We start from the raw sequence: 117,543 nt of genomic DNA, 5'->3' as shown, positions 1-117,543 counted from the left end.
GATGCAGAAGCAGAAAATATATGAGCAGCCCAGACTTCAGACTTTGCCAAATTTCTACATTTATCAAAATGTTCATAACAAAAAACACATCTACATCAAGCAGTGTACAGATGCAATGTATCCACATTGTGTAAACGCTTTTAATTAAGAATACAAGTTCAACAGATGGATATAAATCCAACTCCATGTTCCCTCCCAAAATGCAAACTGGCAGCTGTCATTGTCCATCTGCCTTATTTCCTGTTCTTGTGATTTAATATCTCCAGCTAATAAGCCCTCACACCTTGAGCTTGAGCTCCGACCATGTGCATCTTTTTCATCTTGCTGTATTTACACTGAGTGCCTCCATGCTGTGCTTACAATGTTACTTTGTTCTGAGAGACATTTGTTATGTAGACTCACCAGAGTGATAAATTTACATTTGACCAATATCCGCATACACTGTGATCAGAAGTGACTGGGATGATTGGCTGGTTGTAAACCCCAACAGCACCGTAAATATCCTCACATTTCATCCCACTTCACTGCCCACGCTTCAGAATTCAGCACTGACTTTCAGGCACATAAAAAAAAATCCAAGGTCAGCTGGAAAACACAGACTCTGTGGTGTACTTTGTTTCAACAAAGCTGCAATAGATAGAATTAGTTTCATGCCTAAATAGAAAACTAAGCAGTGTTTCCATTTTCAATGAGCTTACGCATCTAGATTTCCATGCTCTGACTATTTCAGGATTTATGAGCAAGATTTTCCTCCAGAACTCTGTGACCTTGACAAGACAGCTGCTCTGGGTACATGAGATTAACAAGCTGGTGTCGAGGCTTTCAGATTCAGACAAGCAATAACAATGGCATGGAGCAAAAAAAACAAATAAAAAAAAAAAAAAAACAGGACTGAAGATGTGGTGCAGCACATTTTAAAATCCTGGTGAGAATCAGGATTGCATCAGTTCAGCTGGCTTCACTTCTTGGCTCATGTTTCAGGGTGCACGGAGACTAAGAAAGGTGGAAACTTGCTTAAAGCAGTATAAGCTATTTGTTTGTGTCTTTTTTTTTGGTTTGTTTGTTTGTTTGTTTGGGGGCTACTCAGGGGCAGTGGAGCAAGCTGGTAACACATTCAGGATTGGCATAAAAAGTGGCAGCTGTTGGCTGCTAAGACAAAGCAAGATGCTGAATCGTTCTTTGGAGCTGAGGGGAGCTGCAGAGTCAGGTGATAACTCCCGTCTGCTATGAGTGATTCCATTCACGTACTAAGTATTCAAGTACTAAGAACTGATGGCCACTAGGTTGAGGTTGAAGTCAGCACAGAAGTGTCTTACAGTACAATGCCCCAGATGACCAGATGATTCATCTACGCATGTTTCATCCTTTATCTTTAATTGCATATGAACCACTGACTGAGTTTTTGTCGGAAAGTGGACAAAGAGAACCCGATCAAACAAATGAACCAAAAATATTAAGTATGTGCATTTATTTATTCAAGAAAATGAATAATTTGTACATATCTGTGAGGTGCAAAAGTAAATGAATCCTTGTTTTCAGTATCTAATCTGACCCCCTTGTGCAGCAATAACAGCAACCAAACGTTTCCGGTAACTGCTGATCAGTCATCTGCAGCAGCTGGGTGGAAATTTTAGCCAATTCATCAGAACAGAACAACCTCAGTGCTGAGAAGCTTGTGGGTTTCCTATCATGAACTGCTTGCTTCATGTCCTTCCACAGCATTTATATTGCCTTGTCCATTCTAAAACGTTAATTTTGTCCCTCTTTAACAGTTCTTTTGTAGAGCGACTTGTGTTCTTGGCCTCGTTGTCTCTCGTTGTATGACCCAATTTCTCTTAAGATTCAGCTCATGGACAGATGTCCTGACATTTTCTTTAAGAATTTGCTAGTATAATTCAGAATTCATTGGCCCATCAATGAGGGCATAACGTTTTTTGCCTCTTATGCGAACCGAAACAATTTTAGTTTTCTGGCTTGTCCGGTTTAGCAAATTGGAGATCAAGAATCCATTGAAAATGTTTTCACACAATAAGTATCAACTTCTGTCAAAGCAAACTAAGGCAATCAAACTTTTTCTATCAGTCAGTGTGTTCACAATTGCTAAACACTAATCTAGTAAAGGCCTCTCCATGACTTCTGCTGTCTGCTGACAGCTGTAAACATGCTTCTGTACATAACAGGCTATTCATGCAAGGGCATGTTCTACACATGCACACCAGAGAACATGGTGGTGACCTGCTGGGCTGTTCTTATTATTGTATTCAGCTGGACAATATATATATATATGTGTGTGTGTGTGTGTGCAACTGTGAAACAAGGATGTGGAATATAGTTCAAATATCATGAAATGGTTAGCGTTCGCGTTCAATTTGCTTTTCAGGCGTACTCACATTTAACGCGTTTCCTTCCAAAATTTGAGAGTGGATCCCTGCAGACACATAGATGCAGAAACCGCAGATTGGCCTCGGTCTGTGTGCTACTGCTAGTGGTGGTTTTAGAAATAGTTTGGAAGCATTTTGATTGCTTGGAGCTTTAAAGAAATTCTACAAACAATACAGGATGTGGTCGTAAATTGAATATCAGTGCTCTTGTTAACGCAATATGCACCAAGCAGTGTTTGGTGATGTTTCCAGGGTCGTGAATACCCAGTGTGATGTGCCACCTCCCTATGTCTGTCTTCATATGCGTTCTGTAAGGCCACAATGCCAAGAATACAAACAGATTGTTTGCATGCGACACACGACTGAAGGATCCGATCTACACATGGCACACAACAGCTTGGTTGAAAAACTTGCTTAGTCTCCTCGTGTGTGTACTACTTTACCACAGGTGTTCTGGCTTCATCCCCAGAGAACTGTGCCCTCCAGACCCTCTGCCATCTGAGTACATTATGATTAGCAATGCTGCAGGAAATGAAGAGGCCTGGGGTGAGAGTGATAAAAGGAGAGGAACTTTTCAGCAGCTGGAGTTGACAGGGTCAGGGGTCACGTGTCATTTATCGATGTCAGGCTTCTCCCTGCCATGCCTCTCTGAATGCTAATCACTCTTGCGCTGTTGCGACAATACGATTAGACTTGATTAAAACAGTCCATTAGCATAGAACCCCGCATAGGCTGAGCACAATACCGAGGAGACAGCCGTCTCTCTTCGATAGCACGCTCCTTCTGCGACGGTTGAGTCAAGAAGACGGCTCAAAAGATAGATAATTAGCGGTCAAGTCTTCAGCAAGTTGTTAAGAAGAGGGGAACACTGGCAAATGAGCATTGTGTGTGTGGAGTCAGCATGTTGTTTACCCTTGACATACAAGTGTTGTGATCCAAGAGCTGGTACTCTGTCATTGTAACCAGGAACTAGTAATGGATCAGCCTTCACGCGGAGGTTTCGCAAGGGGGCCGCCAGTTAACCATCTCCCCTCAGGGAGATGACTAATCATTTGCCGGGGTTCGGCGATGAGAATTTTGACTTTGCTAATCTGTGGATTGAATGGAGATTAACCGCCATGTGGGGTGATGACTCTCCTCTTTTGTCTTTTTTAGTCTGGACGGGGATCTGCTTTCCTTATCTTATTTTTTATTTTTTTTGCCTTCTCTGGGGCAGTTCCCCCGTCGTTATCAGCACAGCTCCATCTACATGGAAATCAAAGCTTTTGCACGAGTGGAATAGGATTAGGGAGGGGGGGAAAAAATCTTCTAATCTTCCCCCTCCTGATTCATGCCTCTAATGCACCGCAGAAACCTTCGAAGAGCTCAGAGACTGAACAACAACCGCAAACGCTCCCTATTGTGGTGAAGGTGGATGGATGGATGAGCGAGGTGGCACAGGAGCGACGTGCTCGTGTGTGACTCATGAAACATTTCATCTGCGAGGCTTCTTTTTGTCTGTGGGCCCTGAAAATGAGGATTAACGCTCGCCTCACAGGGCCCAGCTGCCTGATTCCGCTGCTGACACTGACCTCCTTTGTTTTTTTAATGACCAAAGAGTAGATGCCTGTGTGCGTCGGTGTGCATGTGTGTACATGTGTGTGTGTACAATAGCAGGGGTGGCCGCTAAAGAGAGGGAGGGTCACAGAGGGGATTAGAACCCACACAGCAGCCTGCCTCCCCAGTAAACAAAGGTACGTGGTGCTGTACAGTGTGTGTGTGTGTGTGTGTGTGTGTGTGTGTGTGTGTGTGTGTTTACGTGCGTGGAAATGTACAACATGCCACTGCCACCGCTGGTGACACCGAACAAAAAGAGGAAGACGGAGTCCATCTGTGAAAACAGCGGGATTAAGCTGTGCTCAAGCCAAGAGCTACATGTCAATCAACTGCTAAGTGTTTGTATGTGTTTTTCTGCCAGTGTGTGTGTGTGCGTGTTTCATACACAACTGTACACCCACACACACATACACACACACACACTGTTCCCGTCCGGCAGCGAGGACCCCAACACTGTTGTATTCATTTATAATCTGTGTCATGGAGTGAGGCCAGCGATACGTCAGTCATACGCGGGGGCTGCCACACAACAACCCAAATGAAAAGAAAAACTTTATTTTTATCGCATGTGAGCTCCTTTCACACCCAAGCGTGAATCATGTATGACTGACACTATAGAATATGCTTTTAAATTGACTTTTGAAAGAAATAAATTGATGCAACAACCTCTACTTCTTATTTATCTGCTGGAATGTTAACCAGACAGTATGAGCTCACCCCCAATTTCTTGTTGTTGTTCTCTTTGAGAAGCTGTCAGGACCCCCAACTGTTCCCCCATAATGCACCAGCGCTTCTGCGTGGCACCCTGTGGGGACCGGTCTAAAGCCACCAGTCACAAGGTCCAAGGCAGTCTCCATAGGTGTGCGTTGGAGGTCTTGACCTGGATGTAGTGGCAGCCTCAGTAAGCAGACCATGGACATGGGGGGGGGGGGGTCGGGGTCATTGTACCCCCATGTGCCGTGTAGCAGCGACCGGACCTGGCTCCCTCCCCTACACACCTTTCACCCCAGCCAAAGGGGAAAATTGAAATCAATACGGCCTATGATTAGGCAACTGGAGTGGGACAGGGGTGAGGGAAGAGGGAGGAGTGGGTGTCTTTGACTTGATGGATGGCTGGTTAAAGGGGGATGATCAATTACCCTGATGGATTGCTTTTTGGGGATTTCAGAAATGAGAGGGACATCTCCTCCTTGAAGACGGATTGTCCACAGAGGGAGCGGGTGGCAGACTGCTCCACAGCAGTTTGCATAACAGCCTGCAAGGCTGGAATATTATTCACTTACATCTTTGTTGTTGTGAGAAGTGGCAACTGGTCCCTCCTCCTCCCCAGAATCCTTTATTTTTCGAAAATGTTTAATCCCCTCTGTCCCCTCCCCCCTCCACACATTCTCCCTCCAACGGATCCCCTCTCTCTCTCTCTCTCTACATTATTCTCTGTGCATTTTAATTTTTTTTCTGTCACCGGGGGCCCAGTTTCCCCGCCTACTCTCCTCATTTTAGCCTGAAACTAGAATAGTGGAGCCAAGAAATAGTTAATCTCTCCGGCTGCTGCTATGATTGGCCGCTGCATGCAGCGCTTCAGCCTCCTTGAATGAGAAATAGGGGTAACCAGGCAACTTCAGTGCTGGAGAGAAGAAGATTGAAAAAAAAAGAAGATAGAGCTTTCCGGGATTTTAGATTTATGGGAGAATTTTGAACATGTAAAAAGCAAGGACAAATGTGATTTCACCTTGTGTGTCCGGCAAATGGAATTAACAAATGGATTTTCTTAAACACGCGTTCTCCCTCTCTCCCTCTCTCTCTCTCATTGGGGGAAAGACAGAGCGCTCAAATGAAGGGGACACAGATGTGGATTAAAACGCATAAATGGGACACTCCAGCAAAGGATCCGCTGAGAAAAGGTGAGTGGCATCTCCGTTCCGAGCTTCTCTATTAAAGGCAGTCTTTTAAACTGTGAAACTAAGGAGCTGTTTAAGGATGCGAGGCGGCGCGGCGACATGTCAAGATTTATGGATAGGATGCGTTGGCCGCTGAATGGAAATGGGTTGCAGAACAGTCCGCTGTGGATGATCGGGGGAGAGTTATATAGAGAGTAAAATGAAACAGATGTGATCAGAAATGAAGCCGTGAGTCTGATCGTCGATGGTGCTTTGGTAAATCTGAACGTGGAGTCCTTTAGAGCGCAAACGCCGGTCGCCTGTCAAATAACCTGCTGTCCCATATTGAATTGCGCACAAATTAGAAATTGACATTCCGTTTTCGAAATGATTTCGATGCGTGGGCTTTACACCAGCACTGTGTTGCTTTGCATAGAATCGCATATATTGGTACAAGTCTGAGAAAACGCTAAAAGATTTTTTCTATCACGTCTCTACACCCCCCTCCCCTCCCCTCCCTCCCTCCCCAAATATTCAAATGAAGAGATGTTCTGCTGCAACAGCAGTAAGTCATCTTCAAACGACTGCGTGTTAACCCCAGGCTGATGCTGACTGAACGATGACGCATATGTTGATAAATGTATTGATTTCTGTGCGGAAGCGGTTAGAAAATGCTCAGCGGGCTGCACCGAGGGCTGAGTACCTGTGGATGGACGCCTGGATGGGAGCGCACAGCGCAGCGCAGCGCAGCGCATCAGCACCGGTCTGACGGCAGCACGGAGCCGAAAATCTGCCTCAAATCAATGCCCGGGTCTTTATTGGAGTCTTCTGGTCTGCAGCGAAGTTCAGGGGTCACGATGAGGGTGGAAATAGTCCAGTTAATCGTGGATGCTCCAGGCATGGGGGGCGTTTGAACTGCGTCACGGACTGCAGTTGCGCTAGTTTCTGGATTCTGGAGATACTTAGATTTGTGGGCCAATAATCCTCTTTTTAACCTTGGCTAAAACTTTTCTTTTGGTTCTTTATTTAATGATACGGACCTATTTAAACAACACTCACTGCTGATGTCTTTTCATTTAAACTTAATTGTGTCTGGTTTTCTTTAAAAAGTAGAAATATGTCGTTCTTTGCAAAACATTTGGTTGTGAGACTGATCTTAGGCCAACTAATCTACAGAATAGGCTGTTTAATGGCTTCCTTCTGTGCCTTTCTCTTTATTGTGACCCCTCAAACACCCCCTCCCCTCTTTGGTAAAACTGGGCATGAGCCAGTTTTACCAGTTCAAATGCAAGGTTCATTACTGGGCCATATGTCTGCCATGATGCCCTGTGATTTCTGCTCCAGTGCTCATGAAAGAGAAGGACGACATGCAAAATGGTGAAGGCCATTGGTGTTGAAAAGCAGCAACAAGACACCTAACAGCTGCGGGGCAGGTGAAACGATGTGGCTCACCCACATCTCGTTAGCTCGCACGGCCGCAAAGCCAAGTTTATGTTGTGGCCTGGCGGGACGCAAGCAAAGGTCGGCGTCAGCGGTTTGACACTGGTGCCAAAGTTCATTGGTGACTTCTGCCAATCGGCCATACCAAACTGCCTTTCGTAATCTCCTTACAGAGGATGTTCTGCAACAGATCCTAAGCCGCACTCCCTGACTCGACTGTAGGGCACATTTGTTGCACGCGCACACACACACGAGCACACACACAGGGTACAATTTCCAGTTGTCATCCCAAGACAGTTCTTTGCAGCCCAGTGTGAGTTGTGGGGCTTAAGACGAAGCTGAACAAAACACTAGAGAGCATTAACTTCTCCAGTTCTGGCTCCTCTTTGTTGGGTCTCCCAGTGGAATCAAGACACTTAATTTAGCTCCTGACAGCAAAAGCAGCGTGGGGATATGGGAGCTTCATCTTATCCGATTAAGACTTTTAATGTTTTTCATCCCCTTTTGCAGTCATTTTCTGAGTATTTCCTTTTTATGTTCACAACAATTCTAGGGCATCATTATCAGCTGGTCGTTGTTTTGCACTCCTAAAACCTTGGAGTTGTTTCACCCATTTGCAACAACAGGTGTTGCTCTTGCCTTTTGTCCTACTTAAAGACTGGCGTGTTATCACATTCGGTGTCTTTTGTTCATATCGCAGTGGCATTACCTCAACTTGAACTCCCTCAAGATTTCCCAAGTGCTCTGAGATAATGCTTTTAACGAACAGGGGGCCACACTTACATTCACGCAGCGTTTCAGCGGAAGACGCACGATCGCTGGAGCGGCCTGAATCTTTTATAAAAGCAGTTTTAATTAGCTTGCAACATTGTGTTTGAGCACTCATTTTGCCTGGTGGCCTTTTCACATTTAGCCTGTTCATTAATGGAGTCGCGGCCCATGGCAGAGGTGGGTCAGGGGCGATCTCGGCTGCCAGAGCTGAACAAAAGAGGAAGATTGCTCAGATAGTGGTGCATTGTAGGAAGCCGAATGATGCACATGCTCCGCTGGGAGTGTAATCAACATGACAGGTGCATCTAAACTTGATAGCACGGGGACTGTTGGGGGCAGCTAAATGCATCAAATGGAACGACTCAAAAGTTGTGAATGTAAGAAAGGGAAATACATTTCCCCCCAAGGGGAGTTTAAAGGAATTGCTTGACATTATGGCATATATTTCTATTTGCTGACGGGCAGGTGAGAAGACCGAAATCAAAGATTGAAAACAACAGCAAGAGTCGTGTGCAGGACTAATTCTTAGCTTGAATAAGCAACTTTTAGCAGCTGCCCATGCCAAATACTGCAACATATAATCCCATCACTTTTATGCTTAATGTTTTTTAATTAAAAAATAAAGTGTAGATGCTTTAGAAGCGCGTTTGCTCAGAGTAAGGCTCGCAGTCTTTATGCTAAGCTGAGCTAACGCAGCGCTGGCTCCAGCTTCATATGTAGTGTAACATCATGGCAGCGTTATTGATTTTCTCTCTGCAAGAAACCTGTGAACTATTGCTGTAACATCCACCAGGAGAATCATCCTGCGGAGAACCAAAACATTTAGCTTGGACAGACCTCGGGCAGAGCAATACCACAGGAACGAGTCAGGCTTATCAAACAATCTCGTAGCAAACCGTTATGTAAAATATAAATTGGAAAATGATTGAATGACCATTTTCTCTCCAGTATGTTTGCTTGGACTCGTTTCAGTAATGAAATTGCAAATAGACCAGCATTTTACATCCACCACAGAAAAAAATAGATTATTTTACACATTCTTTTTTTTTTTTCACTTCGTAATAAGACTGTAAATTGAAACTCCATTTCTGATTATATCTTATACAACATTAAGTGATTCTGTTCCATTTTCAAATCAAGTGTCTGTTTACAAGCATCAAACTTAACTGCAGCTCAGTTAATATTATTGAACACCTTCTAATGAGAAAAAACGATGAGAAAAGTAAAAGTTTCTCAATAAAGAAACAATCAGGTTGGTAGTTGCTGCTAGTCAGTGCTTATTTTACATTTGCTTTAGATGCATTTAAGCCAATTAAAGATAAATAAATTATAAATTATGCAAAAACGGCTGCCGAGCACCATTGACTTGGAGTGTTTTCCCACCTTTGCGTTGCTTATCGCTCTGACCCTGTTGAGTTGACAATGAGGCGGCGACCCCATCACTATAGAGAGCGTCACTGGAGTCAAATGGGGCAGTGAATTGCCAGTCCATCACACAATTATTTCCATTGTGCAGAGCTGGGTGGCTAGCAATCCTTGTGCCTTGGCCTGTAACATCTGGTGGGTGAGTGAAATGTTCAGTGTGAAGCCAGCACGCCTTCTATATTCAACCGGAGCAGCCATCACTGACCGCTTTACTTCCAGAGGACTGGGCATCTTCGATGCATCAATGACACCAGCCATCACAAGGGACATGTAGCATGCCAAACCAATGATTCATTAGGACTCAATTAGCTGGGAGGCATGGGGCGCCCTGCCATATGCCTCGAGGCTCGACAGCAATCTGTACCCACTCCCTACTACTGTACTCTCAACTGTCATTGGCACTGTATCGTGTGTGCATGTGTGTTGCGTCAGTGTTGTACAGTACCAACACAGTCTGCTCCTTTTCACAGAGGCGTCTTCTTTGTACCACGAGAACAAGTCAGTAGTAGAGATTTAGCAGCCCGGTTTTCAGCCACCCAGCTTTTGAGCTGGAAATGAGTCACAATGACCTTCAGCTCAACTCATGTTGCGCCAGTTGGCACCGTATGAAATACTCATCCATCTACTGAAGTATGAGCCTGTGGAGCTCCAGATACTGTAAATCTTAGGAGGTAAGAAAGGCCCCGCTCGGTATCGACTTCTCTTCCCTTGCCAAGAGGCGGCATGTGCTGCCGACGAGATCTATCTGCTCTCGAATCTAGTTTGTCTTCTTATTTGTGCCAAGGTAAAGGACCCCCCTCACCTCATTCGACTTTACCCCGCCGCCCAATCAGACTCATCCGTAAACAGAAATTAATGCAATTAGACTAGAGCAGAAAGCCGCCCTTAGGGCAACAAGCACAAGATATGTGAAGTGATGTGAGATGATGTGGCATGTGCACATGCTGTCCACACTTTTCTGACCATAGATGTGAGCTGGCATATGATATGGATGCATTAATTATTGACAGTGCCATGTTTTTAAAGGTCTACACTGCTAATGGGCAATATGTCACACTCATATTTCAATATTTTAGTTTAGGTGCATGTAAAGAAGTGTCAAAGCAAATTTATAAGTGAAAATATATTATGAACATGAAAGAGAGTAATCAGTAAGTTAGACCTCCCACTCTTGACATCCGTAGCTATATGAGTGGATGGCATAGCAAGCCTTCCCAAATCCCATTTGAGTGGATACGTTTATTTGTAGCACCCTGAGAGCAGGATGAGTCATCAAAACTATAGAAAAGGATTTTGATATAAAACGCTCAACGCCTCAAGGCACTGACACACTAAAACTCTGGGTTTTTATTAACCTTTTGTAGCAGACGATCAAAAATCTTTTTTGAGTTGATTGAAACAATTGGCGTGTATGTAGCTATGAGCCCTCCTGCGGTTATGTGAATAAATGCATGCAAAGCCTTGTTAGTCACTGTAGAGAAGGGAATAGCTTGTTGCAGATCAGAGAGGTTTGGCTTGATGACATGTGTTCAGCGTTGAGAAAGGGTCTCTTTTTGATGTTTCTCCAAACCTGAGTAGTTTAGTTGTCTAAAGCTAACCATACAAAAAAAGAAAAGGAAGGGTCTGACGCAGGACACGAACCCCAGTTGAATCTAGTGCAGTGTTGCAGGATGCAGCAGATGGTTTCCAGCCCAAAAGATGTTCAAAAAACGCCACAAAAACCACCACAAACCCGCCTGAAATATTGCATGTACACACGTTAACCACCCAGATTGCTTGTACTAGTTTAGTCTATCATAAAAACAATGCAGTCTAAGCACAGAAATAATGTGGCAACAAACTGCAGCAGCCAACTACCACAGTACCTAGCTGCTACAAAGTAATTTGATGACGTCATGTAGTCCACTGAGCTCTTTTCTACTGCTTTAGAAAGCTATCAAATCAGTGCACATTCAGTGCACCCCTGCACGCACAGTCTTGGGAAGAACTAGTTATCTATTCAGGAATTAAAAAGTAACAGGAAAAAAACACCAAATTGATCCCAAACCAGCACAAATTTCTTACAGCAACCGGCTTTTATATTTACATGCGAAATAAAATTCAAAAGCGCCCAGTTGGGCATGAATATTGCCATGAGTTGGGTCAATATCACCTCTTCTGTCTTTATAGTACCTTTATCCAACATCCTAGCGCTGTGCTGGCTGCCTCCAAGGTTGCTGTGCTTCTTAATATGACTCTGACCCAATAAAAATCTGACTTTCCTGTAACCTGTTTCAATCTGCTCTAGCTGTTTTTTAAATTGCATGAGACTTTTGATACAGAAAAAGACCAAATTTCCGTTAACTGACGTTTCTGGGTGGGAGACTTCAGGAAATGGAGGGAAAAAAAAAAATAAATCAGAGCACGCTTTTTCCAATTAAACGCGTAACTTTTCAATAACGCCGGCAGCGCGAAAGGAGCCGGAGAAAAGAGATCCAGTCAAGTTAGAGCAGCTCTGCCCCAGTTGTCGGCACGTGCAGCCACCCAACGGCGCTCCTCCAGCGTTTTCACCGCATTACCCAGAAACGCTACGTTCGTGTGACCCAATTTATCAGCCTCTCCTCCCCATTCATCTGCTCTCACAGATGCACTACAGGAGGCTCCGTAAGCAGCAGAGCATTCATCACCTCTGAGTAGTGAGGTCCTTCAGTTTTATCCCATTGGCCTGTTCTACAACCCTATTCCCCACAGGCAGGACAGCAGCTCCATATGTGGCTGATGATTCTAATAGTGTGGCAGCCTGGCAGCAGGCAGGCAGCCACTACAGCAGCTGAGATGCATTTGTGCCTGGGCCTGTGTTTGTGTTCTATAAAATATGTAATCAAATATAAGCTTAGGAGCATTTTTCTTCCACTGACAGTCAATTTAAATATTGTTTCCGTCACATCTCCTTACTGCAGTACTTCCTCAGCCCCCTGGAGGTAATTGAGATGTTTAGTTCAGCCTGGAGGAGCTATCAGACTCAATCCTCGTGCGATTTCATATCCCCCTGATTCATGTCTTTTCTTACCGAGTGCAGCGCGTTACCACAGCTTCAATAATTTAAACTTTTGAGTAATCAAAATTGTCAATGACAGCAGCTACAATGCAACATAAAGACAGTTTTAAAGAGATGCTGAATTAGCTTCATGGTCGTGCTGGAGGCGGCAGTCTGTGGTAATATTTGGTTAGAAAAGAAACCCCCTATAAAGTACTATGATCACCACTTTAACGCAGCAAAACTGTTGCGAGAAGAGGATTCATTGGAGACGTGCTGCTTTAGTTTTAGCTACATGTGGCAGATAAAGTAGTTAGTGTGTGTGGAAGACAAGGAGTAGGAGATAATTTTTCATTTACAGCACTGCAAAGATGTGGAAACACAGAAATAGTAACCAAGAGTGGTGTTGCTGTAGCTGATGTACTACAAAAATGCATTTTGAGAAGAACGGCTGACTTTTTGTCAGTGCATGGAGGAAATTCATGACTAAATGAACATAAATTTGACCAAGTTTTTGTCTTAGTTCTCAGCGAACTAAAGTGTGGTTTATGATTATGTTTAGGTGCTCAAAGCCTATGCTTGGTAATGTGTGTTTGGGGAAAGACCGTGAGCAGGTCATACTGAAACCGTGCATATAAAGTGCAAGGGAATTTACGGAAACCTCAATCTTTCACTGACTGCAACCAAAGCGCCAACTGTGTTCGGCAAAACCCTTGCTAATTTTTAGGGGGACAAGATTAATCATCTGCAAGGATGGAAAAAGAGCAGAAGTACGAGATTAGCATTTTTCGCTCGCCATGCAGCTGCATCTGTTTAAACCAGTCACCTGCGCAGAATAAGAATCAAACAAAAGAAAAAGTAATCCCGGAGCATTTCTGGGTTAACCTGCTTGTGTGCCCTAGGGCAACTACTCTTTCTCCCACTCTTTCTCTCTTTCTCTCTCTCTCTCTCTCTCTCTCTGCTTAAAGATGGCGCCCCAGGGCCTGCTTTTACTAGGCCAGCCTTGTTGCACAAGTCATATGCAGTTCTAAAGGAGGCTCATGAATGCTTTATTACTATTATCTTTAATTTATTCATGTCATCATTAGAGAAAATTCCAAGGGACACCTCCGTTCCATAGGTTTTTGGACGCTGAAATAATCTTTTGCCGTTCTTAGGTGTTTACCAAAACACATTCAAGTCACACCTATATATTCAGACAAAGAGTTTCCCCTAAAGACAGAGGCTTTCTTTGAGGTGTTGACCCAATGTCAGGACCTAAATGTAATTAGACAAATGAACCTAGACTTTCAGCTAAGCTATAGAATCTGCTTGTGATAGCCTCATGACGAACCAAGCTATGGAGTCAAATGAAACGTGGGTGGAACATTTCTCTCTTAATGCCCGACGGCTTTTAATTTTTCCTTAACGTCTGCAGTTGCTCTAATTTGGAAACTTTTAATTAAATGATGATGTGTCTTGTTGCAGTGCCAGCGGGGAACAGTTTCTAGATTTTTGATGTGGAGTTTGCGCCGAGCAGCAAGCATCTGGCACAGCGACAGCGGTCAGCGTGATGTCTTCTGACGAGACCCTTTAGATCACTCCTCATCAGAGCATCTCAGTTGGAGACCACCCCGATGCTTTGCTCTAATCAGCCATCAAGTGTCATACTCACACGGCCTCACTCAGGCTTGTATCCAGCCTCCGCTCTGGGTTACACAAAACAACACAAAACACTGAAGAGGCGTCTCCTCGGAGAGGCGCCGCTGGCGCCGCTTGCGTGTTTTCGCGATCTGTGCGAGAGCTTGACCTTGCGATGCCATTGTAATGAGAGGCGGTCGAATATTTCACTTATCATTAGCGGCATGATTAGCTGCCAATGGGCTGTGCCTGGCGTGCTTTAATCCTCCCAGTCTCCAGAGTGCGATAACATATGAGATGACAACAGTTTCACACCCAGTTTCACACCTCCCGTGGTTCCATACGTCGCAGCAGCCTAATCACTCATGTGAGATTAATGAGAGACGTTAAGGTGTGGTGGGAAATTCACTAATTACAGCCATACATACTGTATTGTAGTCAGGGGAATAGACAGTTTGTGTGTGTGGCTGTGTCAGTGGAGTCCTTCTCTTAAAGTACAAGTCTTACATACCTGTTACTTGATACCTGTTACTTCTCATTGGGAGGACATGAGCTAAAACAAGGAGCCCTCAAGAAAAAGAAAGTTGAACTCACTTTGTGGAAATGAGCAAAATCTCAATCACATCACAGCAGAAAGGCCCTAACTGCAGCGTTAACCAGATCTGTAGTGTACTGGAACTGAAAATGGATCTCCATTCTCTTTCATCCGCCTGCGAAACAGTAGTAGAAAGTGTTAGATCTGACTTCCCTTTGTACGGACTGCTATTCACTCCTTTAATTTCTTGCAGGTACCTCTATGGCAGGCAGTTTGGAAGGACACACAAAGTAAATGAGGAGTTTTTATAGAAGAGGAAAAAAACAAGTTTCATCAAAACCTAATTTAACCATCTTGCTGTGTGGTCATTAGAGTGAAGGATTAAAGTGAGGCCCGGGAGAGAGTAAAATCATATTTGTACAACCTTGACAAATACACGAGTAGTGAAGAAAATAATCACTTATTTAGACAATAAACAAAACACGCTTGGCAAGGGAGCGGCCACCGCATCTTTGGTCAATTTCTTTCTGTGTAGCCCCTTCACTTTGAAGAAAGTCCAACATTTTCCAAAGTCATATCTCAAAATAATGTAATATTGTTCATCGATAATGATTAGAAATATAAATGTAACATGGCTATAATCAATGTTTTTACAATGTGACGATGTGAAAGTGGATGCTCATAGAGATGGACCTCTAGAGAGAATTACGAGCCAAATCTGCAGCTCCCCTGGGGTTTACCGAGCTTTAAGCCGTTTATGTTTTGATTCACTGTCGCTGCTCTCTTAGTATCACGTTTAACCGTAGCAGAGCACTGGGCTTCCCAGCACCAAATGACCGGAAGTCACATATTAGCCAGCCTGGTGCTGGTAGAGACCAAACACAGAGATAAAAGCTTAAATTCAGACTCTGATTTGATAAGTAACTGTTTGCTGATAAGTCTCAGTATCAAACAAGCAGCAACCTCCAGGGCTGAAAAATTAATCCAGCGCTGAAGCTAAAACTTTACTTTATGATTTTTACTGAAATGGACCCTTGAGGCTAGCTCCAAAAGCTACTCAATCCCCATAGACCTCCATGTCAAAATGCACACATTTTCAGCTGAGATAAACATGTTTACTTCCTTCTCCAAAAAGTGGTTCGGGGTCTCTCTAGCTTAATTCCTCGTTTATGAGCCAAAGGCTCTTTTAGCGTACTGCAGGACATAGGCACCGTAACCTGCGCGTGCGAGTCATTTATACTCGTCAGTCTGGCTTGCTCTGTAAAAACGCACACAACTGGATAGTCAGATTAATTTTACTACTCCACGGCAATCCGATCACATGTGTGACTACGTCGCTGTTGCTCTTCTGTCCGTCACCACATAAAGCCTGCCCAAACGATTTGTTTGGCCCGGGCAGATATTTGCAGGAGCATTAATAGAGAATGGAGGCGGATGGTGTCAGGCACTGCCAAGATGGCGACGGCAGGAGACACTGTGCTTAAAAACGGCTCTTCAGAAATCATATGGGTGACGTCACGTGGGATTCGCCCATACAGTCAATGGTTCAATAAATCAAATGGTGTGGCACTGTCCACAATAGACTACAGTCATTTTGATTTGCCTCCTTTTGTGTAAACACATGTCTGTGTTTCTGTAACACTATTAAAAGATGTGCCTGTGGCCCAGTTCAGAAATCTGGATAACATGCACAACATGTTGAGGTATTCCAAGTTTTCACGTGCATTCAGGTGTCTTCAAATCAGGATCCAACTACATAACTATACTTCAAAAACCTTACCATAACCGGAATACTGATGTCAATGTAAACTAAGCTGAAACTACTCCCTAATACTGTGTGTGTGGTATGCATCAGCAACGGTGATGAGACAGTGTGATAAAGTGTTGAGAAGGTCTGTTCTGCGCTTGTCCTCAGCTTCATTAATGCTCTCGCACACTGCATGTATTGTTTTTGTGCTCAGCAGTTTTGATCATGGCAACTTTTATCCCTACACAGAATCTCTCTTGTGTGTCATATTACCTGAATCAAACTTGTGTCTTTTAAGACATGAATAGTGAAGACTGCGAAACAGTTATATGCAGTCAAATTTTGTAAGAGGCTGCTTGTGTATCTTAATTATATCAATGACCCGTGTGCAATTAAGGAGGACACCTTTTGGCTATTTATTTAGTTCAAAGAGAGCACAGAGGGAGGAGGGAAAAAACCTAATTGTCTCATTAATTACTCTCTGCGTGAAATAATGACCAAACCAAGGTATCCACAGTTCCTTTGTAACTCACAAAAGAAGGCAGGGGTGGGGGTGGCAGCAAAATAAAACACGCTTCAACCTCTTTTCACAAACACGCATTATGTTGGAATAGAGGAAGACAAAGAAAAGGAGGGCAGACGAGAACAGGGGTGGGAGGGAGAGGAGGAAAAAAAGAGGTAAAAATGGAAGGAATGAAACAAGGCTTCGGAGATTAAAATGACAAATATAGAGCAAATCAAAAAGACAGGAAAACGCCACAGAGGGAGAAAAAAATTGGCGCAGAGTTAGCGCGGTGTTTGTCCAGGCCTCCTGGAGCCCACCCAGCTCTCCCTCTCCCACAGAACGTGGTAAAGAGCCCGTCTTAACACACTGTTCAGACACTGAGCCACAGCACAACAACAAACCAAATCAACAGTAAATTAAAGACTCCTCTGGGAAGCCACAGAGGAACATCAAGAGGAGGTGTTTTGGAAAGCCACATTCACCAATTAACTGTTCTGAGAGAGGTCCAGGAGTCTTGCGCCGGTTTCCCAGACCTGCTTTATGCGTGTGACTAGATGACTAGAAGAGGAAATCTAGTTCTCATGCTATTGTTTACTGGCACCGTTGAGAGCTAGTGACACTTGATTAGCCTGAATATGTCTGTTATGGAGGCAGACGGAGCACAAGAAATGCAAACTTTCAAAATCAACCGCATTAATATTTGTATCTGGAGACCTCTGCTGCATTTTCATTTATGTCATGCATCTCACACTCATTCTTCTTCTGTCTAAATGAGGCCCCGTTATCCTGCAGCTGAGCTGGTGAAAAGGATAAAGCGGCTCCTCACTGCCCTCTTGCTTGCCGCGCTGGAGCCACGCCTAACCGAGTTCACAGCTCAGAGGCCTTCAGTGACACAAAATCTGCACAGCAAAGCAACTGTGTGGCAACGCTTATTTAGTTTACCCGCTGTAGCCACTGAACCCGAAGCAATGAAGCCTCTCACACCTTCCGAAATTATATGCGAGCGCATCAAATAGCAACTGAATTTTCTCGATGTATTCTCTTTCCCCCACCCGCCCTGCTCGCGCACTTCACCGGTCCATCGTCTGAGGCCCTCCATCTTGTCAGAATGAGGTGAACTAATGGGCCGTGGCTGAACAGCCTGAGCCCAGAGGCTATCAGTTCCCCCTGGAAGGCCAGGAAGGCAGACTAAAGGAGAAGGAGAGAGGAGAGGTCTTTCTCTTCTTTGGCTGTGATTTCTCAGGTCTGCCATCCATGCAAAAATCTAAAGGAAATGGTTAGGTTTCAGTAGAGAAGAGAGTCCCTTGTTTCTTCAGCTTCCATCACCAATGTCATCCTCCCTGCAGCCTCAATGCTCCCAACATATTTTGCTTTTTAACCATGGTTGTGTGATGTTTGATGAATGGAGCTTTGGCCATTCCACCATTTTGGTATTAACTACCACAACAAGTACTGAATGGATTATTTTTGCATCTTTGTCCCCAGAGGATGAAACCCAATGGTTGTCGCGATCCCCTGACACGTCTATTGGCCTATTCTTTCAGAAAATACATTCATGGTCCCCTCTGGGTTAACTGAACTCAGTTTCTATTAAACGTCGTGTCAACATTTCTACTATCCAGTACTGAAATCTATGAATAACAAAACTAATTCTGTCAGGTTAATACTAAATGCCAAATGCTCGTGTGCGAACATTCTAAATTAAGACTGCGAGCGAGACCCGTAGCTTGAATCCTTCTGTGTCTAAGTACAGCTACTCAAAACCACTACCACTGCATAGTCTTTGCATTTGCATGTTTTTTTTCTCTGCGTCCTTGCAGCCAGAACTGTGTGTAACGTGATTAACCCGCTGAATCTCATGGTCAGAAATGTTAATAGATTGCAGCTTTCCTCCAAAGACCCGTACGCCAGTCAATCACACGTTAGTCAGGAATCTAATTAGTCCAACAAAAGCAAATTAACCTTATTGGAAATTTAAGGGCTATCAGGCACTTGTTAGGCCACATGAGACCACCTTAATGCCGATGGTGAGGCTATGATAAGAGCTGGTGTAGAACTGAATAAAAGTCCAAATCAAGCGCTTCACAAAAGCGCAGATTAAAAGCTTCATGTATATGTGAATGCAGCAGCGGTTGGTCCGTCTTTGCTGCCGTAGGTGACACAAGGTAACACAGCAGGGCTATTCAGAGAGGAGCTTTGCCGAGCCAGGTTGTGACAGTTGTGTCCCACTCCATAAGCTGGGGGGCATTTCGTAACAAAGATGACCAGCGCGAGGTGCCAGAGCCGGTCTGTCGAACAAATGCTCCACCAGCCCCGGGCCATGCCAGCGCTGGCCTGGGAGAGACGGAGACGATCCGGAGGACGGGGGACAGGGGCCTCCCTGCTCTTCAGCATTCACACGCAAGCTGGAGAGCACAGACTGCACCTTCCGTCGGGACCACAGTGAATGGTGGGGGGGTAATTGGCCATATCCAGTGATAGATGGCTGTTCACCCTTTGTTGCTCATCAGCGGCAGGATGCACAGAGCGTCGTCTCACAATGAGAGGTTGATTGTGCAGTCTATTAAACACCAGTCTCAGGAGGAAATGTTAGTTACTGGAATGGTGGAGCTTAAAAGAATCTCAAAGATGATCTGATTAAAAAATCAACTCGCGTTCAGTGATTGCCCATTATATCTCTGAGACAGTAAACACGACTGAAAAACGGATCACACTTGATGAATCATTCTCATCCATAGAGACAGCTAGGGAACTAGACTCAATGTATGGTAATTGTTGGAAATGATTGCGCTTGTTTCTCTGCAACATAAATCAAAGATATAAAATAAAGTTTTTATCCAGCAAACTAATTATCAAGTCAACCAAATCCCCACATGGATTAATTGCATAATTATGGAAATTATCCCGTCCTAATGCGCTGATATATATACCTGCTGGTTGCCCAGAGGGTTGGGTCTTTGTTGTGAAGGTGTACGCTCTCTTGAAAAATCAATGGCCCTGAATGATTGATGTGCTTAATGTTAAGGAAGACAGAGAGTTGCCATACATCAAGTTAATGCAACAGCATGCCTGACTTTGTTCAATAAACCGGTTAGGGGGTAAAAAGTCTTGACACATGCAGGCAAACATCTCAACATATCATTTGTTGAATTCAGGCAGACAGGCAGAGGGTTGACGGAGGAACGCGGAGAAATGCAAGCGGGAATGAAGTCGACTTTGCTCAGGGAAATTTTCCTTTGCTCTTGAGAGGTAGCACTAAAATGAGCAAATTAATAAATAAATGGTGGCTTTTGTCGAGGGCTTTTGACATCCCCTAACAGTCGAGGGGAGCTGGAAAAATGAGTGATGCTCGTTAACTCTGACCCAAATCCTGAGAGACGGTGGGAGCTGTTAAAACACGGAGCAGATTGGGGAGTCTGGGTGACCTAGATAGGATTGGTTTTGAAAAGCAGCCGTACATCACATTAAATCACTCTTCCGTCTAATACAATGAGGCATATCTCTCTCTTTGGTAATGAAAATTACATTCTGATAAGGTTCTTTGTGACATGGAAAATGCCTCTCCTGCCACTGACACTCCTGCCTGAGAAGTGCGTACTTATTGCTCCTTCGCCTGGACCTGGGCGACATTATCTGCCTCATGAGCGCACATGAATCAAAACACAAGGTCTAGACATCCGAAAGAGAACCGGCGGCGATGAGGCAACCACAATGACCAGCTTTTGTTCAAGGAAATTAAATGTGTCTAAACACTGCAGTTCATATTGACGTAATAGAAGGGTCGAAGGACTTGTCTCCTGGAAGAGAAGGCGACAGCGATACACTGACCAGCCACAACATTATGACCACCACAAGTAAATGACATTGACCATCTTCTGCTGGGATGCTTTTGGACCTGGCATTCATGTGGATGTTACAGGATGCAGCCTGACACAGACACACCAAATTCACTAGATCCCAAACTGATCAAGTGTCTGTGGGATGATCCACAGAGGCCCCTCCCCTCAACCCATAGGACCCAAAGGTCCCCACTAACAACATTCTGTTGCTAGACGCCACAGGACACCCTCAGAAGGTCCATGTCCATGTCCATTCTCTGATAAGTCACAAGGGAGACCCACACAATATTAGGAATATGGTCATAATGTTGTGCCTGACCAATGTAACTAGAGAGTGATTACTGTATTTTATAGATACATTTGTTCTGTGCCACCGTATTTTGTTCAGACAGGGGACACCTTGGACCTCACAAGTTATCTCTGAAGACACACACTAATTCTGGATTAATGTTACAATAGTAAGATCTATAGTTTTCTCATTAGGTAACACTAAGACGCTGAACAAATGGACCTTTGGCCCACAGATAATTTCAGCTTTTTAGATCTTCAGAGCTAAGATTTTTGCTACCAGGGATGTGAATACAATTCCATTTCTGTTGTCAAAGCAATGACAAATTGCATTTTCAGAGCTCATCAGAAGCATCTGTATTCAAAATGAGTAGCAGTGAGATTTTCTATAATTCACAGAATGTGTTGTGAACCATTTTATAGGGAGTCTTTCCACTATACTATTATACAATTATAGAGATTGCCAAGAGTGCCAGGAATACTGATTCGGTAAAGAGCTGCTTCTGCTAAATTCTCCATATGGCATTTTTTACTTGCATAAGAACTACAATTTAAAGTAGCAATCTGGTAGATTTTTTTTATTTAAATTAATGTCTGAATGTGGTAAACACAATAGTGACTGAGACTGTGGCCCATGCACTGATGAAAGTACTGCCTTGTTTATGTATTTTCATAATTGTGTCACATGTGAGGCAGCAAAAGGGAAGAGCCAAAAGCAGTACACGCACTCCAGGAGGCAAAACTGGACAATTTGATAAAAATCGGTTTAATGAAAACTTAGCGAAGGTAGTAACATAAAAAGCCGCAGTGAAAAAGCAGGTGTAGTCCAAAAGTGAGGTCAAACAAAAGAACAATCCAACAGAAGTAGTCTGAAAGAACAAAATTGAAAGTTGTCAAACAACCAGGGAACAACGAGGAAATCACTAGAAACGGCAAGGAAACACTGGGTAGAACATAAGGGGATTCAGTGTACAAACTGACAGGACACAATGGTGAAGACAAGACTATATACACCTACATCATTCATAACATTATGACCACCTTCTGTTTTGACTTATCAGAGAATTGACATGGTCCTTCTGAGGGTGTCCCGTGGTGTCTGGCAACAGAATGTTGTTAGTGGGGGCCTTTGGGTCCTATGGGTTGAGGGGAGGGGCCTCTGTGGATCATCCCACAGATACTTGATCAGTTTGGGATCTAGTGAATTTGGAGGCCAGGTCAACACCTTGTGCTGTTCTTCATGTTTTTTTGTTGTTCCTAAACTGTTTTTGTGTGTGTGTGTGTGTGTCAGGCTGCATCCTGCTGGGGATGGCTGCTGCCATCAAGGAGTGTCATTGCTATGGGGTGGGGGTGCCTGGTCTGGTCTGGGTGGGTGCTACATGTCTAAGTAACATCCACATGCATGCCAGGTCCAAAGGTTTCCCAGCAGAACATTGAATTGTCACAAGATGGTCAATGTTATTTACTTCTCTTGTCAGTGGTTTTAACGTTGTGGCTGATCGGTGTATACACACAGGGACAGGAGTGGAGGGGCAGGAAAGGACAAAGACATTAAGTAACAACTAACTTAAATGCAAAGAGAAAACCTGTTGTGAAATAGAACAGAATGTAGTGATACATTTGTATAAACAAATAACTGGATATGAATGCAGGATCTTAAATTGTCGTCAGACAAAGGCTGATGGGTTCAGAGATTACTGCTAATGCAAACCAAACATCCCCTACTGCTGCAGCTTCACAGCGTTTAACTGGCAAAACAGAGCTCTTTATCAAAATGATGATAGTTTTCCTGCTGCCGGAGTCCCGCGACCTGCGGTATAAAACCGCATTTGCTGTTACCACTGGTAACAACAGGAGACGCCAAATCAAGCAGGACTTAATTCACCTCAGTTGTGTTACTGGGATGGAATCCGAGGTCTCAGCGTACTCACATTTCACATTTAAAGTCAAGAAAGAAAGCTAATCGATATGTTCCATTGTCTTCCTTCGGGCTAATGGGACAAAGACACCACCTAACAAATTTAAATATTTTAGCATGAGCAAACAAAGTACAATAATGCTGAACCTTGATGACTGCAATTCATTGGAAGTTTTAGAAAGAAATTAAATGAAATAATTTCTGATGAGTTCAAAAATAAAGCTGAGAGCTGTTACACTAGTTTGGGTCAGTTAGCTACGGCTGGCTTGTACAGAACGTTGTTACAGTGAACAATAGCTTCAATAATTGCATCCAAATTGTATAAAAAAAAAAAAAATGCCCCAATTTTCTCACCACACACATTCACAATGTCACACAATGTCACACGGGATAATGTGTGTCCGGTGCTCGATGTGCAGCAGCTCTTTTCAGGCCAGCGCAGGCTCAAGGCCTCTTTCTCCAACAAAGGCGCGTCACCGTGCCAGCAGAAGCGGTGCCAGCCACGGTGCCAGCTTGGCACGGCCCCCATGTTAGCACTGGATGATTCAAGGGCATTAAAGCACAATGTGGGGGGGCTCTGGTTTAAACATGGCCGTGCCAGGATTCCCACCACAGCTTGTTCTGAAACAGCCTGTCATTCATCGCTCTCTGCTGCTTCCCCTCCTCTCGTGCTGTTGGCCCGAGCTGGGAGCATTAATGATCCATCTTCTGAAAATTTGCTTTGCATGCACAGAAGCACCGGTCATGCTTTAATGTTCTATATTTAATCATAAGCAGTACATAAAACTAGAGCGTCAAATATTCTCACCGCAGGACTCCTTCAAGGGTGGGTGCTGAGCCGCAAGCATTTGTTGCGCTCTCATTACGGATTGATGATCCAGAAGAGATAATAACATCTTTGTTGATTTGTTAAATTGGTACCTGACATTTTACATGTTAAATTAATGTTGTAATAACTTATCAACAGCCAAGTGCCATTTTAAATTTTAACCACATCCAGCTGAACATTAACCATCTTCCCTGTCTTTTTACCTTGCAGTGCTCAGAGCAAGTGTCTGTGATGGGATGTCGAACCACATCTGAAGTACTCTACCAAAGAATAAAATCCACTCCTGACCTACTCTGAAGAACAATATTTGATTCGATCAATGTTGCAGACTCCCCCCGGGGGGAATTACTCCTGAGCAATAGGTGAACCCTGAGAAAAGAGCAGCGGTGGACCATGTGATACTTGACCTTCACGGAGAGAACTCAGGTACACTCCAGAAGATGTCAAATCTGATCTGAAGTTGCTCTCAAGAGGATCGCCCGGCTCATAATTCAGTCATCCTCCCATGTTTTGTTTAGCATTACTCAAACACCATGGGCCAACAGTGACAGGACACAGCTATCAATGCTGGATCTTCGTTCATTGAGGAGGACCGGACATCTCGCCATGGATTTGAAGGAGATTTTCTTCACCAAAGGGCAACTCTGAGAAACGCCTGAGCAGGGAGGGGGGGATTGGACACTGGGAGCTGGGAGGATTAGCTAGTGTGCTGCTAACCCATGGTGGATCTGCTGTGAGCAGGACAAGGGACTCAGCGGTGGAGGATGTCAGCAGAGGCCGAGCTCCAGCCGGGTGTCAAAACCAGCCAGCGAAAGGAGTCCAGGAGGATTAAAGGTACGTCAGATTTCTTACATCTATAATGCAACAGAACTATATCAGTTCATTAGGATGTATTAGGATCATATGCTGTCTGTAAGTATCCATGAGACGAAATGCGACATGTCAGGACACAGTGGGAAACTGGCAGCGTTCTCATGTTTTGCAGGCAGTGAACCTAACTTTGCACCTTGTTTGGAAGGAGCTATATAATGCTAGACAACATGGAGACGAGCTTCACTCAGTCAAGCCTGCCGAGAGGCTTCCTGTCCCATCCCAGGGATCCAGATGTAGCAGCAGCTCTCCCGTGTAGCCCCAGGGTTTGGTAGCGCCATGATTTAGGTGTCATGGCCAGGGCAATTCACACCCTGTCGCTTTGATGAACAGCATAAGTGATGTAATAGGACGAGGCATTCTCAGAACGTTCACTAGGAGATTGAAATGGGATTGAATTGGCGGAGAAGAGGAAAGAAGAGGGGATAGAGGAGCAGAGAGAGTGGGATTCACGGGGAGAGGGAAGAAAGCGTGCTAGAAGTGGAAGCTTTCTTGTATGCCCTCCCCCTCTTCACTGTATTTTCCCCTCATTTCTCCAACCATGAATAAAGCCTCTCCAGCTAGTCCAGTAAATCTGGCTTCTGCGGGCTCGCTGTAACGAGGCCGCGGGGCCAGGTCCTCTGTGGCTGTTTCACTGGCTCTGTCGGCTTGCTCAGATAAATGGCCCGGCTGGAGGAGGGCCCATCGATTTGAGTTAAGTGGCGGGGGGAGAGCAGAGCAAGGGGGCAGTTACGCACACGGCCACGCGGCTCATCGGAGGGGGCTATCAGCACAGGCTATCAGCCCCTGACTTTACCATGCTAATCACATGTGCTGCAGGGACCATTGTCACAATCAGCAAAGATGCTATTTAGATCCATATAAATGGAAATTGGGCAGTATAAATGAATGCAGACTGTCGTGCCGCATATCTAATGGTGCTTTGCAGCCTGCTGGGGCCAGGTGAAGGACACTATCGAGGATCAGGATGATGACATGTATTTAGATAAAGCACCGTTTATATTCATATGGGTGGGGAGCAGCAGCAGAAGAAATTGACGTAATTTAAAAGATAATGCTGCTGTTGTTTTATATTTTTTTGCCTGTCAACTAATATATGGAAAAGACCAAGACCAGCTATGTCTAAATCTGTTTCGTAATACTTGCTGACATCCCTCAGCTGCAAGAAAACTCAAGCCCGTACACTCCTACTGAAGAAATAAACCCGTAAATTGTTTTTCTTTTTTTTTTAAATACGTCTGAGCACATTCTGGAAACAGATGACCACTGTAGCAAACATTAAGCAACTGAAAGATGAGTAAATGGTGCATTTGTTGGGAATATTTAGTGCTTTTATAAAATGCCTGACCAGGATGCAAGACTCCCCAGACTCAGAATAAGCCACTGGGGTACATGTTAAGCTGCGAGGCTGAAATATAAAGCTCACAAATTCTTGTGTTATATTTTTTTTTTTTATTTGCTTAATCCCTACACATGGCAACCTGTGGTTAACAGGGAGCTGTGCTAAGTATCCTCTAATTCTGGCTTCATGTTGAACTGATAGATAAGTGATACTGACCTGATAAACACGGCAAGCCAAACTTTGCGGTTAGGTATTTACAGACAACATCAGGGTGTAGGATTACAACTGGCTAACAAACTGCTAAGAGGGCACAACATGTAAATAAGACAACTTTAAGGCTGAGGATTGTTTCATTTACCCAGGAAAGAGGTTCCACAACACAGTAGCCAGATTAGACATTGTTAGCCTTTGATAGTAATACCAGTTGATTGAACATTACCTGGTATTTTGTGCATACAAACAACTTGGGCGCTCTATAGTGTGTCCAACTAAATAAATGAGAAACCAGTAGACGGTGTCCCATGTCAGAAATTTCAGGAGTGTTTCTATTGAAATTTTGGTCAGCATTACGTCTCAAGGAGGGTCTAGGCAATTTTAGGGACGGACACAGGACAACCAATAAAATCGAGTCCAGGTGTGGCAGGATTTATTTAAAGACGAAGGTAGCTGAAAATCTGCTTGAAGTATACACCATAACTTGGTTATGCCAAATAAATGAAAGTAATATAACAAACCTAGACCTGGATAACAGACTTCTCTAACAAAAGGCCTAACTATCTTATCTACTAAAAGGTGCAACCAAAAATACACAGGTGACACCAACCAATAACCCTAGTGTGTATAAACAAAAGGTTACCTACATGATGAGGTGTATAGCGTACCCCAATCTTACCAAAAGTCCGCACCTTCCACCACAACTAACAGAAGTGGTAATCAGTGGTCCACATGTCTCGTTAATAAACAAGGTAAGTAGCAGAAATCAAAGTAACAGTTGAGAAATAAAGCAGTAGAACAGCAAGCAGCAGGTAGCAGCGACAGGCTCCAGCAGACCAGCCGAGAGCAAGCAGCAGGGAGAGGATCCTGTAGATCCTGGATCCCTTTTAATGTAGACCCTGGGTCGAATGGGATGGTTCGGGGCGATGGTAATAAATAGTCTGGTGCATGACTATTAAGGATTTATTGCCAGATTCTGTTTTTTGTTGCTAAACCATTCTTGCTTCCTGTCTTCTTATTGCTTTTCTGGGATTTACTGGTTATAAGGTAATCCATATAATCCAGACTCACCTCCAATGTTTATTTGGTACTGAAGTTTTCCGTGTGGTTTTATGCAGTTTTGCTGCACGTGAGATGAATTCAGCACCTTTAGGGTGATAGGGGACATGCGATCTTGCGTTCCGTATTAGGTATGTCACAGCACTCTTCATTCCTTTCAAACAAAATTAGGAAAAATCCGACCTCACTGCAGCAGCGTCTGCCATGGTAAATCCAAAGCTCCCCTCTCCCCATCAACAGAATTGCTTTACATGCGTGACTTTACTCTATCTCCATAGCAACTGTTGCTCTCCCGCTGTAATCTGTGCACGAAAAATGAATCGTTTCAACAAGACAGACAAGGAACGGAGGACAGAGAGACGCAGAGAGACGACGAGAAAGGCAGAGAGACATCAGATAACGCCGACTAAATCACCAATCAACTCGCGCTGTAAGAGGCAGCACAAATGGCACTGCAGTTCAAACACTGTTTGCCACATTTGACCAAATCTTTTGCTCTTAAGGTTATGCAAGTGTTTCTCCATCCCACTTCCCAATGAATGTAATGTCACTGTCGAGGCCCTGCCTAGAGAATGATCAACAGCACCCACCACAAATCAGTAGCTGCAGGTAACTCTGCTGTGAGCCATGCATTGATGATGTGCACCTTCATTAAAGCTAACACTGGTTTAACAATCGGCCGTTTATCCGAAACCTCGATGCTACCTCACTGCCAAATTAGGGTAGAGGATTTTTAACATCAGCGTGGATCAGACGAGGGAACACGTGCTGCTGTTAATGTTTGTAAATGTGTATCTGCGTGTTTGCTGAGGCTTACGGAAGTTATTTTGCGCACATGGGGGAGGCAGATGGCGAGGACAGATTTGCCTTCCTCAGACATCCATTCTCTTCACTGCTGCTTAAAGTCGTCAGCTCCCCCCCCCCCCCCCCCCCCGCGTGCTTGCAGGACGTACCTAGTGTTTTCATTTTAGGCGCATCAAACGCACCTCGCTGAAAACACACAAAATAATGGGCGCTATTGCATATTTCATGCGGGTGAAAGCATGGCTCATTATAGCTCAGAAGAAGGTGTGTGTCTTTGTGTGTGCGCGTGTGTGTGTGTGGCCTCCTGGCAGGCGAGGACGTTGACGGAAAGAGACAGGCAGGCAGAGATACACACTCGGAAAGGTTCAGAGGTTAAGCTGCCTCGATGCCCGGATCTTCAACAAAAAGTTTCTTGTTGCCAAGTCCTTATATCTGGAGGGGCACTTCTGACTCTCCATCTGTTGCCATCTGTCCCTTCACTGTCCCCATTCTAGTGTGGCAAGAATACGGATGCATCACTGTGATCAGAGACAAGCCCCGGAACAGTACGGAGCGGGGCGAACGGTAATTGTTCTCCCCGTGGTCCCGGTGCCCAGCGCGCGTGTCAGGTGGGCGATTATAGCGTTTGATTTAAAACCCTCTGACGTCCTGGCTGTTTGATTCAGTCAAATTCTTTTGCTATTTTAGGACATTTAGGTCAACTTAAGACTGTCGAGATAAAATAGGGCAACACTGCAAAGAGAGAGATGTGACGAGGAGTCCAGATTCTAACCCTGGCCACACCCCAGATCGTCAGGACGTTCAAAAGGCAGGGAGGCTGTGCCATGTGTGCGAGACATGGGGATAAGTAGTAGACAGTACTTTATGCAACTTGCTGTCACTCGGAACAGAAGCTCTGTGAGCACCATTTCAGCCTTGAGTAATTGTAAATTCAGAAAGTAATACGTGTCACCCCACTTCACAAACACGCACACACCTTTCCCTTCCCTCATTTTTTCTCAGTGTGTATCAACATAAAACAGCACACCCTACAGCTCTTTCAAATACGGCACACTTGCTCCTCTTGATCTGAACCCAGAGCACGTAGCGTACGAGTTATGCCACCGAGTCGAGACTCTCATTCAGTATGCAAGGCCTACTTTTTTTTCCTTTTCTTTTTTTTTTAAAGATCCGCGCATAAACCTCTAAATCTCCCGTGAAGTGTTATTAGGGGGAAATGGCACGCCGTACGTAAAGAAACAAATGTTACAGAACATCTGGTTAGAGCTCATCTGAGGGAGCTGCACTGAATTGGACTGATTGTGTTTAAAATGCAACTGGAGCGCCATGCATTTTACATTACATTACAGAGTGTGTGAGTCAGTTAAATCTGGGTGGAATACGCAGTCGCTGCGTGAGTGATGGTTTGAGTGAGGGGCAACAATAATTAACAGAGGGGTCCACTCTCTTTGTCCTGCTGGGTTTTAGAAGCAGCACAGATACAGTTGGTCTTTTGATGAGCGCCCGGACGTCCATGTCTCTACATGGTTGCACTTGCCAGCCTGGTTCATGTTCAGAGATGCACGGCGGCTATATATATAAGACTCATTATCCACTGGCAGGGAAGCAAGTCTGAATTATATCCAGATTTGACATTCACTTGCTTAGAGACTTTAATGACTTTAGCATCGTCAAACCCTGCCCCCCCCTACCCCCACCCCCCGCCCCCTTTGGAGAATTGTGCCCTCATGAATTAGTGAGAGGGTGTGCATAGCCAAGACAAGCGCTTTTTCCTCCATTTGCACAAGCTTTTCTCATTTCCAACTTCTTTTTTTTTTTAATTTTCATTCGGAAGCTGCAGGACTGGAAGAAGAAATACCCTTTGGTTGGATGTAGCATGGATGGCAGCGCCGTGTGTTTCTTGGTGGAATAAGCTCGTTTTGGCGTGCTATTGGTCTTGGAGCGCAGCCTGACAGTCTCCGTTAAGGATTTTACACCTCGTCTTCCTCTCACGCACAGCTTAACCAGCCACTTAAAACGTGCCACTAACTGATGCACTGTGCGGTCCCGTGACCTAGATTTGAGCGAGGAAGAGGGACCTGAAAACTGTTAAATCCTCCAAGGTGCCGGTGACCTTGATTTGAAATCCTGCTATCTCTGTGTGAACGCAGGAGGAGCCGGTGTTTTAGCGGCTGACAAGCACCGTTCAGGTTACGAGGGGATGGTTTATACGTTGTAGACACACACGAGATAGCGCTTGAGGCCCGCACCCACATAATCAAAACAGTACAATGGCAGACAGCGTGGAGACAAAATGAGAAAGGTGTCAGTGTCAAGTAGATGTCAGGGCAAGCTGCAGAGACGGAATAATCAGCAGCAGGGCGGGGAGGGAGAAGAGAGAGAATGACAGTGTAAAGCCCGAGGCCATCCAGACACACACTTGTGAATCCCCCCCCCCCCCCCCCGGCCGCCCTCACAGCTCGCACCATCATCCCACCACCTTGCTGCCACCACCCGGGCATCCATCACGCGGGGAGGGATTGGGTGGATTGTGGGGGAGCGCTGGAGCGAGATGATTCCTCTCAATAGCACCCATTCAAGCCGGTTTGTCACCACAAACGGCACCCATGGGAACTGCGAGCATGGGCGCGGACGCAGGAGCACGCACCCCCATTTCACCCCCACCCGAGACCTTCCATTTTCCATCCCAGCTTTGTGCGTGAAAGCCCCACAGTGCCAGAGAGGTGACGGCAGTGTGTTTTCGGCGTTCCAGTTGTTTTCTCCTCCACAACTTCATTTCCAATTTCAAGTTCAATTTTCTTTTAATCGTTCCTCGCTGCTGCTAATTTGCTATTCATTCAGCTTTTCCTATTCCATAAATATTTATACTGAATCACAGAGAGACACCCGCACACTGGCGTGCACACACGCACTCACACACAATAGCCTCTGTCGAGGTGCAGAGGGGCATATTAAAATTGTCCAAGATACTGAAGTTGTAGGATTCAGTTGAGTTCACACATCCTTGTTTCCTGTAATCACTCTCTCTTCCCTTTTCTCCTCCTCATATCTCGTCCTCTCCTCCTCTCCCCCTTTCCTGCCGCAGGTCAGGACCGCAGTGAGGCGGGGCTTATTAAGCGTTTCCGCGGAGATGGTGTGCGCTACAAGGCCAAGCTGATCGGGATTGATGAGGTGACAGCGGCGCGCGGGGACAAGCTGTGCCAGGACTCCATGATGAAGCTGAAGGTGCAGACTAATGTGTGTGTGTGTGTGTGTCTGTGGAGACATCATTGAACTTCTTCACCCATCTCAGTCAGATTTGGAAAAGGCATGCTCGGGCATGACTGTATTGTCTGTTGAATGAGTCATCTGAGCTGTCTCCTCCTGTGTATGACTCACTGAGGCTCTGTATGAACTGACCAGATGGAACAAATGAAAGTCCAGACGTATTATTCCACAGTTTTTTGTCATGTAGAAAGCTACTGTAAGGGTTACGGGTTTTTTGTTTTTTTCTCACATATGGTGCACAACCATAGCAGCTTTGTACTTTGTTTCCCCCCCTAACAGGCTGCTTTATTTTTAGTAATGCTCAAAGCTTTCTGAATTTATTCATACATCTGGTTTTTAAGCTCAGAGGCAAACTGGCTTCGTGTTCTGAGACGCTTAAAGCAGTATAGCAGTTAAGTAGAAAATGTTTCACTTTTAAGCCTCTGACTAACTCCCCCAGCCCACCCCCCGATTTGTCTGTCTCCCCTATATTTTCTCACGTCACTCACGGCCCGCTATTTTTACAACATAGTCCGTGATGTTACACTTGTGGCACACATGCGAACTGCGATAACGTGACCCAGATAATATTTTATCCAGTGTTCTTTTCAGAGGGTTGGAAGTAAATTGGGTCAGCTTCAGCCCTACAGTAAGAGACAAAGTCATAAATAAGCCTGAATGCTAGCGATTGTGGATGAAAAGGTTGAGTATTCTTGAACTTACAGTAAGTGTGCCACACCTTTCCCAGAGCCCATGAGTAAAAGAGATAAATATGCACTTTTCATTAAAAGAACCAACTGAAGTCAGCATCAACATGAGGCGGTTCATGAGGGAGACGCAGAAATAAAGAAACTGCCACCTTGTGTAGGGCTATATTTTAACTGAGATGGAAAATGTGGAAAATCAGATTTGAACTTTGTTTGGCTGCTTAGTTTCCATACCTTTAATGTTTAGAATGAAATGCCGTGCAGTCAAAATATTAGAGCAGAACAGAGCAATTAACACTGGCATCCAAAATCTGTTTCCTGATGGTGAACAGAAAATGCAGCACTTACTTAACAGAACTTTTCTTTAACATAACTGTTTAACAGTCAGCAGTGTTAGAAGATATCAGCTGGTTGATAAAATGTCAAAACTTACATTACAGAAAGTATGGGTGGTAGGAGTTGATTACAACTCCAGGGCACCACTTAAAATGATGTTGAACCCTGTTGAATTCTGCAACTGTGGTGCTGTGATTTGGTGCCATACATGGCTGGATTCATCTCCCACTAGATTAAGGCCTGACTGCATGAGTTGAAATGAATACAAGTAATTCTAATGTAAATTTCTATGAAATGCACAAAACCACTACTGGAACCAGCAGCCGGTCCTATTCTCAACTCTGTTATCAATATCAATAAAGCGAACACGCACAGTTTCTCTTCTCAGAATTCTACTCTGTATCCTCTTTTCATCTGTGTTTAGGGCCTTCAAAGTGAAAGGCAAGAAATATTTCCACCCATCACTCTTTGTTGGGGGTAAAAAAAAAAAAGCGCGTAAGCATCTTTCGCAGCAGGCGGCTGTGGGATAAGCCCTCCTCCTAAAGAGGACGTATATGCATCGCTTTTTAAGTATGTCCTCCATTGCTTTCCTGGAGCTTAAATGTGTGGGAAGCCCCAAAGGAAAGGGAGCATAGCCGGAAGGCAAAGCCTCTCATCAGCCATTTCTGTTCCAAGTGATATGTCCAATAAAACAACTTTTACACCGCCTTGATGTTACATTTCATCATTGCCCTCAGTATGACTCCGGTAGAAGCTAGCTACCAGCTCCTAGTTACAGTCAATGGAGCAGTCGATACAGACCTGCTATTATCTGGACAGGGAATAGAGGAGGGGACGGGTCTCTATTGAGCTGCCTCTCGCTTCCATGAGGACTAATCCACCAAATGGAGAAGCCGATGGATGATTGACAACGTCCATCGACTCTCTAGCCCACCCGCCTCTTTATCTCTTTCTCATTTCTGTTGCTTGTTCTGCTCTTTATTCTTCCCTCTTTGTGTTTTACCTTTTATCCCATCAGCTCCCCCTTTTTACCATATGAATTCATATTTATATACGTAAAAGTAGATGGATAATGGAACTCATAATGGCCAGGGTTTAGAAAAAAAAAAATGAAATTAGCTTGGCTTTAAAAGAAACATGCTGAGATGGAAGTGGTCTGATGAACAGAGGAGGTCGACCACTTGTTATCAGAACCTCGCCTGTAGTTTTGTCAGATGCATTCAGCACAGTAGTCTCTCTTCTCTCGTCGTCTTTTTCCCTCCTTCTCTCCTCTTTTTTCTCCCAGGCGTCGTTCCATGAAAGACTTGTCAAGCACACAGGTCGCATCAATTGGAACACGGTGGAAATTTTAATTGTTTCTTTTATCAGAGTTGAGAATATACAGAAAAAAAAAAGAGGGAGCTGCTGAGATCCATAAGAAAAAATACACTTCAAAGGCTGGATTGGTTGTTCAGTCAGCACTCTGTGGAGCTGCCGGAGCGAGCTGGTCGGTCAGCAATCCATTCTGTCAGCAAATCTCACCTTATTGTTGCTAGCTAGCGCTCGTCTATTGTCACGCTGAAGTGTAGTAGACCTACTTCAAGAAAAGGGAGAGAAAAACGGTGCTTGGGAGAAAAAAAAAAAAAGGTGGCAATAATAATAAGAGTTGTGAATTCCTCTGAGAAAAATGCTTCAAGAAAAGGCACGTGAAAGAACATTCAGTCCTATCACGCTTTATGTAACTCCTGTCACCCTGCTCCCGATCTCCCCACTGAATCCCCCCCACCCCCACCCCAACATCTACCACAGTCACACTCAGGAAGGCTCGCTTGTCTTTCACGCTGAGCTCATATCCTTTCATCTCCTCATGTCGTTTCCTTTAATCTCCTGCAGGGAATGGCTTCCTCGGCACGTTCCAAAGGGGAGCACAAGCAGAGAGTCTTCTTGACGGTGTCTTTCGGCGGGATCAAGATTTACTGTGAGAGATCAGGGGTGAGTGGCATGTCAGCGAGCGGGCCCACCTTGGCGGGGGCTGCGCCGCGAGGCCTCTGCCAGCTGCTGTACCGTAAACCTATAGCACAGGACACCCAGAGGGCGCACGCTTGCACGGCTCAGCTCACAATTGCTGCCAGGGCCGCCATCTTATAAGGCACAGTTGACATATTATACGCCATACCTGCACATTTCTATCCATGCATTTATCAGGATTCAAAAAAAATCTAATCCAAGGCATGCTTTCCACAGGACGGCTTGCCTGTGGAAAGCTCATACAAATTAAACTTGACAGCATTAAATTCCATGTCTCGCATTTGATATTTGACCCAGAGTCAAGTGGTTTAACATATACCCCAGTGCGATTAGGGGGGTATGCTGCAGGACCTACTTAAGATCACTCAGGCCCTGTCTGTCTGCTAATGATAGCGGGGTGAGCAATGTTATGGTGATGTTATGAGACGGGCTGTTTCCGCCTCCATCCCGACTTCCATCCCCCCTGGCGGACTCGGAAGGCCTGCTGCTCCATTACAGGATGATCGAGGGGCTCGGCTCTCCCCCGTCCTGCGGCGTCGCATTGGTTAGATAGGCCCACTCTGCTCATCAGCGCTAACCGATAATTAGCACTCAGTTCCACCCCTTAATGATCATTGCCGCTAATGCTAATTACACCACGGCTCCACCTCAGCTGTCGTTAGTGCTAAACTGATAATTATGCAACGGCGTTAGTCCCGTGGCTGTCGACCCACCCCTCACACACAATCGCCACCACCTCTCAAAAATAAAATAAAAAAATCCCACCCATCTTTGATGATATCTCTTTTCAATATGACTGGTAGAGAAAGTGGCGTGCCACCCGCCTGTAATAAAAAAGAACATTAAGCCTCTTGCCACGACCTACCAGCTCCCCAGCTTTTGACAAGCTCATTTGTTGTTTTGGAAATCATTCCCCCTAATGCTCTTCATCTTATTTACTGATTACAGGCAGTAAATAACACTCCACACTTAATATCCCTTTTGAGTTATTTAGGTGGAAATGGGGATCACTCCAGCAGAGGCTGTGTCAGCAAGCTTTTAGATGGAAATACTTTATGCAAAGCTGACATGATTCTCTGCTGAATCGAGTAGGCTAGTCATATTAGTTTTGTATTTTACATTAATCTGGGGCGTTACTAGCCGCGCTTCCCCCTGAACATCGGCTGACGCTCAAATAAAAGCTCCGCCCCAGCGCATGAGCTTATCTCGGCTAATGGAGGAGTGGCAGGAACCCAAATGACAGCTGAATTGCTCCGTGTGTTTAAATTAGTGTGTTGTCCATCACCAGCACTTTGAGTGCAACATGTATTCTGAAAAAGGGGGATGATTTTTACTGAACAATCATAGTGTTTCAAATCCTACACAAAACAAACATCATGGAACTGGAGTATATCTCATAGCATCCATAGAATACAGTGTAAAAGACATCTGGAGATGCCTGAGTCTTCCCTCCCCACAGTCAGAGGCTTTCAGGCTCACTCCGTGCTGTTTGGTTGCATTTGGTTCAACAATATGCAAAGATGTTTAAAGTAGGTTTGACCTACTTTGGGTGCCAACACAGCGCATAGGACGGCGCCTTGTTTGAACAAAAAAAAAGAAGGCAGCATTTCAGCTCAAATTAGATCATGTTTTGCATTTCGCATAATGGAAGATGTTTACAGTAGATGTTATCTGGCCCTCGAGGCCTTTATTGATTCAACACCTCCACCTTTCCGCCACCTACAGGTGCTCCTGCATCACCACTCGGTCCACGAGATCAGCTACATCGCCAAGGACACCAGGGACCACAGGGCCTTCGGCTATGTCTGCGGGAAGGAGGGCCACCACAGGTTTGTGGCCATCAAGACCGCACAGTCTGTAAGTACTGTTCCACTTAACTGCAGGTGAAGTCTCATGTCCTCAAGCGTTACAGCAAATTACAAATCAAGCAAATGTACTTTTTTTATATCATTTAACTGCATAGGCCTGAATAGACGATTAAATACGCAGGTTGTCCGTAACTCTTTATTGATTTTTTGTGATTCTGTTTGTTCTCTGATCTTCAGACACAGATCAATAGCTTAGGTGGAGAAGTGTGGAATGCAAAAACAATTTATTAAACTGGACAGAAACAAGCAAAACTCTAAATGATTGCTGTAATGATGCTGCAAAATAGGTGGTAGTTCAGAAACACATCAGTAATAATTGTTTGTTTGTTTGTTCCTTACGACCAGGAAACTCTTAATCCAAGAATGAACTTTATCATATCTGAATAGACACTTGGTCTCTAAATCTCTTTTAATAGTTTATTAATTAATTTATTATTACAAAAAGCATTTTCATTCAAAAGTAGAGTTGTAATAATCACCTACTACTTACCTTCTTATTTCCATCCTTTAATGTGCCACATCCTCTTCCCACCTCTCTCATCCAGGCGGAGCCTCTCATCATTGACCTGCGTGACCTCTTCACGCTCATCTATGACATTAAGCAGCGGGAGGAGATGGAGAAGAAGGCCCAGAAAGACAAACAGTGTGAGCAGGCAGTCTATCAGGTAGGACGCTCCGAGCCAATTCTTAGCTTTTCTTCTCAGTTTTTTTTTTTTATATTTTCCATTCGGAGGCGAGATCACACGTTTTAACTGCGATTCATTCACACGACAGACATCCTGACACAGCTTCCTCTAAAGTCCATTATAGCCTGCGTTTGTCTGGATGTCTAAATATAATGGAAATGCAACAGGTTCAGATGTTTATTTTCACTACAGTCAGATACGTGGTGCAGGAAACATGTGTCGGTGTGTGTGATTTACCAAATAATTCAAAAGCAACATGCTGTCAGTGGAATTTTGAACGCTCGCAGGAAAAGCCAAACTGAGATGAATGTGTTTATTTTTTTTTTTTGGTTTTTCATCCTCTCTTCATTTATGTTCTAATGAGACTGAAAAACAAAATGTGTCGTCTGCCTTCTGTTCCACAAACACAGACCATCCTGGAAGACGAAGTGGACGATCCAGTTTACCAGGTAGGTCTGTGGGCGCTCAGAGCAGGAACACAACACTGCCGATGCTACCCTAGCTTCACTTAGTGCTGTTTTCACTCTTAGCCTGGAATCAAAAACACAATTAATCCTCAATTTATATATCTTCTCCAACCACCGATCTGCTTGGATTAATGATTCATAATATTGCACCATTCCAGTAATACACAGGAGACCATCTTAGTTGACAGTTTTGTTCAACCATTCAACTCCCATTTGCCAGTGCAGTGTCGTACAACCATATTTTTTAAGTTGATCTGTGTCAATGTTCCGAAATTCTTCCAAAGACATGCCCCCCCCTACCACCACCACCCCTTTTGACTGGTTGTTACCTCCCTGCCCCCCACCCCCGTTTCCCCTGTGCATTTATTTGGCTGAACATTTAATTTTTTTTTTCTCTGTGTTTGCTCACACTGAATACAGACAACACTAACTCTTACTCTGAATGCTATGTTCAGTGATGCGTCCAACCACCTCCCAGATCACCTCTGTTCTTTGCTCTTGAAGTTGTGTTTTTCACGTAAAGCCATTCCATTTGCAGCTTCTTCCGATTTTGTGTTGATGTTGGTTGACAAAACTCCAGACTGTAGACAGAAACTCAAAGGAGTTCTTTGACATTTTGGGGGAGTAGGCTTGTTTGCTTTCTTGCTGAGAGTGGGACGAAAGGTTTTATACCGCTCTGGAGCCAGAAACCACTAAGCTTAGCTTAGCACAAAATAACAGGTAGCTTGGCTGTGTTTTGATAGGAACAAACGTAGCCTCGGCGCCTTTAAAGCTCATGAATTAATACCTTAAATCTTGTTGTATAATCCTGAGAAAAATCGTTTTATTTTGTACATTGTTTTTTTTTTTGTTTTTTTTTTTATTTATTTCTTGGCCGGCAAATTTCTGAGTCACTTCATTCCTTTCCAGCCAAACAACAGTCTCACACATTCTCTGCAAAATCACAAAATGTCGTTTTTAGCCGTTGCTTCTTTTGAGAAGAAACAATTTCTTAGCTTGTAGGTTAATTTAGTTCACATGCGATCTGTCTTTCTGCTAAACTAAGCTAACCAGCTGCCAACTGAACGTTTCCCGTGCAGATGTGAGGAAGGTAGCGATCAACCCGTCTCAACTCTGAACAAGACAGTAACGATTCTCATCCCTCAAAATGTCAAGCTATTCTTTTAATTTGAGATCCAGAAAAAGCCATCTCCCCTCCCACCCCCATCGCCTTCAAAGGAAAACGATGACAGATTCGAAGACTTCACTCATGGATCTCGAGCGCTGACCTGCGGGTCCGTTTTCTCTCAAAGAGGTGGAGCGTCACATTGCTGAGGTTGAAGGAGCACCTCTAGCTGAAAGCTCCGCATTGCCTTGAACAATTGCCTGACCTGTTATACTTGTGCTCTTTCCTCTTCCCACCTTTTTCTTTCTCTTTTCATCTTCCCCCATTCTTCTTTCCCATTTTTTTCTACATCCTTCACGTTCCTGATCTCATTTCCCTTCCCACTTGACGCCGTCCTCACTCCCTTGTGCTTTCATTTATTCTCGTCATGTTTCGCCACCTCTGTCTCTCTGTTTTATATGCCAACCTCTCTCTCTCTCTCTCTCTCTCTCTCTCTCCCCATCTCATTATTCTCTGCACCTCTTCGCCTTGCCCACTACCTCTGTTCTGTAGTACATAGTGTTTGAGGCTGGACACGAACCCCTCCGTGGCCCCCAGTCAGAGGAGAGCGTTTATCAGGTACAAAGACAAGCATCGCCCCCCTACCTTTTTTTTTCTCCCCACCTTCTCTATACCCTGTGATAGACAGTAATAGCAGCAGTACTAACAGTCTACAGTGCAAATTAAAGGAGTTACAAGGTGCAAATTGTTTGTGGAGGTTTCAAAAGGAGTAGACGAAGCCGATGCGAGTGAAGATGAAAAGCCATTAAGGAAAGAAGCTAATGGAGCTGTGAGATTGGTTAACAGGAGTGCAGTTGAAGTTAAGGGTGTAGCCCTTGAGATTTCTGTTCCTGATTTAGCAACACATAGTCACAATGGCAAGAGCAAGTGATGGCACATACAATCCGTCTCCAAAGCCACACACTTTAAGAAAACAAATCAGTCCAAATAATGTTAGACATCTGATACCAATCTGGTTGAATAATGCCAACCAGAGGAGCACAGTAAACATTGTTATATTTGAAGTGCGCATCTCTTCATCTTCAGTCCTATAGCGTCGCAGCCTGGAACCTTTCAAATGGTTCAGTGTCACAGTGTACAAATGGCAATGGGACATTTTTGATCCATGATCTTGGCCAACACCAATCTTTGTCACATATAAATTACATTTGCTCTGACTTTTCCACACCACCAAAGGTCTGTGCACGTGAAAGCTTTTAATGCAGCAGCATGTTAGCACACGGACGGTGAAAAAAAACGAAACAGAGTTACATGCATGTGTCATTTTTCTTGTGGATATCTTGTGCATTTGGAGGCTAATTAGCCCAGCACGGTGGCGGCTGACCCTGCTGCTAAAAAACGAAACCTATTAAGCGGCCCATTACAGATTACAGACTGCAAATGCATTGAACGGCTACTGCTGAAAAATACAGATCCTTTAATGAAAGTACGACTCCTGAAAATCTTAAGGACCGTAACTTTGAAGACGAGGAAATAAAAAAGGTTGCAGTAATACGTGGTGTGTAAAGCAGCCTCAGCAGAGCCAAGGTCAGTTGTTTAGTCTCGACAGCCCCGCCGTAGGCCTGTGCACCATTCTCCTTTTATATATCCAACACTATGACCTTTTGGTTTTAGACCATTTGAAGGACTCCAGGGACCTATCGTATGGTTTAATCCCACCCCCCTCCCTTTTCCCCTTTCTCTCTCTCTCTCTCTCCCCCTCTCCCTCTATTCTCCTCCTCCTCTTTTTGCCTCTGTATCTTGCCTTCCTCTGAAGATGAAAGATGTAGCGAGAGACAGAGAGAGAGATTAATCACTTGCCATGCCATTTGATCTCAGAGTGAAACAAGATCAATAGACTTGGGGAAAACCGAAAGTTAACCAGTCAAGAGAGAGCACTAGGAGAGACAGGCGGCGAGGCTAAGAGCAACAGATAGCTCGGATAACTGGGAGAGAAATAAACAAAACGGGCTGGAGCTAGGGAATTTTCATATCGTCAGAGGGGGGAACCGACAGAGCCATACTGCTGCAGAATAACAACAGGCTTTCTTAATACTCACAGAAACAGCGCGCACCTTCCTCAAGCATTGTTTGCAATCAATATTGATTTAAGCAGAATTGATTCAGCAGCACAGCTAAAGAATTTGCATAATCCCATTGCGCCGAAAGATAAAATTACATCTTAAAATGGCCTAGATAAAAATTGATTTAGTGGGCTTTTTATATTTTAATAGACATGTTTCACTTCTTGTAAGCTACTGTTTTTAACTACCCAGCTAGTAAAGGAAAAAAAAAAAAAAAAGAAAAAGAAGAAAAGAAAAGTTGTTGATTTGTTACTTACATTTGAACCCGACCTCCAATCCAATGCAGGTCCCAACCAGTCAGCAGAAGGAAGGGATCTATGATGTCCCAAAACGCCATTTCATGACTGTAGGTGTTTTTATTTTTATTATTTGTTTCTTTGCTCTTCTACTTGCAAACCTCTCTTGAAGATCCTCTTGAAGGAAGCGCCTTAAGCCACCTTTTGACAGCTCTACTGTCTAGTGGTTTTAGTTGTGTGTGACGGTCTAAAACCCATTTCCCGGCATCCACATTCTGTGATGATGATGAAACAAAGCTGCATTGGTCATGACGAGCCTGCTAGGAGAGTTAAGGCTAATTGATTGGTCGACCAAAGTCAGACATGTCAGCAATTTCACAGAACATTAGAGAGGCAGGCCTCGTATCCAAAATCCAATCCCGTGCAGAATCCGATGCGTGTCGTGACCAGATGGTCGAGACAAAAAAGTCTGTTTGCTGGTCCCATCTGACTGGTACCGTGGACCGACTTGACAAATAAAAGGGGTGGCTGTTCCATCTTCCTCAGAGGACGAGGGTGAGAGGTTTGTAGGTGGGGTGGGTGTTGAGTTGAGCTGCATGTATTTTAGCCACAGCTACATCCAGTTAAGGCCACGAACTCTCGTAGAAGCTGTAGCAATCCCTTTTTCTACAGCGGACTGATCTGCCCAGAAAGTAGCGCACGAAAAAAAAAAAAAAAGCATTTCCGATTTCCCTTTTCATCAAACTGTAAATATATTTCATCTCATCCCGGTAGGTCTTATGAGTTCCTCACCACCATGCAGTGACCACGCTGTTACATCCCTCAAATCTCTTAAGAAAAAAAACAAACATTTATTCAAGCTTTTTTTTTCTTTTTCTTTTTTTCAAACATTCACACAAAAAGAATTTCCACGCAACTTTTGAAAACAGCCCCCGCAAGGTGCTTCTTTTCTCTTCACTGTTTGTGTGCTTGTTGCTGAGCATATCAAACAGATAAACTGCCCCGGCCCCGTTGCTATCTCACCCGAGCAGCCCATGCCAGTATAAGTAGCAGCGCTTCCATATCTCTCTAAGTGTTACTGCTTGTCTGTTCATTCAGTTGGAGCTTTCTGAGAGCCCCGGGCTCCCCCTGATGTGTGCCTGCAGGGAGAGACCTCTGTGTACAATGTTTGCCTTTTATTTTCCAAATTCTGACTCATTCTGTGCCCCTCGATGGTCTCCAAGTGCCGCGCACACTGCGCGACCCGCCATGTCCCGGGCTTATTCACGGAGGACGTGAACGCCCTGCCAGCAGCAACACTGATTGCTGCGATCCCTCCCTTTTCTTTCTTCCGTTTTAACCGCGTTGTGTTTGTCCGTGTTTATTCACAGCATGCAAACTCTGTGTGTTTTTGTGTGTTTTTTACGGTGACTCATTGTCTGCTTGTGCATGGCCCCAGAGACATTTCATGCAACTTAGCCATTCCATAGTCTCTTCCATAGCCGCGTCCTCTCTCCTTGTAGTGCGAGTGGAGGGGACTAGAACAGGGGTCACGTCTGCCTATAGGGTGAGGTGGCCTCATTGTCTCGGTCGGGTGGTTCCAGGAGCTTCTTCCCTCATTCATTTGATGAAATAAACACACTCCTCTGTGTGTATATGTCCTGGCGGAGTTAAATCAGCATGATAAAGCGGCCTAGCCTCTCACATGGGGCCCCCTCTTCATTGGCAGACATAAGAATATCTAATCAGAGTCTGTTTTATAGGACTGAATAGCCTTTTACCCACTCAATTATAGCGAGCCACGAAACATTCATTTTAGATCCATTTTCTGATAATGGAACGAGGGGATAGTTGTTTCTTGCCATCCACAGCACAAACTGCCTTTGTGAATGGATTTCACTCCCCACACCGACCCTCCCATGCAACCACCATACCCTATTAGGAGATGAATTCAGGCTCTCATGACTGTGCAAGTCTCCTTGTCGTGATGTATCACTGGACTTTGTCTTCTCTCTCTCTCTCCTACTTTGGCTCCGCTCACAGAACATCAACCACTTTGATCTTTTCGGCGACATGTCCACTCCTCCCTCGGTGAGTACTTTCACACAAAACCAAACCCCCTTTTCAACGTTGTAGAATTAATACAAATTGGAGATAGCACATTTGTGTCAGGCCACTTTATTAGGACGTGGCGGATGCCTAACTTACCCAAATATCTGTCACTGCAGATCAAAGATAATGTGCAGCGCGGTGACTTTTAGCTGACTTTGATAGTGGTGACATCTGTGGATGCGTGTGTGTGTGTGTGTGTGTGTGTGTGTGTCCTCCCAGATGCCCCCATCACCTGCCAACACACTGGACCCTAGCAGGAGCAGCCGCCAGCAGCAACACAATCCTGCTGAGCTGTACGCCCCCTTCAGCCCCACCTCTGTGCCGTCAGGTAGCTACGCTTTCCGCAATACAAAACATAAGAGGAGAAAATGTACTGGTGGAAACGCGTTCCTTTGAATTTTAGTTTTTGAAGAACAAGATTTAGCAGGATGTGTTGTTTTTTTGTTTTTTTATCTGAGAGGGCCTGTCTTTGTGCTGACAACCTGTGAAGAGATTCTGTAAATAGATGTTTCCTCAAGGACTGTTGCAGTGGTTTGGCATATTTTAATAAAACAACCGACCTTGTGGTTTTCCAAGAACATTTAAGAGCGCTCCCACATCCTTTAAAATCAGCTGAAGAGCAGTTAGTTAAATTCACTGTCCAAGTTATTGCTACCTATTATCAGTGGGCCTCAACAAAGAACAACGTTGTATTGTTATACACCGATCAGCCACAACATTACACCACTGACAGGAGAAGTGAATAACATTGACCATCGTGTGACAATTCAATGTTCTGCTGGGAAACTTTTGGACCTGGCATTCATGTGGATGTTACTTAGACATGTACCACCCACCTAGACCAGACCAGACACCCCCACCTCATAGCAATGACACTCCTTGATAGCAGCAGCCATCCCCAGCAGGATGCAGCCTGACACAGGCACACTCACAAAAACAGTTTAGGAACAACTCAAAAAACATGAAACACAACACAAGGTGTTGACCTGACCTCCAAATTCAGTAGATTCCAAACTGATCAAGTATCTGTGGGATGATCCACAGAGGCCCCTCCCCTCAACCCATAGGACCCAAAGGTCCCCACTAACAACATTCTCCTGCAAGACACCACAGGACACCCTCAGAACGACCATGTCCATTTTCCGATCAGTCACAACTGTTTTGGAGGCTCAAAGGAGACCTGCACAATATTAGGAAGGTGGTCATAATGTTATGCCTGATCGGTGTATGTCACATACTCTGTGTTGTTTGCGCTTACTGGTATTCTCAGTTGGATGCAGCCTTGTTGATTCTGCCTGATGAGTGCCCATAAATAGTTGGATATGACTGCCTATTCAACTTTCTGTTCTGACGAAGTTTTATTCTCAAAGTCTCAACTTGAATTCCTGCTCTTAGAAAGGAGAAAAGAAAACTGTCAACCACAATTTCATCAGAGCACATAACGATGAATCAAAATTGATTCAGTTTAAGCTACAATGATTTTATGTCAGATGAGCTTTTTTCCCCCATGTGGACAAAGGCAGACAATTTGCCAGGTCCGGACCTCTCATTTCTACATATTGGAAAATTCTAAAAAGTAAGAGAAGACTGGTAGGTTACAGAAATTCTCTTAAATTACTCCCACTGTATGAGCCTCTTAAGGACAAACCTTTTCATACTGGCAGTTCTTGCATGAGGCTGCTTTCTTGTAAAAGTCTTAAATCTCAATTATGATCAAAAGCCATTCGAAAACGGTCTCTTCACTGTATTACCATGACGAGTAATATACAGTACATTTGACAGAAAGGCCAAAAATAGGTCACAGGCATGTTTGAAAATATACCACATTTCTCTTCTGCTGAATGTAAAGTTTTAGTATTCTGTCCTTAAATGCACCTTTTAGCTGTTCCATCACTGAATCGCTCCCATTGTGCCAGCGTTTTTTCGAAAATCAGTGTACTGAAGTTGTAATCACAGGTGATAAAATGCACTCTGTGTTCATAATAATAACCTTCCCTTCCTTTTCCTGCTTCAATATCCTTTAATCAATATCCTCCTCCTGTTTTTCTTCAGGTTATATGACCATGGGCCCGGTGCAGGCAGCCCAGTGGGCTCAGCAGCCGTTTCCTGCCCAGGCTCAGACTCTGGCCTTCCCCGTGCAGGGGCCCCTCCAGGTGGCTCAGGTACTCCCCGGTGGTCAGCCGGTCATCTGGAGCCAGGCCAACATATTCCCAGCCACTCAGCAGCAGTGGGCGGCTATGGCTGCCTATATGCCGGCCCAGACGGTGGGCGTGGGAGGCCACGCCATCCCGGCCGCCATGCTCCAAGGCCTGGTACCCATTACCACCATGTGCCCACAAGCCTGCGACCTGTCGGCCCCTTCCTCCGCCATCACCAGCCCCCAGCACACGGCCGACCCCACCCTGCTCCAGAGGCAGCTCAGCCTGGGGAAAGAAGGCCTGTGCATTGACTCAGACGCAGGTGAGGGTCCGTCTACATCAGGCGCAGCAGGTGCAGGACCTGGTTCTGTGTCAGCGGCAGTGAGCAGGTGTGGAACCCCAGGCCTCATGAGTGTACCGGACACACTGGCCTGCAGTCAGCTGCTGCCCCCTGCAGCTGCTGCAACCCAGGAAGAAGAAGGGAGCTGTAGTGACCTTGATCTCTCCAGGATGACCTTGAGCCCTGGTACATCCACATCACCGTCTACTGAATCTCGTAAGTGTTTTAAATATTGTCCTCCTCCGTGGTTTCACCTAAACCAACATCTGTAAACACCTTTTAACAAACTTATGTGATGAACTCTTAAAGTTCAGTTGAACCATTTTCTTTTCACCTTGTTAGCATTGTAACTTGCAGAATGTCACTGTCACTCTGTCAGTCTACTACTCTGGACCAATATCCATTTCATCTGTTGTTATGAAAGATATTCATGCTGTATAGAGGGTGACCGACATTAGTGATTCTTTCAATGCCACCATGAAACTGATATTTTAGTGTTTTGGTGTATGTGCTAACAGGGATGCTAAAGTGCAAAACTAAGACGATGAAGACAGTAAACATTACTGAATACCTCCTAAAATAATTAACGTTGTCATATGAGCATGTTAGCACGCTGACATTAGCATTACGCTCAAAGCACCTGCTCACAAAAGTACCGGCGTGCGTGTCAACTTTCGCACTGTGTCTCACAAAGAAGAAAACCGCTTGCGTGTGACCACAAACTCTGCTGACCTTTGACAAGACAAGTCGTGCTTTATTTGATAGTATACAGACTGCGAAATGTCAGGTATATTAGGGGGATAAAAGCAGAGGGGACAACAATCGGTAAAGGTCATGATTTAGATTTAAATCCACCACTTCTCTGTATAGACTATCGATGCAAAAAATACTCAAAGTTCACAATAAACAGAAGATTCCACCTTTCTGTATCTTTTTCTTGATGTGTTCACTGAACGTTTACTTTCCTCTCTTTGCAGCATCCACTCCAGCCCCTCAGCAGAGCTCATCTTCAGACTGCCCCCACTCCCAGGCCAGTGACCCCCCGACGGATCACTCCCCTGTCGACCCGGAGGGCAACGCCAGCAGCGCCAAGGAGGAGCAATCGGTGAGTGCGGCGACCCCGGGGTCACCCATCAATCAATAAGACACATGCATTTCATTTAACAACAGGCTGGCATGATGCTTTAATCCATTGCTGCTGCACTGAGGATGTGTTCTCAACTGTGTCACATGTAATTACACAGACTAGAATGTCATGTGATCATTACGGCCAGACGGCACTGAGTTTACCCTTTTTTCGGAAAAATGTCAAGACAATTAAACATGGAAGGTCAACGATGATTTAAGCGCCTTGATTAGATCATATATGATTAGGCGAGATTATGTTTTGAGGTAATTATAGCATTTTTATAAATGCTCTGGCTGTAAATGTGGGAGGCCTTACAAGCCGAAGAGGAGCTGATATTGATGAACATGTCACTTGCAGGAAAAGAGAAATTTAACTGCGTTTTTTTTCCTCTCTCAGGGTCCTGCTCTTGCAAGGTCGGCCTCTCCGGCGCTCACTGGAGATCCTGATCCTCCGCCGGATCAGACCTGTTCGCAGGAAGACAGCTAGAGAACAGCAGACACTGAGTGGGTATTTCTATGTCCATTCTTTCTCCGGTTGCCGCACACTGGGGCATCTTTTCTCTCCAGCTCTTTTCATATTTATTGTCTGACTAAATAAACCCGTCTCTGTGGTCCTTTATTAGCTTCATATTTTCACTAACTTTCCATTTTGCTTGTGAATTAGTTGTTTTGCCAGCTGGAAAAGGGCCTTGGTTTAGTTTCTGTCAGTACACCTCGCTGCAGCGTCCTAACATTAAGAAGGCACAATGTTGCCCCCTGCTGATTGCCTTTCTAACTGCACCGGCAGGGCTAAGTGGTTTGTGGTTTGTGTTTTAGGGGACGGAAGCGCTCTAGGCCAAGACAGAAGCTCATGAGAAGGAAAAGAAGAAGAGAGAACAGCGGCATCTCTCACAGCTGGATTACACAGACTTGTTCGGGTTTTTTCAACCTATAAAGGATATTTTGGCAGTTCTGAAATAACCTCCAGAGGTCACATACTGTACTGTACTGCACTCCTCAGCATGACCACCAGACTTTTGGCTTTATTGTCTAATCAATTAACCTTTTAAACCAGGAAGTGACCTTTGATCTTTGACCGAAACCTACACCAGGAGGCGACTGCGTCCTTCTGTAATGGACTTTATATCTTTGAGGATATGTTAAATGGTTACATTGATGATGCAAAATATTTTTGGGGGAACTTTCAAGAGGAGCAGCGTGTCAGCCGCCACCAGCAAAGACTGCGCGCAGCAGGTGGATTTGCCAAATGTTCTCATAGCGTTGCTGCACCGACTTGCATGAACAGACTTAACGTGGATTCAGCGGACTCAGCCGTGAGCACAGCTGTTCTCTGCAGCTTCCTTCTGGGCCTGAAACAAATCAAGAAATATGATTTTTTCTTATTTTATAAGCTGTGAATTCTCAGTTGATGGCACCGAGTCAAGACAGGCGTCGAAATGACTCCGAGGCGTCTGTGTCGAAATCAAAAATTAGCCAAACATCTATTTTGTAAATAAGAATCTCCCCGGTCCCCCCCCATACACCTGAGCCTCTGTGCCATATGATAGCTCTCTGCCTCCTGGATGCCAACTACCTGTGTTTCTCTCAAGCAATGCCCTACCAGCACCTCCATTTTTGATGTCCAGATGTTTGTTTCTCTTTTGCAGTAATTTCTTTTTTTTTTCTTTTGTCTTTTTTTTTTTTTAATTTCTGAAAATGTCCTCTGTTTGGTTGGTGAGAAATGAACTGTGAATCTGTGTTATATGGTCATTCACAATAAAGCCTGAGGTACATGTTTTACTTATTTTGAACTTGAGAAATGAAAGAAACAAAGAGGTAGAAACAGAAACTGCTAAAGGTTGCAGGCCTTTAGCCATAGGATGCAGACTTCCCTGCAGCTCTTTGCTTTTAGATATTTCCAGCTGAGGTCACATTGTTTACAGTTTGCCTCTCAGAATCATATCTCCGTTCGGTTTCTTGAATAAGTGGGCAAAATCAAGGCACTCTGATATGACATGGCTTAATAACAAGCTAAGAGACAGTAGAGTGCATTTCAATGCCTTATCAGGTTTATTTTTATTGTCTAGTCACTGTTCTTCTTGTTGGGTCATTGTATACAGTAAACAGGTTATTGTTGTAACAAAGCACTTAGGCGTATTGTAGGTCTGCTCCACCGAGTTAAAATGGTCAAAACTGACGGGCAACTTTATATAACAATAGAGATGAGATCACTATTAACTGCTAGACTGACAATAACAAAAGGTAACTGTACCCCGGGTTGTGTGAGAAAAAATGAGAAATAGTCCAAAATATTTTGTAAATTTTATTTATGGAATTAAGAATTGTCACGAAGAAGAAGAGAAAATAAAGGACTTTTGTACGTCTATGACTTCCCCCATACACTGTGCCCATGCCACTGTTCAGTCACAAATAAAATATCATGTGATTCCCACGTTGGTCATGCGTTTGATTTATCTGTCCGAGTACTAGACTGTTTGAGGAGAGTGGTGATTTTTAATGGTCCACAGTGTGTAAAACACAGAAACAGCAGAGGTTGCCCTCTGCACACAAATACTTTGGAAATCCCTCATGCAGTCAGCTATTGTGAAGATTCGTCAAATTATCTCAGTTGATTATATTTAAAGAGGCAGGTCCCTTCCATATTAAGCATTATTCCAAAAGTAAACAGTTCTCCGTGACTCAGAAATTATCATGTGTTACATTGTTCCTGTTGCAATAATATTAGCAACATTCTAAAGTTGCAGCTGTTCCTTCATGCAATTGGTTTCATGACCCTAGGGGTCAGACATCCTCCAAAGGCTCACAAGGTAAATCTGACGGAAGAACCCTTTTTTACAAAAATTTATTTTCATGTTTTGGACTTTTCTGTAGTCTTTTTTTTTTAAGTCATGCAATGCTGGGAGAAAAACTCCTTGTTTACTTCATTAAACCCACATAAGGGGAAATCACTTTTGAAGGAACTTCAGGCAACTTGTGGAAGTGTGCTTCTCCAAAGCAGTCACAAGGCAAACATGTGAAGGTGAGTAGGTACACCTTACATACAACCTGAAAGTAAAGTACAATAATAAAGAACAAATCATTTGCATTTAAATAAATTTTTTACCTTTTTTACCTCTGCTGTTCTGACAAACATTTACAACCTCATTTAATGCAAGCCAGACCTATCTTATTCTATATACTACAGTACATTAGTTATATCCATATAGGGCATATCAATGCTAGATTGTACTGTAAATATTAGTATTGTTAATAGTGTTGCATTACCTTTGACTGAATACGTAAACTACAGCTGAGTCATGTTCTTGTGCCATTTCTGTAAACCCATGATGGTGAACAAAGTTTAAAGGTCATAAGTACACACACAAAACACATCTCTACCAGGAACTTCCGTGTCATCAAAAGATCAAAATACAAAATAAAGTTTATGCTGGCTGACTGGAAGGGGCTCGTGGGATGCCCGGGAAACCTATCTGCAAACTCCATGTTGTTTACATACACCAGAGGTCTGTGTCAAAACTGCTGGCGCTCAGACACCAATCCAAACAGTCTGAATACCTGCAGCCTTGTGGATTCAGCTCTGACTCTAACGGCAGCAGAGAGTCCATATCGAGTCCAGTATTGATCTGTGTGTGTTTACACAGAGAGTTGAGCAGTGTCTTCTCCTCGTTCACAGACAGGATGACACACAACCATGTTGTCTGTGCTGATGCTGACGAGCGCACTCGACGTGCGCAGCTGTCTACTCCATGTTACTCTGAATTTGTTGCTGCTAAGGTAAGACATGTTAGTCTGTTTAGTGCCATGAATGAATGAACATTTTTTAAAATCATTTTCTGGTTTAACATCCACCAAGGTTGCTTTCCAGCTGAATCCCAATGGTGCTCTTAGCGTTTAACTGTGTAATTCATGATTAAAAACAATATATTTCACTAAATCTATAAATGTTTCTGGGGATAATCTCTTCCAAAGATGTCTATTTGTTTTAATTTGGGTTTCCTCTATGTGTCACAGTGAAGTTGGAGTGACAGTAGTGAACAGTCAAGGTCCTAGTCCTCAGGTTGTAGTTCACCCGGTGGACTGTGTTTTATCAGAATGGAGCGCTTGGTCACGCTGCGACACCTGTCAGAAGAAGAGGGTAAGTATGATGACGCCGGACAGCAGGTAGAGTGGCTGTGCCACAGTGCACCATTCATGTTTGGTGGACCATCATGTCCCAGTGTTCAGCTCATAATCTATTTTCAATAAAACTCAGCTGAAATGTATTGCTGCTCTTTAACGAAACATTTGGCTTACAACAAACCTTTGGTCTTTTAAGGCCAATGATTACACAGCATCAGAAGGGACCGCATAAATGAGAGTGCCTTAATAACCAGGGGTAATATTTAAATCAACTGCACCAAATATAGTGCATATCAGTCAGCTGACAAGACACACAGCTGTGGAAAAGCAGTGATAAGGCAAGATTAAAACAGCTGACACCAAATGGCTAATGCAAGCGCCACTTCAGTCTGCCTGAACTGTTGCAATGCATCATTTTAACATATGTGGAACAGCCCCTGAGTCAGCCTGCAAACCATCATGTGACAGCCCTGAATTACTACTAGCGCTATTGTGTAATCAGCAGCTCACTGTGCTCTTTAGTTTACCGTCTGTATGCAGTGGCAGGAGAAATAGATTGTGCAAAAGGAATTGTTTTGGGAAATATGTTGGGAAATTTGGACAAAGAAATACCCATAAAGCATATTATTTTAATCTTTAGTCAGTATAATCCATTTTGTGGCATTAGTGGCCTTTCTGTTAAGCTAAGTAGGCTAGCTTTAGTATACAAACATCTAGCATTCAACAAGAAAGAAGCAAATAGACATATTTCCTGAAATGCCCTTTTTATTGAAACATGTTAGCCTTAACAATAACTCTAATAAACAAGAAGAACATCCAACACTGGTTTTAGGGTTTGAAAATACAAAATAACCAGCTAAACCAGCTGTATAGTTAAACAAATTGGAGACAGATTAGATTTAGATAAATGATTCATGTGTGTAGAGAGCTTTAGGGCTGAGAGATAACTGTGGCCCGTTCAACATTTCGACACTGGCTAGTTGTTTTTCTGTGGGGCAGAGCCCTGCTGGAAAAAGGTGTCAGCTGCTGTACTTTAGTCCTCTATCTCATCCACTTTACAAGGAGTGGGATTAATAGCCTTGACGTGACAAAGTGAAAACAGCCCACTAATGTGATTTCCGCCGCTGTAGTCCCCCGGAGCAGTGTCTGAGCCACCTTTATTGGGTAGTGGCATATCCTCCACTGTGTGTTTCTGTGACCCCGCATGTGCTCGTCTCCCGCGACCGTCCAGTATCGCTATGCTAAGCTGGAGAAGCCGTCTCAGTTTGGGGGAGAGCCATGCAGCCTTCAAGGCAAGGAGGAGGAGGCCTGTGACGTCCCAGCCCGCTACACATGTGACAATGTTCCTCTGTGTGAGGGGTTCCTCTGCACTCAAACAGGTACATCCCCTACACCCCATACACTGCTCTTTCTTCTGAAATATATGACACCACAAGTAATACATCAGTGATTAAACATTCAGAATAAGAATATTCTGTGTTCAAGGCAAAGGAGTACTCTTTTTATTCCAGTCAGGAATATCAGGATATCTAAGTAACATTTCTATTAAGGATGCTTTCCTTAAATGGGTGTCAGATCTTAGGAAATGGTAAATGAAACAATGACCATTATTCACCTAAAAAATTAGTCAGCAACTAATTCAATCAATTAGCATAGGGACAGGAAAAAGTGGGGAACAGTTATACTGGTTTCAGCCAAGACAAAATAATAATTCTACCAACTTCTCACTACGGGTCAGCATTTTTGTATCTCATTATAAAATATATAAAATGATATAGTATAATATATGATGCAAGAATTCTGACTTTTACTGTACTATTTTTTAAGCACAATGACGTCCTAAAATCTTTCAATTTGGATGGGGGATGGCTTGCTGTTTTCCACTGCTTTCGGTGTTTATGCTAAGCTAATAGGCTCCTGATGGGTGTTTCATGTTTAGAGTGGAGACTGAGAAAATTGTATCAGTATTAATAAATCAAAACTAGAAAGCAAAGAAACGATTCATTTTTGGAAATTACCTGTGACCAAACACCATCTGTTTCTTTGCTTCCCTCCAGGGCGCTGCATTCACAGGACTCTGAAGTGTAATGGGGAGGATGACTGTGGGGACATGTCAGATGAGACTGGCTGTAAAAAGGTTTCCAAGCCCTGCAGACAGGAGGCTGAAGAGTACTGGGGAATAGAAAACCTTGCCAAAGGGTGAGTCACATCCCCATAAGTCTGTCATTTAGTATGTGAGTCCAAGATTTGAATATGTTGACATTATGCTCTTGTCAAACCAATCTGTGCGCTGTTAATACGGTTCTTTCAGAATAAACGTCTTGAACAGTAACCTGGAGGGAGTGGTGCTCGATAACAGATACTACGCAGGCAGCTGCCTACCTCACTACATCCAGGATGTCAGATTCAGGAAACCTTACAACTTACAGCAGTACACGCTACAGGTGGAAACGGCAGACAGTCAAACTATTGTCTAATGGGATCAAATATTTCATACACACACTATTAAATGATTTCTTATGAGCTATCTAGTAAAGGGTCTGCAGGGGACCTAGACAAACACATGCGAAAGCATAAAAATGTCTGGATTTATCACTGGATTAACAAGATTTATATCTGCATTATTGCCAAACCCCTGACAGCCATGGCCAGAAGCATTTTAGCATCGGGTTGTCTGCCATTTGACCGACTGTCATGAACGCAATATCTGAGGAATGTCTTCAGGCAATTCTTGAAATTTAGCCCAAACTTTCACTCAGTCAAGGATGGAGCGATTAGATTCTGGGGATCAAAGGTCAAAGCACGTTTTATTTTATCTCAAGGCCAATATGACCAAGTGATGTAATATTGCATTGAAGGTCAACTTCTGTTTGAATTTTTTTATTAAATTTCTTCACTATCAAATGAGCCTGGATAGACATACAAGTCAACGGCAACTTGAGTTGGTGGAGTAGGCAAGCGTACTCTAGGCAGTGACCCTAGTTTATTCTTCTGTGTGTGGCCTGACACATTTTGCTTCCATCCAATAGTTTACAACATGATTACAATGAGTTACACTGATGCATGCCTCTTAAGTGTTCAAAAGGCCTGTTCCCAATTTCTTTAATCAGTATTGTTCTTTTATCCACAGACAAAAGGCTCCTATGATTTCACCATGAAGTCTTTTGAGTCTTACAGTGAATACTCTGACTACAGTATGTTGGAGACCACGAGCAAAACCACTTTTTTTATTGGCTTCGCCATTCCCGGCGTAGCCGAATTTGGCTTCAACTACAATGACGCCAAATACACTAAGTCAGTTCGGAAGACCCGAAGTGTCTCTGGCACGGTGAGATGCCATTGTTTTTCTCTTGATTGTACTGACCTCTGTACGACCAACTGACGCACATATGCTCTATTTCTCAAATCTAAGTCGAGCAAAAACTTTCTCACAACAAATCAAATCCTGACTCTGTAAGCAATGAGGTAACTTTCTCCTGCCCTCTCTGATCCTCAGACCAACAGCTTTGTGAGGGCCAAAGCAGAACTGGAGTTGGCCCAGTACATGCTGAAGTCGGATGATTTGATGCTTCACCCCGACTTTCTGCAGCGTCTGCGCTCCCTGCCTCAGGCTTATGTTTATGGGGAATATAGACAGATCTACAGAGACTACGGCACCCACTACGTCACAGAGGCTGCCTTGGGAGGAGACTATGAGTACACTATCATCTTGAACAAGGAGAAGCTTGAGAAAACAGGTGCTGTTATCAGACTGGAGTTGGGGATGCTCAGTGAAAGTTACTTTACTTGCTTAAAAGGACAAGAATTTGTTGATATTTATTTTGATCAGATACAAATCATTCTCCCATAAAAAATTTTTTTTTAGAAAGGTTGACCAAGAGTGTTTTTGCTCTGTGACTGAAATATGTATCAATATTCACCTGCTGATGACCACTTTGCTCTCTTTTTGTAGATTATTCTTTGGAGGATTACAAATCCTGTGTGAATGCAGGCCTTAAGATCGGTGCCAACATATACGGTGTTTACGTGTCGGTGGGTGCTCAAGGTGGAAGCTGTGATGGGCTGCTCAATGAGATGGGAGGTGAGGTAGCCTGTTTGGTCAAATTCAGTCAAAGGTTTATATTTGAATTTGATAGCTGAAATTTGAGGTCATCGTGTGTGTCTCCAGAGGACACAGCCCTTGGAAGCATGGTGGAGGACTTTGTGTCTGTTGTGAGGGGTGGAAGCAGCGAATCCATCAGTGCCTTGGTGTCTAAAAAGCTTCCCACCCCAGAGCTAATGAGGCTTTGGGGCGAAGGCGTGCGTTTTAACCCTGACTTCATCCGCAGAACAGTGAGTTCCTCTGTTTAAAGCCCTTTTTGTGCTTCCACGTTTCCCACATTGGTTGCCTGTTTGTTTTGGTCATGCCACATTATAGACCAAATTGTAATCTGCTTTTATCTATGTGAAAATATGTTTTATCCCTTGTCAAATTAGCACAACTATGGCCCCTGTTTGCATCTCTTTTATATCTCACGTCACAATGTGAAGCTTTAATTAAACAGTCCATGAGGAATCTGTCCTGACTAATGGGTGCATGGCCAGCATTGGCACATTTACACAGAGGCAAAGTACAACTGAGCCGATCAATGGCAAGTTGGAGAACAAACAGCAAATGATGCCAAATATAAAGTCTGCCAAAGACAAATGGGCCGCCTTGCTGCACGCAGTCAGGTTTCAGCACGTGTGGGGCTTTCCAGTTGGCTCTATTAAAAAAAAAAAAAAAAAAAAAAAAAAAAGCCAGAGAATTCAGTTTGAACAGTAAAATGATGGTTACAACATCGTTTCTCATTAGACCCGTCCCCTGTATGAGCTGGTGACTTCCAGAGACTTCACCCATGTTGCCATCCTGAAACGAAACCTGAAGAGAGCCCTGTCAGAGTACCTGGCGGAGGCTGATTCGTGTCGCTGCGCGCCATGTCACAACAATGGAGTGGCTGTTTTGAGAGGTAACCGAGAGGATGTTGTTGTTTGTGTTGTTGCACTGAAATTCCTCTTGTCCCACATCCAGGATTTATTCTCAGAACGCTCAGTATATTACAGATGTAGGGATGTTAAGTGCCCTTTACCACCTTTAAATGGAACCTACTGTATAATGCCTTTTCTTATCTTCAGTAACATATCAATTATAATATTACAGTTTCAGATGTTTATATTAAATATATGCAAAGTTTCAAATATTGAGGTAAATGTATAAATTAATCCTGGAATGAACGGCCCACGTGAGTTTAATCAGCTGATTTAAGTCTGTGAATGGCCTACATCATTGAGGGAGCGCTGATTCTACACACTACATTTATATTTTCCCTAAATAAAGAGCAGAGCCTTCATTTTATTCCAGTGGGGCTAGAAACATGAACACATACGACTACGAACCGAGACATTTATCTTGAAAAATAGAGAAAGGAGACAATAAGTTAATGCTATATTTCATTTGGTATAGTCCATTCATTTATCATACTATGAATATCTACTATATCAACTTGAATTTGCAGGAATATCACCATATATTACACTTGATTTTACATTTATTTATTCAGCTGCAATATGATGGTGTCAAAAAGCCACTGGCAGCAGCTGAAGATGAACATACGTACTGAACGTGTAAGGCACCGTTTTCTTATGGACCAGTGATCGGAAAGTCATAGTTTGGCCCAGTAATAATAATGATTTTCGTCATCTGAAGTTTAAAAAGTGGTTCAAACTGGCAGATGTCTTCTTTTAATAATTGTATTTCAGCTTGTGAAAAAAATAAAATAAAATCTAGATGAAATGGTATCAAAACAGTTGAAGACCATATGTGGTCTGTATCAAAAACCTCACAAATTATGTTTAGTCCTGTCAGAATTAAAGTAGTGGATGTGGATTTGCCATCATAACATGGCAAATAATGTTTATTGATCAGTGTCTGATCCAGTGGAGTCCCAGAATAAGAATTACCATTTGGGAATTAGCATAATACTATAGGGCCCCTTTAATGAAAGAATGATGGGGCCAACACCAACATACTGTATATTTGTCAATACACTTCCTAACATTTGTAATGACTCAGTTGCAAAACAAAGAAAGTCCTTAGTCTGATGATGATGGAATATCTTTGTCCCCCTCAACAGGTACAAGGTGTGACTGTGTGTGTCCTCTTGGCTACACTGGACGGGGCTGCGAGATCACACAAAGACAAAAAGGTTAACAAATCAAAATGACAGAAAGCTGCTCTTAGTGTATTAGTCATTTTATTTCTGTGCATCAATCCCACTGAGTCACTGACGTTAGATGTGGTACGACCCATTCTGACAGATATAGCCACCGATGGCGGCTGGAGTTGCTGGGGAGCGTGGTCATCCTGCAGCGGAAGTCAAATGACGAGGACTCGACAGTGTAACAACCCAGCACCCAGCCCCGGAGGAGCGACATGCAGAGGGCTGCAGCAGGAGTCCACTGAATGCTTTTAAAAATCCCTGATGTCAAAGATGTCATTAAGATTTATAAAACACCTTCCTCACTAAAGAAGATTAGTCTGCGGTGTGTTTGTCTTTGACTGCTTACTGTGACTTCATGATTCATACTTGAATGAAAACGTACTTAAATGGGACGTCTTCAATGAATATTTTATGACCAATGTTAAACCGTGTGTGTTATTTCTTGATATGTCTTCTCTAGCGTTTGAATAAATGTTCCCCCGGGCACTGGCCTGGATTCAGCTTCTGTTACCGAGATTTAACCTTAACATTTGAAGCAATTTACAAAATGTCACACAGTGTGAATAACATTCTTCAAATAAATACAGTAACACATATATAGTCTGCACATGACACATTTATTTCGACTTTTGATATTGATATTTGGCTTGAGAAAAACAGATGGCATATTATTTTTTATGTTTGTAACAGAAGGACAATTTTTCTGCTGACTCAGTACTCAACACCATCTTTAGAATCTAAACAAAGTGCTCTTTAGCAGTGATGAGTCTGAGAAGAGGAGCCCAGGCAGGTCATGCCACCCCTCTCCGGTGCCGGATTATTACAGCTTCTTGTCCGAGTCTTCCTCCCTGATGTACAGTAAGACCAGGCCCCCCAGCAGGACCAAGCTCCATCTGTCTTGGCATCTGTTTAGTGAAACAAAAAGAGGTTAAAAGGTGGATTTAACCAAGTAGTGTGAATTTGCTAAGAGGAAATGTTTGCGCGCTATCATTACTCCATCACATCCTGTGTGTCAAACGAGCGCTTGAAATATACAGGAAAATGTGTACCCTTACTGCACAACCTTTAGCCGACAGCTGCCCTCAACAGTTACCAGACCTAGGTCTTACAATACTCATAACATTTGGACACATCTTACAGGTTATGAATCAATAATAGGGGCAAATGTTCTTAATAATAATAATAATAATATGTACTTAATAAGTAATTTTTCCACTTCATACAATACATCTGACACAGAATGTATGTATTTTAGAAAAGGAAATGAATCAAATTAAGGTAATTTCCTCTATTCTTACCCCGTCTTTTCCTCTATTTCCTCTGCTTTTCATTGCAACTTTGACATTTCAGAGTCTCTACTAGGTGATTGCACAGATAGCATGACATTTGCTACAGCTATTCAAGATGCTTAGAGTAAGAATTTGTAGAACATCTCTTGATTTTCTATGCGGAAAAATTATCAGACGAAAGATTTAAATTTGTCCATTACTTTGGTTTATGACCAGATTACTGGAAATGAGCTACTGCTAATTAGCAAATGTTCACATGTTGCCAGTGCCACTGACCTAAACTATGGTTCTGAACTGGTGGACAGCAAAAATGAGCTGAGGAGGGAATACTGGTTAGGCATTCATGAAGTGGACACAAAGACATCTGTGAATGAATCTGCTGGATGTCCAAAAAGGCACCTGTTTTCTGCAGTGTGATCTGAATATGTTTACCTCTACAGCTTTTACCTGTGACAACAGACATACCTTTTCTGAGGGTGTCCTCACAGGCTTCTCCCTGGAAGCCTGACTTACAGAGGCATTTACAGGAGGTGCCCGAGAGGACAGGGATCCCGTTGTACCTGCAGGAGGCGCAGCGGCAGGGGTCGAACTGCTGCAGATACTCATCCAAACCCCTCTTCAAATTGTCAATTCTAGAACCAACGTGGTCAGCTGCTGTGCTGAGCCGCACAAGCTCGTAAATCGGCAAGGTCTAAGTAGGTCGTAGGGGAGGAATGCCAGAGAGGAGAAAAAGAAACGTTAACAAAAACCACATCAACAGAAGTACAAGAGTGTCATCATGGGTGATGCTGAATGAGAATAATTTCTGTTTTACTTCTGAGCATGTTATCCCTTTATGTCAACCCATAGAAATAGACTTTTATCTCTAAATCTTTACTACCTCATATTCGATGAGTGCTGGATTGTATTTGAGAGATGCTCCCCACTTCCTGTATGTGTCCAGGCCTCTAATGGCCAACAGGCCAGCGCTCTTGTCTATGATTCCTCCCTTTACAATAGTAAAAATGTCCTCAATCACAGATGATCCAGATTTTCTATCTGTATTTTTAAAGAACAAAAATCAGATTTTGTATGTTCACATATTATCACAAAAAGCCTTCATATCAAGTGTCAGTTGAAATGACGTGAGACAAGGTCATAAACAAAGCTAAAACAATTAGATATTAGTTTAAAAATGTTTATTATTTCTAATCCTCTGGTAAGACTGGTTACCAAAAAAACTTGGACTTCTCACCTTCACTATAGGCTCCTTCTTTATCACAACCTTTCCCCTTCGCTGTGAGACCTACTGATGCAGAACCAGAAATTGTCTGGCTTATACCAATAGAGGCACCAATGCAAAGCTCAGCTTCTTTACCCTCAATATCTGTAAAAGTTAGGGAAGAGAATAAAACACATTTTACTTTATATTACAATTCTTATAAGGTTACACTGACTGACGAACTAAAGAGCCAGCAGTACTTAATTTTGCCATGGTTGTTTTGTTAAGAACCACAACATATTCCAGCGTTCCTCCCATGGTGCCTTCTGTTATGTAGTGGGTGCCAAATGTGTTGAAGAAGCGGGAGTACATCCCGAAGTCATACTGCTCCGGAAGCTCCATGAGCGAAAAATAGAAGTCTTCATGAAGCATCAGCTTATCAGTTCTCATCTTGAAGTGGGCTGTTTGCACTTTGGACCAAAGCCTGACAAACCCTAAATCCTGGGGACAACAAAAAAGTAGAGATTGTGATAATAATGAGGTTTGAAATCTGGGGTCATTCATGTGATTGCTTTCTTGTTGAGAGTTAAATGAGAAGATAAATACCACTCAAATATTTAACTGCAAAACGCAAAGCGGCAGCAAGACGACCGGTAGTTCGCTGCTGGCATAACGACTGACAAAAGCTTCATAGTGCCACGTTTCATTGTAAATAACTTGTAACGTTTGCTTTTTCACATGTCTGAACATTACAAGTGCTTGTGGGCAGATTTTATTACCAAAGAACCAGGCAAGCTATTTCCCTCTGTTTTCACTCTTCATGCAATGCTAAGCTAATTAGCTGCTGCTGGTAGCTTCATATTTAAGACCTGTGTGTTGGTGTTGATGGCATATAGCTGAGAGGTTGCAGATCACTATGAACTTATTACTTAACCCATTCGTTTTTAAACCTGTGGAGGAGAGACTACTGAAGCTGCTACTTCAATATCAAAATGCAAAAGATCCTCTCTAGATCAATGTTTAGTTTGGATGTTGCAAGCTGGTGTAGAAACTTGGCGTCACAACATGGGGGAGGGCCTCTCCTTGTCGAGATGCTGCATGAAGTACTCATTCTAAGCAAACGAACCCTACATTAATTCATTAGTATATAACAGACAATGATGAACTAATGAAAGATTACAGCTAATAGGTCCTACTCACTGGTGCTTTTGAAAAGACAGTGACAGATTGAGCTGTATTAATCTTCTCATTCAAGCAAGAAAGCCAGTTGTTGTATTTTTCTATAAATCATGGGTTAGCAGTGTATACCTGGCTATCACGGTTTGTCACATTGCTGAGGAACTCAGATTCGGAGCTGCCACTCAATCCCACTTCCACATAACACACCCCGACTGTGACACCGCCGCTGGCAGACGCTAAGGTCTTCCTCGCATTTAGCAGGGCAACCATGTCGTCGTAAAATTCCTGTGAGCCCTTTGACGTTGCTTCAGCCTGTTAGACGATAGGTTAAGGTGTCTTTGTTCAAACCACCCACTTTTTCCACACAAAGTATTAAATAATGTAATATCACAGTTACCACAAAACGGTAGGCATGGTAGTTGTAAGGTTTCCGGTAGTTTTTCTCATCTTCGTTGTAGTGCAGGTTCTCACAGAGGGCGTCATAAACAAACTTGTTCCATTCACCGTTGTAGACATATTGACAACTTCCTCCGAAGTATGCTGGGTCAAGAACATGGTCCATAAAGTCTCCAGTCAAGATGTTATAACTATAGTAAAATCAGATTCAGATTAGTAGTTAAATTCAGGTATATATACTGTATGTCAAACTAAATAACTGATGGTGGAAGTGTATTCTTTTTGAGAATTCCAGTTATTCAAAACAACTTGATGAGTACAACGGTCTTTCTTTTGGATTTCTCATTATTGTTATCATTTATGTAGCTCTTTATCTAATCATGGCTGGGGAGTTAAATTGCATTGTGAATCCTGAGATTGTGCTCTCTTTTGCTTTTAAAGTATGTAACAATGACAAGAACAGCAGTAATCACAATGCAGCATTTACCCTTGAGTGCCACGTTCAGCACCAGGGATTGGCAAGAGAGTGGCGCACTTGTCGTCTCTCAGGTTAAAATCTACGCATTCATCTTCATCAGAAAAATCATCACAGTCTGATTCCCCGTTACAAAGAAGGGACTGGCTAACGCAGCGCCCTGGAAAGACAGGGCACAGAAAAGCACATTCTGCATGTGATGCATACTTGCACAGGCCAACGGACAAGTCACCTTCAGCTTAAGTGAATGTGTTGTCTGACTGGTAATGGATGGATCTTACCTGTTCCTTTGCAGGTGAAGCTTTCTCCGCAGTAATCTGGCACCAGACACTGTGTGGTTGTGTTTGGACATGCCAGCCTGTCCCATAGTGAATCAGTACACTCAGTCCCACCGAACTGCGAAGGTTTCTCTAGATTTCGAAAACGGAACTAAGACAAAGTGTAAAATCTGTTAAAATTAATGATAACCATTCCCAAAAACATACTAAAAACAAATATTAGAATATTACTGTATAATGGTTGATGATTTGCCAGGCAAATCCAGGAGCATTTTACAACCAGGGCCCACTTTTGGACCTATTGATAATCTCATCCATGATGTATTGATCTGATCTCCTTCTCAAAAACGGCCCAATTTCGCCTCCAGTGTTTTGGAGTTTGTTCTTGCCAGGTATTGCATTCATAATTTTCAGTGACATCTTTAAATGAATAATTTATGCAATTCAGATCAAAAATAAATAAAAAAATCACTAAAATAAGACCATTATCACCTTTTTGTCTGTGCAGGAGGTACATGCTGTCCATGATGACCAACCCCCCAACATACAGTTGATGGGTGTCGGCTTGTTCACATTTCTGGCCCTCCTTTTTGCAGCCCATCTGGCCCACACAAAATATTACATTACTATATTGTCATATTATATCATCCTCTCAGTTCCACTTCTAATGCCCAATGGTGCATGGGATTATATTAAATCAGAGCTTTCAAAACATCGTCAAGTGAATTGAAGAAGCACTGGAGCGAAGAATACTGCACCTGTTGTCAGCAGTTGTCCACGGCCTCCTCGATGCATTCACAACAGAGCTAAAAGTGATCAACAGATGCAGTGTGCATAAACCCAGGAGTAAACGAATAAATATCCCCATGATGAAAATGAGTAGTTTGTCCTAAAGATTCAAACGCTGCATCCAAGAACAGCTGTTGTGATCCTAAAGAGACTTCAACCTCTGAATTCTTGACCAACTGCAGTGAATGATTGATCAAGAGTAAACACATGCTCTTACACCAGTTGGGAAAGTTGTTTTTAATGATCTATGACCCTCCATTTCTTCACCTACACAAACATTGCAATCAATTTACTGTAACTTTAAACACCTAAACATTGCAGTATTTGCAGTGATATGTATCCTGTATAAAACATTATTATAATAATAATAATTATTATTATTATAGAGAACAATATAATCAATAGGTTCTATGTTATATATTATATGAAAATATTAAATAAAATAATATTTTAAATAATATATTACAGAAAATCACTAAATACAATATATACAATAAATAAATAAAATGTAGTAGCCTAAGCTTATTGAGTGGATTAAAATAATTTAAAATAAAATTACATTTACTAAAATATTTAAATTTTAGGGGAATTGACATACAAAATTGATTGTATTTGGTTTTAGGAATATGTAATTTATAGAACATGGAAGTAGGTGAAGATATTTCCCTTCTGAAAAGCTATCGCCTGTGATATTTTACCTAAAATGTTCTAGGACCTTCCAGGATGTTACACATTATGAGCATTCATAAAACAAGTGACTTTCTCTGCTCCGTTCTGCAAAAAGTACATTTCTCATAAGCAAGCGTACATTTTGATAAAAATGAATGTGCTGGGTATACAGTATATTATGTAATATTTACCAACGTACTTCCTTACTTTTTCGGTAACGAATAAAAAAAGCATTCACTCTTATTTACGTAAGGAGCGACGTTGAACGCGCACGCAGATCACGCACAGCACGCAGGTGCGTCACTTGGAGGCGCTTTCAAATTGTTTGTATTAGCGTTATCGCTGATTAGCATAAACAGTTTCGCTGGGTTCATAATGGGAAAGTCACCAAAATAGTTGACAGCGTCGCGGTATTAGAGCTCTAGCCGCTTTCCAAACGCGAAGTCCCGAACAGTGATGAACAAGTCGTGCTACAATGGACGAGGTGAACTAAAACGCTTTCTGAGCGACTTTAATTACCTAAAGGGTTGCTGGATGGAGGCTACATTTAGCCTTAGCAGGACCTATGCTAGCTGAGGCACACAAATACTTAATGCTTAATTTTAACTTGTTCAATTCATTAGAAGTGTATGGGTTAATTTGCCAGTTTGATAGCATTTAATGGCTGCATTCTTCTAATTAAGGAAAACCCACTCTGGTTATTGTATCTAGCCATGCGGATAGTTTAATTTGGTTTGTACCGTGGATAATTATATAATTATAATTATTAAAAATTATAATTATATTTACATGTGTAGAGTACAGATGAATGAATGAACTTTTTTGTGTGTTGGTCACGACATTGAGAAGTTCTCATGTCATCATTTCTCAGTAACATAACTGTTAACTGAAGCCGTTCAGTTTTGTGCACTTAATATTGTATTAATCAAAATTCATTTGTTATTTAGATGCTATGTTTTTAAAGTGTGAAAATGACCATCACAATACCCAAGCTTACATGATTGGTCTTGGACGCTAATATTAACAAAGTCAGAAATCCTAAATCTGCACATTTTACATCTGAAGTGGAGTCTGAGAGAAAACATATTCTGTAATTTGGAAAAAAAAAAAGACACACACACTTCAATTCTGTTGTGTCAGCATTGGGCTTTGGCTTCCTAAACTAACCATCTTAAGTAAATTAGCAATAAAGTTTTCCATTAATCTGATCATTAATTCCTTTTTTCAGGAGGGACCAATCAACTTCAAAGCACTGAGGGCCAAGTTTCAGGAAGAGGCCCTCCTTGCTCAGTCTAAAACCAGTCGGCCAACTGTTGCCGAAAAACCCAAACACCTTCCACCACCTGGAGGTCACTGCATCTCTGTGGTTAGCAGTATTAATATTGGTGTAGAAAACAAGACACCAGTGGTTCCCCGAGTCATCTTTCGAGATGGGCTGCGGGCATCTGGAGGCAAGCGACCAATTTCTTTTCCACCGCAACCTCAGCAGACGTCCCCATCATCCCAGCTTACTAATGGGGATGGCGGAACGAGGCATTCCCTCAAAGACAGACACATGCCTTTGGTGCTTCCTGTCCTGCCTGTAAAAGATCAGAGGACAGAGCCACCAGCCAAAATGGGGCTCAAACTGGAACGAGAACCGGGGAAAGAAGTCTTGGCGCAAACTAAAATCAAGAAAAAGGGTTTGCTTATTCCTTTCAAGTCAGGCAAAGCATCAAAGGTCAGTGCTGAAAATGGAGATGAACCCACATATGCTGATTTGACCACCAGGCCGAGTAGCGCTCCCTGTGAATTGCCTTCAATGGAAAAGCAAACCACAGAAGATGGGGCTTCGCTCAAAAGTGACCAGTCAACTAGTGAGTGCCCCCTCTCCAGCCCAGACATCCCAGTTACCCCTCCATCTGCAGAGGCTAGTGTTGACTCTGACAATAAAATTATAAGCACTTTGGAGAGGGCCAAGAAAAAGTTCTCTCGTCGACAAATGTTGATCTCTGCCAAACCCAAGAGTTTGCGTTCCCCCGACTGCACCTCCAGGGCCAAGGCATTCCCTTTGCCACCTAAGAACACAGACAGTGCCTGGGCTGATCTACCCGTACCCCCACCAGTGTGTCTTCCACACCTGGCTTGTATTTCAGCTCGGCCTTTCTTCAAAGCCAACAACTCTTCACACAGTAAGTTATATTTCCATCCTCGCATATCCGCATTTGTATCCTCTATTTTCTCATACCCTGTGTCTTAATGTTACATATTTGACATTACTTAGAGGTTGGCTAATGCGTTGGTAAAATTATTTTCTTCCAAGAGCCAGCATTGAATAAGCAGCTCAACCGAGATAAAATTGGACATCTGTCTGTGAAAACTGTTGGATCTCATCCACCACGTGTTCCACTAAAGAGATCTCTACCTGACCTGAGGACACTGGGGCCACTGCCGGCAAAGCCCGCTCGACCTCCATTAGTAGATCTCAGCCGTTACCATGCACCCATACTGAATGGTAAGTTAACCTAATTTACTCTTCATTTCTTTGTAACACTTTTTGATTCTCTCATTTTGCGTCAGTTTCTGTACATTAGCCTCACTGCAGTTTAATTTATTCTTATTTGTGGTAAAGCTGAAGATCTGTTCAAATGCTACATTTGCTTTCTTTTTATAGAGTTGTCGCCAAATCTTAGCCAAGCACCAAGCGGAGAGCCAGAGCCAGAGCCTGAGCACCCATTCATCACCAACCCTGTGCTGGACGCCCCAGTGTTTCCAGACTTTGAGACTTCAGAGATGGAGACAGGAGAGGCTGAAGCTGTTGATATTGCCGCACTGGAACTGGAGGCCTTGGACTTAGTCAGCACTGATCTTCTTGCACCAGTTGACTTTGAGGTCATAGACGGTGAGAGTCCACAACCTGACTTGTCAGCATGTGATCTTTCAGAAGCCTCTATGAGCTCTATCATCCAAGATCTGAACCTTGGCAGTCAAAATATAATACCCCTGGATCCAGCCAACTTCCCTGAACCAATAAACCTGTCAGAGTTCCCAGAGCCTGCTGCACCAGAGCAGTGGTCCCAGAGCGAGGAGGCGCTTGTGGATTGTTTTCCTAACTCTCAATCTGATGAGACCGATCTAGGGGCTGCTGAGTGCCAGTCTGTCCCAGAAGAAACAGAGCTTAGTAACCATGCATCATTGAATGATGGGAATCAGACACAGTCGAGGTGAGGTTTGTAGTAACTGGAATCACTTTGCAATTTGTTTTGCATACCAGTGCTATGATATTTCTGTTTATACAATGAGATTGTTTTTTTTCTCTTCTAGTCTATATCAACAGGACAGTTACTATGAAACATATGATAATGTGTATGAGGAGGTTGAAGACATTCACAAATTCATCTTGGGCCAGAACTCGCGTAAACGAAAAGGAGTAAAGAGTAAGAATGGGAGAATTTTATTATCAAAGTAAAATCCCTTGCAGATGCTTGTTCTCACCTTTTGACTTTGCTGTTGTCTTTCAGATCCATATGCTGACAAACACCCTATGGTAACTAATTTTTAAGTTTAACTGAGCAAATTAGCATTATCAACTGAGCAAATTATGAATTATGTGCTTATTTTAAGAAGGAGGAGCTGTGTCTCAACAAATGGCACCGGAATCCATGGTATGTTACATATTTTCAAACATGAAAAACCTGTGTTGTATCACTGACATTGACTTTCGCCAGATGGAAGGCAGACTGATTATTTTTTTTTTCTCTCTCCCTCTCTCTCACTGCGGTAATCAAACTGCAGGGCAGTGTGTAAGGAGAACCAGTTCATTCAGTCTGTAATCATGTCCACATTAATGTTACACGTGACACCCCTCTCGCTGACAGAGTGATTAAAATAAGCTGGTCGTACAGTATACTAGCCCAATGAACATTGCATTTTCTTTTTTTTACAGTAAGGAACACCAAAGCCCAAACACTGCTGATCATAAAGAACAGAAGAAGAGAGAGAAGCACCGACTGGAGAAAGAGAAGAAGGAGCAAAAAGAAAGGGAGAAGAAGGAAAATGAAATGAAGAAGAAGTTTAAAGTAAACGTGATAATTCTCTCACTCTAGTGGAGTTGTTTTTTCTGTAGTCTCTTTATGAAAGACCACTTTTTTTTTTTAGCTTTACTGAGTCATCAAGTGACCCATTTGAAATTTAGTTTGGAAATGGTGAGTTCTACGTATTAATAAATATATAGTCATGAGTAGGAAACTGTAAGCTACTCCAGACCCTTACCTACAGTGATTTCTGTCCTTTGCATTACACACAGTGCACAGTTTAGCTGTTCTGAAGACGGTGCCTCTTATTGCTGATCATTGCCTCTGTAGGTAACCGGGGAAGAAGAGCCCATGTACCATGCCAAAGTGACGGTGGCCAGTAAAGTCCGTAAGAATGACCTGCCTGTGAAGAGCGGGGACACGGTCAGCATCATCCGCACCACCAACTGCCCCAAAGGCAAATGGTTGGCCCGAGACGCCGACCACAAGTGTGAGTTTAGTCATGTTCACTTATGTATGCAGAGTCATTTACATTTTCTGTAAAACAGGAGGAATGACGGGAGCATTATTATTGGTTGTCAGGAGGGTTTGGCAGGTTAGGGTAAGGTTTTTTCTAACAAGTCCAACAATCTCCTACTGAGGATGTCTTAATGGGGTTTTTAATCATGGCCACAGCTTTATTTTGTTTTTTCATAGTTCTGTATGCAGCCCTGTAATTATTGCATTTATTCAGTTTAAATAAATTTACCTCCATCATCTGATCTCAATTTTCAGTAATATGAAAATTTAATTTTACTGAACCACTGCAGCCTGTTCTTCAGTTAAACATAATAAATCATCTTGGTAACCTTGATAAGCAATTAGCTGTAAGGACTGACTGTCTGAAGAGCTGTCCAACATTGTTTGGGGGAAAAAGAAAACTCTGATGATCACAGATGAAGGACGACGTTTAGTCAAAGCCCTGTGTTGTGAAAGACGGAAATCGCTGCAACATGAATGTGAATAACACTGTCCATTACATTTCTTAATATAGAAACAAGTCCATCTTTTTAAGGGGAGCAGTGGACTGGTAGCTAGAGAAGCAGATTTGGGGCTATAAGGTCACTGGTTTGAATCCCATCTGCCTTGAGCAAGCAGCTGCTCCCCGGGCTCCAAGTGTGCTCTCTGTGTGTGCAAATGGATGGAACAAATGGAACGCGGAGACCAAATTCAAAATGTGTACATGCATACAGTGCCACTTAAAACCCAACAGCATCTCAGAACTGAAGTAGTTCTGTAATGAGGAATGAGCTAAAAATTCTCGAGCCGATGTAAATGACTGATCAGCAGTTACCGGAAATGTTTAGTTGCCGTTATTGCTGCACAAGGGGGTCACATCAGATACTAAAAGCAAGGGTTCTTATACTTTTGCAACTCACAGATACGTACAAATGATATATTTTAAGTAAATTGATTCACAAGTGTAATATTTCAGTTGCATTTGCGTGATAATCCACTCATGACTAATGTTTCATGTGGAAATGTAGAAAATTCTGAAGGTTGCAAGAACTTATAAGCAGCACTGTCCGTGGCCTTTAAAGCTCATTTCTAATTACATTTGGAATTGCAGAACCACATGGTAATTTCAAATGAACTTTGGACTTAGAAAAACATCTCATTACATGGAAGTTCCTCATTCCTAACTGGAGTGTTAAGCCTTCCTACAGTCTCCTGTTTTCACACTCACACCTCAGTGTCATTAACATTGTTCTCACTAAGCTCTCTACCCTTGCAGATGGTTATATATCAGTGATGAATGTGGAGCTAAACATCAAGGAGATGCTGGAACTTGGCAAGAAGGCTCAAGCAGCTGGACGAGGTGGCAACACGGAGGGAGATACTATCAGCATCGGGAGCAGGTACTGGGTAGCTCGCACACAAATTCTTCTGCTTTCTCAACTAAAAAAATTACCTTTAACAACTCCACTATTGATTAGTTATGTATGCTTTTGTCTGTTTTGTAGATCTTCAAACCACCCTGTTCTGACAAGCAGCTGTAAGTGACAAACCCATTCTGCTCTGTGGCCACTGTTACACTGGTTTTACAGTCACAGTCAGCTCATCAGAAAGCATGTATAAATGTTGACTCACAGAGTACGGTTGCAGTATGGAATATGGAAACCAGGCCAAAGGGTATCACATTGCAACGCCTGCTCTGTGGAACCAAATTGTTTGTCATCTGTTTTACAGCCTTGTGTTATTTTATGATTGTGAAGGAGTTCCACATAAGCTGAGGATTTGGGCTCTGCCAAACATCTATCATCAGCATACGCTCTGGGTTTAATCACAATAATTGATTTTGTTTCACAGTTACAGATGACAGTGAGGAGTGGGCCTGTGAAGATGAGACCCTCTCACCATCCAATGAAAGCCAGTGAGATGTCCTTTACTGCTCAAAGCTGCTTTTGGATGAGTGTTATTACTGAGATGATTGAAAGGAACTATTGACCACATTAGAGTACATTTAAGTAATTCCCTCTGAAAGACGAAATTGAGTTTATGTGGCGCACAGGAAATTTAATTATTTTGTTTCCCTTCATTTTATGTTTTATGTAGTAGCTTCCCCCAGCAGGCTGCCTCGGTGACTGAGATGTGTGAGTACATTTTATATGCAGTCCTTTTGAAGTGAGAACAGAAGATGCCCCCACCCCACCCCACCCCACCCCTCTCCCCTCCAGCCTTCTGGTTTAAAGGAAATGCTGGCTCTGCCTGTGGTTGTTTTATGTTATGCATTGACGTATGGAAGACTGCAATGTGCCTTTGAAGTTTGAAGTTTTTTTTTTTCATTACACCCTCCCTCCAGTCTTTCAGTCTTTACATAACTAACTCCATCCCTCTCTCCCTCCATTCACCTACCTCTGCCCTTCATGTGTTCACTTTGACAGCATGTGTTCATGTCGGTGCCCAGCACACACTGAGCGATGCCAGTCTGGAAGACCTACACACACAGTAAGTCTCCAACACACAGGTGTCAAAGCAGATACTTTGGCTCACTTCCCTTGCCAGCCCATATGTGTATAGATACTTCTGCACCTCTTCCCAAAGAAAAAAAAAAAAAAAAAAAAGAAGTATATCCTAGTCTGAGACCACTTAAAAGTGAACCAGCTATTGAGTAATGAAATGTTAATGATAGAAGAGAAGAAAATGCTAAACAAATTGATAAGGAACATAATTTATAACAGGTCTTTGAAGTAAAGCTGTTTTAGAGGGATGCACCAGTGTTTCTAGAACCAATCAAAATTGTCTTGAAATATTTCACTGAATCCAGAGTCTGAAACCCTAAAGGGATGGTGGTAAGAAAACACCTAGAGCAGAACTCAGCTCATAAGGGACAACCAATCTGCTTGAAGCTGGCCAGGTAGAGAGACAATTGAGAGAATTGTTGATTTGAATCAACTGTTTTCATTTTGGAGGCTGTGGTTTGTAGTACTGTTGAATTGTATTGTGTTGCATCGACAGTTCTTATTATTTTGACCATCCCATTTTAGTCAGTAGGCTAGGCAATTACATGACTTGACAAAAGCTCCACTTGCAATGAAAGTGAATGAATAATTCAATTCTATTCAAATTGATTGTATTGTGTAACCGCCTGTCCTAACCCAAAATAATCAGGAGCTGCTGGTTAACTTTCAGTTAGTTTGTTTATTTGATTAATTCTTGTCAAAGCTTGTCACATGCCTCTAAGTCAGTTTCACAAGATATCACACATCAATCAATCAATCAGACCTCTGTCTGAGTGCTGTCTAAAATGTTAGGAAGTTTTATTTCTTAAGAGGGATATAATGATACTTAGCACACTCTTGCCTTATTTAATCAACCCCGAAAACACACTTACAAGGAATGTAAGATGCTTTTTCGTTAGATGCTGGGATGGAATTTGTAACTCAGTGCAGTTTTAGTTTTAATGATATGATTTACGTGAAGTAGTGATTACTAAATTACCTCCACCTTTTGTCTTGGGTAATGTGAGCTTAAGGAAAAACTTTTGAGCCAACTTGTATTGGCTTGATTGATTCTTTTGTTCTCTTACATTCCTGACCACAGTTACCCTTCTGACCTTTGTATCCTTGTTGCAGCTCTTACACACAAATAATATATTAGTAACCAGAACATTCACTCAAACAAATTATTTTCTTGATTTAGAAAACCGGATCTCACTTTGCAATTATTGCTCAGTCAAAGTTTTCACACCCTTACAGAATTTTCTGCATAAAATTTACTCAAAAACATCAGCGGCTGTTCACATAAGTCCTGAAAGTAGATGAAGAGAGCTTAATCCAACAAATAAAATGCTTGTGTGTTGGTTTATTCAGGAAAATAATAAAATATCAAATATCTGTGAGTTGCAAAAGTAGGTGAACTTTTAGTATTACAAGTTCATTTCAAGGAGTTTTCATAAAGTGTTGCCAATCAGTGTAATGAAACGTTCAGTGCCCCATTTTGTTTAAAACATAATCAAGGATTTGGCTCAGACAGAGCTTCACAACATGTGTTTGTAGGAGTGTATGATGGCTTGGACAGGCTGATGGCAAGACTATTGGGGAAATGTTTTGAGGACAGTTGAGGGAAAGCAGAATTGTTTGGTTTAAATGAGAGGCTCATGTCTGGGGACTAAACAACACAGCATTCCTGCATTAGAACCTCATCCCATCCGTAAAATGGATGGCAGTAATGTCCTTGTTTGGGCCTGTTTTGCTGCATCTGAAGTGTGTCAGAAATGTGTAAACAGCGTATTATGTAAGCAGGATGATACAGACTGGTATTCATTAACAAACATGCAGTTAAAGCAGATGTTTATCTATTGGTAGATCAGAATTACAACAAAAGTATTTATACCATAGTTTCAACCCCTTCAAACTATGTCTGCTAATTTGTCCCAGATGAAAATACAAAATTTAGAGAACTGGCTCATACTTTCCTCATTAATTGTGTTGGCTGCAATAACTGGCAATAACTTCCATATAGACAGTATTTACCATACTGGACTGGGTACATTGCACAGTTGTTCCTCGCCCCCTGTAGGTCATTGAGGAATATGGCTGCTCGTGATGTTTCTTTCATCCTTCAGGACCAGACATGAAGCCCTGCAGAAACTGGCCATCTTCTTCCAACACAGCAAAGACCAATTTAACGACATCCCTGATAGTGAAGGAGCCACTCCAACAAAGTACGATATTTTCTTACCAATACCCCAACATTAATTAATCCAGTGTTATTCTAGTTCAGACAGCTTGTCTTCATATTCAACAGCACAGGTGATAATATAACAGTGTTTTGTGTTTCTGTTTTTATTTCATCCATTCTGCTGTTTTAAAGTGCTGAACCACCAAGTAAGTTCACAGAATAGTTTCCACGACTCCACTGTTGTCACCACTTCTTTTACTCTCACTGATAATGGTGAAGCTAATAGGAAGGGGCTTGCACTTCAAGGACACTGCAATCTCATAATGGAAAACAACTTCACTCTGCTTGAAGTAACCTGGAGACATGTTGGTGTTGGTGATATTGTGCAGAGGCTGTATTTCAAAGCAAACGTGACACTTGTATCTGCTTGTCTTTAGACTTCTTGTGTGCTGTTGAAGAGCCTCCATATCCGTAAGTGTCAACAGATTCCTTCTAATCAGCAAGTGAAGCTCGGCTCTGTTTGATCTCTTCTTGTATCAGCAGAGTGCTCGGATATTTGCGAGAAAAGCACACGCAGTACATTAGGTTCTTTGGCATCCTGTTCGTGAACTGATGTGATATCCCATTGTGTTTGTTCTGGCAGTGAACAAGAAGTTGACTTCACAGAGCTGGAGCTCCTTCCTCCACCTTCACTATACGCTGACATCTTCTGACTCCCACAGCAGCTGAAGCAGGGAGTGACTCTGTAAAACTTGAGGGATTTGATGTCATGTACTGAAACATGTTTTTGGCCCTCTGAGGTGAAGAAAAGAAACCCTGATGAATGCTGATGTAACTGTAGTGTAGGTGTAATTTTGGTTGTGAATATTGGTTCATTTTTATATTATGTTCTACACTTTTTTCTCAGGTCACTGTAAAAAGAGTAGGTGATGCACAAATTGACTCATTGCACTTTGTCCAGAGAGCAATAACTAAAGTTAACTGTTCACTTGTAGTTTCCTTAAAGTTATGACTGTGTTTGCATTTAGATTTCTTTGTTACATCAAATAAATATTTGACATTGATTTACGCTCATACTGTTACAAGTGTTTGTTATTTTGTCTGTGAAGGTTCTCAGTCATTCGGGGTCATGGTACAGTCAAAGAAAACAAAGATGACGGGACTTGTTGGGTTTCTTGAAGATGTCTCTCCACTTATCCTTCACTTCTAAATGACCGTTATGTTTAAAGTGAATAATCTTTGAATGTTGCTTAGTCCAAAAAACCATCCAAAAACTAAGCTGAAGCAGTTTAACAAAGGCTGAGATGTGTTGGGTTTCTTGAAGACGTTAAACCACTTGTCCAAGTAGCTTGTTCAGTTCTAAATGACTGATATGCAGTTGGCGTTTTGATGATGGACCACTTGAGGGTGGTGTCCACCTGAAACTCACATGACTAGGTACTATACCGATCAGTCACAACATTATGACCAGGAGAAGTAAATAACATTGACCATCTTGTGACAATACAATGTTCTGGGGTGGGGGTGTTCAAGTCAGAAACATGAAGAACAGCACAAGGTGTTGACCTGGCGTCCAAATTCACTAGATTCCAAACTGATCGAGTAACTGGGATGCACAGAGGCCCCTCCCCTCAACTCAGGACCCAAAGGTCCCCACTAACAACATTCTGTTGTCAGACATCACAGGACACCCTCAGAAGGCCCATGTCCATTCTCTGATGAGGCACAAGGGAGACCTACACAATATTAGGAAGATGGTCATAATGTTATGTCTGATCAGTGTGTAAGTTCAGATACTTGGGACTGAATTAATGGTTCTGTAAAGACCATAGACTGTATGCTAAAGACCCAATAATGTCCAGAGACTCCGGTCTCTTGGTGTCAACTGGGGTGAAACTTGTTTGACTCAGATCTTAAAACTGTGTTGTGAATTATTCAGGGGTTTTCCATAAAAACTTTGTGGTATTTAATGAAAAACTGTGCAAATCTGGACCTTATATAAGTAAATCACACAGCTCTGTAACCTGGGAAATGTTCTTTCAGTTTACTTTGTGGAATCCCCCTTGTTAGTGCTGCTGGGTTCAGACATCCTCCAGCACTGAGAGGTGAGTGAGGAAGGAACATATGGCATTAATTGAAAGAGGAGGAGCCGGAGGAGCCGGAGGAGGGAGAGGAGGAGGGTCTTTCTTGGAAGAGAGGCATTCACAGGACTGGACTACCCCGACGCAAAGGAGTAAAGGATGGTCAGAAGTAGCGAGCTGCGATTGGTGACAGGAAACCGACCCACACGACTACTCCTCCTCGGGATTCACGTAGAACCGCTAGACTCGTGTAGTAGACGCTGAAGATTTTTAGCTATTAGATATTTGTTCGAGTTTACCAGAAACACGTAAAACTTTTTAAATGCAACGCTGTTTGATTTATGAGAAAACGATGGCAGCCGAGACGAGGAACGGCGGGAGTTCACTGAACAACAATAACTGCAAAGACCACAGCAGGAGAAAGTTGCTGGTCGGAGTGGACCTGTTCTGCTTGTTTTTAGGTACGAGTCCTCTGCCACACTTAATATTATCAATAACATGAATAACACTGCTATTATATTGTTATTGTGGCGCCGTTTGACTGCGAATTTATGGCTTATGTGTGTTTTTTATGTGTCATTACTGTAATATCGTCTTTAAGTTACTTATAAGACTTGACATTGTTTCTTTCTAAATTTGTCCTTAACTGCCAAACCAGTTTTCGTAAAAAAAAAAAAAAGAAGAAAATTATATGAGGGTTAGGGTTATTTATTTATATGTTTATTTAAATATTATTTTGTTTTTATTATGACATGTAATTAAAATGAAGTTCATTTATGTTTATATTGTCCTGATAGGGTTAGCTAATTTAGCTAACCGTTCTATAAATGCGCATTTTGCTAAAGAAAATGTACATTCATTAATTTCCATTGAGTAAACAAGCATAAAAACTTGCATTGAAATATTTAAATGATAATAATAATAATAATAATTTAAAAGAACAGCTTCAACTTTACTAAAGCAACAAGTTAGTTGCTGCACATTTAGCTCCTAAAGCTATTAAGCTACATATTTTCCATATACATTAGCTTATCCAGTGGAACTCTGTTTTTCTCTGTCCACCCCAAAAAAATGTGCTGGCAAAGGGGAAACTGAAGAATAAATTGCTCCAGGAGGGATACATTTCTTTGGTCTCCAGCCACACCTGTGTGGACCTCTGCTTTGACTGCTCATTATATTTCCCAGAATGGCACGCATTCCACAGCTGCAGGAATTCTTCAGATCTCAACATCTGGCATAATGTGTTTGAGTGTGTGGCGTAATTAAGGGAAGTGGTGAAGAGGTCAGAGCTGTGTGAGTGTGTTCAGATCAGATCTGGTCTAAAAATGTTCAGCAGAGGGTGCTTTAAACTTGTTACAGTGGATGAACCGTGTTTACACCAAATGCAAAAGTCCGAGAAAAGGTTTGCAAGTCAGTGGCGCTCATGCCACTCATTTATTTTCTTCCAAGCATATGTTTTCAATGTGTTGTTATGTGGAAAATTAGTGTAAAGTCATGATTGCAAACAGCACAGCAGTGTGCGACTATAAAATAGCAACCGCACGGGAAAAGCAGCACTCTAGCTATTGTTAACAATGTTATGAAGGGTTTACAGTATAAACAGGCTTTTTTCTGACAGGCTATATTTAGTTTTAGTCTAGTTTTGGTCTCTGTGGAGGGTAAATCCCCATGATTTGTTCTGTGTGTACATATCATCCCGCAGAGAAACTTGTCAACAAACCAGCAGTGCCTTTCCTTTTGAAGATGTGGTTTAAATGGAGCGACCACAAGGAGGAAATGGTGGGCCAGGGCTGGTAAATCACCACTTCTGCTCCAGTATCACACACTGATTGCAGTTCTAGTGTAACAGCATCCAGGGATATCGCCCTCTTGCTCTCCCATGCGTTCCGGTTTGCGAGCTCCCCGTAAACGATCCAGTAAAGATAACATTAGTCAGTAGGCTGGAGGCGAACGTCACCCTGATTCAGTGTTGACTGGAACTGGATCTCCACTAAAATGGCTCTCACCCCTGGTGAGGTGATCAGGTTCAGTTTACACTAAGCTGTGGCAGGTGGCTTTCACTCCTTCCAGTTAATCGCATAATGACGTTTTCACGTGCTTTCACCCAACTACAGCACTGAAGGTTGACGGTCACTCAGCTACGCCAGTGTCTACTTTTTAATTTTCTGTTTTTAAAGCCTCATTCAAAGACTGGTTGTTTTCTAATTGGTAGTGAGTTGTGCTAATGACAGTGTCTTAGAAAGTAATATTGAAACTGAAAGTATCCAAATGTTAGTCACTTAGCTGCACTTTCTCTTGAAAAACTGTTAAACATGAGCTTGCGTGTGCTTTCCCGTCACAGATCTTACTCCTGAGACAGTGAAAATGGCAAATCCTGACACACTGTACAACTAATTCACATAATAAGGAAGAGAGGTGATTCTTTCATCAAAACCTAGCAGGAGTTTCTCTCATGCAGTGGAACTAGGACTAAGTTTTGCTGACAGGCTGTGTGGGGGGGCTGCTGCAAGTAAAAACAACTGCATCTGTGTATACGCCACAGCTACCTCAGACATGTACGTATACATTCCTACTCCAGACAGTGAGGGATCCCTGCAAGTGGAAAATGTGATGTCTGTTTGTTTTAATAGTCACACTTGGAGTTTTGGTGTAGGCCTCCAGAATATGGTGGGGATTTAATTCAGCGTGAGGCTTATGCACTGATTCTAGTTTCCATAAACGGCAGCTACGTGGAACTGCCAGATCTTAATAATAAGTTTTCTGTTTTGACATCAGACGGCGCTCAGTTACAGCTCGTGCTGAAAAATCATCATCATTTTTCGTTTACAGTGCTTGTTATAAGTCTAGACTCCTCAGCTGCTTTAGGGCAGAAACCAGATACAAGGCACCTGATGTTGACATTAGGAGCCGAAAAAAAAAAAAAATAATTCACTCTCTGACCATTTTGTTTGTTTCTGTTGTCTTTGGGTTGAACTAATGCAAAAGACATAAACACACGCCTGCTGACTGGTGTTGTTGTTGGCAGAACGAGAGAGGACGCACTCCCCCCCCCTTTCTGCCCCCTCGAGATGCGGGAAGGGAGGAAGAGGGTAGGAGGGGAAAATCCCAAGATGCTTTGCTCACTGCTGATGCTGCACTGTGTCGATGGATGAGAGGGGTCGGAGGGCTGAGCAGGGGAAGAAAAATCCATTTGAATGTCTGGAAAGTAGGACCAGACTAGGACTGTCTGGCTGTGGTGGTGTTTTTTGTTTCTTTCCAGTCAGCCGCTTGAAGCACTTGACCCGGTGCAGGGTTTCCCTTATTTTATCAGACCGTTTGCCACCTGTCCGTCTGTCTCTATTAGTCTGTGCACTTCCACCTCTAACCCTTTGGCCTGTCTGTAAATGTGTTCAAAGGCGGCTGGAGTGTGTTTCACATCTAGTACTTTCCACCCTGTGTGTTTTTTTTTGTGCTTTATGTCAGCAGTTTGGATGGCCTGTGATATTCTGTTCACAGCCAGATTATGCAAACTGAAAGGGTCATCAGACATTTAGGTATTTTTACGTGTTGTATATTTTTACAGTTACGGTACTGTTAAGACGTCCCACCTTACGCCTACTTGTTCACCAGCACTGGAGCAGAACGTACGGCCGTCCAGGTATTTGTTTGAAGAACCAGAATGAAAGCGAGAGTTAATAACGTGAATCCTGCTGAATGTGGAGGGAAGACTGGCGTTCTTGAGTTCCCACAGACCCAGAGATCTGTCTGTAACCTGAGCTCAACCCAGCTGGACTTTCAAAGACCAAAGTCAGCTGCGTGTGTGTGGATGTAAGGGGCTGAGGGGCTCAACAGCAACTGAAACATGTGTTGACATTTGGCTTCAGAAATCATCCCCCACCACCACCACCACCTTTACGCTTGTTTTTCTTTGTATCGGCAGATCGCGTAATTATTCAAAGAGCGACTTGAAAGCTGAATGTCGCTTTGAAGTCATTTGAAGGAGTGTTTTCCAAATTCTGTCAAGAGATTTGAGGCCTCTCCTGGGTATCACGTCCACCCTCAAATATCAAAGCCCTCCACTGAAGTCTTTTTAGCAAATGGAGAAAATACGCTGTCAAGTATGGCTCGCATCTTAGTTGCACCAACTTTCTGTTTGTTGTCAGGAGATAAATAAGATCTTTTTGCCACTTTAAGTTGCAAACTACACTAAATCGATCAGACACCAACAACCCCAAGGCATCTTAAAGGGGGGCTTTTTAAGTGTACTTGAAAGCCTCAGCAGGAAAGAAAGGAAGTGTGTGCTTTTTTCAGTTGGCAGCATTGGTGTCTCTTAAGAACATGACACATCTTACCCTTCAAATGTAACTTGATCGTATGAAGCTTTTTTTCAGCATAGAAGGTTTACTTAGAGTAAGTCTGGAGCAATGATGTGGCTTTGATTTATTTAAAGTGTTTTTTATTTCAGTTTCTGTTTGAACAATGGGATTTGATGAATACAGTTTCCTACTATAACTGTATCTTCTGGGAATTCCAAATGTTTTATGTGATTTTCCTTTTTTTGGGTGTATTGACACAACCGTTCATCTAAAAATGTGTCTCACCTGCACTCATGTATCTGTCCAAACACACAGTTATGCTCGTTGCTGTGTTTTTGCACAAATCCCCCTTCCCACCGTACCAGAGAGGATTCTTCTGCAACGACGACAGCATCAAGCTGCCCTACAAGAAGAGCACAGTGTCCACCACCGTGCTCACAGCAGTGGGCGCCACTGTGCCCGTGGTCTCAGTAAGTCCTGGTGTGGTGAAGCAAGAGAACGAGAAAGCACGTCGGGACACTCTCAGTTCATCAGTGGTTGGCTGGTGACACCTCAAAAGATATGACTGGTTCAAACGGGGACGTGCACACAGAATCTAATTGGCTTTGTCTCATTGACTGTGAATCATGTATACTGTCCATTAAACCCAGTAATTTTCCGCAGCATATTACCATTAGCGTTTCAAATTAGTGTCCTTCAGGCAGCAATTTATTTCACCACTGTAAAAAACGGGGAACTCATCAAGTAAAAATACCAAATAGTATATTACAATAGAGATTCAAATGTCTACAATGCTCTAAATTAGAGTAATTAAAGTTATTTATTTGGTAAAATATAAAAAAAAAATTAGAAATACAAGCAAAAATCTGTCCTAGCCTATTATTTTAAAACCCAAAGACACTCACTTAAAGGTTGTAGAAAATGGGAAGCACTGATCATTTTATTTTTAGAATTTCTGCTTAAAAATGATTCAGAACAATTGCCTGGAGAGATAGATATCGGTCTAAAAAGCAACATGGTGTCCTTTGGGATATGCCCATGAGTAAAGCATATGATTTGCAGTTAAGAGACTAAAAGATACGTGTGTATGGTCCTACCTGCTCAGAAAGTAATTACCCTGTAATTGTGAATATTAAACAAAGCTGGAGTCATTTCTTGATTGGTCACAGATAACAGCCACAGAATGAACCGAGCCAGTCCCAGATGTTCCCTTGTTGCCTCTTGCTTTTACCCACGACCTCTGTAATTTGCATATCATTAACCCACCACCTCCATCTCTCTCCTACACCCACCCCCACCCCCCTCTTCCTCTCTGTGTCTGCTCACTGCTTTTTCACACTAGCCGGCCTGCCTTTCTTGGTCATTGAGACCAGCGCTGTTCAGCCTTACCGTAGAGGGTTTTACTGCGATGACGAGTCCATCAAGTACCCGGCAAAAAAAGGAGACACCATTAGCGACGGTGTGCTTAGCGCTGCTGGCATTCTAATCACCATCCTCTCTGTAAGTCACCCTCACTCTGATCACTAATGTCATCATCACTTCATATGTTTCAGGAACCTTCACGATTACTAGCAACACCCTAAAACTGCACAAGATGTTCACCACATACTCATCCTAGTTTTTCTCAAGTCTTATCTGTTTACGATAATAGCAACTGTTCCAGCATGTATTTAATATTGCAATCATTAAATTGTAAACATTAATTACAAATGTTGGTTTTCCTGCAACTCAAACCACACATATTAACTGTCAACCTACTGAATGTAATAAGACGTACACCAAGGCGCTTGCCATCACTGAGCATTATCTGACAGTTGTGGGTATAAACTGAGATTATCCTTCATGATAAGTGCAACAACTGCTCTCTATACCTGTACTATCAGGCCCTGTTATTGGTTTCAGCACATCTAAGATAACAACCAGTCAACAGCATTTGCTCAAGGCTTTCTCCTGGGGGTTTAAGATGACTTAGTTGATTAAGGCACTTAAAGTAGTTGAGTAGTTTGTTGCAGTCTCCTAGGAGAAAACCTGAGATAAACAATCATCCCAAATGCTTCTGCTCCAGACCTTTTGCAGACATGCTTCTGTTCTGAGCAAAGCTGTCTGTCTACACAGCCTCATAATGGCTAGCAGACTTAAACCGATAGCTGCAACAGCAAGTGCTTTTTGCAAATCACGTTTTCCGGTGCTTGTTCATTTTATTACTGTCTGTTAGTTTTAAGTTACACATAAAACACTTCTGAGCCCTGACCTCAAATTATCATGCGTATATCCTGAAGGGCAACTTCTGCTGCCCTTCGTCCTACAGAAGGTTTTATATTCTGGATTAATCTGACTGTCTAGATTTGCTTCTACCAGTCTTGAAAAAATTTAAACCGAATTTTTTAAACCGGACTGCAACTCCTTAGCAACTACTTTAGAATGCTTAACAACCACTTAGAATCCTACTTAAACTCGGAAAGTCACCACAAAAGCCATAGCAACTGTGTGGCGACCTCTTGTAGGCACATTATATGTAGTGCTAACAGCCTAGCAACAGCTTAGCAACCAACTAGCTACTGCCGACAAAACACTCACACTGTAGTAGCATACATCGGCTACCATAGGTATGTCATTTGTATGCATTGACATATTACATTCTTAGAACATTAAATAGGCAGACGTCATAAAGTGGGCTGTCTAGTAGTTTACTGTGGTGTCCAGCACTACTATAGCATGAGTAGTTGTCACCTGGCAGACTAACAGTGCCTTGCCTGATGGCTTTGGGTTTCATCATATGATCTGTAGCCACCGTAGCAGACTGTCTTGGGGTCACTGGGATTTTCCTGGTGAGAAAGAGTCCTGGCTGTGTAATTATGGTTGACGCAATGGTTGTTTGGTTAAATACTGTAATTGTTGGGGTGGAATTGTGGTAAGGGCCCCCAACAAGAATCCTCTGCCAGATATCTCATTTTCCCCTGGCACAACATGACTTTAAAATCCATCTTTACCCCCCTGGGGTGCTCTAGCCAACCTTTGTGATTTCTGGACCAGAAAACAATAACAGTAGGTCATTTAATGCTTCATTACCCCCGGAATAAGGGTGAGAAACACAAGATTAATGTTGGTTTTCATTCAAGAAATGGGTACAATTCTAGCGTCATTTTGGAAATACAAGACTGCTGACGTGAGACACAAATCAGCATCTTTGCCTCACCGAAAATCTCTGAGGTTTCAGTTCAACAGCTACGTAAACTACAATACCATTTACTCTATTCACATAGTTAAATCTCTGACAGAAGGGGAACCAGATGTGCCACCCCCCCCCCCCCCCCCCCCCCCCCCTTCCCATGAAAGCAGCAGGACTGTATCGAGCTGGCTCTAAAGGCCTGGATGGTGGAAACAACTTACTCTATCAGCTTGTTAAATCTTCTCGAGGGCTATCCCTCCACACAGAGTGTTTCCCAGAATGGGACTTATTTCTGCGCCCCCTGAAAGAATGTCTGATGAAACCGAGATACTAACATGAAAACAGCCAGACATCCCTTGTGAAATCGGAGCCGTTTCAGTGAGACAGCCAGCACCGTGAAAAACAAACGTGCCCCCGATGTGCGCCTCGTGGAGTCTGGCCACCAGAATCAGACACGTCGCTTAGCTCAGCATTTCTCCTGATTGGAACCAGCAGTGCCCCCCCCCACACACTCCTCTCCTACTCTCCCTCCCTCTCTGATACTCATTCCTCCTCTCACCTTCCACGTTTGTCCCTCCTTTGCACTCATCTTGTCCTCCTTTCTTTTTTTGCATACTTTTACTTTTTTGCTTTTAATCCCCTCCCTTCCTGTACTGCCATTCTTTCTCTTTCTCTCTTTCTTTCTTTCTCTCTTTCTCTCTTTCTCTCTTTCTCTCTCTCTTTCTCTCTCTCTCTCTCTCTCTCGCTCTATCTCTCTCACTCATTCACTTACTCACCCACCCCTTTCAGTGTTTCATTTGTGAGCTGCTGCGACAACAGGGGATGTGGAGGGGTGTTGGGAAGGCGTTATTGAGCTTGAACAGCTGTTTTGTGTTATGGCTATCCACCTCCCCTTTCTAAGTGCGTCTTGCTCGTCAGTCGTTGGTTTTAGACGGTGGTTTATTTACACACTTACAGAAAACTATACATGCTGGACAGTTTGAGTTGCCTCCCACGTCGTCTTAGTGTTTTCTCTAAGAAGTAAAATGGCACTGGTAAACACATTCAACTACAAAATAGCCCCTTTGAAACCACTTCAGAAGAAATCACTGCATTCTCATTTGACTGTCACAAAAATGCATTAATTTTGGAAAACTGTTGTTTTGGTCCCTTATTTTTTTCTAATCAAAGAATGACATTCATTTTCGAGGGAATTTCTTTGTACCCCTGTGAAGTTTGCACAAACTTTAGAGCACGTTCCTGAACCATTTTAGACCCTTACATCCCTTTTACAATGCTGCTGACTGTCCTGAAGAAAATTCTGCATTCACTTTTACAGTATTACTGATATTAAAAAGGGAATGACCAGGAAAGCCTTAAGTGGTGGAAATGCTTGCAAGGCAAGATTACCAGTGCAAAATTTTATTCAGTTAACAAACCACAAACCTTGTATTGCGTATTAAATTACACATGAAATATGAGCATCATACTTTATTGTAAGAAAATCCTCAGCACAACTAACATAGTTTCAAACTGCTGCTTCATTCCTCATGAAATAGTTTGGCTCTCTCACGCTCAACACGTTTTCACTGAGCACTCAGGAGATCTGAATGAAGTACTTAGAAAAGACGGTGAATTATGGTGCTGGATCATTGTTGCAAATTACTCACTGACGCCGTCTTCACTTCTGTCCCCTCAGATCATAATTGGGGAGAGCTACAGGATCTACTTTCTGAACGAGGGATCCAAGTCTTTTGTGGGGAACCCCTACATTTCTGCTCTCTACAAGCAAGTTGGAGTGTTCGTATTCGGCTGTGCCATCAGCCAGTCCTTCACTGACATTGCTAAAGTGTCAGTGGGTCGCATGCGCCCCCACTTCCTCGATGTGTGCAAACCTGACTTCTCCACTATCAACTGCTCTCTAGGCTATATCACTGATTACCATTGTCAGGGGCCAGAGAGCAAAGTTCAAGAGGCCAGGTATTGTAACAAATGTGAAATAGCGCAAAATATCACCAAAACTTTCATGACATATACTAATAGTACATAAGATAAACATACTCTACAGACATGAAAGTGTGGTAAAATACTGTCATCTATTCTCCTCAGGAAGTCCTTCTTCTCTGGACATGCATCATTCTCCATGTACACCATGCTTTATCTGGTGGTGAGTTGCTGAATTTTTTAACATGCCCACTTATTTGTTCTGCTTCTGCCATTTCTAAATACTAACACTCTGTAATTTGTCCAGTTTTACCTGCAGTCTCGTTTCACTTGGCATGGAGCCCGCCTGCTGCGCCCTTTGACCCAGTTCACCCTCATTATGATGTCCTTCTACACTGGCTTGTCCCGTGTCTCTGATCACAAGCATCACCCCACTGATGTCTTGGCTGGATTTGTACAGGGAGCCCTGGTGGCCTACTGCATAGTGAGTGGTTGTAGTGTAATCGTAAACATTTCAAAACATAGACTGTACAGAGATGATAAGCTGGGTTAGAGACAGTTGTTTGTAAAATAAATAAAAAGGCCTAAACTGTTCTGTGTCTTTAATAATCTGCTTAGGGCTAGAGACAAACGTAATCACTATACCTAAGACATAATAACTAAATGTTTTGAGAATCAACATATGAGAAAATAAAACCATGAATAATGCTTTTTTTTCTATTTGAAGATGGTAAGTCTGTGTCTTATAAATTCTTTGTAGAAAGGGTGCTTGTATGTGGAAAAACAGAAGTATAAAACAAAAGGGGACCTAATATAGAACCCTGAGGAACTCCACACTGTGTCATTAAAGGACAGGAAGAGAAATGAACAAATACATAAAATGTACCTTTTGATTCAATTTGTTGGAGATATAATAATCAATTTACGTGCATTGTCTAATATTTAGTATTTTGCATTGTTACTTAGCTGCAGTGTTTTTGTTGAATTTGTCAAAATACCTCCTCTCCAAGACAGGTTTCTTTGTTGTTCATTTCTGATTTTGGATGTACCACCAACAATTTTGTTCAAATGTTCAAAGCGATTCCTCTCTGTGCCCTCCACAGGTGTTCTTTGTGTCAGACTTGTTCAAACTGAAAGGAAGACGTTCTACATTGTCTCCAACCCCAGTGAAGAAAGATCATGTACCTGTGGTAGACATCAGAGAGCGGAGCAACCCTCTCATTATGGCATAGAGAAGGCTGCAAACCGACTGTATATAACCCTGACCTGTGCCTTTTTTAAAACACTACCACTACTCAGTACTGGATGAAATGAACTCCGGCAGTCTGAAAAATACAGACGGAAATGGAATATCTCAGTGGATGACAAGAAGCTACGGAAAAACAGTGAAGCAAGTTACGCTGTCTCAATGGGAAAATTTCATCTTTTCCTTCAGTTTCACAAGACATTTTAATGTGGAAAAAAAGAGACACCCTTCTTTTTCTGATGCAAGGGATATTGGTCCCCTGTATTCTGTTTTGAAGATCACTGGAGATTCTCCACTGTTAAGGCCTTTTCATGGACAAAGAGTCAGAAATAAAAACTTAGAAATGGCAGCTGCTCTCTCCTCTCAGCTGCATCCAGCATGGGGATTATGCTCATATACCTGCCACTCACTCACTGTGTGACTAACAAATCATGACAAGAAAACAAATTCCTTAATGCCAGGAAGGATGTTAGTTTTTTTTTTTTTTTTTACGAACATTGTATGTGTGATTAATAGCACTGTTTTAGCTAAACTTTTACTGTTTGTCACCACTTGAATGACCATGAAGTGAAGCTTTTGAAAAGCTTTGTAAGCCTTTGTAAACTATAATTATATGCATAATGTTCCTTAGAAGGGCCACCTAAGTTAGCTGGAACGTACAGTGAAGGTGTGTGTTTTGGATGAGGGCCTCTTTCTGCTGGCTAGGACGAGCCCCCACTGAGCCATTTAATGAAATGACTGTCTGTTATATGTACCAGACGGGTGCTCACAAGTGTTAGGTCAGAGTGTCTGTGTGTGTGAGGGAGAGAGAGAGTGTGTCGGGTGTGTTTTTGGTTGTATGCTCGTGTGTTTTTTCTCCGTGTGTGTTTGGGTGAGGCCTTTCTGTGAGCTTGCCAGTCGTAATGTCAAGGTTATATATTTCAGAGTTTATAGCCTACAAATGTGCCTCTCTCCAGCCAGAGAGAGCAGGCACCTGCTTCAACAGAGACATGTAACTGGAGATGTGGAAAAAGGGCATCGTGTCCAGTACGCGTCCTGATCATAATCATGATCCGCATCGCTGAGAAATCCTGTGATATTTTGTATGCTAAGCAGGCATATTTAAACAAAGATAGTGGCCTCCTAGCGCAGTTACCTACAATAGCCTACCAGCTCCAAGGCACAATTTATTAAAAGTGTAGACAGTATTGTGGCACATTGTAAATGCTTAATAACTCAGTATTACAATAGAGCTGGGATGAGGCTCTGCATTATAAAACACAAACAAGTTATAATGATGCTAATATGTTTGTATGATTTCAATGTGATTAACTCTTTAGCAAAAAATTATAATGATAAAACCACTGACTGAAAGCATTGTCCTCAGTTTTACATTACTGAGTCAAACTTTGATCTGACGCAGAGTTTATACTTCATACATTTATTAGTAGTGTACAATATATACAGCATCAGAAAGTGGTAGGTGCTACAATACATTGTATAGTGCTGTACATGTTTTGGAGAAATGTCCACTATGACTTTGTGTCAAGACCTGTGTAAATGTAAAACATGCTGCTCGTAGAGGCAACGCTTCGCAAATGCCATCCAGTAAAGTTGACAACTTGTGAATATATGTTAAAAAGAAAACAGAGCTCTCAAAGCAGACTTAATACATTTTATATGTAAAAAAAAAAAAAATCCCTTTCAGTATTTTTGTAATGTCGTGAAACTTTGTACAATGAAAACTGTAAGACGTATCAAAGATAAAAATGTCTTTAATAAAACAAAAGAAAAGATCAAGAGCGTGTTGATGTTGTGATGTTTATTTAATCCTCCGTGCCACACATGAGAGAATGAAAATTTCAGACTCTTGTTCTATAATTCAGCCGCCTGCCAACAGTGCGTGTGATGGAGAGACTTGGGCGTGGGGTGATGCTAGACTTCCATATGTGGCTTCCTGTGGGGAAATAGTGTACATTCCAGTCTTTAACCCCTCTCCCAATGGCCCTCTGGAATAATATAGACTCCACACAGAAACTATGCCGGAGTGGCAAATTACGTTCTCAAGCTGTGTAATTTCCCAGCGCAGTCCCGTGTTATCCTTACAGACCGCTTTGTCTCCACCAAATGTATATAGGCCATCCGCAGGTTGCACCGTGTTATTTAAAGTTTTGGGCCGGTGCGTTCACATGGTATCCTAAGCTGATTGATTTGACCGTGGATCAGGCACAGTGCCCAGAGGGAGATTAGAGCTGATTAGTTTAATAAACTGCTAAATGTGTTTCATTTATATGAGCGCGCCAGGGTTGACGCTGCCTTGTGTTATGACTGCTCCTAAATTACTGTTTCCAGTGTCTTAATTGGGAACAAGACTACACCCTGCAGAGTGTGTGTCTCCACTGTGGTAGATATTATTTTTAGTCGTGCTATCCGACTCTGAGAATCACAGCGCTGGTCCAAAATGAAATATCTCAACAGTTGTTTGATTACTGACATTAAAATACATTAATGGTCCCTAGAGGATGAAACCTACATGTGTTCCATTTAGGGTTGCCATTGTAGTTGTTTGACAATGATGAATTCATGGATTGTCTCAGGATACCCAAGATATCTGATTAGGACTGCTAATGTGTGCATAATAGCATGCTTTTTTTAGTATTTACCTCCGCCTGCGTCACATAGGCTGACCTTTCCCGGAATGACGCACTATTGTGACTGCTTCCCGAATCTTAATTTATTACAAGACTACACCCTGTTGAGTTGGGCATCGTTGGTCAATAGGTCTCCTGCTTTGGCCCGGAATTACACATCTCAACAGTTATTTAGTGGATTGAGAATGAAAAACAGTAATGGTCCCCAGCGGATCAGACCTACTCCTCCTTCGGTTATGTCATTATATAGCTCGCCACTGATTTAATGGAAGGTCTGATTGTCTCGAGGTACCCTTGGATGCAGTGGACAAACCCCAATAACTCTGGCAAATTACTTTTCGTCTTGCACCTACGCTCATTTATCCAGTTAAATGTCACTACATCAGCAAGTCCTGTAACTCAATACCTTTAATGCTCCACTGACATTTACCTGAGCGCCAGTGAGAATCACATTTGATGCAATGAGGGAAATCTCTTGATGTGTTTAGGATAAGAAAAAAGAGATCACATACGCCAAACAAATACATTAATGGTCCCTAGAGGATGAAATGAAGCTTACTCCTTTGGTGACCTCATTGCTTAACTCACCATAGGGTTGCCGTTTTTGTTATGAGGTGATGATTTCAAAAATCTAATTCTTGGATTGCCATGGCCCTCGGTGGATGATCCCCAGCAACTCATTCATTCATTCACCTTCTGTAAGTGCTTGTCCTGTGAAGGGTCGCTGGGGGGCTGGAGCCTATCCCAGCTGTCATCGGGCGAGAGGTGAGGTACACCCTGGACAGGTCGCCAGTCTATCGCGATCCCCAGTAATTTTGATGATTGCATTTTTCATTCTGCACTTCAAGGAGCTATTTTCATCTTCTTTGACTGCTACACATTACACCCTACAGGGTGTGTGTTGCTTTTGGTAGATACTATTTTTCTAATTTGTTATGCTCCCCTGAGCACATTCATCTCCATCTGCATGGAGAGAGTTTGATCTCAGCGACTGCGAAGGTGGAACATCTCCTCTGCTACCAAACATGGCAGTGTAGCCTTGTCTGTTCAACAAATGCAAACACATCCACTGCTGAAAGCTTGACACAGTGTTTATATCTGTGAACCGGACACGTCCCATTAAACCCCCAGGAGTGAAAGATCTCCTTCGAGATATCGTCGGCTTTAACTGGAAGTGATAGAGACTGCTCGCTGAGTGTGTTTTTACTGTCCACCAGTGATTGTTTTCTTGTTTGTTTTTTCCACATTTAAGTATGGACTTGTTTCCTGGATGTGATTCAAAGAGGCTTTCTTGATCAGCACTTCTTAGCACTGAAATATCGGAATCCTTTTCATGTGGTCCGGGGAGAGAAAAGAAAAATGTTGTTGTGTTTTCCCACCGCAGTTTAACCTCTATTTCTCGTGAAGCAATTACCCCGTGTGATTTACAAATTCTTTTCATGAACTCGGCGGCACTGTTGTGGTCGCTCTGAAGTGATCTCTCTTTCTTGTCTCTGTCTTTCACACACACACACAAAAAACACTTGAACCGCCATCTTTGCTGAGATGGTTGTCAGCTGCGACTGTCATCGGTTAACTGACATGTTTTCTCATCCTGGAATCACATCACACTGCTCACACAGAGTTCAGAGGGTATCCTCAGAGTTTTTGGCTGCTCCTTTGGGATTTTTTTTTTCTAATTATCAGGGAAGAACAGCAATAATTATTCAGTGAGGATTCAAATTAAAAGCTGTGAGAAGAAAAAGTAAGTGTGATCTGGTTCATTCTGATGGAGTGTTCGGCCTGTCATAGAGTCTGAAGCCACATGACATTATTGGCAGCAGTTGCTGGGGTCATTTGTCCTCTCCCTGACAGATGGAGGGATGCTAGGAGGAAGCGTGGCACACCCTCCAAATGCCCTGGCTGATAAGTGACCTCATTACAGCTCCACCGGGCATGTTTTTCTTATTCACAGAACTGATGATGATGATGATGATGATGGCTAGCTCCCATAGGAGACCTCTGCTTTTGAGTTGTGCCAAGCTCTCCAACTTTTTCTTTTCTTAGCTCATGGCACGCACGGTGCCAAGCAGAAATGAAACACCCAGAGCTTCTCAGTGTTAGACTTGATTACACTTTGGAGAAAATAGGAAGTTAAAAAGCTGCGGGTCTTTAACATATTATGCAAGTCACCCTTATCTGCCCCTTATTCTCCCATTCTCACAACACATGAAAACGCCCCTCGTAAAAAGCACTCGGAGCCATAACCATAATATGTTGTGTCCGTGCCCAGGAGCTCTTGGTCATGGAGGACTTTTGGTTTCAGTGCTGCAGCTGTAAGTAATTCTCTTACTGCCTGTGTATGTCTCTCTCTCTCTCTCCGTCCTCCCCTGTGTCTGGAGAATGTAAACATTAAGAGGGAGGCCAGAGTTGTGCCGTCACAACCTTTCTTAGAGCAGATATGGAGACGGGGCTGCACTGAACGAGAGTCTCTGCCTGAAACCGTCAAACGGACACGGCGTGTAAAGTGTGATTAGGGCTCGGAATGTAAGCATGACATTTTGTTGAGTTTGAGTCCTTCCTGAAGGTTATCAGAGTCCATGTCATGTGGGATATTTCTTGTTGTTAATGAAAGCCACACAATAGAAGCATTACCTTTTCTTGGTGTTTTTTTATGTTATCGCCGGCGACAGGACCTAGGGACGGTGGCTGTTGGCCAATCTATTCGTCATCAAACAGTTTCTCTGTAAGCACCAGATCACAATTTCTGGAAAACAGTTAGTGTAAACTTTTATTTTTCTGGGGTATTCGTGTTCCTCAGAGCATTCCTAATCCTAACCTGGTTCCAGCGCCTGCTTTTCTTTGGATGACTCTGACAGGACAATAATAGTATTATAAAAGAGCTGATATCTGGATAAAAGATTACCGAGATCACAGCATTTCAAACTAAAGTAACTGGTACATTCATGCTCCCCAGAGGATGAGTCATTTTCCTCTGGCTTCAAAAATAGGTCATCCTTTTATTATAGATTTAAATGACTACCTTTTTAGTTTGATGATTAGAGAGTTTTGTTTTTAAATCAGTTTCTTGTTGCACACATAACACTGCATCGCATGACATCAATGAATCCTGTTCCCCAGAGGAAGATCTCTTTTAATTTTGGCAATTCAGTTGTTTGTTTTTGCTTTGTGGGGTCCTGAGAACTAGCTTTACATTTTATCTGCCGTGTCTCTTGCCTCCCATTGAGGTCCATTTCCAGTGTGATATGTTTTAGCTGCAGGGGACAAAGAATATGAAAGATTTTAGGATTAGAGAAGATCTACAGGCCAGATTGCCACTAAATGTGCAATTTATGTTCCCAAGAAAATAATCCATTTCATTTTGGGCAGTCCACAGCTTTTCTCATGCAACACAATCAAACTCATTCTTACACAAGACAGCAAACAAATATATGTGGAATGTTACAGTTGATTTTCATATTTTCCGTGATCCTGTTGCCTGGCCTTTTCCAGACCAGACCAGGCACCCCATAGCAATGACACTCCTTGATGGCAGCAGCCATCCCCAACAGGATGCAGCCTGACACAGACACACACACAAAAATGATTTAGGAACAACTCAAAAAACATGAAAAACAGCATCCAGGTCAACACTGTTTTTTCATGTTGAATTCACTAGATCCCAAACTGATCAAGTATCTGTGGGATGATCCACAGAGGCCCCTCCCCTCAACCCATAGGACCCAAAGACCCCCACTAACAAAATTCTGTTGCCAGACACCACAGGACACCCTCAGAAGGTCCATGTCCATTCTCTGATGAGTCACAACTGTTAAAGAGGCACAAGGGAGATCTACACAATATTATTAAGGTGGTTTTAAAGTTGTGGCTGATCTGAGTATGTTCTTGTTTATGGTAATTATTCGTTGTCCCAGAGGAAAATCCTGAAGAATTTGGTGTTCCTATGGCTTCGGGCACTTGTCCCTATACAGAATGTTCTGTTTTGCATATTACAAAACGTTTGTCGTTGCAGTAACACCACCATTGGTTTAGCCATGCTGACAACACCTCGGAAAGATGTGATAGGAAAAATAAAATAAAAGAAATGATGGTGTTATTAAGCTCTACTGGGGGGACTTTTTCTACTCAGTCGAAGCACAGCAACCTCCACAAAATCTCCAAACGCACGCTAGCATGTTACCTGAAGCTCTTTAAAAGCCTTCCCTCACAGAAACCCTGATTACCTGTATCCCCAAAAGCTTTATGCCCCCACCCTGCAACCAAACTGATCTCCAACCCCAAAATCCCAAGGCCATTTTCTCCCTCTTTTTTCTTTCTCTGCTGAAGAATCTGAACAAATTACCTCCATATGTGTCTGAAGGAGCCCCATGGGACAGAGGCCAAGAAGAATATACTGCTGACAAAATCCAAACATTGACTTCATCAAACACCGTGAACATGCTCTGATGCTCACCATATGCTCACCTGGCGCAGGCAGCCATTAGCTGACAGCGCAGCAACAGCTCACCAGTGAGGCTCTTTATCTTCTGGTGCCACATGTTTTTCGGTCTCTGAGAAGAGGAGGCTGTTCATGGTGGCTGCTATCACCAGTGAGGCACCACACGGGGGAGGGTTTGTGTTTACCCGGGTCGTCAAATGATAAGCTAATGCAGAGATAGCAAAAGATTTTATGTGTCAATCAAATGTAAATGTTTCTTACGTACAATGTAGCAGAGAACAAAATCCCAGAGCCCCTCTGTGAGGCCTCCTGTTTAAGGCCAGTAACTAGAAACAGCAGGAGGGGGAAAGGAGAGAGAGGACAGAAATATGAAGAAAAGAAGAAAAAAAAAAGGCAGAGGAGAAGGCGGGTTATAATTTTCCCTGTGTGATTAATTTTAAATCTCAGGTAACTTTCTCTGAAACCTGTATTTCCATTGGCACCAGGCCACAGGCTTTTGACCTCGCTCACTTTCTTTCTCATGATGCTCGGCGGCCACCCGCTGGTGACCTTTCAGGCAATGAATACGTGTCTCTGGAGAGAGCTCTGTTACAGAGAGCCTTCGCTGGCCTTAAAGACATATATCACCTAATTAAGCACAGCAATAATTCACGCACTCATCAATGTGTCTGGAGCTGCAGTCCTCCCTCGGCGTTGACCTCCGGCATTGGGAATGTGTGATTCACCAGGGGAGAGAAAGGGTGGACTGCTCCTATCTAGAGAGCGCCAAGCTGCGCCGTAACGGGGCTACATGCCGATCCAGAGGAGTCCTGTCAGGGGGCTCTGCCTCCTCTCTCAGACGTCTCTAACACCACAGAGTGCGCTGGGAGAATGAGGGGGAGGGACTGTAAACGATGTGGCAATAACAGATCTGCAGAGCAGCAGTAGAGCGTTGCATTGCAGTTGAGTTTTATTGTGTAACACTGCATTCGGATCCATGACTGTTTGGCACGTGGTGTAACAGAGATTAGAGCAGAGTCAGACATGCAACAAGTCTGCATAAGACTGAGGAGTTGTTGGACAGTGTTGTTGTTGCCTCGTCGGGACAATGACACTCAAAAGTAAGCACCATATGTAAAAGTGACCCATGGATGCTGAATAGGCTGAGGCAAGCTCAACACTGAGCTAGGTTTTTGTCTGTTATCAATCTTCTTGATTCATGATGTTGTTGAAAATTTCCAATACTGACTGAGAACAGCAAAGTGCATGCTATTGACTCACAATAACATCATGAGATATGTTTGTCAGAATATGTTGGAATCACCGCATGATGACCTAATTCCTGGATTTGAAAGTGACTGCCCCAAAGAAAACATTTCTCAGCTGTATCGTAATAACCTGAACTAAACAGTAATCTTAACTATGGATCGGTTTACTGCAATATGTGATGTGGAAGGGGTACCACGTCGGAGTGCATTTGTCTAATTCTGTGTCTACGCAAAGCGAAGGATTATGGGAATCCAACAAGCCTAAAGCACCTCATCCCAGACGCTATGCGCGGAGTGAAAGCTGGTTGGTTAAAAGGTGAGCCTGAGCAGGAAAGGGAATAATCACAGCGGCATCAGAAGAAAAAAACCACTGTAGCTACTTTTTACCTGTGCTATTTCACAGCAGGGTCAAATTAGGAGACAGCACCAGCACAAACACGGACAAGAGGAGGCTATGCTTCCAACTGTCCCATGTATTTTACATACAACTGGTAGATATGCATCTCCAAAGTTCTGCCTGTAGCACCAATGCAGAACCGTGCGGGAACCTTCAGAAGTGTCCCTCAGCTCTCAGCATCATTTAAGGATTGTCCTGGTTTCACAACCCACGTCTTTACTGTATTTAAGCTCTAAAGACAAAAGCCAATATTTGTCTTGGAGCTAAAAGGTAAGAATATCGGTCCTCCATTGAGCGGATGGTCACAGATCACCCCAAATCAATGCCAACGTTGCTCTTCCCATGAGTGTCCAGGAAAAATCAATTAATGCAGTTTGAAAAAAAACAAAAACAGGAGGAGGTGACATTGATAGTGGTAGAAAGTGGGGGTGGAAATATTGATTTAGAACTTAATCAATATTTTTGTGGTTGTACATCTATTAGAGTAACCTTCTTTACTGTGAGTACATGGATGTGGTATTGATTATTGCTTTGGCTGCTATGCAGTAAGATGATATTTATCAACCTTCCAGCGGTATATTGACTTGTGTATTGATTGCAATGCACAATGCAACATGCAATACAGCAAAAGATATTAAATATGAGTTTAATGCCGTGCAGAACTGGGCTCTCAGTAGCAGTGACACAATCCATGTTAATGTTACATTAAACAGCTGGCAGCTTAAAATGTTGGAATGGTAGAATCATGTGTGTGTTATAGTGTGTTACCAATATCTGACATTATTGTGTTTGTCAGTGGAAATTTTCTCATTCCCCATGGTGATGGAAATCATGGCTTAGATTAACCAAGGAGGACACTTGCAGAAAAGATAAGTATATCAATTAAATGACTAATGATTCCATTTAATTAAGTGGAAAGAGGAAATGTGAGAGAATTCATTTTAGTCAGTAGTACAGTTTGAATAATGAATTATATGTGCCGGATCAGGCATAACATTATGGTGTCTGGCAACAGAATATTGTTAGTGGGGGCCTTTGGGTTCTAGTGAATTTGGAGGCCAGGTCAACGCCTTGTGCTGTTTTTCATGATTTTTTTAGTTGTTCCTAAACCGTTTTTGTGTGTGTACCTGTGTCAGGCTGCATCCTGCTGGGGATGGCTCCAAGGAGTGTCATTGCTATGGGGTGGGGGTGTCTGGTCTGGTCTAGGTACGTGCTACATGTCTAAGTAACATCCACACGAATGCCATGTCCAAAAGTTTCTCAGTAGAACATTGAATTGTCACAAGATGGTCAATGTTATTCACTTCACGTGTCAGTGGTTTTATTATTGTGGCTGATCGGTTTATCACAGTTTTCAGGCATTAATGTAATGGCTACAAAGCGGTTTTTGTGATTAATGCCAGAATTGTTGGCGGACTGTATTAGACTGCATTAGTTTAGCCATATCAGTACATGATTCTGTAAACTGAGCGCATATTGTGTAATAAGATGCATTAAAAACTATGCACCCAGTATATTTTTCCATTAATTTCAGACTTATTTCCTCTTAGAAAGGGTAATGTGTAATGTGCCGTGTAGGAGACACATGGAGAGCATCACAGTATGAACCGAGAAATGTGCGCGAATAATGAGAAACGAGCTCTGGATTACATATCTGTACAGGAAAATGATACGACTGCATTAAAGAGGCCACTACAACATTAAATGTAATAAATGTAAATTAAATGTATATTCTGGCAAACGTATACCTCCACACGTGGGTGGAAAAATGTTGTGTGGAAAGTAATGTGAAACCCACAGTGTAGTCAAGAGCGCAGAACTAAAAAAAATCCCTATCATATCAAGGGATATGGTTAAATATGATACAAAATCTGTCTTTTATTTAGAATCACCAATTAACCTAACAAGCATGCGTTTGGACAGTGGGAGGAAGCCGGAGTACCCAGAGAGAACCCATGCAGACACAGGGAGAACATGCAAACTCCACACAGAAACACCCCAGTGGGCCTGGATCACCTTGCATCAGTCTTTAGAGATTTACAGTGTTTTCCAAAGAGGTATAAGATGCAAGGTGTTTAAAACCCCTCTTGTTTTTCTAGACTGGATTCTGCAGCTCCTCGTCACTCGGGGGCAATAGAGATGCCGAAGTGATGCCTGGCCTTTCTCCTGAGCTCTGGGAGAAAAATCCTGTTCAACGTCTCCACAATAACATTCCCTGGGGTTATTTATTCAGGAATGTTAATGTGCTTAGAATCTACCGGCCCCTGTGGCCTCTGACACGGGCTCCTCTGGGTTTTCCTATCAAGCGGTCGATCAGGCGCAGCACAAGCTCCTTGGTGCCGCTGCCATCTGTTTTAACAGCGGAGATGGATGCAGCAGGAATCTATTGATGACCCTGCAGTCAGACGGCGCGGCCTATCTGTGCAGCCTCGGTGCCACTGTGCATCTCTCGTCTATTTTCCTACTTTCCTCGGCCTGATATTGCAACACGCTGATGTGTTTTAATGCTTGCGACCCCTTCAGCAGGATTTCATGGACTTCTTAGTATGCCTCTCACAAACTGTAAATACTGTTCCAGTCTCTGTGTCTCTATATGTCATGCTTTGAATAAACACGACACAATTACAGGATGTAAATGGGCCTCTCCGTGCACATGAGATCCATTATTTCTCCACACTCATTTAATCTCTCCGTAGGTCCCTAAATGGAAACAGATGCACAGAACAGCATGATCACCTAACTAAAAATTCACGAGCGGCACAAGTTATTAACTAATAGTGTCTCTCTTTACCTCAGGCATTTTTATACGGTAGGAAACCTTCGACACAAAAACAATGTTTGTTTAATTTGTGCTGAGAGATTAATGAGAAGCTCTGTAGCACTCTGTTATCGGTGTGATAGATATGAAGCTAGCGGTGGGCTAACTCAGTTTAGCTCATAGCCTGGAAACAAAGGAACCTGGAGTGTCCAACCACCGATATCGCGAAAGTTCACAAATTAGCATGTGATATAAAAGTTTTACGCTTTTGTGTTTCTGTACTTTACAACTTCTGGGGCTGAAAAATGAAGTGGATGTGCCAAAAGTAGTTTCTCGAATGGCTGCTTGATCCCAGTAGATGTTCACGTTAAAAACTTTACAGCAGAAATTGGTGCTTTATTTCCCTATTCATATCAAGGCTTAAAGTTCTGTATCCTTAAAGGCTGCTTTGATTGACAGGTGGGTGTCCTCAGAGGTTGCTAGCTGTCTTCCTTGGTGTCATCCCTGTCGTGTCATGATTTTGAATGTTTTCTGTGATCTTGCCTTTCTCTTTGTCAGGTTGTGATTCTCCCGTTTGTCGCACATGTTCCTCGTCCTTCCTTGTTTTTCTCGTGTTCCTCAGTTCTTGCCTTTTTGGTCTTCACTTGTTTATAGGTTCGTTTTTTTGGGATTTTATCTGCATACTCTGCTGAACCTTTGTTCAGAATTTTAAGAGTTTTTATTAAAGTCATTTTGTCTCCTGGTTCTGCCTCCCTCTGTGTCCTGTGTTTGGGTCCTACCTCATCAGAACATAACACACCGGCCTCATAGGCGGTTTAGACTTACGCGTTAAGTTGATGCAGAAGCTACGGCGACAGCCCCTAGCTGGGCGGTACACGTAACTGACATGTACCGCCCAGAAATGTTACTACATGCAAGGAAACACAGACAGCAAAAGCTGTGACTGGTCCGCTTGGTTGTTGTGTGTTTCCGCTTTGGTATTTCTGGCTGCTTCTCCATCTCGGCAATTTTCAAATTGATTGTTTTGGATGAATAAAGATGGAACACATCGAGGGAAGGTTAACTGAGGAGGTTCGGGGACACAAACATTTCTATGACTCGTCTTCGGCGAAAGCTTCCGCCACCATTGTTGAAAGTGAAGCAGGAAGTAGAAACAAAAATTAACCCGACTGGCTAAAAAGACACAGCGCTGACTAGTGTTTGGGTGGCGTCGTTTCAGAGCGTGCCAAACTGACGAGTGCAGAAGTATAAATGACTTGCACTGACGTAGGCTAAGTGTGTAGGTTACGGCGTCTAGGTCCCGCAGTGCTCTAAAAGAGCCGTCAGCTCCACAACAAGAGGTGGTGCGACAGCAAGACAGCAAACTATCTTTATCCATCCATCTTTATATAAAGTCCACGTTTTGGGCGCAATCAAGCTAGCAGCCTCCCCTGGTCTTTGTGCTAAGCTAAGATGGAGCTTCATATTTCCTGTGCAGCTGCAACGGTAGCATCAGTGTTCTTATTTAACTCTCATAAGAACCAACAATCAGAATTCCAGAGTGTCCAAACTTTCCCTCTTATTGATGCAGGTGGATGATTTTACAGTCTTCTCATATTTCTTGTTTACTGTATTTGGCATGTGATAGTTTCCACACTTGAGAGTTTATTTTCCTTAAGGAATAAGCTAACCAGTGACAGAGTGTGCCGTGGCCTAATTGTGCTGTAAAAATCCAGGGGGCCCTGTCCTCCCTGGCTGACTTTGTTTGCACGTGAGCACCTTCCACAGAGCATGTGAACCCGGAGGATTTCCTGGCCCAGTGGCCTCATTTATAATGCTGTTTTTCTGACCCCCACCGGCTCGAACGCACGCCACGCTTCAGGCTTGGTCACCGGGGAATACGGCTACGCCACGAGAATGTTAAACTATCTAGTCCTGTTTTGTGATTAATGTATTCCTTCTCTGCACGTCCACATCAGTGTATGTTTTATTCTTTCTTTTTGGTTCTTCGTATGTTTCAGGTGGTTTAACAAAAAAAAAAAAAAAGCCTCCTGTAATAAACCCCACATCGTCTTTATTATTCCCACTAAATCATATTTAACTTCACTGACAGATGCAGTAAAATCGTATCTGCTCTTAACGGTGGCCTTTCAGTGACGTCCACCCTTTGACCATATTTTTATTGTTTGCTTAAGTTTATGATTTCCCTAAAACTGGAAGTCGGGGGCCCTGACTCGTAAAAAACATAATTCTTTCTGTGTGAAACATTGTTTTATGATTGCCCTCAACCTCATGTGGCGCGAGCCCCCGGGTCATTCTCACGTTGCCTGGCCGTGGGTACTAGTTTATGCCTCACCACCTCACGTAATTTTTATCCACATCCCACTCCAGCTTCCCGCTCACTTTCTCATACCAAGAAATGACATGAATGCTGTGTCACAGGTGACAAATTGACTTTCAGTGTTCTCTCTGATGAAATCATGGAAAGTAAATTTGTTGGGAAACCTGCACACTTAATGACTGAGACTCTCCTATAAAATTACAAAAAACATATTCATTATGATTCTTGAGTGCATGCGATGACCTCAGAGTGTTGACTTAGGCTCAGTTTTCAGGATTGCTCAGGGTTTGATAGCCTCGCTGGTGAAACTTGATCTATATTTTTAAGAAAACAGACCTAATGAGTGTAAATCCCAAAGGTGCAAAACTCAGGTTTGGTTGTTCAGCTGAGAATGTCATCTTATGCTGCTAAGGAATCTTGAATGCCTGCTGCCATCTACAGGCCATTTCAAAAAACACAAGCAGCTTAAAGTCAGCTCTTTCACCAAGGTCAAATGAAGGGCTCATTAAAGCTTCTTATTATTTTCACTGAAAGGAAAGAGAAATCAGTTTAAAATCAGATTTGTTCATTATTTCGTTAATTATTAATAAGCCAGTAACTGTCCAGTTCAGAGTTCAACCTAAGTGTGACAAACTAAGGATTTCTTCCATTATTCGTGCTCCAAAAAATGAACAAGGACACATTTAGACTTGGACTTAGAGACTTAGAAAGACTTTATTGCCATTAATACTAGAATATGTACAACAGTCATACAGGCGAATCCATCAGGCCGACTGAGGCCTTTCTGTGTGGAGTTTGCATCTTCTCCCTGAATTGTCCGTAGGTGTGAGTATGAATGGTTGTCTGTCTCTCTGTGTTAGCTCTGTGATAGACTGGCGACCTGTCCAGGGCCTCTTGCCCAATGACAGCTGGAATAGGCTCCAATCATTTTTAACATGCTTTGACTACTCTGTACAGTATTTGTAGCACAGCATATGCTTTAGAATTAAACTGGCAATGACACTGACATTACAAATATAACAGGTATAACAGGTATATAACAGGTACCTGTTATATACAAAGATGACGAAGGGGGAGAGGTTAAAAAAAAAAAGGACTAGATTAAAACAATAAATAGTCACAATAAGAACAGCAGCTCTCAAACAGAACTGAATACCAAATTATAAAAACTAGGGTTTTAAAAACAGCCAGTGTCTGGGGGCCTGCCTATTATGCAGAGACAAACTGTTCCTTGGTTTGGTTTGGGGGCTGCAGCTGAAAAAGGCACAATCGCTCCTGTGCTTCAGCCTTGTTCTTGGGACAACCGGAAGACAGCGGAGACCAGAAGCAATGTTTGTGTACCGTATCTGCTTTGTACAAACATATGATGCCATGTGTTCACTCCTGCAGGCGAAACACATGTTAAACTTGGATGAGAAGTACTCAAAAACTCATATTTGGAGCATCTACAATTATCCCACATCTGTGGAAGCTCCATCTGCCAAAGAAGACTGTGTAATGCTCTCAAAACCTTCATAACCGCTACTAAATGGTGTCACAGTTTTGTACACAAGTGCATTAATATATTATTCCTGTAAATGTGCCACTGCCTCAGATGTTTTGCTTGCACATTCATAACCTGTGACAGTTACAGTCTTCTTTCTGTCTGAAAAATTAAGGACACAATTTTGCACGAGACCAATAACAGACAACAACAGTTATTAGGAGACTCCTGTATATCATGGACCAGCCGTTCACTTGGGAACTTACCTGCTACAGCTACAGAGCTGTCCCATGACTTCGGCCATGGAGCAGCTCCAGTAAAATCAGCCGAGGGAATCTGTTCCGCTGTTGCGATTTAGAAGGTGACTGATTTTATGAGCCTCTTAACCGTGGAGTAGCCCACTGAGGGAGGTAAAAGCTATAGGCCGGTGAAATTCATCTCCGTGATGTAAATCGCTCAAAAAGCTATATATAATTCAACCAGTCTCGTGTCTTGTAGGTATCTGTCGAACTATTCAATGGTTGGTCATCAACACGGGTCTGTTTCATCAATGCTCCGCCTGGCCTTAACCTCAATCATGAGGCAGCAGGATACTCCCATAACTGTTGCTCTGATTCCGAAAGCATTGAAATGGGGCAAGATGACGAGCGATGGCAAATAAAAATAAATCATCTATTTTAGTGGGTGGCAGACGTCAAAGCTTCTTCACTGCTGGTTCGGCCCGTAAAGGCCGGAAAGTGCACAGACATGTTTCCTTCACCTCACTCTCTTTGGAAAGTTTTGAGGACTTTTGTGGACAACGTGTCCATGTAATTGCAGCATAATTGAACAGATCTAGGCCATAATTTGTAGGCCTTTAGCTAAAATTCACCAAGCTACATTTAAAATTTAATATCTTTCATATACCATTCACCAACTACTTTAGCTCCCCTGTGGCTGTTAAACTGAATTATCTTGAATAATTTGTGACGAGCATTAAAAGCCATGTGAGTTAAAAAACAAAACAAAAAAAAAACTCCAGAGTTACCTTGGCTGTACGCTTTGAGTGCTGAACCAACGCCCCAGTCTCAGGTCACTGCTCTCTGGATCAAGCTTGCTGCCGGCTTTTTCTCTCAGTGTTTGTCTCCGTTCATCCTTCTTTAAATCTAACCACTCAGTCTATCCCTAGTGCTGAAAAGCTCCACCATTCCACCATGCTGCCACTACCGTGCTTCACTGTAGGTGGTATTAGTCAGAATAGGATCAGGGGTCTTTGCCAGATGTAGTGCTTGGAGCAGCAGTTTTTTTTTTAAGCCTATCAGACAAGATAATCTTTTTCCTTATGGTGTTGGAGCCATTTTAAATGGAATTTGATAAACTCTGAGTAGGCTTTTATGTGGCTTTTACTCAGAGACCATTGGGTCTTGGTTGTTTTCCTTCCTGGTCAACCCCCTTATTGTTATTTATTTTATTTTTTTTACCTAGTTTGGCCAGAAGGCCAAGTCAGAGACCTGGTTGTTACAAGCGTGCTGAGCAGAGGTCTACGGTGACTTTGTGGACTTATAATCTAGGTTTTTGTTATCACTTGCAATATGAAAAATGGGATTCATCAGAGAATGGACATGGTCCTTCTGAGGGTGTCCTGTGGTGTCTGGTAACAGAATGTTGTTATTGAGGGCCTTTGGGTCCAATGGGTTGAGGGGAGGGGCCTCTGTGGATCATCCCACAGGTACTTGATCAGTTTGGGATCTAGTGAATTTGGAGGCCAAGTCAACACCTTGTGCTGTTCTTCATGTTTTTTTTTAGTTGTTCCTAAACCATTCTTGTGTGTGTGCCTGTGTCAGGCTGCATCAGGAGTGTCATTGTTATGGGGTGGGGGTGCCTCGTCTGATCTATGTGGGTGCTACATGTCTAAGTAACATCCACATGAATGCCAGGTCCAAAAGTTTCCCAGCAGAACATTGGATTGTAACAAGATGGTCAATGTTATTTACTTCTCCTGTCAGTGGTTTTAATGTTGTGGCTGATCGGCGTATGTTATGTGCGCTCATGACATCACCAGCTGCTCGTTGAACCTGTCACCATTGTGTCAGGAAGACACAAAGAGCATGTCCTCTTTCCAGCATCATGTTCCGGGCAACATACCAGCGATACCTCGGCAGCGTGAATGATGACAGCAGTCAGCAGCTACACATTTGTTCGCTCGCACTTCCAGTGGTTTCATGGCTTGTCCTGCGCCTCGCTGACAACTTTCTCATTAACGCTTAAATGTGGAGTGTTCAGGAATATGACGAGTGGACTCCGCTGTAAGTGTGCCGGGTGTGTGGGTGTGTGATTTTACATCTCGGAAGAGGGAGGAGGGGGGGGGGGTATAATTTGTCACGGTGGCAGTCGGGAAGTTTGAAGGAATTTACGCACAAGCTCTTCTTTATCCAGAATCCAGCTCTCGGGATATTTGGAGGTAATTAGTTACGGGATGGCAGAGGAACTCCTCGACGAAGACTTCCCGGATCTAAAAGAACTGGAAAATAAGATTGGGAGGAAAACACCGGAGAGTCTTCTGATTTGGCTGAGGGATGCTGCGAACTGCGAAGATGGTTGGGCGTGTGATGTGAACGAGAGGGGAGACCACAGCTCCGCCTTCCCCGACAGTTTCTGTGACAAGATTAACAACTTAAAGCAAGAGATGGTAAAGAGTTCTGTTGCTATTAATTGTTTCTGTGAAATATAGCCTGCTTGTGTAGCCTACCAGATAGTTTCCTTTTCTGTTCTGTAGTGACTGGGTGACTTTCTGTCCACAACCGGCACAACCTGTTTGGTGAATCAGTGCTCTGTTTATCCAGCCGACATGTCTGCTCTGAACCGAAGACATGTTAAAACCCCTGAGCCACGTCACCTGCCCTTATTTATTTCTAATGACAGACAGGATCACCTGCCTCCTCTCCACACCCCTCTCCTGTCTCATTAACTCCGGGTTTGCACATTCTGACTAGATTCCTTTACTCATCCTCCACCAGATTAGTTCTTTTCTCCTGTTCTGTTTTTTTTTTTTCTTTCATGCACCATAGTCAAATCAGGACACAAGCGGGGGTCTCTCTAATATGAGTAACAGAATAAGTTCTCACTGGGGGCCCTAAAGAGAAGTACACCTCTGTAATGCAATACAGAGGTGTAATGCATCATAGTTCTCTGCGGTCTAACTTGTGCCGTCTCCCCTTTCTTTCTTCTTTCTTCAGAGATGGCTCCGCTCCACCGATGTGAGGATTCTGCGGCAGCTGGTGACCCTGCACGAGGGCATCGAGACCATGCGCTGGCTGATGGAGGAGCGGGGGGCCTTGGCCAGCCATGGCAGCAGTTTAACGGGAAGTCTGAGCAGCCTGGCCACATCTGAGGAGCATGGGGCCTTAGTGTCTCCCTACAGGTATTCTGTCAGCTTGCTGTCGTAAGGTGTGCACGCGCCTACTCCCATTTAAGGTGCATTAAGTAGCATGAGAACAAAAACTTACCTTGATCAAAATACGAGTTCAGCGGAGATCAGTCTTGATTATCACCAGGGGCTTTTGAATGGTAAAACAATACACAACAGTTATAGGTATATAAAGCCTTTTGTAGGGTAAGACAATCGCTTTTATCACACTTGTTATAATGGCATATTTGACATATTGATTAGAAGCTCTGAAGTGCATGTAAGCATCTTTAAAATTTGTGCTTTTCACAGAATATCTGTAAGAATACCCAGTCAGTTATAAACTGGAACTTCCTAATATCCAATATTCCTAATAAGATAAGATACTCCTTAATTTATCCCACAATAGGGAGATTTGAGTTAACATCACACCGCTTATTCTCTTGAGGTTCGTGGTGGGGGGACACTGGAGTCTCTCCCAGCTGTCAGTGGGTTCTGGTCGCCAGTCTAACACAGAGAGACAAACAACCACTCACACCTACAGCCAATTTAGAGTCACTGACATGCATGACTTCAGACGGTGGGAGGAAATGAGAGTACCCAGAGAAAATCCATGCAGGCACAGGGAGAACATGCAAACACCACACAGAGAGGCCAGCGCTTTCAAACCCAGAGCCTTCTTCCTGTTTGGTGTCAAATAGCCCCCTATACCACCATGCCACCAGTGGTTTATCAGATATGAGGAAACTAGCCTACTCGTCTATTTCCAAGTCCCACATATTTGCTAGATTTTCATGCAGTGAAGTGAAAGTGAAACCTGAACCAAACATATTCATAAATGAACTCCAGTTGTGTCAGTTAACTGTCATTTAACAATTTTAGCAAAGAAAAAAAAAGCAGAAGCTTAAAGGTGAGCTGTGCAGATTTACAGCATTTTGCATCTCAGGGCTTGTGCTCCTTATGTGGTTGAAGATTTCTGCTCTTGTTCCCACAGAGAGAGCCCAAGTCCAACTGGACTTCATGATTTGGCTGAAACCACTAGTGAGGAATCGGCAGATCAACCGCCACCACCACACACTGACCGTGGTGTCTCTCGCCAAGACAGCTCCACTGATATGAGGAGCTCAGAGGCTTATGAACCAAGACCGCTAAGTCCTTCCACCTCCAAGTTCATAGTTAATCATTCCACGTATGAAAATCATGACCCGGAAGAGAGTCCTGCCAACGGTTTGATTGATGCCAATGTACCAAAGTCACAACCACAAGACTCAGATGTCGCAGTACTGCGTAAAAACACCAAAACTCGTGGTAACACCATCTGGAGAGCTCTGCTCAGGTCCAGCAGACCAAGAGGGGAACTGAAAGGGGTTATTGATAATTTTGCCCTCACTCCACAACCAGGAGACACACGCACAGTTTGCAAAGCTGAGGAGAATTTCACGGCGTCTCACACAAATACGATGGACGAGGAAGAGAGCGCACCCAGTGGAGAAAAGGATCTGCTGGGCTATGATGCTCAGTGGTGCTGGGTGAATTCAAAGGACGATGTGACATTTTTATGATCGTCTGTAAGCACAATTTAGATTTACAAACTTTGCTTTAAAGCTATTTTCGCCAGCAGTCAACTGTCTGTAATGCAATGGAATTTAAAATGCACTTTGGATCTCTGTCTAGTCGGAATAAGACTAATGTTTACTGCTTAAAGAGATGAATGTCTGTCTCTGTGCCACTACCTGCTCAGAGTTATGAAAAGAAAATGTTTTAATTACAAATGTTAAGAAACCATATTATATATATATATATATATATATATATATATATATATATATATAAAAAGTTTTACTTGAATTTTAGAGATGCTAATTTTAAACATGAGCTTTCTGTTAATATTTGATTGCGATGGTGTTCATTTGATTGTCGTTTTTTTTCTTTTTTATTAAACAAGAATGCTAGTTAATTCCATAGACTTATTTTCACATATATTGTGCAGTCACATTGAAACCTCCCACCATAATGGATACAATGTAACAAAAGTTTTTTTAAAGTTGTTGAAATTTTTTAAAGTTGTTCTGCAATGATGAGCCTGTTTTTGGAAATAAACAAGACAATAAAAGTCATTTATTTATGGACTTGATTTCCTCTTGACGCAAAGTGTGTAAAGTTTACTTTGTACTTTGTACCTTTAACTGTGTTAAGACACATTAACTTTACAATTATTCGCTGTGTTCTATCTACTTTACTCTTCGGTATTATGTTTTGGTTTGAATACTGACATTGTTGGTTTCTGGGGACTTAATGATATTTACATATTATATTGTAAGGAACTACAAATTCATTACCCTGTGTGCCAGTAATGTATTTCATTATATTATTTCCGAGTTGCCCCAAAGGCACCAGTTGGCAACTGCCGTGACGTCACGTATTTACCTTGAAATCCGGAAGTGAAATGGACGCTGAAGGATTTCTCCTTCGCAGCAGGTAAATGTGACACTACAAGCGGGCACGGGAAGATGTAATGACCGAGACAGTCGCAAAGGAAACATGGAATCTTGTTTTCTACGTGGTCTCGTGTTCGTCGTCCTTGCGGCTTGGACATTAGCAGACGGTAAGAAGGACGAAGAAAATTGTATTAGCATGTTTGCTAACAGTCGCGGATGTGTCAGCCTTAACGTCAAAGAGACGCACTGTACAGACTGCGCTTTGTTTGTCCGCCGTACGTTAGCAGCTATGTTTACAGGTGACAGCAAGTAAAAATTGGGCATTTAAATTAGTAGATTTAGGTAAACTTACTAGAATTACTAGAATCAACATTAAAAGTAGTAAATGTACGTAAATGTACTCAATTGAAATGTAGTGTGTACATTTTTCAGTTGCTTGCATTTGTTTGTCATTTATGTTTGTAATGTCATTTATTTTTCATATGCACGCTGATCAGCCACAACATTAAAACCACTGACAGGAGTAGTAAATAACATTGACCATCTTGTGACAATGCAATGTTCTGCTGGGAAACTTTTGGCTATGACACTCCTTGATGGCAGCAGACATCCCCAGCAGGATTCAGCCTGACACAGGCACACACACAAAAACAGTTTAGGAACAACTCATAAAAACAAGACAAACAGCACAGGGTGTTGACCTGGCCTCCAAATTCACTAGATCCCAAACTGATCAAGTATCTGTGGGATGATCCACAGAGGCCCCTCCCCTCAACCCAAAGGCCCCCACTAACAACATTCTGTTGCCAGACACCACAGGACACCCTCAGAAGGACCATGTCCGTTCTCTGAGGAGTCACATGATTCATATTGCGAAAGCCTGCACTATGAAGTCCACAAAGTCTCCGTAGACCTCTGCTTAGAACGCTTAGAGCAACCAGGACTCAGGAGTAGGTAAAAGAGCAATAAGGGGGTTGACCAGGGAGGAAAACACCCAATGGCCTCTGTAACAGAAACTTATAGAGATGGAAGAGCCTCCAGAAAGCACTCCATCAATCCTTTATGGTAGATGGAGGCTGCTCTGAGTAAAAGCCACATAACAGCCTACTTGGAGTTTATCAAATTCCATTTAAATGGCTCCAAGAACATAAGGAAAAAGATTATCTTGTCTGAAAAGATTAAAAAAACTTGCAACTCCAAGCACTATATCTGCCCCTGATCCTATTCTGTTTCGGAGGCACAAAGTAGACCTACACAGTATTAGGAAGGTGGTCATAATGTTATGCCTAATTGGTGTATTAATTATTTGCTCTACTAGAAATGCAGTATTCAACCACACGCAATATCATATAGCAGCGTGGAAAACTCCTAATATGCCGTTTCCGCATCAACGTCTAGAAACATAAACAACCAATGAATGCCAAGTGATATTTGGTTTAGCTACAGTATAATCTCTGAGATGAGCTTCTACCATCTGAGACCAACTTTACTACAGTAAAGAGGAACAACTGTGTTTGTGCACTTTCCCCTACAGATGGACAGGTGACATTTGTATCTGAGCTCTCGTCCAAACTTGCTCAGAAGCTGTCAAAGTACGGCTGGTACGGCAACGTGAGGCTGCAGAGGTACCATATACCGGAGGAGACTGCGGTCGCTCGCTGGCTGTTCTCTGTGACAAAGGGCCACAACTTCCACTGTGGGCAACACAACGTCACCATGTAGGATATGTACCCCTCCATCTGTCATCGTTTTTTTGTCGTTTTCACTTCAGCCTGTCTCCTCTCAGCCTACTGGGACTCTGTTTTCTCTTTTTATCCTCTGCTTGACCCATTTGCTAAATGTACCTGCCTACCTTTTCAACCTGGTGTCTCTCTCTCTCTCTCTCTTTCTCTTTCTTTTGCAGCCATTTACGATGGGGTGCCCCTCCAGTTATAAACCCAACAGGGTCGATGTTTCCCAATTCAACATTTTGGAGTCCCGCTTTGTCTCTGAGTTTGCTCGTAACATCACAGAACTCCACAACCTTTAACCTCTCCAACCCTGCACCAGGTGATTGGTACGTTGCTGCTCACTTGCCTGAAGACGACGGACGCATAGAGCAGAAGGTCTGTACAGAGCTTTATGCGCTTGCTGTGTGGCGTTATTGGTGCTGCTGTTGTGATTTGTGACGATTTTTTCAGCTAGTTTTATTTCCTGATAGTGAATCAGAATTGCAGCAGTTGTCGTAAAGACAATGTAGTAAAACGATTTGACAGTAGTCATTGATTCTGGGAATGTGTACCGCCATCCCATTGTTCCGATATTTCCGTCATTCTCAAAATTCCCCTTTTGCTCCAGCCAGTTCTACAAGATCAGGAGGTTGGTTGTTTCTCGCGTAAAGTAGCTAAACCGGATTCTTCGGCTGTGTTTGTTGTCGTGTAGTCTTATTTAGCAACACCTTGCTTGGAAGAAATGTTTACTTTTAACTTAAATGTCTGTATATTTGTATGTGTGCGCGTACGTTTTCCATTACTGTTCATCGTTTTGCTTTACTGTTCATCCTTTGTCTGACTTTTTATTCTTATTACCTGTTTACACTTCGAACTGCACCAATCTCTATATGTAGAGAACCATACACCAGAATACCTACAGATGTTTTTTTCTCTTTGTGTCCGTCAGGGCTTTCCGTCCTGCTCCTATTTCATCCAGCCTCAGCTATCAATCAGGAGAGCAGTGGACACACCCGTTTTACAGCAGGGCAGATTCCTGACACAAACCTCAGCTCCTGACAGACCTGCACGCCTTAAGTAATAAACGTTTTTTTTCATTTCCTGTAGTTCTACTTTTCGTAGTGTCAGTATACAGATAGTGCCTTGAATGCGTTTGTGTCTGTTTTAGAGTGTATGTTCCAGAGTTTGCCTCCTCTCTCACGGTCTCTGTGGCGGGCTGTTCGTCAGATGAGGGAGCAGAGGGTAACTGCGCGCTGGTCTTGAGGCTCGGCTCGGCTTCTCTGCAGCAGGACCCAGTTACAAAGAACTGCTCAGAGACTGGTTGCTCAGTAGCTCTCTCTAATCCACCCTGGGACACCTGGTTACGAGTTGTCGTGGAGAGCAGCCAAGTCAATCGTACTGTGACCTTCAGTATTGTCTCAAACTACACAGGTGAACACAGGAACATATTCAGTTATATGAATAAATAAATAAATCTGAGCTTTCCCACTCTTAAGATCTATTCGAACATATTAAATGTGCGTCCTTTTTCTCTTCTGCTTCTTGTTCTTCGGTGTTCACCTCAGTGGGATGTAAGCCAAAAAGTGTAGGCCTTAAAGCAGATGACGACATGAACAAGCTCCGTGGCAACAGCAGTGACACAAACTCAACAGGCAACAGCTCGGTGGTGACAGACGCAGTCACCCCTGGCAACGAATCAGAAGCCCTGATAACGTCGCTGTCGGCATCGGCTTGTGTGTGGAGCATCCCTGTGCTGACCGAGGAGATGGATGTTCTCACACTCCGATTCACCCCCGTCAGTGGACCCAACGTCAGCGTGACAAACACGCACCCCACACTGCTCACTTACCCCCTGCACACTGAAGCCACGGGCGGCACACTCAACCTGCAGCTCACACTCAACACTGTAAGTAATGTTGAATGACTGCTCTTTAACATAAGCTGTTACGTGAAGGTGTGAGTGTTTGAATGGCTTGAATGCCGTTTAGCTTTGATGCCTGTGTGGTGTATTTACAGACTAATGGAACCGTGGGAAACAGCAGCAGTGTGGTTGCCTGTCTCTCTCCCTGGGCTCCAGTCCTTGAACTCAACAACTCTCAACCCTGTCGCACAGGTAGAGTAGCGCTGATTCACACTGTGGAAGTAATTCATTAAACACACAAACTGCTGTAACTTACTCCAATCAGCCATAACATTATGACCAAATGGCCATGAATAGCACTGATTCTCTGGTTATCATGGCATCTGTCAGTTGGTGGGATACATTAGGCATAAAGAGAACATTATGGAAAAGCATTTGAGCGACTTTGACATTTTGACGGCCAGACAACTGGAGCTGAGCATCTCCAAACTGCAGCTCTTGTCCCCGACAAGCATGCATGTGAGCGTTAGTGGTGGAGCAGGGAGCAATGGAAGGAAGTGTTTGAGTGCATGTGCATCGTTTAGCTGGGAAACATATGGCACCAGGATGCAAGGGCCATGTGATTGGTCTGCAGCAATGTTCAGGTGGTGGTAGGTGACAAAGTATCCACAAAAAATGCCAGGACCCAGGTTTCCCAGAAGGACATTACTCTGTAATGAGATCATCAGTGATATTCACTTCATTGGCAGGTGGTTTTAATAGTGTGGCTGATCAGAGTAGTTCATCAGGAAATATCTATTTGCAGACCCTTTGTTGTGTTCAGATGTTTTATTACTAGATTACTAGGTTTTATTACTTTATGACTAGCACTTGACTCAAGTTCATCTGTGGCAAACTGAATGGACTGGACGTAGTATATTGACAATCACCCACATTGTGTGTCAGAGGAAAAGATTATCAGTAGACCGCCATAACAGAAACTCATAAATCAGGTCATTGTGTTAAACCATTTCTAGAACGTTGAATGTTTCCAGCAGCAGATTGGCCTCATGAATTCTGAAACTGCAAAAGTCTGGAATCACCAATGCAAAGATCAGAAATCTCAAATCCCATCTCAGCAGCAATCATCTCATCGATCCTTTATGTGAGGAAGTGTTCAAGTGTTGTGGAAGGAAGTGACAGATCTTTCCCATGTTTTCGTAGAATATTGAAATGGTAGGAGAAATGTGATCATCTGACAGTAAGGAAGCAAGTGGTTTGAAACAATCATTTACACTGCACAGCTATTACTAGAGTTGTTAAGTTTGATATATTCAGTTAGAAATAAAGATTATTTCAAACCAGATTGCTCACAAATGTTGAAACCTTTTTAACTCTCTATGATTAAAAACAAAACAAATAAACATATCTGTGTGTCATTTATAGCTGTGGGGAAGGAGAGCAATCAGATTGTTAAAGGTGGAGTCAGTCAGTCCTGACAAAAGACTTGATATTCGAACAGGCAAACAAGCACACCTTTCCCCTCAGCGCTCCTTCTACAGCTCTGCAATCCAAGTCCATGGTCAGACATTGCAACATCAATTAAAAGAGAGAGTGAACAGAAACACAACAAGCAACAAAGTGCAACTAGTGTTAGCTACACTGTAACACGTTATGGTAAACGCTAGAGCAGCTAGACTGAAATCACTCTCAAGTAAAGGATCATGGCATCCTGCTTGAAGTTTGTCGGTTGGCACTTAAAGGACTCCCCACAGTGGAACATGGTGGTAGAAGCATCATGTTTTGCCGATGCTTTGCAGTGCCAGGGACAGGGATACTGGTTAGAATAAAAACGGTGGGATGAATCCAGTCATATACTGTATACTGCAGCCCTTCAAAAAAAATGTGCTCCATTATATGCATGACATGAGACTGCAGCTATGGTTCACTTTTCACCCTGACTTCCCCATATATGCTTCACATCCAGTAGGACAAAGCTCGAGGTCTACCAGGAAGAATTTGATAAAACACCTAAATTTAGATATGTAAATCTAGACTTACCCAAGAAGACTGCAATGGTGGTGAATGGGACTCTACAAAATTTCAAATTACGGGAATATGTGCCGTTGTAAATTTCTTTTCATTGTGGAGTGTTGAGTGGTAAAAATGCGAATCAATTTGTCCAACATCGATTCACTGACAGATTTGTTTGGAGGATACGGCGTCACGGTGAATGCCAGCGCTCCCAAAGCCGTGGTCAGGCTTCCTTTTCCTCAGGCTACAACATGGTACCTCACCCTGCAACTCATATGCAACAGGTAACACTCATGTACGATGAAGTAGTGTCAACACAAATTGGTTCTTTTATCTTTGCACATTTTCTGCATCTAAGACTCTTCGTCCTTGCACAGTGAGGAGACTATGTATTCTTGAACCACATACATCCACGGCATAAGATAGTCTATTAAATGTAATTAATAAATGTCTTTATTTTAACTATCTTGAATGTGATCATATTTGGGGATAAGATGTCTCTGTTTGAGTCAGTTTGAAGAATTTACTACATTAACAAATAGCTGGATTTGAGGTCTTGCAGTGTTGAAAGCTGGAAACTGCCGAGGTTCCTCTTATGTGATAAGTGCTGTGTGTGTGTGTGTTTCTTGCAGCAGTAACTGTGGCAATACATCCGTGGTGTCTGTGATCCCAGAGGTGTCTCTCAGTCCCTGTATGGATGACTGTGGGCCATACGGTGAATGTAGACTACTGAGATCCTACATGTACCTGTACGCTGGCTGTGTCTGCAAGGCTGGTACGACACGCACGCTGAGACGTGCTACATGTTTACCTACCTGTGTCCTCTTCTGGTCATTTATTCAGTAATCATTGTTTGGTTTCACTGTGTGTGTGCAGGTTGGAGTGGTTGGGGCTGCACCGACTATTCGGCAGCTCAGTCGTACGGGCGGCAGTTGACGGCAACTCTGTTGCTCACGCTCAGCAACCTCTTTTTCCTGCCTGCCATCGTGGTGGCCGCCAAACGCTGCTACATCACAGAGGCGTCCGTCTACCTCTTCACCATGTTTTTCTCCACGGTAACACACTCTGAAACACACATACGAGTGGGGATGCTTAGGTCCCCACTCGTGTTTCTGGCATAAAATTACCTGAGCTTCTAGTGTTGTGGTCCAGTGTTGTGGAAGTAAGGAAGTGAAAGATCTTTCCAATATTTATGTAGAATATTGAAATGGTACGTGAAATTTGATCATCTGTCAACAATAAGGAAACAGAGAGACATATCTCAGTTGCCCCTCAGTGCTCCTTCTAAAGCTCTGCCATCCAACTCCATGCACAGACATTTCAACGACACTTAAGAGAGAGAGTGAACAGACACACAACAAGCAACAAAGTGCAACTAGTGTTAGCTACACTGTAACACATTGTAGCACCACTGTCTTCTAAAAATTGTTGGGTTATTATTATTATTTAATCCTGCTTCAAATTCCTCAAATGTCTTTTTCTCCTTTTTTGCAGTTCTACCATGCATGTGACCAGCCAGGTGTAGCTGTAATGTGTATAATGGACTATGATACCCTCCAGTACTGTGATTTCCTGGGCTCAGTGTGTTCCATCTGGGTCACCATCCTGTGCATGGCTCGCATCAGAGACACATTCAAATATGTAAGACACTGACTTTTCTTCTATTTTAACGTTGTCCCACTTTACTAAGAATGAATGTGATATTTTGAGAGCAAAGATGTGTTTTATACTCTCGCCTTTCTCTTGCTATTCTCTGTGTGTGTAGACTCTATTTATGCTCGGGGCCCTGCTGATTGCCATGTCGATGCAACTGGACCGCAAAGGCCTGTGGAACCTGCTGGGCCCCGTCCTCTGCGCCATATTGATCATGGTCGCTGCCTGGGTAAGAGATGCAGGAGGATCTTGCAGAAATCCTGTAATATTTCTACATAGATGAAGATTATATCAGGGACATAATAATTGAAACTGGCACCTTCACTTGTGTTTTTAGGTGTACCGAGGTGTCCGTCGACGGCATTGTTATCCTCCCTCTTGGCAACGCTGGGTCTTCTACCTGATCCCCGGGATACTCTGTGCCCTAATCGGTGTATGTCTGTACGTGTTCGCTGAGACGGGGGACAACTACTACTACATACACTCGCTGTGGCACATCCTGGTGGCCACCTGCGTGGTGTTCCTGCTGCCACCCAGGGAGAAGGAGAAGGAGAAGGAGTTGTTGGGCTGGACCAGAGGCTGGAGATGGACCTGGAACTGGACTTGGAGCTGGAGACCCCGGGTTTGTGGTTATACACTCTGCCACAGCAGCAAGGAGGAACTCTATACTGTCACATAGGAGACACAAGAAGAAACAAAGTGAGACATTCATGCAAAGGAGACAAGGACATTGTGCCTGCAGGGTGGACAAAATAAAGAATCTGAGCTTCTTAATAACACATTTTACAGTACAACTATATTCTAATATGTTTACAGTTTTCATACGTTCACATGAAGTGTGAAACTGGTTTTCTAAAAGTTTTAAGACAGAAAAAAAGTCAAATAATCAGCTTACAGATATCTTGGAATCTCTCCATTTAGCTCAGACCCAACCTGCAGAAACCTCCGCGGTGGTCCGTTGTACCAGCATAGGTGTGAACATCACAACCTTCAGGTAGCAGATGGCTTGACCTTTGACCTCACAATCAGGAGTTTGTGCATATTGTTTATATACATATTTTATTAGACTAGGAATGAATGTTTGAAATATTTATAAGAGATAGCACTTTGTGGAACCGTTTTAAATCATTGATCGTGCTGCTGTAACATGCTACATGTACAGCAGGTGGACACACTCCTCCAGAGTTTAAAAGTTGTTTCAACCCTTTGGTCCGTTTTAAAATGCGCTTTGAACTGGCGAGTTAGTTATAGCATTCCTTAAATACTTAAGTCTACTTCCTTGAAGAATACTGAATGATACAAATTAAATACGTATAATAGAGGCCATTTGAAACAAGGAAAATGCTCCCTTGCCAAAGTCTGCTTATCACATTTATCATGCCTTCACATTATGTGATTAGCAGCCTCTTATAGGAGTCCCTGAGTGGTTTAGCGGATTGCACGCTCTTTCTTCCTGGCAACTACGTTACCAACAATGCAACATCAGCAGTTCAGTCAGAGATTTCGGTGTGTCTTGATATCAGGAGCGAGTTTCAGAGGTCTGGTTTCTGATTCTTAAACCCGACAGACACCGACTCACGTGATATCACTTGAAGCAGTTTGTTGTATTTTGCTCAGTCGCCTCTGGAGCCACACAAAAAAATCCATAAAACTTTATTTCTTTTAAATTTTATTTGTATATAACCGAAAACAATCAAAATTGTGTCTAGGTGCTTTACAGAACTTGGAGCCTTAAACCCTCTGAAAACACTAGGACGCCTGTGATCCAGCTCATATGGGAGAGGGACCATCTGCTTATTTATGGAATCAGTGGAATTTCCCTTTAAATGTCTTATGTTTCTGTGCAACGCTGTCTTAGCCACTACGTCGTTCATGGGCTTTCAGTCAAGTGTGGATGTGAACAGGTGGAGGAATGAGTGGCTGGTACGGATTTCCACTCAGCTTGCACTGACCATTTTCTCACTCTAAAACCTCAGTCATATTTTCCCGCCATCCAATTTTAAGCACTTTCCAAGTTAGGGAGCTGATTCAACAATGTGGTGTACACACCCTGTAAGTGTATGAATCTGCACTCAATGAATGTACATTCAGATTACTGTGCAGTGCCTCCCCTCCTGTCCGTCTTTTTGTGTGTTTTGTCTCCTGCATCACTAAAGCAATTGAACACTTTCCTTACTTCATTATAATTTATGCGTTGTCTATTTTTAAGTGTTCCTACTGTCATGATTTTTTGTTGTGATTTTGCACAAATTGAGCGTCTCTGATTGTCACACTTGCGTAGCCTTCCTTTTAATACCCCAATATTGTTTCTCTCACGTGTATTAGCGTGAATCACTTTGTTATGTTGACACATTTAAGCTTTTGTCACATGTACTGATGGGGAACAAAAAAAAAGGGCAATGTTCGATGTAAAATGTGATTTTACTTCCCTGTACTGGACTGTTACTCCTCAGCCGGTTAAAAATCAAAAACAGCATTTAGCCTACCAAAAATAAACCCCGTTGTATAAGGAGAAATGTTTCACCTCATTTGTTTTCTGTGCTATTTATGTGGCCGTAGCTTGGTTGTTTTTCTTTTCTTGTGGACACGCTCTCTCACAAACACTCATCCTCACACTAGAGAGTGAATAGAGGCAAGCAGATTATCATAATCCTCAGAAATGTAGAAAGTGCTTGTGTTGTAGTACACATTTCTGTGTGTGTGTGTGTGTGTGTGTGGATTTGTCTGTGTTCAAATATATAGCTTACCTCCATTAGTAAATTTGATATCCCTGCAAAGCTTAGACAACTGCTTAGGGGTGGTTGACATGTGGGAGGACCAAAACAAATGTAAGGTATTTAAAAGCTTGTTTCTGTTTTTTTTCCTCTGATGAGTTTGTCTCGGTTTCATAATGCAGGGGACTTGCAGACAAGCAGATTGGTAAAGTAATTATCAGAATGACATCCTGGCTTTTATTGCCTCGCATGGCAAGCTTTAAAAGGACTGGATTACCTTAATGTGTCAACTCTTAATTCACTTAAAAGGTAACCTCAGCGGCCCTTGGGTTTATGTGATGTACCTACAGCAGTGGTCCCCAACTTGGGGTCGAGACGCCACGTATGGTCCCAGAGTGAAACCGTACGGCCTCAGTGTGATTAGAGCCATACAAACTAAAACGGTTAAATCTGTTCAACTAAAATGTGGTGCGTGTGTTTCTCCCTTGATGAATCACTCTTTGTTTGAAGTCTTTACAACTCAGGTTCACACTCAGGTCATAATCTGTTATTAAGATTTCCTGGTAGGAGTTTTTCCCAAATGTGGAAACGCTGCCCCTTTGACCACATCTAGCCAGTAGAGGGAGCCACTCTGGCTCAGGAAGCAGCAGCTCCCACAGGACCATGGCAGGGAAGAAGAGAGGAAGTCTGAAAGGTTATAAATAGATGAGGAGGAAATATGTTGAAGTAGCAGAGAGAAAAAGAACTTCTATTACATACACAGATCAGACATAACATTATGACCACCTTCCTAATATTGTGTAGGTCTCCCTTGTTCCTCCAAAACAGTTGTGACTCATCAGAGAATGGACATGGGCCTTCTGAGGGTGTCCTGTGGTGTCTGGAAACAGAATGTTGTTAATGGGGGCCTTTGGGTCCTATGGGTTGAGGGGAGGGGCCTCTGTGGATCATCCCACAGATACAGTCGTATGAAAAAGTTTGGGCACCCCTCTAATATTTCATGATAATTTGCTCTAACTTTATAAAAGAAGATCACAGCAACAAGATTTGATTTCCTACTGAGATGTAGACATTTGAGTGTTTTCCAGACCAAAATTCTCAGAGTAGCATTACATAGTTTTATTTTGATAAATTAAAATGTAAAAAATGGTACGTGCAAAAGTTTGGGCACCCTTTTAATCACATTGATTTCAAGACCTGTAGGGATTTATAGCTGACAGGTTGCAGCACAAAATTGCTTTGACTGGCTTGTGAGACCTTCAATTACAAAGACAGGTGGAACCAATCATGAAAAAGGCTATTTAACAGAGGCAATTGCTGTCTGTGCTTGTCCTAGGTTCTTTTTTAGAGTGTGGCAACATGGGGGCATCAAAACAATCCTCCACTGACCAAAAAACTAAGGTAATTCATTATCATGAAT

The 117,543-nt window shown here is 42.9% G+C and overlaps 7 protein-coding genes across 8 annotated transcripts; 6 read left to right on the top strand and 1 right to left on the bottom strand.

Annotated features, from left to right (window-relative positions):
* The first annotated feature begins 24,478 nt into the window (after window positions 1-24,478).
* On the top strand, window positions 24,479-47,666 carry dab1b (DAB adaptor protein 1b). Its single transcript, XM_084546075.1, has 14 exons — window positions 24,479-24,621; window positions 31,161-31,300; window positions 34,237-34,335; window positions 36,097-36,228; window positions 36,785-36,904; window positions 37,336-37,374; window positions 39,050-39,115; window positions 40,907-40,966; window positions 42,879-42,926; window positions 43,167-43,275; window positions 45,000-45,641; window positions 46,403-46,530; window positions 46,951-47,057; window positions 47,370-47,666. The coding sequence occupies exons 1-13, from the start codon at window positions 24,552-24,554 to the stop codon at window positions 47,038-47,040; spliced, it is 1,743 nt and encodes a 580-aa protein (XP_084402201.1). The 5' UTR covers window positions 24,479-24,551; the 3' UTR covers window positions 47,041-47,057; window positions 47,370-47,666.
* Window positions 47,667-50,244: 2,578 nt separating this feature from the next.
* Window positions 50,245-57,179, top strand: c8b (complement component 8, beta polypeptide; the record flags this gene model as incomplete). The annotated part of the gene is made up of 12 exons (XM_084547180.1): window positions 50,245-50,327; window positions 50,565-50,688; window positions 51,904-52,051; window positions 52,730-52,871; window positions 52,984-53,116; window positions 53,803-54,000; window positions 54,169-54,409; window positions 54,625-54,753; window positions 54,841-55,004; window positions 55,507-55,660; window positions 56,825-56,896; window positions 57,009-57,179. The coding sequence occupies 12 exons, from the start codon at window positions 50,245-50,247 to the stop codon at window positions 57,161-57,163; spliced, it is 1,743 nt and encodes a 580-aa protein (XP_084403306.1). The 3' UTR covers window positions 57,164-57,179.
* Window positions 57,180-57,296: 117 nt separating this feature from the next.
* c8a (complement component 8, alpha polypeptide) lies at window positions 57,297-62,597 on the bottom strand (the record flags this gene model as incomplete). Its single annotated transcript, XM_084546710.1, has 11 exons — window positions 57,297-57,816; window positions 58,666-58,891; window positions 59,081-59,238; window positions 59,435-59,566; window positions 59,662-59,902; window positions 60,710-60,892; window positions 60,978-61,167; window positions 61,464-61,611; window positions 61,733-61,880; window positions 62,222-62,330; window positions 62,488-62,597. 11 exons carry the CDS (start codon window positions 62,595-62,597, stop codon window positions 57,665-57,667), a joined length of 1,797 nt encoding a protein of 598 aa, XP_084402836.1. The 3' UTR covers window positions 57,297-57,664.
* A 1,025-nt stretch (window positions 62,598-63,622) lies between these two features.
* Window positions 63,623-72,586, top strand: LOC311489868 (uncharacterized protein; the record flags this gene model as incomplete). Its single annotated transcript, XM_084547179.1, has 16 exons — window positions 63,623-63,671; window positions 64,416-65,358; window positions 65,490-65,681; window positions 65,841-66,390; window positions 66,491-66,603; window positions 66,688-66,713; window positions 66,791-66,831; window positions 67,113-67,245; window positions 67,531-67,690; window positions 68,975-69,098; window positions 69,204-69,235; window positions 69,550-69,613; window positions 69,796-69,833; window positions 70,125-70,188; window positions 72,308-72,406; window positions 72,556-72,586. Exons 1-16 carry the CDS (start codon window positions 63,663-63,665, stop codon window positions 72,584-72,586), a joined length of 2,619 nt encoding a protein of 872 aa, XP_084403305.1. The 5' UTR covers window positions 63,623-63,662.
* Window positions 72,587-74,338: 1,752 nt separating this feature from the next.
* On the top strand, window positions 74,339-88,115 carry LOC311489320 (phospholipid phosphatase 3-like). 2 transcript variants are annotated; one of them, XM_084546347.1, is made up of 6 exons: window positions 74,339-74,905; window positions 80,082-80,239; window positions 83,587-83,867; window positions 83,997-84,054; window positions 84,139-84,315; window positions 84,935-88,115. In XM_084546347.1, the coding sequence occupies exons 1-6, from the start codon at window positions 74,767-74,769 to the stop codon at window positions 85,061-85,063; spliced, it is 942 nt and encodes a 313-aa protein (XP_084402473.1). In that variant the 5' UTR covers window positions 74,339-74,766; the 3' UTR covers window positions 85,064-88,115. The 2 variants fall into 2 exon arrangements, with proteins under 2 accessions (XP_084402473.1, XP_084402474.1); XM_084546348.1 differs by lacking the exon at window positions 80,082-80,239 and adding an exon at window positions 79,055-79,209.
* A 14,552-nt stretch (window positions 88,116-102,667) lies between these two features.
* On the top strand, window positions 102,668-105,513 carry LOC311489053 (uncharacterized protein). Its single transcript, XM_084545953.1, has 3 exons — window positions 102,668-103,018; window positions 103,566-103,750; window positions 104,730-105,513. Exons 1-3 carry the CDS (start codon window positions 102,806-102,808, stop codon window positions 105,295-105,297), a joined length of 966 nt encoding a protein of 321 aa, XP_084402079.1. The 5' UTR covers window positions 102,668-102,805; the 3' UTR covers window positions 105,298-105,513.
* Window positions 105,514-105,674: 161 nt separating this feature from the next.
* On the top strand, window positions 105,675-116,030 carry pgap6 (post-glycosylphosphatidylinositol attachment to proteins 6). Its single transcript, XM_084546709.1, has 13 exons — window positions 105,675-106,340; window positions 107,708-107,891; window positions 108,077-108,278; window positions 108,832-108,959; window positions 109,051-109,313; window positions 109,448-109,788; window positions 109,899-109,995; window positions 111,926-112,040; window positions 112,389-112,531; window positions 112,633-112,811; window positions 113,251-113,397; window positions 113,522-113,638; window positions 113,747-116,030. The coding sequence occupies exons 1-13, from the start codon at window positions 106,277-106,279 to the stop codon at window positions 114,086-114,088; spliced, it is 2,322 nt and encodes a 773-aa protein (XP_084402835.1). The 5' UTR covers window positions 105,675-106,276; the 3' UTR covers window positions 114,089-116,030.
* The last annotated feature ends 1,513 nt before the right edge of the window (window positions 116,031-117,543 follow it).

Source organism: Chelon labrosus (assembly GCF_963514085.1).
Source record: "Chelon labrosus genome assembly, chromosome: 6".
Lineage (NCBI taxonomy): Eukaryota > Metazoa > Chordata > Actinopteri > Mugiliformes > Mugilidae > Chelon > Chelon labrosus.
Note: the sequence above shows the minus strand (reverse complement) of the source record. Positions and strands in the feature narration are given on the sequence as shown.

Coding starts and splice junctions, on each gene's coding strand:
- dab1b (XM_084546075.1), top strand. CDS start 24,552: ATGTCAGCAGAGGCCGAGCTCCAGCCGGGTGTCAAAACCAGCCAGCGA. Junction 40,967..42,878: donor CAAAACGCCATTTCATGACT/GTAGGTGTTTTT, acceptor CTCCGCTCACAG/AACATCAACCACTTTGATCT. Junction 45,642..46,402: donor ATCACCGTCTACTGAATCTC/GTAAGTGTTTTA, acceptor CTCTCTTTGCAG/CATCCACTCCAGCCCCTCAG.
- LOC311489320 (XM_084546347.1), top strand. CDS start 74,767: ATGCAACGCTGTTTGATTTATGAGAAAACGATGGCAGCCGAGACGAGG. Junction 84,055..84,138: donor ACACCATGCTTTATCTGGTG/GTGAGTTGCTGA, acceptor TAATTTGTCCAG/TTTTACCTGCAGTCTCGTTT. Junction 84,316..84,934: donor CCCTGGTGGCCTACTGCATA/GTGAGTGGTTGT, acceptor TGCCCTCCACAG/GTGTTCTTTGTGTCAGACTT.
- LOC311489053 (XM_084545953.1), top strand. CDS start 102,806: ATGGCAGAGGAACTCCTCGACGAAGACTTCCCGGATCTAAAAGAACTG. Junction 103,019..103,565: donor ACAACTTAAAGCAAGAGATG/GTAAAGAGTTCT, acceptor TTCTTTCTTCAG/AGATGGCTCCGCTCCACCGA. Junction 103,751..104,729: donor GCCTTAGTGTCTCCCTACAG/GTATTCTGTCAG, acceptor TTGTTCCCACAG/AGAGAGCCCAAGTCCAACTG.
- pgap6 (XM_084546709.1), top strand. CDS start 106,277: ATGGAATCTTGTTTTCTACGTGGTCTCGTGTTCGTCGTCCTTGCGGCT. Junction 112,532..112,632: donor TGGCTGTGTCTGCAAGGCTG/GTACGACACGCA, acceptor GTGTGTGTGCAG/GTTGGAGTGGTTGGGGCTGC. Junction 112,812..113,250: donor TCACCATGTTTTTCTCCACG/GTAACACACTCT, acceptor CCTTTTTTGCAG/TTCTACCATGCATGTGACCA.